The 144,179-nt window shown below is 40.3% G+C and overlaps 7 protein-coding genes and 1 pseudogene across 13 annotated transcripts; 2 read left to right on the top strand and 6 right to left on the bottom strand.

The window, feature by feature from the left end:
* Positions 1-20,185: 20,185 nt before the first annotated feature.
* Positions 20,186-21,001, bottom strand: LOC110614734 (calcium-binding protein CML37). Its single transcript, XM_021756371.2, has one exon. The coding sequence runs from the start codon at positions 20,866-20,868 to the stop codon at positions 20,293-20,295; it is 576 nt and encodes a 191-aa protein (XP_021612063.1). The 5' UTR covers positions 20,869-21,001; the 3' UTR covers positions 20,186-20,292.
* Positions 21,002-25,187: 4,186 nt separating this feature from the next.
* LOC110615360 lies at positions 25,188-26,407 on the bottom strand (annotated as a pseudogene).
* A 2,442-nt stretch (positions 26,408-28,849) lies between these two features.
* LOC110615207 (histone-lysine N-methyltransferase ATXR7) lies at positions 28,850-115,386 on the bottom strand. Of its 6 annotated transcripts, XM_021756968.2 has the most exons (22): positions 42,064-42,250; positions 40,262-40,441; positions 39,534-40,155; positions 39,283-39,399; positions 38,546-38,860; positions 38,116-38,463; positions 37,675-38,007; positions 37,038-37,517; positions 36,460-36,877; positions 36,212-36,367; positions 35,999-36,097; positions 35,463-35,884; positions 35,259-35,381; positions 34,960-35,040; positions 34,105-34,158; positions 33,864-34,015; positions 33,716-33,762; positions 33,582-33,631; positions 32,305-32,577; positions 31,540-31,684; positions 29,657-30,733; positions 28,850-29,540 (listed from the first exon to the last, which is right to left on the bottom strand). In XM_021756968.2, the coding sequence occupies exons 2-17, from the start codon at positions 40,408-40,410 to the stop codon at positions 33,741-33,743; spliced, it is 3,891 nt and encodes a 1,296-aa protein (XP_021612660.1). In that variant the 5' UTR covers positions 40,411-40,441; positions 42,064-42,250; the 3' UTR covers positions 28,850-29,540; positions 29,657-30,733; positions 31,540-31,684; positions 32,305-32,577; positions 33,582-33,631; positions 33,716-33,740. The 6 variants fall into 6 exon arrangements, with proteins under 6 accessions (XP_021612660.1, XP_043812681.1, XP_021612659.1 ...); XM_043956746.1 differs by lacking the exon at positions 42,064-42,250 and adding an exon at positions 115,223-115,386 and having other exon boundaries at positions 28,850-30,733; XM_021756967.2 differs by having other exon boundaries at positions 28,850-30,733.
* Positions 80,599-86,303, top strand: LOC110615245 (probable cellulose synthase A catalytic subunit 3 [UDP-forming]). Of its 2 annotated transcripts, none has more exons than XM_021757031.1 (14): positions 80,599-81,162; positions 81,230-81,425; positions 81,508-81,719; positions 81,829-81,940; positions 82,048-82,222; positions 82,443-82,709; positions 82,803-83,148; positions 83,258-83,395; positions 83,478-83,603; positions 83,703-83,915; positions 83,998-84,247; positions 84,484-84,680; positions 84,778-85,128; positions 85,250-86,303. In XM_021757031.1, the coding sequence occupies exons 1-14, from the start codon at positions 81,082-81,084 to the stop codon at positions 85,832-85,834; spliced, it is 3,249 nt and encodes a 1,082-aa protein (XP_021612723.1). In that variant the 5' UTR covers positions 80,599-81,081; the 3' UTR covers positions 85,835-86,303. The 2 variants fall into 2 exon arrangements, with proteins under 2 accessions (XP_021612723.1, XP_021612722.1); XM_021757030.2 differs by having other exon boundaries at positions 83,998-84,268.
* Positions 87,525-91,181, bottom strand: LOC110615246 (myosin heavy chain). The gene is made up of 3 exons (XM_021757032.2): positions 90,021-91,181; positions 89,170-89,856; positions 87,525-88,559 (listed from the first exon to the last, which is right to left on the bottom strand). The coding sequence occupies exons 1-3, from the start codon at positions 91,062-91,064 to the stop codon at positions 87,972-87,974; spliced, it is 2,319 nt and encodes a 772-aa protein (XP_021612724.1). The 5' UTR covers positions 91,065-91,181; the 3' UTR covers positions 87,525-87,971.
* On the top strand, positions 92,273-93,439 carry LOC122723676 (auxin-induced protein 15A-like). Its single transcript, XM_043956747.1, has one exon. The coding sequence runs from the start codon at positions 92,861-92,863 to the stop codon at positions 93,227-93,229; it is 369 nt and encodes a 122-aa protein (XP_043812682.1). The 5' UTR covers positions 92,273-92,860; the 3' UTR covers positions 93,230-93,439.
* LOC110615974 (UDP-rhamnose/UDP-galactose transporter 2) lies at positions 95,027-97,971 on the bottom strand. The gene is made up of 5 exons (XM_021758251.2): positions 97,457-97,971; positions 97,102-97,286; positions 96,794-96,994; positions 95,738-95,899; positions 95,027-95,643 (listed from the first exon to the last, which is right to left on the bottom strand). The coding sequence occupies exons 1-5, from the start codon at positions 97,584-97,586 to the stop codon at positions 95,284-95,286; spliced, it is 1,038 nt and encodes a 345-aa protein (XP_021613943.1). The 5' UTR covers positions 97,587-97,971; the 3' UTR covers positions 95,027-95,283.
* LOC110615297 (chaperone protein dnaJ 10) lies at positions 104,980-113,753 on the bottom strand. The gene is made up of 10 exons (XM_021757103.2): positions 113,334-113,753; positions 112,992-113,051; positions 112,372-112,454; positions 111,773-111,932; positions 109,711-109,840; positions 108,542-108,700; positions 107,728-107,906; positions 107,546-107,626; positions 107,296-107,454; positions 104,980-105,382 (listed from the first exon to the last, which is right to left on the bottom strand). The coding sequence occupies exons 1-10, from the start codon at positions 113,418-113,420 to the stop codon at positions 105,281-105,283; spliced, it is 1,200 nt and encodes a 399-aa protein (XP_021612795.1). The 5' UTR covers positions 113,421-113,753; the 3' UTR covers positions 104,980-105,280.
* Positions 115,387-144,179: the final 28,793 nt, after the last annotated feature.

The following is a 144,179-nucleotide window of genomic DNA, read 5'->3' as shown; positions in this document are numbered from 1 at the left end:
TCTATCCCTCCCTACAGGATGGCGCCAGCAGAACTGAAAGAGCTTAAAGAACAGTTGCAAGAGCTGGTAGACAAGGGTTTCATCTGACCGAGTACCTCACCTTGGGGTGCTCCAGTGTTGTTCGTGAAAAAGAAGGATGGATCCCTTAGACTTTGTATCGACTACAGACAGTTGAACAAAGTCACTACCAAGAACAAGTACCCGTTGCCTAGGATCGATGATCTATTCGACCAGCTATCAGGAGCAGGTTGTTTCTCCAAAATAGATCTGAGATCTGGGTATCATCAGCTGAGGATCAGAGATGAAGACGTGCCAAAGACAGCTTTCAGAACCAGATATGGGCACTATGAGTTCCTAGTGATGCCGTTCGGGTTAACAAACGCCCCTGCAGCATTCATGGATCTCATGAACAGAGTATTTAGCCAATACCTGGATCACTTCGTTATTGTCTTCATAGATGATATCTTAGTGTATTCCAGGAATGCAGAAGAGCATGCCCATCATCTGCGGTTGGTCTTGCAGACTTTGAGGGAACATGGCTTGTATGCCAAGTTCTCTAAATGTGAGTTCTGGCTGAGGAGCATTTCGTTCTTGGGGCATGTAGTGTCAGAGAATGGTATTGAGGTGGACCCCAAGAAGACAGAAACTGTGGCTAACTGGCCTAGACCCACTTCAGTGACAAAGATTAGAAGTTTCTTGGGTTTGGCTGGTTACTACAGGAGGTTCGTTCAGGACTTCTCAAAGATAGCAGCTCCTCTGACCAGGTTAACCAGGAAGAATCAGAAATTCCTGTGGACCGACCAGTGCGAAGAGAGTTTTGAAGAGCTTAAGAAGAGGTTGACTTCAGCACCAGTTTTAGCTCTGCCATCTAGTGATGAGGACTTTACAGTCTTTTGTGATGCATCCCGTGTGGGACTGGGTTGTGTACTGATGCAGAATGAGAGGGTGATTGCTTATGCTTCTAGGCAGCTGAAGAAGCATGAGTTGAATTACCCCACACATGACCTTGAGATGGCAGCAGTAATCTTTGCACTCAAGATGTGGAGGCACTACCTCTATGGGGTAAAATGTGAGATCTTTACAGATCATAAGAGCCTGCAGCACATCCTGAGTCAAAGAGATTTGAATTTGAGACAGCGAAGATGGGTAGAACTGCTCAGTGACTACGATTGCAAAATCCAGTATCATCCGGGTAAGGCTAATATAGTAGCTGATGCCTTAAGCCGGAAATCACTCGGCAGTCTATCCCACATCACGGCAGAACGAAGACCAGTAGTAAAGGAGTTCTACAAGCTCATCGAAGAAGGGCTGCAGTTAGAGTTGTCGAGTACAGGTGCCTTGTTGGCTCAGATGAAAGTGACACCCGTGTTCCTTGAGCAAGTTGCTCAGAAACAGCATGAGGACCCCGAGTTAGTGAAGCTTGCCAGGACTGTTCAGTCAGGCAATGATAGTGAGTTCAGATTCGACAGTAAGGGGATTCTCCGCTATGGGAGTCGATTATGTGTACCAGACGACATAGGGCTAAAAGGAGACATTATGAGAGAGGCTCATAATGCAAGATACAGCATTCACCCCGGAGCCACCAAGATGTATCAAGATTTGAAGAAAGTTTATTGGTGGCCAGCAATGAAGAAAGAAGTGGCACAGTTCGTGTCAGCCTGCGAAGTGTGTCAGAGGGTGAAGCTGGAACATCAGAAGCCAGCTGGAATGCTTAACCCGCTACCTATTCCAGAATGGAAATGGGAAAATATAGCTATGGACTTCGTAGTAGGGTTACCGGCGGCGTCCAACAGAGTGGACTCCATATGGGTGATTGTGGACAGACTCACCAAATCTGCTCACTTCATTCCTGTCAGGAGTGGCTATTCTGTGGACAAGTTGGCGCAGGTGTATGTGGACGAGATCGTCAGGCTGCATGGGGTTCCCGTTTCGATAGTGTCAGATAGAGGGCCCCAGTTCACCTCCAGGTTTTGGCGGAGTCTGCAGAATGCCATGGGTACTAGGTTGGATTTCAGTACTGCCTTCCACCCCCAGACTGATGGACAGTCAGAAAGAACCATCCAGACTATCGAGGATATGCTCAGAATGTGTGTGCTGGACTTTGGCGGTTCTTGGAGGCAACATCTACCTTTGGTGGAGTTTGCCTACAATAACAGCCATCATGCTAGCATCGGGATGGCTCCATATGAAGCTTTGTATGGAAGGAAGTGCAGATCACCTGTTTGCTGGGAGGAAGTTGGAGAGAAGGCCTTGGCAGGGCCTGAGCTAGTAGAGATTACCAGCAGGGTGGTACCCATAATCAGAGAAAGAATCAAGACTGCTGCAAGCAGACAGAGGAGTTATGCAGACATCCGCAGAAGGCAGTTAGAGTTTCAGGAGGGGGATCTGGTATTGCTTAAGGTGTCTCCAATGAAGGGAGTGGTTCGCTTCGGGAAGAAAGGTAAACTAGCCCCACGATACATCGGACCCTTTGAAATCTTGCAAAAGATTGGGAATGTATCGTACAAGCTAGATTTACCTGCTTCAATGGCAAGAATCCATCTGGTTTTCCATATTTCGATGTTGAGGAAGTTTGTGTCAGATCCGAGCAAGGTTCTTAGCGAGCCTGATGTGGAGGTCTAAGAGGATCTCACCTATGTTGAACAGCCAGTACGGATCATAGACACGCAGATCAGAAAGTTAAGAAACAAGGAAATCCCGATGGTGAAAGTCCTGTGGAACCACCACAACTTGGAAGAATCCACTTGGGAGACACGGGAGTCTATGCTCCAGCAGTACCCTCAGCTCTTTTAAGGTTAGACCCCTATGTGTTGATGTGCTTAGTATGTATGTTATATGTTTGCCATGTTATGTGTTGTTTGGTGAACATTCGGGGACGAATGTTCTTAAGGAGGGAAGAATGTAATACCCGGCTAGACTCCGGTATCGGAATTCCTACCGTCCGGTGGAATCTCGGATGTCGGAAACCTCTAGAAGGGTAAAACCATGTTTTATAAAATGTTTTTAATGTATTTTATGTTTTTAAGCAAAAAGGAAATTGAGTTTTGAATGAAAAAGACCAAAGGAGGCTTTGCCAGGTTCGGCCGCCGAAAGTTAGGTTCGGCCGCCGAACATGGTGGGGTTTTGGGAGCGCTTTAGGCCTCCGAAAGCCTTGCTTGAAAGACTCAAGGTTCGGCCGCCGAACCTCATGTTCGGCCGCCGAACATGCATGAGATGTGGGGGCACGTTAGGCCGCCGAAAGGAGGCAGAACCAACCCTATAAGAGACCCCGTGACCGAAACAGGCGAGGTTTTCTCTCCCATTTCGGCCGACGGTAAGCTTTAGCCCTCCTATGGTCATTTTAAGTGTTTTCCCTCAAATCCTTTAGATCTTAACAAGTTACATCTTGTTTTTGAAGAGTTTTAAAGTTTAAGCAAGTTTTGGAGCTTTGAGGTTCAAGAACTCGAATCTCCCCACCTTCGAGCTAGGATCGTTTCTCTCTCGATCTTCAAGAGGTAAGAGCCGATCTCTAGTTTTATATGTGTTTTAAGTAAGTTTTATGCAAGTTTTTGGGGTAGAAATGCATGAGTAGGCTTGATGAGTTTTTATGAAAAATCCATGGTTTTAATGTGTGTTTATGTGCAATGTGGCTTGCTTGTGTGTTGTAGTTGGGGTTTAAGCTTGTTGGAGACCCCTAGGAGCTGGTATGCTTGAGTATGCTTGTTGTAGAATAGGTTTATGCATGATTGGTTGTGTAGGGGGTTGTTTTGGGCAAGGAGAACCAAGTTTCTGCCCTTCGGCAGAAACCAGGTTCGGCAGCCGAAGGTACTTTCGGCCGCCGAACCAGCTTGGGAGGCAGCTTTAGGCTGCCGAAGCCTGCCCCCGAAAGTTGGAGTTTCGGCTCTGTCCGAGACTTTCGGCCGCCGAAGGTGCCGCCGAACATGCATGAGTTTCGTCTCTGTCTGGGAGTTTCGGCCGCCGAAGGTGCCGCCGAACCTGCCTGACTTTCGGCTCTGGAGGGACTTTCGGCCGCCGAAGGTGCCGCCGAAAGTGCCCTTCCCAGCCTTTCCTTGCATGTTTTCTAGGGATGTTTTGAGGTGTTTTTAGGAGGTTTTTGGGGGGTATGTTTAGAGTTATGTTCTTGTTGTTTGGTGCCTCATTTGAGTCCACCTGTGTAGGTTCGGACCCGAGGACCCGAGACCCCCGGTTGTGAGATAGTCTTTCAGAGTCCATTGATAAAGCTTCGGTCACCAGGTGAGTGGGATTATTCCCTAAGTTTTTAAGTAACGAATAAATGAACAAATGAATGAATCTGATAGCATACTCATGCATCATTAATGCCATGCGATGTTTCAGGATGTTTGCATTAGAAATTCACGAATATGTTGCATTGCATAATTTGATGTTGATGTGGATGGTTGTTGGATGATCCATAGTCCTCTGATGTTATGTTATGATGATATGTTATGGACGACCAGCGAGGCCCATTCTACGCCCCTGGTACTATGTAAGAGAAAGTCCAGTGAGGCCCATTCTACGCCCCTGGCACTTTGGAATGTTATGTTATGTTATGTAAGAGAAAGTCCAGTGAGGCCCATTCTACGCCCCTGGAATTTGGAGATGTTGAGGACTAATGGTGACAATACCATCCTTTATGTGATTAAATGTGATGTGTTGCATTTCATGAAAGCATGTAAAGTAAAAGTTTTGTTATTTAATGATATTAATAAAATGAATAATAATATACCTAAAAAGTGTGGAATTAAAGTAAATGTTAATAATAAAATGGAGAATAAAATACCTAAAAATGGAGGAATTAATATCATGTTTTTACCTTTTGCTCACTGGGCTTTTTAGCTCACCCCTCTCCCCTAACCCCAGTCTTGCAGGTGCAGGGTAGATAGAGGAGTCAGCAAGAGTAAGAGAAGTCTTTGTAATAGCATAGAAGTGGACATGGATTAGTTGTAATGTAAAAAAAAAGTATGTTATGTAATGTAATGTAAGTCTTATAGTGTGCTTGACTAGAGTCTGTTGTAAGCCCTTAAATACATGAGATAAATGTTTTATGATGTTTATGTAACCCAAGCCTGCTATATGTTATGTACCCCATTGGAGTATTTGTTAAGGACTCCAATGAGGGGTTTATGTTATGTTTTGCATGCACAGGCTAGGCTGGGTAGAGAAATGTGTAAATGAAAGAAAAGTTTTAATTTTTATGTATGTTTTGGTTCATGTATGGGATTGAACAGGTTCACAGGATGTATGTTTGGCTTGCTACGGGTTCTGGCGGCCTTAAGCCGACCTGAATCCTAGCGCCGGTAGCGGTCCGGTTTCCGGGTCGTTACAACCGATCATAAAAGCCTGCAGTACATCCTGAGTCAAAGAGATTTGAATTTGAGACAGAGGAGATGGGTAGAGCTGCTGAGTGACTACGATTGCAAGATCCAGTTTCATCCGGGTAAGGCGAATGTCGTGGCAGACGCCCTAAGCCGGAAGTCACTAGGCAGTCTATCCCACATCATGGCAGAGAGAAGACCAGTGGTGAAGGAGTTTTATAAGCTCATTGAGGAAGGTCTACAGTTGGAGTTATCTGGTACAGGTGCCTTGGTCGCTCAGATGAAAGTGACACCCGTGTTTCTGGAGCAGGTGGCTCAGAAACAGCATGAGGACCCAGAGTTAGTGAAGATTGCCAGGACTGTTCAGTCAGGCAAGGACAGCGAGTTCAGATTCGACAATAAGGGGATCCTCCGCTATGGGAGTCGATTATGTGTACCAGATGACATAGGGCTAAAAGGAGACATTATGAGAGAGGCTCATAATGCAAGATACAGCATTCACCCCGGAGCCACCAAAATGTATCAGGATCTGAAGAAAGTTTATTGGTGGCCAGCTATGAAGAGAGAAGTGGCACAGTTTGTGTCAGCCTGCGAAGTTTGTCAGAGGGTGAAGCTGGAACATCAGAAGCCGGCTGGAATGCTTAACCCGCTACCTATTCCAGAGTGGAAATGGGAGAATATAGCTATGGACTTCGTAGTGGGGTTACCGGCGACGTCCAACAGATTGGACTCCATATGGGTGATTGTGGACAGACTCACCAAATCTGCTCACTTCATCCCAGTCAGGAGTGGCTATTCTGTGGACAAGTTGGCGCAGGTGTATGTTGATGAGATAGTCAGACTGCATGGGGTTCCTGTTTCTATAGTGTCAGATAGAGGGCCCCAGTTCACCTTCAGGTTTTGGCGGAGTCTGCAGGATGCCATGGGTACTAGATTGGATTTCAGCACTGCCTTCCATCCACAGACAGACGGACAGTCAGAGAGGACCATCCAGACCATAGAAGATATGCTGAGAATGTGTGTGCTGGACTTTGGCGGCTCTTGGAGGCAACATCTACCTTTGGTGGAGTTTGCCTACAATAACAGCCATCATGCTAGCATTGGGATGGCTCCATATGAAGCTTTATATGGAAGGAAGTGCAGGTCACCTGTTTGCTGGGAGGAAATTGGAGAAAAGGCCTTGGCAGGGCCTGAACTAGTAGAGATCACCAGCAGGGTGGTACCCTTAATCAGAGAAAGAATCAAGACAGCTGCAAGCAGACAGAAGAGTTATGCAGACATCCGCAGAAGACTAGTAGAGTTTCAGGAGGGGGATCTGGTATTGCTTAAGGTGTCTCCAATGAAAGGAGTGGTTCGGTTCGGGAAGAAAGGTAAGCTGGCTCCGCGGTACATCGGACCCTTTGAAGTCTTGCAAAGGGTTGGGAATGTATCGTACAAGCTGGATTTACCTGCTTCTATGGCGAGAATCCACCCGGTTTTCCATGTTTCTATGTTGAGAAAATTCGTGTCAGATCCGAGCAAGGTTCTTAGTGAACCTGATGTGGAGATCCAAGAGGATCTCACCTATGTTGAGCAGCCAGTACGGATCTTAGACACCCAGATCAGAAAGCTGAGGAACAAGGAAATCCCGATGGTGAAAGTCCTTTGGAACCACCACAATATTGAGGAGTGTACTTGGAAGACACGGGAGTCTATGCTCCGGCAATATCCTCATCTCTTTTAAGGTTAGTCTCTATATGTTTCATGTGTATGTTATGTTGTTATGCTATGCATGTGCTAGTTGAGGAACATTCGGGGACGAATGTTCTTAAGGGGGGGAGAATGTAATACCCGGCTAGACTCCGGTATCGGGATTCCTACCGTCCGGTAGAATCTCGGATGTCGGAGATCTCTAGAAGGGTAGATTCATGTTTTTGTAAAATGTTTTCTTGTTTTAATGGTTTTAAGTATGAAACTAAATGAGTTTTTGCTTGAAAATAGCATTGGAGGAAAACCCAGGTTCGGCCGCCGAAAGTCAGGTTCGGCCGCCGAACATGCATGCGTTTTGGAGGCACGTTAGGCCCCCGAAAGCATGAGTTAGGGAAGTTCAGGTTCGGCCGCCGAAAGTCAAGTTCGGCCGCCGAACATTGCATGGATGCGGAGGCATTTTCGGCCCCCGAACGTGGTCTGGCCAGCCACCTATAAAAGGGTCCCTTAGCCGAAAATGGGCGAGCTTTTTCTCCCCATTTCGGCCAAGGTGAGCATTCTGCCATCCTTCCCCTATCTTGAGTTTTTCCTTCCTTTTTCCATGATCTTTACAAGTTTATAACTTTGGTTTTGAAGATCTTTGAGCTTAGAACGAGTTTTGGAGCTTGGAGACCAAAAGTTGGAACTTCTCCCATCTCCAAGTTTAGATCTCCTCAACTCACGATCTTCAAGAGGTAAGAGCCGATCCTAAGCTCAATGTATGATTTAAACAAGTTTTATGAAGTTTTAAGGGGTAGAATGCATGTTAGGGTATATGTTGAGTTTATGGGTTATATTGATGATTTGAACAATGTGTGTGGATTTTGTGTGTTTGAAGTGTTGTAGATGGGGTATATGCATGTTTGAGGCCCCTAGGAACGTGTATGCATGTTTTGGTTGAAAAATATGCATGTTTGGAAGGTTTGGAGACGAAATGTGCAAAGGGAGCCAAGTTTCTGCCCTTTGGCAGAAACCAGGTTCGGCAGCCGAAGGTACTTTCGGCCGCCGAACATGGCTGGGGAGGCAGGCCTTTCGGCTGCCGAAGTTGCCCCCGAAGAGAGACTTTCGTCTCTGTCTGGCACTTTCGGCCGCCGAAGGTGCCGCCGAAAGTGCCCTGTTCAGCCATTTCATGCATATTTTCATGTGATGTTTTCAGGATGTTTTAGGGGGTTTTTGAGGGATATATTAGAGTTATGTTTAAGTATGTTTGGTCCCTCATTGGAGTCCACCTGTGTAGGTTCGGACCCGAGGAACCAAGGACCCCAGCAGTGAGCCAGCTGCTACAGAGTTTGTCAGAGTCAGCCAGAGGTGAGTGGAACTAAACTTAACCTTTTAAATTAAGAAATGAAATGTTTTTATCATGCTCCATGCATCATGATTATAATATAGGTTGTTGCACTAGAATTCACGAATATGACGCATTGCATTGTTGTGATAGATGTTAGTGGATGGACATTAGGATGATTCATTAGCCTTCTAAATACGAAGTCCTGTGGTGCCCATAATAGGGCCGGGCAATAACTCCGAGTACGAAGTCCTGTGGTGCCCATAATAGGGCCGGGCAATACGAAGTCCTGTGGTGCCCATAATCGGGCCGGGCATGGAGTTGAGGGATTTTCGAATCAGTCCATCCGTGGTGTGATTTGTTTGCGCAGTGACGCATTTCATGATGGCATGTTTTTAAATATTCTTTTTATAGTTCTACTCACTGGGCATCTAGCTCACCCCTCTCCCCTAACCCCCAGGTTTGCAGGTACGGGATAGATAGAGAAGGCAAGAAGAGAAAAAGAAAGTCGTATGCATGTAATAGTTAGATTGTGGACATGACAATTGTATTATGATGAAATGTAAAAATATTCAGTATGTTATGTAATGAGGTTATTGAGGATAGAGTTGTGCTTGACCATAGTATATTGTTAATCCCTTTTGTATGTACATGATCTTATGTTATGATGTTTATGTAAACTAACTCAACACAGGTTGTTTTGCCTTTAAGGCTTGATGAGATCCCACAGAGGGACTATGTTATGTATATGATCAGAGTATGCACAGGTTGAGTTAGTTGGTGACAGTATGTGTGAAGAAAAGTTTTAATTTTTATGCATGCTGTTGATCATGTATGGGATTATACAGGTTCACAGGTTTTATGTCAGGCTTGCTACGGGTCCCGGCGGCCTTAAGTCGACCCGGATCCTAGCGCCGGTAGCGGTCCGATTTTCGGGTCGTTACATCTGTAAAGAAGAAATATGACGTCGAGAAGTGCATATTTATATTTAACCTGCGAGACAACCGGAAAGCTGGTATTTTTTAGTTTTTATATCTAACATGAGCTCTAACTGAACTAATATTTTCTTTTCAACTTTCAATATACCCATGGGTTCCATCAAGCTCCCCAAGAACTTCACTTTATCTAAGAAGAGCATAAAGGAGATTCTGACTGCTTTCAAGGCCAACAAGTTGGTTGTTGATGTGACTAGGGAGGTTTTCTAGGCTGTAGCTCCCGCATCATTAGTTCATCGCTCTACTCCTATCCCCGCACCTTCTCAAGCTCTGGTGCCCATGTCAGGGGACTCTCATTTAGCGGCTTCCAGAATATTGATCCCTCCTAAAGCGTCGGTCTCTTTCAAGGCTCCCCCTACCCCAAATGAAGTTCTTAAGGAGCCTATCGTGGCTAGCGAGTCAGCGAAGAGCAGCTCGGAAGAGGGTACCAACTCTACTCCCTTGGATGTCCCACCCATTCAAGCCATGGATGCTATTAACATCAAAGGCAGAGCAGCTAAATGCACTCGGACTTCAGAGCCCTCAAGGACAGCCCTTTCTCCTCCTGTTGATAAGGGAAAAAAGGTGGTGGAGTACTGCTGAACGAGACCGAGGTGACCACTGAGTTGATGCCAGCTTTCATGGGCAAGATGCTATATAGTAAGACGTTTGAGGGGTCCCAGATGCTTCTGACTCCCGTTTTCTGGCTCTTATTAGTCATCTGACCTGTGCCACCAAACAACAGGCGACCTAGCTCACGCTCCCTGGAGGATATTGGGGATAGTCTGAGGGAGATGTTCCTCATGATAAGTTGTTTGTCCTTCTTGAAAGTGTCTTTGAGCTTCTAGTTTTCTAACTTTAATTTTTCTTTTCTGTGGTAGTCCTTTGGCATATTCATGGAGATCGATGCCCGAAATCGATCTTCCATAGCTCAATGGACCAGTGTATTGTGGAGGCATGCCGAGATAAGAATCTAGTTGCTACAAGTGAGGCTCGTGGGCACATTATCGAGTTCCGAGGGCAAATTGAAGACCTCAGAAAGCAATTAGGGGAGATGAGGGAGGAGGTTGCCAGGTCTTCCCAACGGGCTTCTGCAACAAAATCTCAGCGAGATGAAGCCCTTATGCAGCTATCTATTTTGGAGGAGACTCGCTGTCAGCGGAATGAAGCCTGGATTCAGCGATGAGGCTGTAATACCCGGCTAGACTCCGGTATCGGAATTCCTACCGTCCGGTGGAATTTGGGTGTCGGATACCTCTAGAAGGGTAAAAGCATGTTTTTATAAAATGTTTTCATGTATTTTAATGTTTTAAGTATGATTTTAAATAAATTTTTGCATGAAAATTCTTTAAGGAAAAACTCAGGTTCGGCCGCCGAAACTCACTTTCGGCCGCCGAACATGCATGGACTTTGGGAGGCACGTTAGGCCCCCGAAAGTCTAAGTGAGGGAAGTGCAGGTTCGGCCGCCGAACCTTATGTTCGGCCGCCGAACATTGCATGGATGCGGAGGCACATTCGGCCCCCGAACGTGGCCTGGCCAGCCACTATAAAAGGGTCCCCTTGGTCCGCACGGGCGAGCTTTTTCTCTCCCATTGTCGGCCAAGGTGAGTCTCCACCGTTCCTCCCTCGATCTTGAGTGTTTCCTCTAGATCTTTCATGGTTTTAACAAGTTTATAACCTTGTTTTGAAGATTTGTGAGCTTTGAGCAAGCTTTGAGTGCTTGGAGGTTCAAAGAGCTTAATCTCTCCATCTCCAAGCTAGGATCGCTTTCCTCTCGTTTCTTCAAGAGGTAAGGGTCGATCTTGAACCCTTTTTATGTTTTAAACAAGTTTTAAGTAAGATCTATGGGTAGAAATGCATGTTAGGACATATGTTGAGTTTATGGGTTTTGATGAAGTTTGAGCAATGTAGCTTGTTTGTGTGTGAATGAAGTGTTGTAGATGGGGTATATGCATGTTTGAGACCCCTAGGAACTTGTATGCGTGTTTTGGTTGAGAAATATGCATGATCTATGGTTTTGGGAGGCAGGAGGTTCATTTGAACCAAGTTTCTGCCGTTTGGCAGAAACCAGGTTCGGCAGCCGAAGGGAGTTTCGGCCGCCGAACCCCTCTTGTGAAGGCAGCTTTCGGCTGCCGAAGGTGCCCCCGAAAAGAGACTTTCGTCTCTGTCTGGCACTTTCGGCCGCCGAAGGTGCCGCCGAACCTAGCTGAGTTTCGTCTCTGTCCAGGACTTTCGGCCGCCGAAAGTGCCGCCGAAGGTGCCCTGTTCAGCCGTTTCATGCATATTTTCTGTGATGTTTTCATGATGTTTTAGGGGGTTTTTGGGGGATATATTAGAGTTGTGTTTATATATGTTTGGTCCCTCATTGGAGTCCACCTGTGTAGGTTCGGACCCGAGGAACCGAGGACCCCAGCAGTGAGTGAGCTGCTTCAGTGTCTGGACAGAGCTAGCCAGAGGTGAGTGGAAACAAGCTTAATGTTTTAAATCAAATAACTGAATGGTTTGGGCATGCTTCACGCATCATGATGATATGTAATAGGCTGATTGCATTAGTACACGAATATGTCGCATTGCATTTTATTTTGTGGTTGTGGGTGAATGCTGTATGATCCAATTAGTCCACGAGACTTTATGTATGTTATGACAGGAAGACCAGGACCCCATGCTACGGCCTGGCACGAGACTTTATGTATGTTATGACAGGAAGACCAGGACCCCATGCTACGGCCTGGCACGAGGCTTTATATATGTTATGACAGGAAGACCAGGACCCCATGCTACGGCCTGGCACGAGGCTTTATATATGTTATGACAGGAAGACCAGGACCCCATGCTACGGCCTGGCACGAGGCTTTATATATGCTATGACAGGAAGACCAGGACCCCATGCTACGGCCTGGCACGAGGCTTTATATATGTTATGACAGGAAGACCAGGACCCCATGCTACGGCCTGGCACGAGGCTTTATATATGCTATGACAGGAAGACCAGGACCCCATGCTACGGCCTGGCACGAGGCTTTATATATGTTATGACAGGAAGACCAGGACCCCATGCTACGGCCTGGCACGAGACTATGTTGGGACTAATTGGTGACAGGTTCACCCTTGATGTGGATTGTCTGTGATATGATGCATTTCATGAAAGCATGAACTTTAATATAATGTTTTCAGTTTCTGCTCACTGGGCTTTTAGCTCACCCCTCTCCCCTAACCCCAGGTTTGCAGGTACGGGATTGATAGAGAAGAAAAGAAGAGAAAAGTCATATGTATGTAATAGCTAGAGTTTGTGGACATGACAAATGATAAGAATGTAATTATGTTATTGAGGATAGAGTTGTGCTTGACCATAGTATATGTTAATCCCTTGGTATGTACATGATCTTATTTTATGATGTATATGTGAACCAACTCAACACAGGATATATATTGCCCATTGAGGCTTTGATGAAATCCCACAGAGGGATTAATGTTTATGTATATGATGAATATAGTGCATGCACAGGTTGAGTTTGGTAAATGAAGAAAAGAAAAGTTTTTAATTCTTATGTATGTTTGTTGATCATGTATGGGATTAAACAGATAAACAGGATGTATGTTAGGCTTGCTACGGGTCCCGGCGGCCTTACGCCGATCTGGATCCTAGCGCCGGTAACGGTCCGGATTTCCGGGGCGTTACAGAGGCCTTAGAAAGAAAATGGAAGAAAATGGAAGAAAATAGAGTCAATAATGAGGAGAAAAAAAATAAGATAAAGGGAAAAATGAAGGAATGAGGAGAGAAGAGGAGAAACAAAATGAAAGGAGATAAAATGTATGACTAATTAAATAAGAAAAACGCAGGCAAATTAAAATAAAAAAGACGATATTATTCTCCAAATTTTAGTAACAAATTTCTTAATCCGTTACTAATTTTTAGATTAATAACAAATTCACTAACAGATTTTTTCCGTTACTAAATTAGAAAGAAAAAAGGCGTGATTTTAAAATAAAAGCGCGATATTTTATTTTCTAAAATTTATTAACGGATTATGGAATATGTTACTAATTTTCGAATTTAGCCAACGTCTCGTTATAATAACCAGAAGGGAGGTCTTTAATCAGAATCCAAAATTCAGAATGAGTTAGAGGGATACGGAGAGAATTTTCGTTACCTTGTATCTCCTTCCAAACAAGCAAAAATCGATTGTACAACCAAGAGTCTCATTCTCTATATTTTCAAAATCAACATTATTAAAAAATCGAAACAGATATCTTTTTGCCTCTAATTCCATAATAGATATCCCTTTAAAAGATGTCATAAATCTGCCAAAGAGATCTGCATATTCTGAAAAATTGATTAGATTGTATGTGAGAAACATCCCCACCATACAGAAATCATAAGTGATAATCGGAATATTTCTGGAGCTCTTAATAGAGATAATATTTTCTTCTTGCATATCATCTTTCATGGGGAATGGGAAAGAAGAAGTCAGATTTAAAAAAAGGAAAAGGCGAGAGTATTAAGTCACAAAAACACCATAAAGAAAAATTTGCATCGATTAATTTTTATAATTTTAAACATTCATATTAATTATTTAATTTAGTTATATATATATTTGATAAATTATAAACAATCCGGTATATATATATAATCGCAAAATAATATCATTTTATAACTCTAAATATTAATATATATAATATATTTTATTATTAATATTTAAATAAAAAATATTACTGCTATGTAATTTTAGTACTATAAAATTAATATTATTACGAGATCATCATTGTGGCTGCAAAAAATAATTTAATAAAATATAAATTTAATTTTTATAATTTTAAATATTTATATTAATTAATTAATTATATATTTCTTTTAACTCTTAAATAAATTATAAATAACTCAATCAACTTGTATACGTCATTTTAACTCTAAATATTAATATATTAATATATTTTATTATTAATATTTAAATATTAATATATTTATTATTTAATATAGCTCTTAATGAATTTCAATCTATATATATGACAAAAAAACAATGAAAATATAATTATAAAAGTAAATTAAAAATTAAAAACATTTTTAGTTATATAAATTATAAAAGTAAATTAAAAATTAAAAACATTTTTATCCTGGAACTACTCACTCGGCACCAAGCTAAAATTTTTTTAATTAATTATTTATTGACTGACATAGATGTTTTCGAAAAAAAATTACAAAAATAATTAATACGTGGAACGAGAAATTTGACCGTTATGTTGACGGTGAAAGTCTTATTTAATAAATGATTTTATTTCAAACTTAAAAAGATATTTTTTTTTTGACACCAATAACATAAAAACCCCTGAATTATCTGTTAGTGACAAGCCAAGCTCATATATAATCAGTATATGTTTTTTCATATACGGTTAACATATGCAGTGAGGACATCGTACGTTGGACATTTTTCTTATCACATGTCCATAAATAAATGATAAGGATACGTGTCAAAGAGATTGAGTTTGTTTACAATATTATCTCTACAGCTGTATTTCGTGAGCTACAAGTGTCCTACTATGTATACATCACTTACCATTGTAAACACTATAAATATGTAAACAATACAGAGCAATAAACAAGTTAAAAATTCACACAATTATTTTAGCCTTCATATGGTATCAGAGCCTTTCGGCTCCAAAGCTAAATCTGATTTCTCTTCCTTTTTTCTTTAATTAAACATGTCGACTGAAGGTTCTCTTGTTTCTAGTTCTAGCAGCTCTGACACTGCTGGAGATCTTTCTTCTCAATCTGCTGGTGCGATTATTTCCTCATCTTCTTCTACTATGCAAACACCCAATGTTACTCAATTTCTGTCCATCAAATTAACCTCAAATAACTATCTTTTGTGGCATGCTCAGATTATGCCATTACTGCATGGGTATCGATTGGCTTCATATGTTGATGGTACTGGTGCTGCGCCACCAGAATTGCTTCAAAATGGATCTCCTAATCCGGCGTTTACAGATTGGTTTTGCCAGGATCAAGTGGTTCGTAGTTGGATTAATTGCTCTGTGTCTGAGTCTATTCTTCATCAAATAACTCGATGTAAGACTGCTAGAGAAGCATGGGATAAATTAGCTGTCATTTATTCCACTGGGGCTAAAACGCAAGTCCAACAGTTGCGTAAACAATTGAAATATTTAACCAGAGGCTCAGATTCTATTGATGAATATATGCGAAAAGCAAAGTCTTACTTTGATCAATTGTGTGCAGTTGAAGAAGGTTCCATTACTGAAGATAATTTAGTTTGTGATGTTCTTCAAGGGTTGGGACCCGAATATCGTCCTTTTACTCGAGCAATTGAAGCTCGCAATCAGAAGATTGGTTTTGACGAATTATATGCGTTATTGTTGAGTGAAGAAACGCAATTGAAGGTTGATTCTTTAATCACAAATGTTGCTGCAACTGTACCTCCTACTGCTCATTTTGCAAATTCAGGGAGAGGTAGTAGGGGCAGAGGCAGGTACTCTAGAGGACGTGGAAGAAGCAACTACTGGCACAATAATTCCTCCACTGGTCGTCACTCCTCCTCAGCATCTCTTACTTGTTTCAACTGTAATGGGACTGGTCATGTATCTAGGCAGTGTCCTTCACCGAAAAACACTCCTCATGCACATGCGGCAACAACTGATGCTGATTTATCTAATGCTTGGATGGTGGATTCAGGGGCAAATTATCATTTAACCTCTACTCCGGAAACAATTGCTCGTCCGACTCCTGTCACTGATGGAACAACTCTCACAATAGCTGATGGTAACACTCTCTCACTTTCTAGTCGTGGGTCTTCTGTGTCTTCTATTAATGGTCGTAATTTTCATTTCAAAGACATTCTTTATTCACCTTCGCTTACTAATAATCTATTGTCAGTCTCAGCTTTCACTGCTCATAATAATGCATCTATTGAGTTTTTTCCTGACAAATATTTTGTGAAGGATATCCTCACGAAACAGGTCCTGTACCAAGGCCCGAGTAGGAATGGTCTCTATCTTTTTCCAATGGCGCAAGTTCGATCATTTCAACCCAAAGCCTTTCCAGCAACCATTTCACTGTGGCATGAGAGATTGGGGCATGCTAATGTTCGGCTTGTTTATGATGTTCTTAGGAAAAATAATATCTCTTTTGATTCCAATAAGAAGTTTCAATTTTGTCATGCTTGTAATGTGAGCAAATCACATAAACTTCCATTTTCTGAATCCAATTATTGTGCTAAACAACCTCTTGAATTGGTTTGTTCGGATGTCTGGGGTCCTGCACCTTTTCTTTCAAATGACGGGTATCGTTATTATGTGCTTTTTTATGACCATTTTAGCAAGTATAGTTGGCTATATTTCTTGAAACAAAAGTCTGAGGTTTTGTCAGTTTTTATACAATTTCGTACACATGTGGAGAAATACTTTGGGGTACCCATTAAAAATTTCCAATCTGATTGGGGGGGAGAATATAGGTCCTTAACCACTTACTTCAAGCAACATGGAATCACACAGAGAGTTTCTTGCCCGCATACCCCAGAACAAAATGGTTGTGCGGAAAGGAAACATAGACACTTAGTCGAACTTGGGAGATCTTTGTTAAACCATGCTTCTGTTCCCTACAAATACTGGCCTTATGCTTTTAGTACTGCTGTGTATACAATTAATAGACTACCATCTTCTTTGTTGCAAGGGAAAACACCTTTTGAATGTTTGTTTCATGAATCTCCAAACTATGATGAATTACGGGTTTTTGGGTCATTGTGTTATCCCTGGTTAAAACCTTACTCTCCTCATAAATTAGCACCAAAATCATCTTCTTGTGTTTTCCTGGGGTATAGCAAACTTCACAAAGGCTATACTTGTCTTGAGGTTTCTTCTGGTCGTATATTCATCTCACGACATGTTTTATTTTTCGAGCAGGTGTTTCCGTTCAAGACGTTAAATGATAATTTGTCTCTCACAAAAGCAGCAGACAGTCCAACCTCTATTCCTCTGCCTCCCGTACCGAATATGTTACACTCCCAAGCTGGAATTCTTGGAAAATCTCCAAAAGACGGGACTGTTTTTTGTCCTAATCTGAATTATTCCACTTTACAGCAGCATTTTGATCAAGAAAGGAGTAATACAGCTACTGGTTTTGAGCTTTTGTCCAATTCAGCTCCCCACACTCCAATCCGCAGCGTTTCATTAAACGCAGATCAGACCGAAGTTGGCTCCACTCCAATTGCCTCAAGCCCAGTTGTTCCTCTAAACACAAATCAAGCTGAGTTGATTAGTTTTCGCCGAACCGACTCGCTTCCATCTCCCACAACAACACGCACCGTTTCATTAAATCCTTCTCCCAATCCTTTATCACAGCCAGCTTCTGTTCTTGAATTACAGTCTCATGAACCAGCTCCATTACCAATCAAGACACATACCATGGTCACTCGGAAGCAAACAGGAAACCTTAAACCGCAGCAACCATGGTCTCCACAATCTCATCACGCTTGTGTCCCTGATTTTGTTCCTACATCTTACACTCAAGCTATTAAACAATCAAAGTGGAGAGAAGCTATGATTCAAGAACTTAATGCTCTTATTCAAACGGGTACTTGGGAATTGGTGCCGCGGCAGCAAGCTCAAAACGTTGTAGGATGCAAGTGGGTTTTCAGAATAAAGCAGAGATCAGATGGAAGCATTGAACGCTACAAAGCACGGCTTGTAGCCAAGGGATATCATCAACGGCCCGGAATCGATTATTTTGAAACTTTCTCTCCTGTGGTGAAACCTACTACAATTCGGATTGTTTTATCTCTAGCTGTTTCTAATGATTGGTTGATAAAACAGTTGGATGTATCGAATGCATTTCTTCATGGCGATTTGGATAGTGAAGTCTACATGGAACAGCCTCCAGGATTTTGTGATCAAAATAAACCAGATTATGTTTGTCGTCTTAGACGTTCACTTTATGGGCTTCGCCAAGCTCCTCGGCAATGGTACAAACGGCTGAATCAAGCTTTAATCAATCATGGGTTTCGGGTTTCCCCTGCCGATTCTTCGCTGTTTCATTATGTCAAAAATAATGTTACTCTTTTTGCATTAGTTTACGTTGATGACATCATTTTGACAGGCACATGTTCTCGCACTTTGAATAACATCATTTTGTCTCTCCAATCTGAGTTTATGTTAAAGGATTTGGGGTCATTAGAGTATTTTCTGGGCATGGAGGCTACCAAGACCACAGATGGGTTGTTGTTAACACAACAAAAATACATTACAGATTTGCTTCAAAAAGCTAACATGTCTGAGTGTCGGGGAATTTCTACACCTGCTGCAACAAAAGGAACTGTCACTTCTTTAGCTAATCAATCATTTTCTGATCCTACCTTATATCGGAGCATAGTTGGGGGACTCCAATATTTGAGCCTAACAAGACCAGAAGTTTGTTACTCAGTTCATAAGGTTTCACAATTTTTACATTCCCCAACCGAAGATAATTGGAGTTCTGTGAAACGTATTTTGCGGTATCTCAAAGAAACGTCTACTCATGGTTTATTGATCACAAAATCCAAATCCACAAATCTAAATATTTATTCTGATGCTGATTGGGCTACTGACACTACAGATAGGAAATCCATCACTGGATATGCTATTTTCATGGGCAACAATCTTGTTTCTTGGAATTCAAAGAAACAACAGACAGTTGCGCGATCCTCCACTGAAGCGGAATATAGAGCTGTTGGTCTTGCAATAACTGAAATGGTTTGGATTCAAGCACTATTACGAGACATCAATTATCACTCACCAACCATTCCAAACTTATGGTGTGATAATATAGGTGCGACTTATCTTTCGGTCAATCCGATGTTTCATGCAAGAACGAAACACTTGGAAGTGGATTTCCATTTTGTTCGTGATAAAGTTCATAACAAAGAAGTTAAAGTCCAGTTCATATGTTCAAAGGATCAATTAGCGGATATTTTAACTAAACCACTTCCCAGAATTCGTCATCAAATGCTCATGCATTCTTTAACAATTCGATCACTCCCACGACTGCTCGAATTGAGGGGGCCTGATAAGGATACGTGTCAAAGAGATTGAGTTTGTTTACAATATTATCTCTACAGCTGTATTTCGTGAGCTACAAGTGTCCTACTATGTATACATCACTTACCATTGTAAACACTATAAATATGTAAACAATACAGAGCAATAAACAAGTTAAAAATTCACACAATTATTTTAGCCTTCATAATAAACCAGGGTTTCGCCCCTTGGACCAACAAAACTAGTTGCTCACTCCTTCAAAATTAATGATAATGTTTCTTACTCACAACCAGTTTTGGCTTTTTCTGGATGCTTATCTATCAGTTTTCTTGCAATATTTGACAATATCCTCGTGCTTTTAACACAGTCACTGTGTTGAGTACCATTCAAATTAATTTAAATAATTTTTAAATTTTATTTTTTATTTAAATTAAAATAATTAATTTAAATTATTTAGTAATTTTATATTTAATTTTTTTAATTTTTCAATGTGAGATATTTGGGTAGAAGTTTCCAGAGATATTTAAAGTAATGGATTTATTTTGGAGTAAAATGTAGATTAAGTTTTTTTTTCCTGAGTAAATATACCGTTTAAGTGTGGTTGGAAGTGGGACAAGCCTGCATGGTTTGTCTGATTCCTTGTCTCTTTAGTGAGAGATGGAAACTTTAATACTGAACAGGCATGAAATTGTGAGTTAATTTTGTGTCAAATTTATGTTAAGATGCTAACTGCCTTCATATGGGGAACCTTACTTGGTTAACTGAAAGCACTCGGTTGGCTTGCAGATCAGATTAGTTGGCTTCTCATTACTTGGGTGATACAGCCAAGAGAATATGATTTATTGAAATTCTGGATAAAAGTAAACTTGGCAAGGAAACGTTCCAAAGTGTTATTAACTGTACAAAATAAATAAATTAAATAAATATTTAAAAGTATAAGAAAAGGGCAAAAAACAGAGGCCAGCGTGGGGAATCAGGCCATCATAACAGCAAACTCGTGGAAGCTAAGGACGCCATCTCCGTTAAGGTCAAAAGTACGAATCATGGCCTTGCAATCATCAAGGGACCTCGACTCGCCCAGTCGACTCAGCATTCTCTTCAAACTGGTAGGGTTAATGAATCCAGAGCCAGGCTCCGTTTCGTACATCCCAAAAGCGTGCTTAAGCTCTTCCTTTTTACCCTCTTCGGAGGTGCTACTCTCCATCAGCCTCTGAAAATCCTCGAATCCTAATAGCCCATCTCCGTCCATGTCAGATAAGCTGACGGCAGCCTCAGCGTCCTCAGTAGAAAGGTCACCTCCCAGAGACCTCACGCAACTCTGCAACTCATGCGGAGATATCTTCCCATCTCCATTCTCGTCGAAGTAGTTGAAGACGCTTTGAAGTTCGGTGGAGATAGTAGCATTAGCTGAAGAAGCAGAAGAAGAACGAGAAGAAGAAGGAGAAAGAGAAAGAGAACGCTTTTCGCTTCTCCTTGGAGACAGTTTCCGACGCAATTTTGTAAGAGCTGATTTGGGTGAAGATGAAGGTGAAAGCTTGGAGGAGTTCATGATGATATGAAGAAAATTGAGGGTGAATAAGATAAGGTGTTGAGTTTCTATATCTCTGGGAATCTATGGTGTGCGTATATGTGTATATATATATAAGGAGATGGAAGCGTCAAAGACGTGGAGGAAGCAATGAGTACAACGGATATGTCTGGAAGTTGAGGACACGGTTTTGGGTGGGCAGATGAGATGTATTTAATATTAATAATAATGATGAGATAAAACAAAGGGGGGATTAGCTTTGGCCAGTTGTTTTACAAGTGGTAGTTTAGGCCTGTAGAGACTGCAGCGCGTGGTAAGGAAGTTTCCTTGTCTCCCTCCTTAGCATTTCGGGATTTACTTTTACCTCAATTATAATAATGATAACGAATAAAAAAAATATCTATGGAGGTGGGGGTCACAAACGAACAAGGAATGTCGGCTACCGTCTTTGTTGGAGAAAGAGAATAGTCAACCAGTGTCGTCACGCCACATCTCTATTTTCAATTCCTCATTCCTTCAACGGTCATAACTTCAACGTATCGCCTTCGTTAATATCCGTACAATTCTACCCTTCGGTACACGTTCAAGCCAAATCGTCGAAACTTCGTTCATGGTTTGCGAAGGACAGATTGTTCCTATTCTAAGGTTCATGATAAGTGCATAGGGACAGAAGCTGATACTTTTGAATGCTGCTTTAATGGGTTAACAATGCAGTATCAAGCAATTCATCTTAAAATTCCATGTACCGCCATATAGCACATGTACATCTCTCTTCACCTGGGCAAAGAAATTCACCAACGACAAGAGCTCCTGTGGCTCTGATTCATTTACCAAAATACTTGTCATATTACATCTTACCTGGAGCACCAATTTCATTTTCCCACTCCATACTATATAATTATATGCATCACATACATATATTGATATATAACTTGTAGAAAGGCCGGAAGTTAGGAACACAGGGACGCTCATCAATCAGAGAGGAAACGTAGGAGGAGGAGAATGGGTTAGATCATATGCTAGATCATCCACCTATCACATATAACTTCAAACAGAAGAGTATGAAATAAACCTGCAATTTAATACATGGGATACAACTGACGGCATGCTTTTTCTCTAATTTTTGTCATTGCCATGCCAAATCACCTTTGCCTTCTCTTAAGCTTCTTCCCCTCCTGTAGTCAATTTCTGCATCAGAGCAGGATGATCCCAGATCATATCTCCTGCTGTTTTTCGACCATTTCATCTTTGAGAATATGTCATCATCTTTAAGAGCATGTGTACTTGCACGGGTAGCCCTAGCTCTCGAGAGGGTTAGCCTTTTCCTCGCTGGCCCAGGCCTAGCTCCTGGAGACGAGTAGCCTTTTTTTCATGGGTCCACCGGATCCGCTAGTTCCATATAATTTTTTTTGACAGGTAGCCCTTTCTCGCAGTCCCATTAACCCACACAATTTTTCTGATCCATCGAATCTCATCACAATTGAATCGAGTAAAATTGTTAATCAGGACCGGACCATCGAGTATTGTAATTCGCTAGTATCTCGGGCGGCTCCACTAGCTCCGCACAACTCAGAGTGGTTTCGATTACCAATTGATATCGTTTAGTTCAAATTAACCCAAATAACTTAGAGTAACCAAAATAGTTAATTCAAATTATTTAATAATTTCTCGCATTTTTTACGATATGCAGATGTGGAACAAGCTTTCACAATGGAAGGAGTCGAAACGTCACAACAATATTCAATAAAGATGCTGTTTCTCATGGAATGCAGAAGTTAGTGACTGCATTCCTAATAAATTTATGTTTTATTTTTACAAGAATTAGTATTATGTTAATTTAAGTTTGTTTAGGAAGTTTAATAGTCTTAAATTCCTAATTAAATTTGAATTAGGATTTAAAATCCTATTGTGATTAGGATTGTAAACTCTATAAAATCCTACATAATCTTGCTAAATGTTAGGAGCTTTCACCACGACATTCAACAGTCTAAAAATGTGAACAAAAATTTAGAAATATAAAAACAGCAAATGTTGTTCTGCAGAAGGAGAGACTACATAATGAATATGTTACAAAGCCTTGGGTTAGATTACAGGCCAAATTTTCCTTCTCTCTTTTCCCTGATACCTAAGCAAGAAACGAAGTATAACTTGATATAGATAAAGTAAGAAAGTGTAATACCCGGCTAGACTCCGGTATCGGAATTCCTACCGTCCGGTGGAATTTCGGATGTCGGAAGCCTCTAGTAGGGTAGAAACATGTTTTCATAAAATGTTTTAAGGTATTTCATGGTTTTAAGTAAAATGGAAATGAGTTTTTGCATGAAAACAACCTTGGAGGGAAACTCAGGTTCAGCCGCCGAACCTCAAGTTCGGCCGCCGAATATGCATGCCTTCGGGAGCGCCTTTAGGCCCCCGAAAGCACAAGTGAGGGAAATCCAGGTTCGGCCGCCGAACATGGCATGCATGCGGAGGCACATTCGGCCCCCGAACGTGGCCTGGCCAGCCACTATAAAAGGGTCCCTTAGCCGAAAACAGGCGAGTTTTTCCCCATTTTCGGCCAAGGTGAGCTTTCCGCCGCCCCTCACCGATTTTTGATGTTTTTCCTCTAGATCTTTCAAGTTTTTCACTTGTTTTAACTTCGTTTTGAAGATTTGAGCTTTTGAGCAAAGTTTTGGAGTTTTGAGATTCAAGAACTCGAATCTCTTCCAACTCCAAGTTTGGTCACCTCTACTCTCGATCTTCAAGAGGTAAGAGTCGATCTCTAGCTTATAGTATGTTTTAAGTAAGTTTTATGAAGTTCATGGGGGTAGAATGCATGTTTAGGTCATAGTTATGTTTATGGGTTTTTTGTGTGATTTTTGAACAATGTGAGTTGCTTGTGTGTTGTAGTTGGGGTTTTTGATGGTTTGATGCCCCTAGGAGCTTGTATGTTTGCTTGTGAATGCTTGGGAATGTTGTAGAATAGGTTTATGCATGATTGGTTAGTTTTGGAGGCACAAATGCATAAGGGAGCCAAGTTTCTGCCCTTTGGCAGAAACCAGGTTCGGCAGCCGAAGGAACTTTCGGCCGCCGAACATGGCTGGGGAGGCAGGCCTTTCGGCTGCCGAAGTTGCCCCCGAAAAGAGACTTTCGTCTCTGTCTGGGACTTTCGGCCGCCGAAGGTGCCGCCGAACATGCATGAGTTTCGCCTCTGTCTGGGAGTTTCGGCCGCCGAAGGTGCCGCCGAACCTGCCTGACTTTCGGCTCTGGAGGGACTTTCGGCCGCCGAACCTGCCGCCGAAAGTGCCCTGTCCAGCCCTTTCTTGCATGTTTTTCTATGATTATTCCATGATGTTTTAGGGGGTTTTTGGGGAATAGTTTAGAGTTATGTTCATGTTTGTTTGGTCCCTCATTTGAGTCCACCTGTGTAGGTTCAGACCCGAGGAACCGAGGACCCCAGCTGTGAGTCTGTTGCCCCAGTGTCTGGTCAGAGCTATCCAGAGGTGAGTGGAATAACCTATCATGTTTTAAAGCAAATAATGTACTTTTTAGCATGCTTCATGCATCATAAATGTCATGTGATGAATTAGGTTGCTTGCATTAGAATTCACGAATATGTTGCATTGCATATGTTAAATGTTGATGTGGATGAATGTTGGATGATCCATAGCCCTCGATCTATGATATGACGATGTGATATGTACGGTATGGAATGTAAGACCAGTGGGACCCATTCTACGTTCGCTGGCACTATGTAAGGGAAAGACCAGGACCCATTCTACGTTCTGGCACAGTTGGACCATGTAGAGGGCTATTGGTGACAAATTCATCCTTGATGTGATTAGATGTGATGTGATGCATTCCATGATCCATATGATTTAAATGTTTTTATTATTCTGCTCACTGGGCTCTAGTAGCTCACCCCTCTCCTATTTCCCCAGGATTGCAGGTACAGGGTAGACCAGGAGACCAGGAGGTTTACAAGAGTAATGAAGTCTGGTTTATGTAATAGATAGTGTGGACATGATGAATGTATTGATGTTATGTAAAAGTACAGTTTCAGTCATGTAATGATATTAAGGATTAGATATTGTGGATTAGATATTGTGCTTGACATTGTGTATGAGGTATCCCTTTTATTACATGATAAAAAATGTTTTATAATGTTCATGAAAGCCAACTCGTCTCATATTGTATCGCCCGTTGGGGCATTGATGAGATCCCACAGAGGGATCACGATTATGATTATGACTATGTACATGTAAGTTCAGGTTGAGTTGGATGTTTGAAGGAAAAGTTTTAAATTTTTATGCATATTGTTGATCATGTATGAGATTATACAGGTTTACAGGTTATATGTTAGGCTTGCTACGGGTCCCGGCGGCCTTAAGCCGATCTGGATCCTAGCGCCGGTAGCGGTCCGATTTTCGGGTTGTTACAGAAAGTCTTTACCTTCATATTTAGTATCTGATTCCAACTTAAGGGTCGGCAAGTTCATCTGACTTGTCTGTGCCTTCTGACCTTCACTCCTAGATGTAGCCTCAACACTTTCTTCCATGGTTGGTTTATTTGAAGTAAAAGGAGTCATGGTAAATGAGTGGTCCATCACATCAGAAATTTCTACATATTGTTGAGTAGTGGTAATTTCATCAGCACTGAATCCAAAGGATGCTCTGTAAGCTTCTAATTCTTCTGCGTCTTGCATGGGACTTCTATTGTGCCTGTCTTGATGGCCATTTCCAGCAGCAGGGTAAACATCTGAATCCTTGGAAACACTTAAACCTCCCACCAGTATGAGGAAATGGTGGGTTATGGTCCAGATAAAATCGTGCGAATGTAGCAGGACAGAAGAAGTTTGCATCTTAAGATGCCGTGGCCAAAAAGTCTGCCAGAACCACTTCTTGAATATTTTCCATTTTGGGGAGAGATTGAAGGATCCCATTGAGGGTGGAAGTCTCTTTCAGGAAAGGATGATGATAAACAGTTACCAGAGGTCCTAGAAATTGGTGAAATAAGGCTGCTGGCAGGACTTCCAGGGTAAAGTGAATAAGTAGCTTGAAGATCAGTGGCAGCAATGTAATTGCTCTTCTCAGTTCTTTTGGGATCTGCAGAAGATGAGAGGAATTGAGCAAAAGGAACATCTGGAGAAGAGGGTGTAGTTAAGTTAGCTAACTCTAGTGGGGGAGTAAGAGGAGCAGTAGATGGCTCAGTTGTGAAGGTTGAAAAAACAGGGGGAGAAACTAATTGTGTTTCATGGGCATATGGCCCAAACACTGTGGATTGACAACCAAGTGAGTTGGCAGATAAAGACAAGAAGCAACTGGGTGACTGAGCTGTTGAAGGGAGAGCTGAACCTGAATTATTAAATGATGGTGGTGAAGAAGGTGGGGCTAAAAGTGATGGAGCTAGTGTTGTTGCTTGGTTGGTCAGACCACCAGCTTAAGATCCATTTGGCTGCACTGCTGTTGCATTACCATTAGGAATACGGGATGCAGGCACAATTCTGTGAGCCAAAACAAGAAAAAGCGCCCCAGCATCCGCCCCATCTCTTACGTTGCCATAAAGCATTATAATCCCACATTGTTAACCAAAAAAAGCAACAAATAGAACACCTGTAAAAATCTTCTTCATTTTCTAAGTTGGCATGGCCTGTTCACAGTGTGAAAACCTTCATGGAACTCACAAATATTAGGACAACCTCAGAAACTTGAATGCATGAGCTTGCACTCATTTACATAGCCAGCTATGGCAGACAAAATTTAATAGTACAAACTGATGAATGCTGTGGAAGTGCTGAAAAGAAACCAGGGCCTAGTGTGTTTGCAGAAAATGTCGTGAATGCAGATACATGCACAAATGCAAATGCCACGAACTTAAAGATATGCATAAATTCGAAAATCTGTATATCATGCATATCAAGAGCAAAGGGGTGCTTAAATGTCACAGGAGAGTACCCTTATTTCATTCCATTTAGTTTAAAATATATATAAAACTCGTTAATGACAATTATATGTATTTTACATCAAATGAATTTCTCAAAAATGTATTTTATTTCATCAGTCAAATACTAAATATTTCCAAACTCAATCAAGAAATTGATATGTAATTAAATGCATGTAATGTTATGCATGTGTGAAAGGAGTAACAGCAACCCAACATTAATGAATGAAAGACGCTTGGTGTAGTTTTTGTCTGTTTTTAAATTAATATCTTATATTTCTTGAGTACTGCTATTTTTTTATTGATTTATTTATCTCTAGTAGTAATAATTTTTTATTGATCATGTCTTAGTTTGGGTGATTAACGTTTGAGAAAGAGAGAAACTAATATTTAGTTTATTGATAATAAAAAGAAAAGGATGAAAGAGAAATAAAAGGGAAAGAGGGAAAAAGAGAGGGAGCAATGCATTAAAGTTAGAGCAGCTGTGGGGTATTTCCCTCGTTATGCATTCATGCTCTTAAAAACTTCACATCACTTTTTTCCTTTTCATTTTTTTTTTCTTTTCTTTTTATTAAGTTTATTACCATATCAAAAGGAATAACTATTATAATAAAAGAATATAAGTTTATATTATTGATGTAAATAAATAAATAAAATATTAATTTGCTCACTTCTTTACTTTTTTTTTTCCTTCTTGTTTTATAATCATATATCACCCCAGCCCACATCCAAGGATCTTTTGTACTTGTACATCAGTCCTGCCCTACTTCCTAATATTTTTACAATTTCAAGGTCAGTTCGAAATTATGCTTCAAGAACGTCAAATTATTTATTAATTTATTTCAATTTTAATCAAGAACATAAAATTGAAGTGTTAAAAACAATTCATCACTCTCAAATCTCAAGGAAAAGAAATTACATTATTATATATTTTACTTAGTATTTTTTTAAAAAAAATTAATCTTGTAACACCAATTAATACATATATTTTCATTTTAATAACTAGATATAACTTATAAATTTACCATTGTAAAGAAATTTGCTTAGTAATACTTAAATTTAATTGTTACATTTGTTATTCATCCAAGTTAAGAGTTTACGTCCACGCTCATTAAATTAATTATATTCACACTTTTATTTTATTATATTATGAATATCAATATAAATTATTGAGTTTTATATTAAATATAATGTATTTTTTGTTAATAAATAAAAAGAACATGAAATTAGTGAATTTTAACTTAATAATGTTAGAATCATTCTAAAATTATGAGATTTCAAGTTGGCAACGCAATCAAGCAAAATGAGAAAACAAAAACAAAAACAATGAAAAGGAAATGAAATAAAATAATGGATAGTTGATTAACATAGCAGGATTACGAATTTTCCACGATGCAGGGTAAAAAAATCTGAAATATTTAGATGGAAAATCCAAACACAATTCGCTTTAACGTGTGTACTAATTTTTAATGGGTGATGGTTTTCTCTAATATGAAATACCTGAATTTATAATTTGAATATCAAAAACTATATGAGAAAAACCCTTGATCTCATCTATTCAGACCTTTCAGTATACTTTCTTTCGGAAAACATTAGTAATGTCTTAGTGAAAACCCTAGATGGAGTTTTTCCATTTAGCTCAGAAAAGGTTAATCTATTAGATTTTGAGCCATAAATTAAGAGCGACTTGCCTCATATTTCTTTCAGTTGATTGAGCTTCTTAATCTCACACTTCCAAAAGCAACAAACCAACATTTATCATTGTGTCAAATCTCAGTACCGGATTGATAAACAGGAGCCATTAGGATGTGACAAAAGCTTAGACCTCTGAGATGAGCTCGTGGAAGGTACTACCGGTCAATTTAATCCCATTCAAGGTCAAATCAACATTTATTTATTTTTTTTCTTTAAAGAAGGAATGAAAAGGAAACAAAATGCATAGAATTCGATCTAAATCAGAACTAAATTGAAATCAAAACGTGTTCAAGTGATCCTATGAGATAGTTCCTATGGTTGTAATTCGAATCAGTGACCACTCCCCTTTGTGTAATTTGCATAGAATTATCTACTGATTGAATTCAAATTTTAAGATGGAAAATCAAAACTTCAAAAAATATAACGTAACTTCCAAAAGTACAAGTTATTCGCTCATCAGTTTGAATGTAATTTCATAAGCATAATGCCTTAACCAAGACCCAAGTTACATAAAATCAATTGGAGAAACCAAAAGCATAAAATGGTTCTAATTTACTCATCACAACCCTCCTCCTTTATCCGGGCTTGGGACCGGCTGTGAATTGGCAAGGCACAGGCGGAGTTACTCCTTAATTAAGTGGCAAAATGTATAAGAAGCGCAACACCTAGTCATTTCAAACCACCAAGAAGATTAAGCAATTTCAGGATAAAAATTCCTGCCCTTGCTTTGCTTGGACTAGCAATGGTAAAATGTGCCAGGCAAAACGCGTTGGCTCGGACTCCGTAATGTTTTTGAACTTCCAATCCTCAAAATTACACTGTTTCACCGTCTAGCAGCGGCCAAAAGGATTTATGCCACAAGATGCATGATATACGTTAAAAGCATTTTCACCTTTAAGAAATTAATAAGAATCCCAATGCCCACTTTTTATCTTTTTTTTTTCTCCACTAGTTAATTATAGTAGACACATGAATGTATTTACATGTGTAAAGGTGGAAAAACAAAATTGTGAACCTTGCATGCATCGCATTTCCATTAATATTAGGAGCGGACCTCGATTGGTACTTGGCACTAGCATCTGGTAAAATCATTTAGATGAGACGCCCCATAATTTTGTTATAATTTACGAAGGCAAAATGTTTGCCATTTGCCTTTGCCGTTCCTACAAGGAAGGTTGAGGGAACAGAAACATACCAGAGGCATCAAGAAACCTCCACACCAACAGCTATAATGGAACACTTGAACCCCTGCAGCCAAAAGATCATTACGAAAAAAAAACAATTAAATATAATTCACAGATCCTCGTTCAAAAAATATAAATTTGCACCCAAAAAAATAATAATAATATTAAAATCCCCATTTAAACTGCTGCCGAACACTTTGAAATCCCCCGCCAAACCAACTGACGCTTATAAATCTGTTTTTGATTCCACTCGGCCAGCTTTCAACTACATGCCAATTATTTCCTTTCAAAACCTATTTATCTAACAATAAAATCGGTTTATCTAATGAACATCCGCACAAGCTAATCAAAGTTATCCTTCCACTGAAGCCAGTGGGAAAATTTTTTGCTTGTCCAATCAGACAACTCCTTGTCAAGCACGTTAACTGCCAATGATAATCTACACATAAGTACACTTAATTTTTTTTTTTTTTAAATTAAGGCCATGACTCACATGAGATGTTGGGCCTGATAACTTAAACAAATGCACAACTTCGGAAATGCATAATTTTACAAGTCAAAGATCAAGATTGCTGCCCATCAACACAGTTGAAACAACAGATAAGGTTAAAATCCAATGGCCTTCAAAAGTTTTTACCACAACAACTGAACTGAGTTCCCCCTGTACATAATTATTAGTTAATGGCAGAAGGATAACATATCCCACGTTTCTTATATTTCTCCTATTTACATATCGAGTTCCAAGATATGAACATGTTCAGTTGCAGAGAACAGCACTTTGTCACTAAAAAGAATACCAACAAATATAATTGGGTATCATTTTAAAATTCATCTATATATAAAAATCACTTTTTTATAGAATAAATGTATTAATGCATGTTTGTACAACAAATTTCTATTCCAAAAATGCCATGTAAGCAACAAAAAATAACTGATTTGGAGTTTCTAAGAGGAGAAACTCATCTGCAGCACATATATGGAGATTTACAAGAATCAGAACCTCATCCTCCCCAAGTAGATAAAAAAATTCAAGGGAAAATCCACCACAATGACATATTCAAGCCTTCATGGAAGCCTATATTCACAACCTGCAATAAAGTAGCATGCATCAATGCCCTCAGCGCAAGGGAGAATCCATTACTAATTATCGTTGTCGCCCCATTAAGTTAAGTTTGCCAATTCTACAAATGAGTGCAAGACGAGTCTAGATTATCAGCTGAACAAGGAAAAACAGTACAATCATTACCGTGAGAACTAAGGATAAATAGATGGATGGTTTACTTTTATGGCAAATGGTTTTTGTACAACACTACGACGAAGCTGAGTCTGATTGAACTATGGTCTCCTTAAACATAAATTTGTTTGTAAAATGAGTTCTAAATTTAAAAAAAGCGGAGATAACTCGTGCTGAAATTTCAGCTTATTTTGTTGAAGGCTTTGGCAATATACTTCAAATGTAAACAAAACCACTCACAAAATTACTTCAAAAAAATTAAATTTTATCAAAAAAAGAATCTTGTTTTTCATATTACTGATATTTTATTATACATTATAAAGAATAACTTATGCAAGTATGGGTCTTGCTCATATTAACAAGCCAACTAAAGCAGCCTTTATTAAGCTGAACTCCAAATAGCTCGCAACTGATTTTGGCTCATTTGCAGCCTAGATCCCACCACTGATCAATGCAAAACGGCATGAGATTTCTAGGATGCATATATAATAATGAAATATCCAATTAAGTTCCTCCATGCAACCATAATATTCCAATTCAAGCTTTTCACAAAACCGTTGTTTATAAACCTTGCATCATTTTCACATTAGTATAAGAAAACTCGACACTTGCGTTTCCCCTCTTTTCATGTGTAAATAATACGATGGTTTGCAAACTTACCATCTAAATTTCTGCCCCAAAAAACCACATCCACCCATCCACTGTTGCTTCCAAACTTTTCCATTTCCTACTACAGTTACTAGCGCAGCCAGCTGCATCACCAAGTTAACAACCAAGCTGTGAACTACTGGATTGAAGAAACCCCCTAGGTTTCCAAACAAGATACCAGTGTCATAATTGGTGCAAAAAGGAATTGTCAATTTTATATGAATTACAAAAACGAAACTGAAGCATGCATAAAACATGCAAACACAATTTTAAGATATCAAAGCCCTAAATTTATTATCGTTCCATTGGTACATATAGGTCCCAGATTTTGATTCAGAAAAAAAAATGTTGTCAAGAATAAAGGGAATGATGGTAGCAAGAGGTGAATAGATGTGCAAGCACATGTATGTGTGAAACCGAAAGAGATATCATCCACAAAAGAATTCCATGCGACTTTTTCTTTGATTGTTAAGAATTACAATTCAAGTTCCCCGACAACATACAACCTTAAGGGACCCACCGAATTTGGTAGAGAATAAATGCTATTTGGCAACAAAGCAAACACAATATATTCTTGTAATATTCACAACTTTCTTTTTTTTTTTTTTGAATTTTGTATAACCTAAAATGAAGTTGATATATAGAACTCCATGCCTTGTGCCAAAACACGTGGATGGTATGGAAACCCATATTTTGTTAATGTTACTAAACAAAGTAGAAGAGAAATCATAAATTAATGAATGAGTAATAAGAATATTCAGGTCGTAAGAAACATACAATGGTTGTGAACCTTGCCAATGCACTCTGCTGCCAGCTTGCAGCTCATTCGTCTTGTCAGAATCACAAGAAAACTTTCAAGCAGCAGTATCAAGGGATGTTATGTAGTTCAGAAGAACAATCCACCTCCTCTGGAAATTTCAAGCTACAACGAAACAACTTTGCTTGATCATCATAGCGCGCTCAGTTGCTAACTTCGAAAATCAATAACTAAGAAACCAGAAGAGAAATCTAGCAGGTAACCCCAACTCAAGCTTTACAGTTATATTCATTCTGCAAAAAAGCAAATGCAACGGCTTTCATAATCCCAACATAAAACGTTCTGAATTCAAGAAATAGATTAAGGCCCCATCTGCATTTGAGAAAGCCAAAAAGTGCTTTATGGATAAAAACATCATTTTAAATGCCTTCAGAAAAAATGTTCAGTAGTTAAGGAAATCTCATGATAAAAACATGCCAAACTTAATTTCAATCTAATTTAAGGAAGAGATAGCAATGATGAACAGACCCTAAATATGCCAAATTCAAGAACAATTCATACAATTATGACAAAATATCAGGCTGCCCAACATAAATAGAAAATTAATATTTAAAGTAAAAAACAGAACCTAATCATATTGATTTTATGAATTTTCAGTGTATACTCTTTTTCTCTGGAGCTCCCACAAAAGTGTACATTTCACTTGATATTCAAACACACGACTCAACTGTGGTTCCTTTTGCTTTGCTGACAATGTGCTTCATATATAATGTAGAATGTGGCACTCCTTAGCTCACTCTCCCATATTGCAGCTCTAATGGTCAACACCATTTTCTCAAGGGCTGAATCAGCCAGTTAGGCCTATCAACCAACATATGCAGAATTTTAAAAGAAAGGGTCTTAATTAACCTTATAATTCTTAATTCTCAATACGAGGTTATCCCATTGATAAGCCTGCCAAACTATCTATAAAAATGCGTTGTAAGTTGAATTGGTCATCGATCAGTATCACTTCACCAGAAGTAGTAGCACTTACAAATGATTAAAAACTTTTCCATCACTGTACATTCAGCCAGAACACTTTTGTGGATTTAACACATCAAGAAATAAGAAGAAAAATTCTATACGGCCTTGGATATCTACAGCATCCCATTAAATGTAAACATAAAAAATGCCATAAACTATAATTAACAGGTACAACTGAAAATGATACATGAAACAATGTCAAACTATAATCAACAGGTATAACCAAAATCGATAATAAACACAGTATTGAAGTAGGAATGCAATCACATACCTCTTGATGTCAATTGATTAATAAGTGGGGAACAAATCAATAAGAATGGCCTACAAGAATATGAGTACAAGGTAAGAAAATATACAGGTAATCCTGAAAATTCAGTGTGAGAAATAATCAACTACTGTACTTACCAGAAATGGAAACCCAGAACGCATCCTAATTCAATGATCCACGACATCTGAGCAAGGCACTTGATCAAATTAATACAACTATAACACAAAAAAACATTAAGACAAAAAGCAAACTACCACAAAGTCAAAGGCATGGCAGCCATCTTACTTCCGTGAACCACAGTTGCATGGTATCTTTTTCTCTTCCAAAGGAAATTTGTAGTTATAAGTGATTTCTTCCCCAGCAGTAATAAGTCGTTTCGCATAAATGAAAATTTTTTTCTGCCCTTCAACAGTTATCACCTTGGTGTAGCAGTTTGGCTACAAAAGATAATCAATTTAACTGATAAATAACACCAATTTTAATAGATAAAAATACAATAACTCTAAACAAATTTGTGCAGAAGTACCTCACAAGAATGGTTAATGAATCTTGCAATTCCCCCGCGTTTTGTAGCATCAACCTACAGAATCAGAGAAAATATTCAACAATAAGTTTCTTGTCCACACGAGAATGTATCAAACATTGTTTATAAAAACATTCAGTAGCAGTAACAGCAGGTATAGTTCCTCTCTAATCCAATTAGATGTGTTGTTTATATAAGATGACATTTGCTACATAGGATCACATGCCACCAGATATAGACTAACAACAAAAAGAACTAAGCCTTAGTCCCAAACTAGTTTGAGGTAAAAAATATGGGCCCTTTTTTGCCATTCAGATCTAACTGAAACCAGTTACGCATCAATATCCAGAAATTGCAAATATTTTCATACTCATTCATGACATGAAGCTCATTCATCTCCAGTCAGCATCTCAAAACCTACCATGAATATGACCAAAGAACAGATTCTACGTATCTGTAATATGAGGAAATAGGGCCACTCAAACAAGCTACAGACCCACTGCCACCAACCCTTCCATATGAAAATCACTAGAAAATGCAAATACAAGACGGAAGAGTGTGTGTGTGTGTTCTGAAAACCCTTCAACCCAAACATCAACTGAAACTGCAAAACATTTTTAAGTTGTATATGGCTTTGGCAGGCTAGGGAGCAGGATTCACATGATTTTGTTATCCAATTAAATAGGACACTGAAGTCAACAAGCTAGAGACATCCTAAAACAGCTAAATTCCTGTATAAAGGTAAATTAAAATTGGCAAAGGGAAAGGGAAAGTGGGACTTCATATAAAAATATATGAAGTATCATTAATTAACATTCTTTATAAAACCTAAACATAGCATAAACAAGTATTACTGACCACATAACCATCATCAAGTCTAAATAGATAACTGCTTCCAATTCCCATCTTCTCATAAAGACGTTCACGTATATCAGATATCTGCCATAGAAACACATATAAGAGCCAGTTCATGAAATCAGAAAGGTAAAACAAGTAACTGAACCAAAAAGAAAAAGATATGGTAAAATAACTAATCAAACTCTGGCAAGGAGACAATGAATAATAACAAACTGGAAGAAAAGGGATAAAAGATTACAGTTAAACTGATTAGTGCACTGGCACTGGAACCAGCAATATAGAAACCAAGATAAACTTACTCGAGGACGAATTAGTTCCCCAACATATTCAATTACAAAGTCCTCAGCCTCAATTGGCTCCAATGCAACAAGACCCCAGTCATGAATTTTGCTTCTTTGGAAACGTAGACGCTTTTTTCGTGCCTAATAATAAATGCAAGATAATTATAATAAAACAAAGAAAATGTATAAGCCATTCCGAGCAGAATTTTCAATTTCAATCACCTTCAATTGTGTAGCTTTTAGAAGGTCAGCACCATCAGCTGCAGCAAGAAGATTGCGCATCTTCACCCTGTTTGTTCTAGCAGAAAGAACTTTGCCATTCGATAACTGAGAAGCATAAGCCTCAGAACCTGAACAATTGGCATGAACAAAGTCAATTCCCCTAACACGAGCTCTTTCAGCAGGACTTGCATTAAGAGACCATTTGTGCCATTCCCAGCCATTAATTGAAGATCGTGCACATCCTTCAGACCTAGGGCCAGGATTTGAAGTCCTTAATTTTCGAGACTTTATTTTCTGCACCGTAACCTGTCTAGTTGCTACTTGCTTGGAAGCAGCATTGGCCACTTTCATAATCTTCGTAGGATGTGACACTGACCCACCACCCTCTGAATGCTTCCGTTTCAGTTTTGATACCTTAGTTGCTATTCACAATGATGCAAGGAACGATAAGAAAGAATTCAGCAGAAACTCACGAGTTGATTCATTACAAAATTTATGTATATGAATAATAATTAGAAAATCCTGGAGATGCTCACCATTTAGATTCCGTCCAGAATAATTATGAGGCGGTGCTTCCTCAATTCCAGCATCATCACCCGCTGAATGCTTCCTTTTCAGTTTTGATACCTTGGCTGCTATTCACAATCATGTAAGGAACAACAAGAAAGAATTCAGCAATAAATCATGAGTTGAATCATTACAAAATCTATGTATATGAATAATAATTAGAAAATCCTGGACATGCTCACCATTTAGATTCCGTCCAGAATAATGAGCCGGTGCTTCCTCGATTCCAGCATCATTGCTGTTGCTATCAATAACCTTCTTAACATTATTAAGATCCTCACTCAAGTTTGAAACACTCTTCCCAGCATGTTTTACAGTATGTTCTGAGAGCTTATTATCTGGATAATAAGTCAATAATAGTTGCAATCAGAAATTTTCAAAATCATAAATATTTTGCATAAAAAAAAAAAGATATGAAGAAATAACATACTAGGTTTTGGAACTGAGCGCTTAATCTTTATTTCCTTTTGACAAGTAGCATTTTTGGTCAATGGTTGATCACTTGGGTGACAGCTTTTAATTTTAGTTTTTAAAGGACCAGCATTAACAGATAATTCAGTCTGGCGCTGGCCCTTGGCTATTTCCTTCTTCTTCAGAGTTGCAACAACAGGTTCCACTGCTACATTCTCAGCAACATCTCTGACACAGTGCTGCTTTCCTGACTTCTCCACAGGCTGATGCTGAAATCCTGCGTCAACTTGAGCCATAGACTGAGTAGATGACCCCGACTTCTTCCATGCCAATTTTTTCTTGCGGTGGTACGTATATTTCCTTGATCCATCCCTAGCTTTTTCTAGTGAAGCAAGAGTTGTGCTGTCATGTTCCTTATTTGTATTATATGCCCCTTCCTATGGTATTCAAAAGAAATATTAACTGAAAGTATTTTGATGCTTCAAAACTCTAGATACACCACAAAATACATTAAGAATAAATATAACAAAATAAGATGATATCAATTTGTAGTCCTTAAAAAGAGAAAGAAATTACTAGAAAGTAACAAATCAATACCATATTAGAGTGTCCTTTTGAAGTACGAGGCAGTCCGAGATATTGATGAAGGATACCATCAATAAACAATGATATCCACCCCCTTAGCACATCATCATGTAACTTCTGCCTGCACATTGCCATGGCAACATACTCTCTGATCTTAGGACTAGACTCATCTGATCTTGAAGGTCGGAATTTAGATGTAGTTGATGGGACAAGTGTTCTAACATTATCTTCAGATCCGGGTAGTGGAGGTTCATCAATATCTTGCTCATCCACTGTGTCATTAACTTCTGCCCATGACTTTTCAAAAGCACTGGCAAGAAAATTGGACAAAATATCCTCAGATGCACAGGAATTGAAGCGCTTCCCAGCTTGTATTAAATCACTGGATGTCTCAACAGTCACTTTATTGGCGTCAATTCTCAGTTCATTGTGCAATTCTGAAGAACTTTTTTCAGTTTTCTGATGATAATGTACGGAAGATTCAAAGATCTCCTGCAGCAACAAGGAAAGGTAAGCACAGTGTGGTTGCTGATAAAACTTTGATGCAATGATGATAGCAAGTACTTTTCACATTGTTTAACCATAATAAATTAAACAAAAAAGAGGGAAAGAGAGATAAAAATGGAGAGCAGAAGCTCTTCCCAGTTACCTTATTCAATCTGTCATCCTCTGAGAACTTAACCACCTTCCACGCTTCCTCCTTGACAAGAACTTCAACATATTCAACCAAAGACAGCTTCATGGACATGTGTAGCTCATTTTCTACATACTCCAAGATACATTTTAGGCCATCATATGCACCATCAGTGCATGATAGGCTGTTCAGTTTAGATGCCTTCTCCATCAAAGGCACAAATGAAGCAATGCTAGGTGATTCAGATTGACTATCTTTTTCAACCATCGCAGGATCAAAACCAGGAGGGCAGTCAAAATCGCCATCAAAAGAATCCTGCCTAGATAGCAACTGCAAAACATTGAAACACTACTCATGCTATTTTACTTTGAACGAATATGAGTAATTTCAGCATCAACAGCAGTAGCAGCAATACTGCAATAGTCCAAAAGCGCCAAAAATAGTATCACTACTTACAAGCTCACTGGGTAAACATTCAGTCTCTTTGACAAAATCCCTGACACTACCGGGGATTCCAATCTTTTGATGAGCAAACCAAAGTTTTCTTTTCCGCCAGGAAGTAGAATATTCTGTTATGACATCATAAAAGACAGCATTCCACATGACTTCCATGCAATAATCAAAAAGAATTCTACAAACAATTGCATAACAACCCCAGAAATGATCAATGCTTCCAACAGATTTTGTGCTTCTGTGTAACTGCACAGGTAGCTGATCAACATGTGCCAGATCAGAGCTAAGTTCGCAAGTTGCAGCGGGACACTCAGGAGGAACAACATTCCTTCTCTCACCAGGAACTTCAGACTGTTAAAATAAACAGAATGAAGTTGTTAGACCTAGGAAATTACAGCCTTAATTAAATATTCAAGCATTTGTAAAATATCACCATTTTTTCATCTGTCGAAGAAGTTTTGGCAGCCTGGTGACTAAGCTTAGGATTTCTATGAGCTTTCCTTGTATTAGAGAACTCTGAGATGACATTGCTGATTATCCCATCTAACGCAACTCTACGAGCTGCTTTCATGATTCCAGAATGCAGTTGACAAGAAACTTCTTCAGAAATTTCAGAAATGAAGCTGAGTAGCAAGCCACTCTCAGTTTTGACATCAGACACGGAGACAGATTCAGGTTTATCCATTCTCCAAGCATTGATAACAGATAGCAATGGGAGGGGCCTAAACTTATTTTCAATATGGTATATCTACCAAACAAGGCATAGTTAGCAAGGGTGCAAAGTGAGAACTCAAAGGAAAAAGAAAATCTAATCATAAAAAACTGTTATATGAATTCAAAATCAAATGTTCAGATCAGAACTCATGAATCCAGCTTCTTGCCTCCAAGTGATCAAATAAAAATTGCTCCGATTTCAGTACTAAAATAAAAGCATTTCTATCACAGAATAAGATGAAAATTTAGCAGATTTTGCAAAAGAAATCCTTATAGAGAGCAAACTTCGCTAGTTGCCAAACTCCTCAGCCCCTAATATACATCAGAACTCCACTAAAATACAGCCATACAGTGCCATAAACTGAGAAATTACAGCATAGCATATTTGTAAATGTCGGAGGACAATTATCAAAAACATACCCGGTATTGTAATTATATAATGATTTCATATCTTACCATCAATGAATCCCAGAGGTATCCATAGTGACGCCAGGAATAAAGTTCCTGAAGAGAATGTGGTCCGTGTTTCCTCCCTTCATCATCCTCAAACATCCAACATGAATCTTCCCCTGACTGGAAGTAAAATAATAGGCATGAAAAACCACAAATAGACATGTACTATAGAGGGGACTATACAGAGGAGAGGGGGTGGAGAGATTGGCCAACTGGATCCATATAAATTGTAAGGAAAATGAAAGAGTCAATACCAGTGGTGGGAACGGTGGATCATGGTTTTCTGCCTTGGAATTTGAGATAGGCAGATTCGAACTATAAGCAATATAAGGGACTTGTGAATGGGATACCAACCGTTCTTCTGGACAAGGGGTAACTTGAGAAGCAAGCAGAACAAGGCTTTCTTGCCCATGTACAGCTGAACTCATATTGAAAGATGCAAAACAATTTGTAGGCATGGATGCTCCTAAGATACCCATGCCCAGATATGCAAAACCAGTGGCAATATGGTCAGGAAACTGCTTGAAGTACTTTAAAGGTACAGGATTCAATAATGTTCCATTTACAATGGGATAAACAGGAAGATCCTCAGGCAGGAAACCAGTAGATAAACCCTCAGATAACTGTTGCTGAATATAAGGACCACACATCTGTCCATTTTCATTGACATACATCCATCCACTCACAAAAATAGGGGGCACATAGCCAGAGTAATCCTTTTGCTGGGAGGATGAACTCATCCCCCCAGCACTGCTAGACTCAGGAATATCACCACTATTGCCATTCAACTGGCAACTCATCTCCAAAACAGAACTAGAACAAGTCTTTTCATCCAAACTGCAGCTAGATGAAGAAGCATAACTAGAAACAAGCCCCCTGAGTTAAGACCACCAAAATTAGATGAAGATAATTATTCAAAAAATTCAAAATTCATTAAAAAAGTAAGCTTTCAGAATAGGAGATCAGGCAGACTCAGTATTACCCATGAGATGAGCATTCCATGGTGTTGGACTGCGTTGATGTGGCCACATGCAGATCCAGTTCTTGATGTTCAAAATCTGAAACTTTCAACCTCTTCCAGGAGAAAAAAGAATTATCGAATTCTTGAACAAGTGTTGCTGAAGAAACCATGGTCTGAAGAAACTTTCCTTTGGAAGGCAACCTAACTCAGATTAGCAGCAGAATAAACCCATCATGACATGATCCATTAATCATCCTTTACACAGATAACACATGAAAGACAAAAAGTCAAACCTAGTTTTGAGGTGTGGATAAATAATTATTTAGTCCTCAGAGTTTACCGATATTACTTAGTTGGTTCTGCCATTCTCAGAACTCAATCAGCCCATACCTTATGCTTAGCTCTGTTAATCACCTAGTGTTTCCATCCAAACTAACTCTAAATTTCTGTTAGTCAATGACACCAAATGTGAGAGGATTAACTTTTATTACCTTCCTTTACAAAACTTATCAACTCATCCCTCAAATATCCTTACCTATCCAATCCCTAATTATTCTTGTTCAAACAAACACACTTCAGAAATCCATTCACGGCAGTCCTATCTTCCAAGAAGGAGATTTTGAGAGCTCTCAAAGTCCTTGAAGCTCTCAAACAAGCTCCTCAAGACCTTCAAGCCCACTCCACTCCCAAGTCTGCTGATTCTAATCTCATCCGCCATTACAGCTCAAAACTGAGCATTTCAACATCCTCCCCAAAGGCCCACATTTCTCTACTCTCTCCCATCGCCTTACCCATCGGATGCCATCTGGAAACTATGACCACAAGATTTCCAAAGAATTTTTTCCTTAAACCATAATGAGGGATAACAAAATGGAGGTTATTTAGGGATGAATGGATAAGTCTTGTAAAAGAACGTTAAATTTGAAATAAAAATTAATTCTTTGGCATTTGAATTCACTGACTAACAGAGATTTGAATAGAGGGCTAGGGGATTAACAGACTAAATATGAGGTATTAACTAATTGAGTTTTGAAAATAGAATGATTAACTAATTAATATTAACAAATACTAGGGACTAAATAACTATATATCCTTGAGATTTCAAGGGTTTCAGTAGTTTATTTTTCAAGGAATGTCTCTCCACGGAACATGAAATTACCTTATCATCAAGATAATTCATTAGTCCCACAAAAATATACTTACTTTCATTTTTCATCCATTAAATTTTATGCTACTTCGTTTTTTTGAGATGGTAATTTATTGATTAGCTTCCTATAATACACACCTTTTTAATGTGTACTGAAAACATAAATTTTACTAAATTCATAAATAATTCAGCAGTGAAGCAGTGAATTGTGTACTACCAAAGACAATATATAAACTGCATTTTCTGCATCTTCGTAGGTCATGCGAAAATAACTCTACAACTATTTTGTGGGACAGAGAGAGTATCATTTCCTACACAATGAGAGGATTCCCAATAACGCAAAACTGTGCCAATAATTTCTTAAGAAAATTAACAATTTGATCCGCATAAGAAGAAGAACAAGTAGAAACAGAAACAAATAGATGACAAGCAATTAACGAGTGCACATAATTCAGATCTTAAATGTGTTCATAGAAAACCACTACTTAAAGCTATTTGCTTCCGTTCTATGGATCTGAATAAACATAATACATATCACTATTGAAGGTTAACGGAATCTCAGGTACTACAATCAAAGGAGTCGTGTAATCAGAGAAGATAGAGATGGAGGAGAGGAGAGAGAGAGAGAGAGAGAGAGAGAGAGGCGACGCAATTAAATTGATTAGCTCCGATTTACCTTGAGGTGATGTACGCGTGCGACGGCGGTCACGGAGTCGCGGTTAAGAGAGCGGAGTTCAGCGAGGCGTCTCTATCTCACCCGCAAAGGCGGAGGCTTGAAAAGAAAAAACCTCGGATATTTCCGACTTTGCTATTTCCATCCAGACCCCTCCGATAGTGCTTTTCATCGTCTTACCACACAATTGATAAAATTCCATTTCTAACCTTTTTCTCCTTGAGCCAAATTTTACTTCATAGCCGCCATGGGCCCGTACGCCTGTTATTTCGTTCGTGCATTTTATTTTATTTTATTTGCAAAAACAACCTGTAATTTTAGTTTTATCAATTCTCTCCATAAACTTTTAATTATCAAAGAAATGGAATTTATTTGCTTATTTTATTTGTTCATTTGATTTTGACTTTGTAAATTTAATGCAGTTCAATTTAATCTTAAAGTTAAGATTTAAGATAATTAAAATCAACTAATACTATGTATAATGAGTTACCAGTTATAAATAGAATTAGCGATTTAAATTAGAGAAATTTATAATTTAGTTTCTAAATATTGCTATTATTAATAAGACAGTTCCTATATTTTTAGAAACATATTAAAGTGTTCTTATGTTTTCTTTCCGTCAACAAAATAGTCATTCTGTCTATTTTTGCCATTAAAAATATAATAAAAGATCAAATTACCCATCAATTCTTCCTCTTTCTTCTGCTTCTTCTGCTTCTGCTTCTACTTCTGCTTTTACTTCTTCTGCTTCTGCTTCTTCTTCTTCTTTTTCTTTTTCCTTTTTGAGGAGAAAGAGGAGGAGGAGGAGGGACTATTTTGCTGACGGAAAAAACGATAAGGACGTTTTAATAGATGTGAGAAAAGATAGGAACTATTTCGTTGACAAAAAGAAACGATAAGAACGTTTTAATAGATATGAAAAAAGATAATGACGTTTTAATAGATTTCTGAAAATATAGGGAGGGACGATTTCGTTGACGGAAGGAGACAATGAAGAAAGACTATTTCGTTGATGGAACGAAACGATAAGGACGTTTTAATAGATATGGAAAAAAATAGGGACTATTTCATTGACGGAAAAAAATGATAAAAACGTTTTAATAAATTTTTGAAAATGTAAGTACTGACTTGTTAATAATAGTAATATCTAAGAACTAAATAAGAGATTTTATTTGAGAATAAAATTAAATTTTAAAAAAATTTTTTCGCCTTTTTTATCTAATTTTAACTTTAACGGAAATACTATTTCGTTGACGGAATGAAAATATAAGAACGTTTTAATTTATTTAAGAAATTTCAAGTAAAATTTTTATTAGAAATAAATTATAGTTAAAAGGTTAAATTTAAATTTTTATTCAATTACTAAATAGTAATATCAAACTGTGAGTAATTGAGTGTGATAAAGTGAATAAAAATAATCATTATTTATTATTTATTAGTGATTAGAATAATAAATTAATATTATAATTAGAAGTTTGTGATACTCAAATATAGTGAGCATAGAATTTGAGGTAAAATCATTCAATGAGAAAAATAATTTTAATACGTGACAAAGCATGAAAAATATGAATGATTAGTTAAAATTTTAAATAAATAATGACCAACAGCGAAGGATGATGATCCACAGAGTTTTCAATAAATGATATTAATATAATTATATTAAATTTAGTAAAATATAATATGTATATATCTATATTAAAGCTGAAACAAATGTTCAACATTATATTTTTCTTTTTTTAAAAAATTTTAAGTTTATTTTTAAATTTTTATATATTTTAATTGGTCAATTTCAATTTAATATTAAATTTATAATATGATAATTGACAATTTTTAAAACATAATCTAATTTAATCGTATCATGTAACTAATTCTGATAAAATTAACATAATTTAATTTAATTATCTAATTTGATCCTGTTAAAAGTTAACTTCTAAAATTTTGAATTTCAATATTTTACTTTTTTTTTATTTTAATTTTTATATTTATCATTATATATTTTAATTAACTAACTATATTGTATTTTTCAACGAATGATTGATAATTTTTAAAACGTAACTTAATATATTAATATAATTTAATACGTTAAAATTAATATAATTTAATTTAATTATCTAATTTAAGTTTATTAAATTAAATTTTTAAAATTTTAAATTATTTACATTTATATATATATATAAAAACTTAAATAGAGAGAAACTTCAATACATTCTTTTTATTTAAAATTTTCACAATATTTTATTTAACATCAATACCCCAAGTGTCTCTCTCATTCAATTTTTTTTTATTTAACATTTTAATTTGGCCTTTATCCCTTCGATTTGAGCCTAAGTTAAGAGTATTATCTTTTTCTTTTTTTAAAAAAAAACCTCATTTTATGCCGTTTAAACACATTGGAAATCTCTAACAAAGTGCTCTTAGGTTGTTTTATTGTTGAAATTATGGAGCATTGGAATTATTGACTTGTTGTTTGTGGAAATCCAAAACAATGCTATCTTTGTTAATGTGATTGTTTTGTGTCTTTTTTAGCCAAAATGTGATTCTTTGTTGAATTCATACCTTGTTATATCTGATGATCTGAGATCCAATAGGGTTTTTCAAGGGTTTTGTGTTACAGAATAAGGCTTAAACTTTCTGAGGAGGGGACTCCTCTTTTATACATTGTCTTGCTTGCTGGTGACGTGTAAAGGTCTCTCCAGGATTGGGCCACGCATCTCTGCCATACAGATTCGGGTGTACTAGGGTATCAGCTGCCTGTTACATGCGTAACGGCCTCTGATTCTCCTCATGCGTACGTTCGAGCGGATCTGCCAGGCTGTCTGGTGAGTACTGTTCTGGACCCCGGGCTGGGCCGAGAGTTGGGCTGGACGCTGGGCCTGAGAGGGGTCTGCTGGTCAGGGATCAGGCTGGACTGAGTGAGGAAGCTTGGTCGAGCCCGGCCCGGAAGCTGGGATGAGCCAGGCTTGTTGGGGGGTATCAAGTACGTGGGCCTCTGTGTCATGGGCCTTTGGCTGGGGTCAAGCCCCTGTTCTGGGGTGAAGAAATCCAGTGGTCATCAATTGCCCCTTCACCTTCTCGGGAGTTATTGCTCCAACTGCCGAGGGGGTGAATATCAAGAACCATCATGGCCGCGCCTGTTCGTGTCCAGGTGTCTTTATAATACTCTTTCATTTTTTTATCTTTGCGCAGTTTCTGAATCCTATCTGCTCTTTCCTCTTTCGGACTTTTCTTTATTCTCCGCGTTCTCGGTTATTTTTGCTTTCCTGTCATTGTTATCTGGACATGTCTTTTCTTTCCTTTCTCATGAATATTTTTGAAGGATTCTGACAGCATTAATTGAGAATTCGGCTCTACCTTGTCCTGCAAAACATAAACTTTTGGATATATATGTTAACCTCACCTCTTTACCATTCCCAGGCACTTTATTGGAACAGAGAGATTTTCTTGTTTTATCTGTGAAGGATCCATTTGGTGCCTTCTTCAAGCGGGCGAAGGCGAGCTTGATATTACATTGCTGTGTTGCCCCAGGAATTTGTTTTAATCTTACTTTTATCATCTCGACGGAAAATTGTGCTAACTTATCTCTATTTTGGGACTTTTTCGTAGTACCTGAGATGAAGATGAGTCAATTCAAAATTTCAGAGGAGTGGATGTTACCTCTAAGGAGTTTGAATGTTGCTTTGGGGATCCGTCTGGTAGGGCGGTTGATGGGTGGGACCATTCGGCAAGTTGCTGAAATTATTTTGCCCAGATCTTCTGGCCGACCTCCCCCGTTGCTGCCTTCTTTGGATATAAATGGAAGGGGCTCAAGTGCTCGGTTTGTTGTTTTCTTTGATGTGAAGCACCAGTATTATTAGTCTCTTTGATGTGAAGTACCAGTATTACGCGAGACTGAGATCTGCTACACTCAGTTAAGCTTCTGCTGGTACCTTCACACGTTAGCCCGGCGATCCTCCTGAGGTCGTAATCTGAAGCCCGTGTTTTTTTATGCGTGATATACACACAGCATATGACATGTGAGTTTGTCACGCGTATCACACTTGGGCAACCGAATGCCGTCCTACAGAGGATCCATGGGAAACGCTTATGAGGATTAACTTCTTGGCTTTCTGCAGCTCTTTCTGCCAAACTCACATATCGAGCTGCGAGAGTTTCTCCGAACCGAAGGCCGAAGTAGTAGGATAGGTGATAACGATGTAATTGTTGATGATGATGCATGTGGCTATGTAAATCCTTTAAGGATAGTCTTTCGTCCCGTAGTGTAGGCCTTTGTAACGTGCTGTAATGTGCTTTTCTTTTAATGAAGTTCTCGTTTTCGTTCATACTTGAGTTGTTCTTTCTCTACCATGGATGGAGTACTGAAACTGCTTTTCTTCGTAGCTTTAACTGAAATTTGTTTTTTCTGAGCTGAACTAACTGTACTCGTGAGCCGGACTTCGGACCCATTTAGCCAACTGGGCTTTCATATTTCCAAACTGGGTTGTCTGACCGATCTATGAGCTCGGTCTCTACTTAGATGAATTGAGCTTTGAGTCTCCTTCATCCGGGCTCTCAGGTGCGTTGTCCGAGCTGGACTAGCCGACCTGAGAGCTCTGTCTTTCGCTTAGTGAAATGAGCTCTGGGTTAGCTGGCCGGGCTCTCAGGTCATGTTGTCCGAGCTGGACTATTCCGACCTATGAGCTCGGCTTCTGATAAGTCGAACTCTAAGCTCTCAGCTCAGTATAGATCCGAGGTACCCTTGTTTTAACAAGTCAAATCTTATATATTCTATGTGATGAGTAGGTCTAACCTTTATCATGCTTTCATCTGCTTGCATCTTTGAGTTTTTCTTTCCATTTCCTTGATACTTGCCATGGATGTGGTGAAGTGATGAATCTTGTGGGTTACGTTGTCTTGGCTGGAGATCAGGTCTGAACAAGTTGGGCTTGCCTGGGCCTTTAAGTGATGGGCTATCATTGTGGACCTGGCCCTTGATAGATGTAGACAAGCCCAGCGATCATCCTTTTGCCCCTTTACCTTCTCTCCGGTTATTACTTAACCGTTGAGAGGGTAAACTTCGAGAGCAATTAATGATCGCGCCGCTCCAAGACAAAACTGTTCAGATCAGCGTTCCGTCTCATCATTGCCTTTCATTTCGAATTCCTTCTGTCTTCCGAAGAAATTAGCTCTCTTCTGCTCTCTGGCTTCCTGCGACTCCTTTTGCGTTTTTCACCTTATTGTGTTCTCAGGTACGCTCCCTTGTTCTTCAATGGCAAGTTCAAAGCTTCCTGATGTTGTTAACCTTGAGTCACGTATTACTTCTTCCAATATAACTGATCACATCTCCCGGAGGCTTCTAGATACTCCGTTGTATTTTATTCGAGCACCTCGTCCAAATGAGAGGATAGTTCTTCCCTACCCTCCCCCTCCTGGTTTAGTGGATCCCCAAGAGGGTCGTAGCATAGTGTTTTTCCTAAAGCAGAGAGAATTTGGTCTACCATTTCCTTTTTCCCCTTTCTTTGTTGAGGTCTTTGAATACTTTGGGGTAACTCCTCGAATGTTATCCCCAAATTCCATTTTATTTATGTCCTGTTTCGAGTCTATCTGTCTGTGTTGGGGTTTCACACCTACGGCCTGTCTGTTTGTTACTTTTTTCCGCCTGGTTAGGGCGAAGCAAAACTTCTATTACTTTTCCCCCCGCTATGGGCTATCTCTTCTTACGGGCTACAAGGATTCTATAAAGGGGTGGATAGAGAATTTCCTTGTGGCGGAGCTGAAACTAGGGTCCTGCCGATCGTGGGATGTGGGCCTAAGTTGGGGGGAGATCTTTCCGGGCTGTAATGATCTGCCCGAATTGAGTCTTATTGAGCAGGTTGGGCTGCTTCGACTGACTTCCGTTGAGAGGAAGTATGATGTCGAGAAGTGTATGTTTGCGGCCAACCTTAGGGATATCCAGGACACGGGTATAGTGCTTTGTCCTGCTATTCTGTTTCTTCGTTGTTAAGAATATCAGATAATATGCTGATTCTGTATAATTTCTTATTTTTTGCAGCTTCTGAGGTTAAAATGGACGGCATCAAATTCCCCAAGAACCTTGACCTGTCTCGGGAGAACATGCACGCAATTTTTGACGCCTTTGGGGATGGGCGTTCTGTAACTGAGATTGCTATAGAGCTAGCTCAGGTCGCTTCCTCCGAGAAGGTCAGCCGGCCGTCTGGTAAAGCTTCTTCTCGAGCTTCCAAGCCGAGCTCTCACAGCACTAAATCAGCTCAGCCATCTAGCCGTGGTGGGTTGAGCTCAAAGTCTACTGAACAAGTGGGACAGGGTGCTGCCCATTCTACTGAGGAGGTGTCAAGGGGAAAGTTTAAGTCCCCTGCTGAAGACAAGGAGACCTCTGGGACGGGGATGGAGATCATCCTCCTAGGGGATCAAAGTCCAGAGGTTTCTGGTGAAAGTGCCCCTGTCCCTGTGAGGACTGAACCTGAGGGTTCTGAGGGCATTCCAGCAAAGATCGGAGGCAAGCGCCCAGCCTCTTCTGGAAAATCTGCCTCTTCTCCTGTCCGGAAGAAGTCCAGGGTTGCAACAGGATCTTCTCCAGCTCTTCCTCCCATTGGGAAAGGGAAAGGTGTTGCTGCTGACCCGTCATTGCCTTCTCCTGGCAATTCTCTAAAGACGTCGGGTATTACATCCGAGTCTCCAGCCAGTGCTGTTGCCGACCTTCTTAGGGAGCAAATGTTTGGTGGAGCCACAGAGGCCTCGGATCCACGCCTTCTTGCTCTGACCGGCCTTTTATCCAGCTTTACCAAGGAGCAAGCATCCTTCCAGTCTCGCTCTCGTGAGGAGCTCGGATCGTCCATTAGGGAGATGCTTCTAATGGTAAGTCATTTTTCCCCCTCCTTTCAGTTTGCTTTGTTTCTTTTTCTTGATGGTTGCGTTTTCATGTTAGGTGACGGGCCTCTTTATGGAGGTGGATATCCGTGATCGCTCCCTCCGGGAGTCCGTAGATCGCCGAATTGAAGAGGCACGTCTGGAGGAGAATATATCTGCCACCAGTGATGCGAGGGGCAATTTGGTAGCTGCTCGGGAGCAGATCCAGTCCCTCCAGGTGGAATTGCATTCTGCGTTGGAGGCCCTCAAAAAGGCTGAAGAGAAAACAGCCGAGACGGCCAAGCATACTTCGTCCTTAGAAGATGAGTTGTCTCGGACTCGCAATGTTCTCCAGGAGGCTGATGAGAGGGCAGCTACCTTGGAGGTTCGCTGTAGAGGAGTGCTAGAGCAGCTGTCCTCTATGACAGAGGCTCTCAAGGAGAGGGATGAGGCCGTTAGCCAGAAAGCTGAAGTCCAGCGCCAATTTGATGCCTTAAAGGCTGATTTCGAAGGACTTCAGACTCATCTGGAGGAAGTAAAGGCTCAGAGAGAGATGGCCTTAGCTCGGGTGCAGGTCCTTGAGCAGGAGTTGAGCACAAGCTCTGACCGTATCAGAGACTTGACTTCCTCGGCTGAAGAGTTCGACCTTCGCCAACAACAGCTGAAAAATGAAGTCAGAGTTTTGGAACGTAAATGTTTAGCCCTGCTTGAGGTGGTAAAGTATGCCGAAGAGAAGGCTCAGCGGAAGCGCGATCAGTACATAGCGGAGTATCAGGAGTCTAATGAGCTAAAGGGTAAAATTGATCAGGCCTGTGAAGCTCATCTTCAGGACTACAAAGATTCTTCTGAGTTTGAGGAATTTGTAGCCGAGGCTTGTGAAGAACATCTTGATGAGTATAAAGCTTCTAGTGAAATGAAACAGGCTATCTTTGATAAGGCCTACCGCATGTATGTAACTGGCTACAATCGCGGTTTAAGAGAAGCTAGACAGGCTCCTGATATTCCTTTGGCCAAGCTTCGTAGGCGCGAAGTGGACTCAGATGGCGAGTCAATGCTATACGGGGAGGATGATTTCCCTTTGCCCCGAGGAGATTGCCGGAGGGACCGAGATCGGCCAGCTGAGTCTTCTTCAAAGGGATCCGAGCTAGGGTCGGAGGAGGACGATCCTGATTCTGTGAAAGAAGGCCTTCACCCTGGGTCAGAAATTGCCCCTACTATTGAGAGCGCTGGTCCGAAGGACACCGAGCTTCCTTCAGGGGTGGCTGTAAATAGAAATAGTGAGGGTGGGTTTATTGATGTAAGTCCTTTAAGGACTATTCATCCTCCTTCCTCACCGGAGAAATAAATTGTAATAGTTATTAATGGAATATTAGTTTTCCTTTTTGTTTTTCATATTCTTTGACATTTATCTTTACTCTTCGTATGTGTGATGTAGACTTCATATGTTTATTCAGAAGCTCTAAATTAATCTTAAGTTGTGAATTCAGCTCTTAGCTGTCGTCTGAGAGATCAAATCTCGTACCCATTTGATGGCAACTGTCATGCTAGTTTTTGACTTCTAGTCCTTCTTTCTTCGTTGTGACTTTGTATATTTATTTTAAATAAACTGATTTAGGCTTTTGATTATAGCCTGAATATCCTCCTAAGGATTTATGAGTTCTTCTATGGAGGGAGCTCGGCCTTTGTTTTTGGCTTTCGTATCTTGATCTTTTGAAGAAATGAATCTATCCGAGCTAGGAGCTCGGTCTTGGGCTTATCGGTCCGAGCTGGGAGGTCTTACGAGATCCTGGCTGTGCCGGGGTGACCTTGGGGCCTCACCGGCTATCCTTCATTTTGTTTTTCCGGGAGTTCTACGGGATCCCGGTCTTCTTCTTTACTGAGGTCTCTATGTCTGAGGGAGGTTTTCTTTTGCCAGGAGATCTTGGGGATCCTGGTCTTGTAATTCCGGGACGACCTTGGGGATCCCGGTCTTCTACCTCCAGGAGGTCTCTGTGTCTCAAGGAGGTTTTCTTTTGCCAGGAGATCTTGGGGATCCTGGTCTTGTAATTCCGGGACGACCTTGGGGATCCCGGTCTTCTATCTCCAGGAGGTCTCTGTGTCTCAAGGAGGTCTTCTTAGTGCCAGGAAATCTTGGGGATCCTGGTCTTGGATCCGGGAGATCTTGGGGATCCCGGTCTTCTACCTCCAGGAGGTCTCTATGTCTCAAGGAGGTTTTCTTTTGCCAGGAGATCTTGGGGATCCTGGTCTTGTAATTCCGGGATGACCTTGGGGATCCCGGTCTTCTACCTCCAGGAGGTCTCTGTGTCTCAAGGAGGTTTTCTTTTGCCAGGAGATCTTGGGGATCCTGGTCTTGTAATTCCGGGACGACCTTGGGGATCCCGGTCTTCTATCTCCAGGAGGTCTCTGTGTCTCAAGGAGGTCTTCTTAGTGCCAGGAAATCTTGGGGATCCTGGTCTTGCATCCGGGAGATCTTGGGGATCCCGGTCTTCTACCTCCAGGAGGTCTCTATGTCTCAAGGAGGTTTTCTTTTGCCAGGAGATCTTGGGGATCCTGGTCTTCTACCTCCAGGAGGTCTCTATGTCTCAAGGAGGTTTTCTTTTGCCAGGAGATCTTGGGGATCCTGGTCTTGTAATTCCGGGACGACCTTGGGGATCCCGGTCTTCTACCTCCAGGAGGTCTCTGTGTCTCAAGGAGGTTTTCTTTTGCCAGGAGATCTTGGGGATCCTGGTCTTGTAATTCTGGGAGATCTTGGGGATCCCGGTCTTCTTCCTCCAGGAGGTCTCTATGTCTCAAGGAGGTCTTCTTTTGCCAGGAGATCTTGGGGATCCTGGTCTTGCATCCGGGAGATCTTGGGGATCCCGGTCTTCTACCTCCAGGAGGTCTCTATGTCTCAAGGAGGTCTTCTTTTGCCAGGAGATCTTGGGGATCCTGGTCTTGCATCCGGGAGATCTTGGGGATCCCGGTCTTCTACCTCCAGGAGGTCTCTATGTCTCAAGGAGGTCTTCTTTTGCCAGGAGATCTTGGGGATCCTGGTCTTGCATCCGGGAGATCTTGGGGATCCCGGTCTTCTAGTTTTGTTCTTTCTTTTTCAAAGAGAAGTAACATTCTTAATGGAGATAACATCATTGCGTAAAGGATGGCGTTATTTTATTTATTTGTGCCTTTCAGAGTACAATATTTTTCTTTACATATATTTCAAGGGAAGTACCTTTTTAAGTGCTGGATGTTCCAGGCGTGGGGCTCGGGGTTTCCTTGCATATCTTCAATTCGGTATACCCCGGGCTTAACCACTTTTGTCACCTTGAATGGACCTTCCCAGGTCGGTGCTAGCTTGCCTGCGGCTGCTCTTTTTCCTGTAGCTTCCAAGTTTCTTAAAGTCAGGTCTCCCACCTTTAAGCTTCTTTCTCTGACCTTTTGATTATAATATCTTGCCGCTCGTTGTTGATAAGCAGCAGTTCGGACTTGTGCTTCTTCCCTAACTTCTTCAAGAGCATCCAGGTTGCTTCTTAACTTGTCCCCATTAGTGTCTTCGCTGAGAAATTGAACTCGATGAGTGGGGATCTGTAATTCAACTGGAACTACGGCCTCTGTACCGTAAGCGAGTGCGAACGGTGTTTCCTTAGTGGGTGCTCTGGGAGTAGTTCGGAGTGCCCATAGGATACTATTGAGTTCTTCTGCCCAATTTTCCTTTGCACCATCCAGCCGCTTTTTTAATCCTTGGAGGATTGCTCTGTTAGTGACTTCCGTTTGACCATTGGTCTGAGGATGGGCCACGGAGGAGAACTTATGCCATATGCCCACGTTCGTCGTGAAGGTTTTGAAAGTGTTGCAGTCAAATTGTCTGCCGTTGTCTGAGATAAGCACTCTAGGTATGCCAAATCTGCAGATGATATGCCCCCATACGAAATCTATCATCTTTCTGGCTGTGATTGTTGCTATTGCTTCTGCCTCTGGCCATTTCGAGAAGTATTCCACAGCTACCACAACAAATTTTCTTTGCCCCGTAGTCTTGGGGAAAGGGCCCAGGATGTCAATTCCCCATTGCGAGAAAGGCCATGGACTGGATATGCTTGCTTGAGGAGTGGCAGGGGTCCTGATGGCATTAGCAAATCTCTGACATACGTCGCACCTTCGGACAAACTCTTCTGCTTCTTTCTTAACAGTGGGCCAGTAGTATCCTTGCCTGAATATTTTGTTAGCTAATGTCTCTGCTCCCTCGTGAGCCCCACATAGGCCTCTATGTATTTCCTCCATTACCCTTGCAGCTTCTTCCGGACTTACACACCGGAGCCATGGGCTGGACTTCCCCTTTCTGTACAAAGTTCCCCTTATTACTTGGTAATTGGCAGCTCGAGCTGCTATCTTTCTGGCTTCGTCTTTACCTTCAGGGAGTTCGCCCTTCTCCAAATATTTCAGATAGGGGCTCATCCAAGTTGGGCTCTGGTCCACCTGCAGTACCGTGTTTGTCTTCTTGAAAGCAGGTGTGCGGATATGCTGTATGTATACTTCGTCAGGGAGCTGCTCTAATTCTTCTTTGGTCAATCGACTAAGCAGGTCTGCCTCCTCATTTTCATCCCGAGGTATTCTTTGAAATCTGACAATAACTCCCCGTTCTGCGAGCTCGGCTTCTATGGCTTTTACTTTATCAAGATAGTTCTGCATGATGGGGTCTCTGGCTTGATATACCCCCGTCACCTGGTTGATCACCAGTTGAGAGTCACTATTTACTTCGAGGTCGGTTACCCCTACTTCCGAGGCTACCAACATCCCATTCACCAAGGCCTCGTACTCGGCCATATTGTTAGAAGCCTTGAATTCTAACCGTAAAGCATAACACACTTTGAAGCCCTCCGGCCCCTTAAGCATTATCCCTGCGCCGCTGCCCTCAGATCCTGATGCTCCGTCTACATATAGCTTCCAGCTAAATTCTTGGGAAAGCTCTCGCTCTCCTTCCTTTCTAGGCATCTCCGAGGATGATTCTTCCTTCTCCTCGTTGAATGAGCATTCTGCTATGAAGTCAGCCAGCGCTTGAGATTTTATTGCTGTTCGAGGTCGGTATTCCAGACAGTAGGGGCTGATTTCCACGGACCATGCTAACATCCGTCCTGAAGTTTCCGGCCTACGTAGGACCTTCTTTAAGGGTTGGTTCGTCATCACAACTCCTTGGTGGCCTTCCAGATAAACTTTGAATTTCCGGACTGCTAACAACAAGGAATAAGCCAATTTTTCAATGTTCGAGTACCTGACCTCAGTGTCTCTAAGTACCTTGCTGATGTAGAAAACAGGTTTCTGCTCTCCTCCTTCTACCCTTACTAGTACCGCGCTGATTGCCTGTTCTGAGGCTGCCAAATATATCAGAAGCTCTTCCCCTTTTATGGGACTGCTGAGCACGTGAGGCGAGCTAAGATATTTCTTAAGTTCCGCGAAAGCTTTTTGGCAGTCTTCCGTCCATTTGAAGTTTGGTACCTTTCTCAACTTTTTGAAGAATGGTAAACACTTTTCTGCTGACTTCGACATAAATCGGTTAAGCGCCACCACTCTCCCGGTTAATCTCTGGACGTCCCTTACGCAGGTCGGCTCTGGCATATTCAATATGGCTTCTACTTTCTCCGGATTAGGCTCAATGCCTCTTCCACTCACCATGTATCCCAAGAACTTTCCTCCCCTGATGAAAAAAGCACATTTTGCTGGGTTTAACTTCATTCTGTATTGATCTAACACCCCAAATATCTCCCTTAGATCTGCTATGTGTTGTTGAAAAGTTGAACTTTTAACCACCATGTCATCCACATACACTTCTACATTCCTGCCAATCTGGTTCTTAAAGATTTTATTCATTAATCGTTGGTAAGTTGCCCCGGCGTTTCTTAATCCGAAAGGCATAGCTTTGTAGCAGTAAGTCCCGTCTTCAGTTATAAATGAGGTTTTCTCCTCATCCGACTTCTCCATTGGGATTTGGTGATAACCAGACATAGCATCCAAAGAAGACATATAATCAAATCCGGCCGTTGAATCGACCATTTTATTAATATCGGGGAGGGGGTAACAATCTTTGGGGCAGGCTTTATTTAGGTCGGTGAAATCTATGCACATCCTGTATTTGCCATTGGCTTTTTTGACTAACACAGGATTTGCCAACCATTGTGGGTACATTACTTCCCTAATAAAGCCTGCTTCTTCTAACTTCTGCACTTCCTCCCGGGTGGCTTGCTGTTTTTCTCTTCCTACTACTCTCTTCTTTTGCTTCACTGGTCTGGCCTCGGGGAGGACATTCAATCGGTGTGTCATCACTTTGGGGTCAATTCCTGGCATGTCTGAGGGCTTCCATGCGAAGGTCGACGCGTGACCTCGGATCAGAGTCATGACTTCACCTTTTTGTTCTTTGGTGAGGTTGGCGTTAAGACTGAAAATCTTGCTTGCATCTGCTTCTGATAAGGGGAAGGTCTCCAATTCTCCAACTGGCTCTGTCCGGGCTTCTTTTGTTTCGTCTCTGACCTCCAGAACTTCCGAGTCGAGCGCTTCTCCAGTTGAGCTTGGTTCTGTTACTGTGGCCAAGTATACCGCCCTTGCTTCTTCCTGGCTGCCCCGAACCATTCCCACTCCTTCTTCCGTTGGAAACTTGAGTGCCAAATACCTGATGCTGGTGACAGCTTCAAAGCTAAACAACGCCGGCCTCCCTAAAATCGCATTGTAACTCAGTGGGAGTTTAACCACCAAAAACACCTCATGATGGGTGCGAGCTCTGGGTGCTTCTCCCAAGGTAAGGGCCAGCTTCACCTTCCCTTCTACAAATACCGGTGCTCCTCCGATCCCTTTGATGGGTGACTGGTCCCGAACCAGCTGTTCCTCCGGGATTCCCATCTGTTGGAAAACCCGATATGGCAATAGATTGACCTTACTCCCATCATCCACCAGAACCTTCTTCACCCGAAAATTATGAATGACTGCTTCAATAACAAGCGCGTCATCATGGGGCATCTGAATGCCCTGTGCATCTTCTGAAGAGAAAACGATGGCCATGGGTGAGTGTTCAACGATCTGCATGACCTCGCCATTGCTGATCTCTCCTTCCCGGTTTCTCTTCTTTCCTCGACGGCTCATCCGTCCTCCAGTTCCTCCAACAATCATATTAATAGTCCCACTAGACCCATCATTCACTGGTCCAGCTCCGGTTCTCCTGGGCATCTGGGCTGCCGGACTGGGCGGAGGCCTCTGCCCCTCCGGTTTCTTCACAAAATTTTTGAGATGCCCCCTTTTTATCAATCTTTCAATCTCCGTGATTAACTGAAAACAGTTATTTGTATCGTGGCCGTGTGTCCGGTGGTACTGACAATACTTGTCAGGATTCCTCTGATCTACTTCCGACCTCATGGGTTTAGGCCACTGGAGGAACTCCTTATCCTGGACTGCCATGAGCACTTCGGCTCTGGAAGCGTTGAGGGGAGTAGGCTTCTCAGGAACCCAAGGGGGGAGCACTCGTGGTTCATGAGCCCTGGGAGGAGGGGGGGCCTTTGATCCCTTCTTTCCCAGGCCTGCTTATATGGCTCAGGCCTCTTCCCACGCTTCTTCTCGTGTTTCTCCAGCCTTCCTTCCTCCGGGGCTTTCTCTTTTCCTGCCACCCCTTTGGCAAATCTACTCGTTACTAAGGCGTCATCCTGCCTTATGTACTTTTCCGCCCTCTTCATCAACTCGGCCAGTGAGGTCGGAGGTTTCCTGCTCAAAGAACCAAAGAACTCGGCAGAGGTTGTTCCCTTTTGCATGGCCTCTACCGCCCTTCCTTCGTCGAGCTCGGGAATCTGCAGGGCCTCCGTATTGAAACGGGCGACATACTCTCTGAGAGATTCACCAGCTTTTTGCCTAACTGTTTCCAGATAGCTTGTCTTCCTATCTGCTGGCACCCCGGCTACGAACCGGCTAATGAAGCGGAGGGCAAGGTCTCCAAAACCTTTAATGCTTCCGGCCTCCAGGCTGTTGAACCATGCCCTCGCTGGCCCCGAGAGCGTTGTTGGGAACACCTTGCACATCAGAGCATCTGACAGAGTTTGCAACTCCATGAAGGTCTTATAGTTCATGACATGTTCTCTCGGGTTTCCAGCCCCATTATAGGCCGCCATCGGCGGCATCATAAACTTTTTGGGAACGGTCTCCTGTTGCATTACCTTTGAGAAGGGAGAAGAAGTAGGCAAGGAGGTTTGACTCTGATCTTTCTTACCTAGCTCGGCTAGGAGCTGCTCCTTCAACCTTTTCAGTTTTTGGTTCATTTTCTCGTCTTCTGGGTTGGATCTTTTGCCCAAACTGCATTCTTCCTCCTCTGTTTCAGTTCCCGTTTCCCTGGTTGTTTCAGCAGAATAGTCGTCCACCTCTTCATTTTCTATCATCTCTCTTGCCCTTCTCCCATGGATTCGGGCCTCCAGTTCTTCCTCTTCTCCGGCATCGTGGTTGTTAGTTTGGAGGCGGATAGAGGTGGGTCGGGGTTCATCGGTTCTGGGTTCCTCCACTACTGGGAGTGCGTTTACTGGGGTGCTAAGTCCCCTTTGTTGCATTATCTGCCCCAACCAGTGAGCAGTGGTTTGTAGCTGGAGAGCCATGGTTTGAATGTCTTGGTTAGACAGGGTCATGGTGGGAGTATTCCCGGCCAAGCCTGGCGAGGGATTAAGAGAGATGGGTGTTGGGTTATTTAACGTCGTAGGGCTAGAAAAAGAGAACTGCTGCCCCTCTTGGGCGGAGCTTAAGTCATTTGGAATATTAAGGTTACTTTCTTGGTGGTTTGCCATTGTGGATCTCAGTGGGTTTTGAAAGTGAAAACTCCGGTGATGAAAAGATCTCCTTCGTTTCCCACAGACGGCGCCAATTGATGATCTGAGATCCAATAGGGTTTTTCAAGGGTTTTGTGTTACAGAATAAGGCTTAAACTTTCTGAGGAGGGGACTCCTCTTTTATACATTGTCTTGCTTGCTGGTGACGTGTAAAGGTCTCTCCAGGATTGGGCCACGCATCTCTGCCATACAGATTCGGGTGTACTAGGGTATCAGCTGCCTGTTACATGCGTAACGGCCTCTGATTCTCCTCATGCGTACGTTCGAGCGGATCTGCCAGGCTGTCTGGTGAGTACTGTTCTGGACCCCGGGCTGGGCCGAGAGTTGGGCTGGACGCTGGGCCTGAGAGGGGTCTGCTGGTCAGGGATCAGGCTGGACTGAGTGAGGAAGCTTGGTCGAGCCCGGCCCGGAAGCTGGGATGAGCCAGGCTTGTTGGGGGGTATCAAGTACGTGGGCCTCTGTGTCATGGGCCTTTGGCTGGGGTCAAGCCCCTGTTCTGGGGTGAAGAAATCCAGCGGTCATCAATATCCAAGGTAAAAAACTATAGTTTCACACTATTGATTCAACTAAACTAATTTCTTTTTTCATGAATATTAAATTAATTGTCAATCTTTATCTCATTAAATTAGTATATTTCAGTAAAGGTGTACATCCGAATTGTCCTTATTATTAAAGTTTTACCCTAAATAATAAATTAAAATAGATGAATATTTGCAAAATATCGAAGAAGAATATTCCGAATTAGAAAAAAAAAAAAGGTTAACTAATAATAAAAGTAGGATAAAAATGGATGGGCTTTGACTCCATCGTCAAGTCTCAAGCAAACAGCGACTTGCCTGGCCGTCCTCGTTTGCATTATAGAATATGGACCACATTTGTTCACATCAAACTAGCACTCACTCAAATTAATAATATGAAACCTCTTTTTCTTTATTAATTAGATTAATTTTTATTTATTTTAATCCTACTAAGTTAAAATAATAATAAAATATGTTTTTAGCATCACTCAACACAACTGATGTGAAAACACTCTTCACTATCCATTTTTAAAAATGAAAATAGTATATGGTAGTTGGGTTGGGGATGTTCTTGTTATAGTGTCAACTGACTATGACTTATTGAAGCATTTCATTTTGGGAATTGGGAACAATGCTAGCTCAACAAGAAATGCCAAGTATAAAAAATTATATGAAAACGTAAAGCAAGAGGGATAATATTTAATGTTAATATAATTAAACACGATACGTAAACATAATCTAATATAATTACAACAACAAATTACTTTTTTAAAATTATAGGTAAATTAATCAAAACAGTTGAAATTTTTTTTTCAAATTAATTACAGTATCAATAATTTTATAAATTCACTCATAAAATATTAAAAAGCTGATCTGATTGGATTTAATTAAGCAAGCAAATGTAGACCGGCCACTTGTCGTCTTTCTACCGACTGCTTCACTTTGACAACAACAACAGCTGGCCCTGGCCGCTTCTTTTCTGTATTAACTCCATCTATCGACGTTTTCTCATATTTACACACTTTAATTTTGATTTTTCAGCATTCACAATTCCACAGAGCAGGCAAATGAGCGCAATGTTTATTGCTTGTAGGTCATAAGCTTATAGTCAATCGAAGAACTACTGTAAACAGTAACGTTACAGAGCTCCCAGGTAATGTCATAAGCTTTGTACCTCCAAGCTCCATAAATAATATACTCTTTGAAGAAAGCGATAGGCATAGCTATTCCGTCAAAGTTTAACCGGATGATTTTGAGTTTAGTTTTGAGCGGATTAGATGACCATCCATTGGCCGTTGCTATTCCTTTTTTTTTTTTTTTTTCCTTTTTGTTATTAATAGATATATAGTTACTGAAATTCTGAGAATGGAAGAGGACAGAAAAGCGGTCAGTGAAAAATTAACATTGTAATCAACGAGTCAGAGACCCAAGGAAAAGGAACACCCACGTATATGCTATTGTTGGGGTTGGGGCCCTACACAGCTAGCACTAATAGTAATAGTCATACACCACCCTCTAATAATCAACAATCACACATCAATCTAATATTTTCAATTTCATACATATATATTTTATAATAATATTTATAGAATTTCTATATAAATACTTTAACTAAAAATACTATGTATTTTTTTACATGGTGATTAACCGAGAGCTAGCGAGATCACCACATGGGGACACCTGAATTATAATTTAATTTATTAGAAGATGAATGAATTGTGATTGATTCGATGAGTGAAAAATGTCTTTGAGATTTCATATGGGTCTTTCCATGCTTAATCTTGAGGAAGAAGCTCTAGAGAGAGAGTTTCCTTTTTTGGGTTAGACCAATAATATATATATTAGTTGATCGTTCTGACACCCCTTATATAATGTCCCATTGGAATGGACTGGAATGTCCTCCTGTAAGCGTGTGAGGCAGTTGGACATTCGGCTAATAAATGCAAAGTCAGTTAACCTATACTCTATCTATCGTGTACATTACATCAGTCTGTTTTACTGCATGCATGTTCATGACCTTGGTGATGTATCGATGAAACAACCAACCTGTGTTGGAGGTCGGCATCTTACCCTGGTTTCATCAGGTCGTGACCGGCTCACCCGATCTGATAAATCTGATATTCCTCTTACTCCATGATAGATCTGATTTTCTTCTTGTTCTATCATATGGGTCTCTCAATGTTCGATTTGATGAAAGAACCTGCAAAATAAGGAAAGATGGTCAGGGGTCTACTGGGGATGCTCCCGGTGGAGACCCTCCGACATTCAAGTCAGGTTCATGAACTAGTGTAGTATGGATAGGCAAGAGTTGCAGAGAAAAATAAAGTAAAAAAATGGAGCCGAGGAAGAAGCAGGAAAAAAAGGACCCCCTTTTCCGTCTACTTGTGATGTATATCTGCTTCTCTGCTACAATGCTAGCTGTCTCTGTCACTCAGTTCCGTACGTACGAATGTGTCAGGACTCCTCTCCATACCAGGCGGCCATTTAATTCTCACCGGCGTGCATGTGGGCAAGGCTGCAAGGTGATTGGGCCTACTATTCTTTCTCACATCACCTCACTAGGCTGGACTTCTTTTCATTGGACCCGGGCTCATAATGGACCCGCCCTACCCGGCGCGTCCGGGTCGAGGCTTGAGACGCTGGGTCGATCTTGCTTAAAGAGGGCTTGATGGGCTTTGGGCCATTGTTCTCCTCTTAGGCTCGACCTCGCCCAGGGTAGAGGAAGCCCGGCGGTCATCAATTGCCCCTTTACCTCCTTGGCAGTTATTACATGAGTAGCGAGGGGTAAATTCCTAGACTCCATTTATGACCGCGTGGCTCGAGAACTGCTCTTATCAAAAGCGTCTTTTCCTTGCCTTTTTATTTATTTGTCTCTTTACTTTGATGTTTGAATGTATGGTGATCTGGAGATGTGTATTTGATGATGAATGATATTTCACCTCGGCCTGTACCTCATTATTATTTTTTACTCAGACTGTCTTCTGGTTTTGTCAATTTTACTTAATTGATGGACCAGGCTATCTCTGTAACGCCCCGAAAATCCGGACCGCTACCGGCGCTAGGATCCGGGTCGACTTAAGGCCGCCGGGACCCGTAGCAAGCCTGACATATAACCTGTAAACCTGTATAATCCCATACATGATCAACAACATGCATAAAAATTAAAACTGTTCTTTCTATGAACATCAACCAAACTCAACCAGTGCATAACATTAACATAACTTTGATCCCTCTGTGGGATCTCATCTGTGCCCTCAAAGGGTAACATAACCTGTGTTGAGCTGGTTTACATAAACATCATCAAAATCTCTAAGATCATGTATAAAAAGGGATACAACATTCTATGGTCAAGCACACACTAACATCCATAAAACTCATTACAACTATACTGTACTTTTACATTACAATTTGATCATGTCCATTTCTAGCTATTACATAAGCATGACTTCATCACTCTATCCGAACTCCCGCACTATATCCTGTACCTGTAAGCCTGGGGGAAAAGGGAGAGGGGTGAGCTAGAAGCCCAGTGAGTAGAGCTAGTAAAACACATTAACACTATGCTCAAATGGAATGCATCATAACACAAACAGTTCACATAAGGGTTGGGTGAACTCGTCACCAATTAGTCCAAGTTAACTCTGTGCCAGGCCTGTAGAATGGGGTCCTGGACTTTCCTGTCAGAACATACATTACTTACCATTTTTCCAGGGCCTCCTCTGGCTCCTGGTCTTCAAGTCCCATAACCGTGCTAGACCATAGGATGGAATCCTGGTCTTTCCTTACTCTGTGCCAGGCCTGTAGACTGGGGCCTGGACTTGTTTACTCTATGCCAGGCCTGTAGCATGGGGCCTGGTCTTCCTGTCTTGGACTAATTGGGTCATCCAACATTCACCCACAACAACAACAATTTATGCAATGCGGCATATTCGTGAAAACTAATGCAATCATCCTATTGCATAATCATGATGCATGAAACATGATAAATCATTTAATTTAAAAGATTAAGTTTTAGTTCCACTCACCTCTGGCTGACTCTGACAATACCGAAGCAGCTGAACTCACTGCTGGGGTCCTCGGTTCCTCGGGTCCGAACCTACACAGGTGGACTCAAATGAGGGACCAAACATACCTGAACATAACTATAAACTACTCCCCAAAAACCCCCTAAAACATCCTGAAAATATCACAAAGAGATATGCATGAAATGGCTGAACAGGGCACTTTCGGCGGCACCTTCGGCGGCCGAAAGTCCTGGACAGAGACGAAACTCAGCTAGGTTCGGCGGCACCTTCGGCGGCCGAAAGTGCCAGACAGAGACGAAAGTCTCTTTTCGGGGGCAACTTCGGCAGCCGAAAGGCCTGCCTCTCCAGCCATGTTCGGCGGCCGAAAGTACCTTCGGCTGCCGAACCTGGTTTCTGCCAAAGGGCAGAAACTTGGCTCCCTTTGCCCATTTCGCCTCCAAACCTACCAATCATGCATATTTCTCAACTAAAACATGCATACAAGTTCCTAGGGGCCTCAAACATGCATATACCCCATCTACAACACTTCAAACATACTCAAACAATACACATTGTTCAAAACATCAAAATATATCCACAACTCAACATATACCCTAGCATGCATTTCTACCCTTAGATCTTCATAAAACTTGTTAAAATCATACATTGAGCTTAAGATCAGCTCTTACCTCTTGAAGATCGAGGGTTGAGGAGATCTAAACTTGGAGATGGGAGAAGTTCCAACTTTTGGTCTCCAAGCTCCAAAACTCGTTCTAAGCTCAAAGATCTTCAAAACCAAAGTTATAAACTTGTAAAGATCATGGAAAAAGGAAGGAAAAACTCAAGATTGGGGAAGGATAGCGGAATGCTCACCTTGGCCGAAATGGGGAGAAAAAGCTCGCCCATTTTCGGCTAAGGGACCCTTTTATAGTGGCTGGCCAGACCACGTTCGGGGGCCGAAAGTGCCTACGCATCCATGCAAATGTTCGGCGGCCGAACATGAGGTTCGGCGGCCGAACCTTGACTTCCCTCACTCATGCTTTCGGGGGCCTAACGTGCCTCCAAAACGCATGCATGTTCGGCGGCCGAACTTGACTTTCGGCGGCCGAACCTGGGTTTTCCTCCAAGGACTTTTCTTGTAAAAACTCATTTAATTTCATACTTAAAATCATAAAACACCTTAAAACCTTTTTATAAAACATGATTCTACCCTTCTAGAGGTTTCCGACATCCGAGATTCCACCGGACGGTAGGAATTCCGATACCGGAGTCTAGCCGGGTATTACATTCTCCCCCCCTTAAGAACATTCGTCCCCGAATGTTCCTCAACTAGCACATGCAAGGCATACAACATAACATACACATAAAACACATAGAGACTAACCTTAGAAGAGGTGAGGATATTGCCGGAGCATAGACTCCCGTGTCTCCCAAGTGCATTCCTCTATATTGTGGTGGTTCCACAGGACTTTCACCATCGGGATTTCCTTGTTCCTTAGCTTTCTGATCTGGGTGTCTAGGATCCGTACTGGCTGCTCAACATAGGTGAGATCCTCTTGGATCTCCACATCAGGTTCACTAAGAACCTTGCCCGGATCTGACACGAATTTTCTCAACATAGAAACATGGAAAACCGGATGGATTCTCTCCATTGAAGCAGGTAAATCCAGCTTGTACGATACATTCCCAATCTTTTGCAAGACTTTAAAGGGTCCGATGTACCGCGGAGCCAGCTTACCTTTCTTCCCGAACCGAACCACTCCTTTCATTGGAGACACCTTAAGCAATACCAGATCCCCCTCCTGAAACTCTACTAGCCTTCTGCAGATGTCTGCATAACTCTTCTGTCTGCTTGTAGCCGTTTTGATTCTCTCTCTGATCATGGGCACCACCCTGCTGGTGATCTCTACTAGCTCGGGTCCTGCTAAGGACCTCTCTCCTACCTCTTCCCAGCAAACAGGTGATCTGCACTTCCTTCCATATAAAGCTTCATATGGAGCCATCCCGATGCTAGCATGATGGCTGTTATTGTAGGCAAACTCCACCAAAGGTAGATGCTGCCTCCAAGAACCGCCAAAGTCCAGTACACACATTCTCAGCATATCTTCTATGGTCTGGATGGTCCTCTCTGACTGTCCGTCTGTCTGTGGATGGAAGGCAGTGCTAAAATCCAATCTAGTACCCATGGCGTTCTGCAGACTCCGCCAAAACCTGGAGGTGAACTGGGGCCCTCTATCTGACACGATGGAAACAGGAACCCCGTGCAGTCTGACTATCTCATCAACGTACACCTGCGCCAACTTGTCCACAGAATAGCCACTCCTGACAGGGATGAAGTGAGCAGATTTGGTGAGTCTGTCCACAATCACCCATATGGAGTCCAATCTGTTGGACGTCGCCGGTAACCCTACTACGAAATCCATAGCTATATTCTCCCATTTCCACTCTGGAATGGGTAGCGGGTTAAGCATTCCGGCCGGCTTCTGATGTTCCAGCTTCACCCTCTGACATATCTCGCAGGCTGACACAAACTGTGCCACTTCTCTCTTCATAGCTGGCCACCAATAAACCTTCTTTAGATCCTGATACATCTTGGTGGCTCCGGGGTGAACGCTGTATCTTGCATTATGAGCCTCTCTCATAATGTCTCCTTTTAGCCCAATGTCATCTGGTACACATAGTCTGCTCCCAAAGCGGAGGATCCCCTTATTGTCGAATCTGAACTCACTGTCCTTGCCCGACTGAACAGTCCTGGCAATCTTCACTAACTCTGGGTCCTCATGCTGTTTCTGAGCCACTTGCTCCAGAAACACAGGTGTCACTTTCATCTGAGCAACTAAGGCGCCTGTACCAGACAACTCCAACTGTAGACCTTCCTCAATGAGCTTGTAAAGCTCCTTCACCACTGGTCTCCTCTCTGCCGTGATGTGGGATAGACTGCCTAGTGACTTCCGGCTTAGGGCGTCTGCCACGACATTCGCCTTACCCGGATGATACTGAATCTTGCAATCATAGTCACTCAGCAGCTCTACCCATCTCCTCTGCCTCAGGTTCAAATCCCTCTGACTCAAGATGTACTGCAGGCTTTTATGATCTGTGAAGATCTCACATTTTACCCCATAGAGGTAGTGCCTCCACATCTTGAGTGCAAAGATTACTGCTGCCATCTCAAGGTCATGTGTGGGGTAATTCAACTCATGCTTCTTTAGCTGCCTAGAAGCATAAGCAATCACCCTCTCACTCTGCATAAGCACACAACCCAGTCCCACACGGGACGCATCACAAAAGACTGTAAAGTCCTCACCACTAGATGGCAGAGCTAAAACTGGTGCTGAAGTCAATCTCTTCTTGAGCTCTTCAAAACTCTCCTCGCACTGGTCGGTCCACAGAAATTTCTGATTCTTCCTGGTTAGTCTGGTTAGAGGAGCTGCTATCTTTGAGAAGTCCTGGACGAACCTCCTGTAGTAACCTGCCAAACCCAAGAAACTCCTGATCTCTGTCACTGAAGTGGGTCTAGGCCAGTTAGCCACAGTTTCTGTCTTCTTGGGATCTACCTCAATACCATTCTCTGACACTACATGCCCCAAGAACGAAATGCTCCTTAGCCAGAACTCACATTTAGAGAACTTGGCATACAAGCCATGTTCCCTCAAGGTCTGTAGAACCAATCGCAGATGATGGGCATGCTCCTCTGCATTCCTGGAATACACTAAGATATCATCTATGAAGACAATAACAAAGTGATCCAGGTACTGGCTAAACACTCTGTTCATGAGATCCATGAATGCTGCAGGGGCGTTAGCTAACTCGAACGACATCACAAGGAACTCAAAATGCCCATATCTGGTCCTGAAAGCTGTCTTTGGTACGTCCTCTTCCCTGATCCGCAACTGATGGTACCCCGATCTCAGATCTATTTTGGAGAAACAACCCGCTCCTGCTAGCTGGTCAAATAGATCGTCGATCCTTGGCAATGGGTACTTATTCTTGGTAGTGACTTTGTTCAGCTGCCTGTAGTCGATACAAAGCCTAAGGGATCCATCCTTCTTCCTCACAAACAAAACTGGAGCACCCCAGGGTGAGGTACTCGGTCGGATGAAGCCCTTGTCTACCAGCTCCTGCAACTGCTCCTTCAACTCTTTCAATTCTGCTGGCGCCATCCTGTAGGGAGGGATAGAGATTGGTCTGGTACCAGGCATTAACTCAATCTCGAACTCTATCTCCCTAGCAGGTGGTAACCCTGGCAGCTCGTCCGGGAACACATCTAAGAACTCTCTAACCACTGGCACCGAGGCGGGCTCTCTAACCTGACCATCTAGCTCTCTCACATGAGCCAAATACCCCTGACATCCCCTCCTAAGCAACCTACGAGCCTGAAGAGCTGAGATCATACCTCTAGGTGTGCCCCTCCTGTCTCCTCTGAAGACAACCTCTGATCCATCCTGACCTCTGAACCTGACTACCTTGTTCCTGCAGTCCAAGGTAGCACCATGGGTAGATAACCAGTCCATCCCTAGAATGACATCAAAGTCCGTCAAATCTAGAACCACAAGGTCGGCGGACATGCATCTCCCCTCAACAAAAACTGGACTACACTGACAGACTGACTCTGCCACTGATGGATCACACTTGGGTCCACTGACCCAGAGAGGACACTCTAACTCAGAGATCATCAATCCCAACCTCTGGACGGCTCTCGGAGCAACAAATGAATGAGATGCACCAGGGTCCATCAAGGCATATACATCTGAACAACCAATAATTAAGTTACCTGCCACCACGGTGTTAGATGCATCTGCCTCTTGCTGTGTCATTGTGAAGATCCGTGCCGGAGCTGATGGACCTTCACCTCTGAAACCCGCTGAAGAAGAGGCTGCCCCTCTCCCTCTGCCTCTGCCACTGGCCTGAGTCATGGCTGGAGCTGCTGGCTGCGCTACACTGCCTGAAGCTGTCTGCTGGGACTGAGCCATTGGGGCCGCTCTTGGACAGTCTCGAGCTATATGCCCCTCCTGACCACATCTGAAGCAGGCGTTCGTCCCAAGCCGACATATTCCCTTGTGTGGCCTACCACACCTTGCACAAATTGCATTATCCGCACCAGAGCTTGAGCCACTCCCAAATCCCAGACTGGACTTAACTTTACTCCAGAACTTGTTCTTCTTACCCTTGGGTTTACTCCATCTTTTACTGCCTGAAGCGGCTGCACTCAAAGTAGAGGGATCTAACCTTCCCCCACCCGGAGTTTTAGAACCAGAAGCTTGTGCCACTGTCTGCTTAACTGTCCCCTGAATGATGGCACTAGCCTCCATTCTCCTAGCCATGTCTACTATGGCGTGAAAACTTTCTCTATCTGCTGACTGTACCAAGGAGGAATACCTGGGATGGAGCTTCATGATATACCTCCTCGACTTCTTCTGGTCTGTGCTAAGGTCTTGCCCTGCAAATGGCAGCAACTCCATAAACCTGTCGGTATATTCGTCTACACTCATGTCATCAGTTTGCCTCAACTGCTCGAATTCTATCATCTTCAATTCCCTTGAACTATCAGGGAAAGCCCATCCTGCAAACTCGTTTGCAAACTCTTCCCAAGTCATGTTGTCCACTCTCGGGTTCACATAATTCTTGAACCACTCCCGTGCCTTCTTGCACTTAAGCGTGAACCCGGCCATCTGAATGGCTCTACTATCATCCGCCCCTATCTCATCTGTAATTGCCTTGACCCGCTCCAAGTACACGAACGGATCATTACCTGTCTCAAACTGGGGAGCGCCCAGCTTCATATAGTCTGTCATCTTAACCTTGCTCCCACTGGCTGAGCTAGGTCTATGAGGTTGAGCAACTGGGGCTGCTGGTTCTGCAGGTGGTGGAGGTGGTGCAACATCCCCTGGGGTAGGGTTTGCTGTACTGGTATAGGGAGGTGGAGGTGGGTACGTGGGGTACTGAGAGTATGGTGGGTAGTAAGGCGGGTATGGCATGTGTGGAGGATAAGGGCTAAAACTGGGGTAATCCGATGTACCTCCCATCGAATACCCTGGATGGTGTGAATAGGGTGGGTAGTGATGTGGCTGGACATAACTCGAGGCCTGAGCGCCTCCTTCTGATTCTCCCATACCCTCTTCCGGCATGCTCACACCGAGACTGCCATCCCTCCTCTGATCTACTTCCATATCCTCAGACATTCCTCCCTGCACTGTTCCCCTTACTGATCTGCTTCTACCCAGATCCAAAGACCTTCTAGGGTCTCTAGCTACTCTGTCTCTATTGGACCTACTGGACATTGCCCTAGGCAAAGCTGAAGGACGGGCATCAGCGCCCTCGTCCTGAGGTGGCACTCCAGTCAATCGTGCAGATCGACGAGTTCCTCTCATCCTGTTTTCTGAAAAACAGTACACATCACCAGCAACATTAGCATCATATGGTTCATGTGGGCACACATGAACCCTCATCACATACATCACATATCATAGCATATCATTAATGCACATGCATAAAATCATGGCATTTCACATCATCATGCAAGACAGGACTCCACATCCTATCCTAGTGGACATGATCTTTTCCTATTGTGCTTGACCTTCTATAACCTCTATGAGCCCGACACTCTAGGTCCGACCATATGAACCTAGGGCTCTGATACCATTCTGTAACGCCCCGAAAATCCGGACCGCTACCGGCGCTAGGATCCGGGTCGACTTAAGGCCGCCGGGACCCGTAGCAAGCCTGACATATAACCTGTAAACCTGTATAATCCCATACATGATCAACAACATGCATAAAAATTAAAACTGTTCTTTCTATGAACATCAACCAAACTCAACCAGTGCATAACATTAACATAACTTTGATCCCTCTGTGGGATCTCATCTGTGCCCTCAAAGGGTAACATAACCTGTGTTGAGCTGGTTTACATAAACATCATCAAAATCTCTAAGATCATGTATAAAAAGGGATACAACATTCTATGGTCAAGCACACACTAACATCCATAAAACTCATTACAACTATACTGTACTTTTACATTACAATTTGATCATGTCCATTTCTAGCTATTACATAAGCATGACTTCATCACTCTATCCGAACTCCCGCACTATATCCTGTACCTGTAAGCCTGGGGGAAAAGGGAGAGGGGTGAGCTAGAAGCCCAGTGAGTAGAGCTAGTAAAACACATTAACACTATGCTCAAATGGAATGCATCATAACACAAACAGTTCACATAAGGGTTGGGTGAACTCGTCACCAATTAGTCCAAGTTAACTCTGTGCCAGGCCTGTAGAATGGGGTCCTGGACTTTCCTGTCAGAACATACATTACTTACCATTTTTCCAGGGCCTCCTCTGGCTCCTGGTCTTCAAGTCCCATAACCGTGCTAGACCATAGGATGGAATCCTGGTCTTTCCTTACTCTGTGCCAGGCCTGTAGACTGGGGCCTGGACTTGCTTACTCTGTGCCAGGCCTGTAGCATGGGGCCTGGTCTTCCTGTCTTGGACTAATTGGGTCATCCAACATTCACCCACAACAACAACAATTTATGCAATGCGGCATATTCGTGAAAACTAATGCAATCATCCTATTGCATAATCATGATGCATGAAACATGATAAATCATTTAATTTAAAAGATTAAGTTTTAGTTCCACTCACCTCTGGCTGACTCTGACAATACCGAAGCAGCTGAACTCACTGCTGGGGTCCTCGGTTCCTCGGGTCCGAACCTACACAGGTGGACTCAAATGAGGGACCAAACATACCTGAACATAACTATAAACTACTCCCCAAAAACCCCCTAAAACATCCTGAAAATATCACAAAGAGATATGCATGAAATGGCTGAACAGGGCACTTTCGGCGGCACCTTCGGCGGCCGAAAGTCCTGGACAGAGACGAAACTCAGCTAGGTTCGGCGGCACCTTCGGCGGCCGAAAGTGCCAGACAGAGACGAAAGTCTCTTTTCGGGGGCAACTTCGGCAGCCGAAAGGCCTGCCTCTCCAGCCATGTTCGGCGGCCGAAAGTACCTTCGGCTGCCGAACCTGGTTTCTGCCAAAGGGCAGAAACTTGGCTCCCTTTGCCCATTTCGCCTCCAAACCTACCAATCATGCATATTTCTCAACTAAAACATGCATACAAGTTCCTAGGGGCCTCAAACATGCATATACCCCATCTACAACACTTCAAACATACTCAAACAACACACATTGTTCAAAACATCAAAATATATCCATAACTCAACATATACCCTAGCATGCATTTCTACCCTTAGATCTTCATAAAACTTGTTAAAATCATACATTGAGCTTAAGATCAGCTCTTACCTCTTGAAGATCGAGGGTTGAGGAGATCTAAACTTGGAGATGGGAGAAGTTCCAACTTTTGGTCTCCAAGCTCCAAAACTCGTTCTAAGCTCAAAGATCTTCAAAACCAAAGTTATAAACTTGTAAAGATCATGGAAAAAGGAAGGAAAAACTCAAGATTGGGGAAGGATAGCGGAATGCTCACCTTGGCCGAAATGGGGAGAAAAAGCTCGCCCATTTTCGGCTAAGGGACCCTTTTATAGTGGCTGGCCAGACCACGTTCGGGGGCCGAAAGTGCCTCCGCATCCATGCAAATGTTCGGCGGCCGAACATGAGGTTCGGCGGCCGAACCTTGACTTCCCTCACTCATGCTTTCGGGGGCCTAACGTGCCTCCAAAACGCATGCATGTTCGGCGGCCGAACTTGACTTTCGGCGGCCGAACCTGGGTTTTCCTCCAAGGACTTTTCTTGTAAAAACTCATTTAATTTCATACTTAAAATCATAAAACACCTTAAAACCTTTTTATAAAACATGATTCTACCCTTCTAGAGGTTTCCGACATCCGAGATTCCACCGGACGGTAGGAATTCCGATACCGGAGTCTAGCCGGGTATTACAATCTCGACTGGGACTTTGCTAGTCGAACTGACCCGGGCTAAGAGCTCGGCGTCTGGCTAAGTTTCTGACTTGCGAGTTTTTCTTATTTTCATGAGGGCATTTCTGTTTTTGACTCATGACCTCGTCAGTGTTGCGAGTTCGGATATATAATACTTAGAGGAATGTCTCATTTGCATGAGTGTCCCGCATTAGACGATTTTAAATCTTATTCTTGTTACGAGCTCAGACATCTTGTCCCTCTAGATGTAATCTTCTGGCGGTCAGTGCGGTCTGAACTGTGTGCTCCACTGGGATAAAGAGCTTGGCCTTTTGTCGTTTTCCTCTTTCTAGGTCATCTTTGCTAAGTGTTTGTTTACTGTGAGTTAATCCGAGCTGTGAGCACGGCCTCTTGCTTTCGTTTATCCTTTTGTGCGTTCTTGCATTTGCAGGCCTTTTCATATAGGGAGCTCGGCTCTCTAGTATATCTTCTATACTTAGCTTTATTCAGCTTGGTTGTTTACTTGTCGTGAGTCCATCCGTACTGCGAATTAAGGAGCTCAAATATTTGTTCTTTGCTTAGGCTTTTATGCCTATAGTCTGTGATGCTGCCTGTGCTACGAGCTCAGGAGTTCGGAATTTCGCTTTCTTCACTTTGGTGCCCCAAGCTCTTTTGTGAAGTCGGACTTAATTTCTTGCTTTCTTGTCGAGCCTTATACGGGCTATATTTCAGTCTGACTGCTTGTTTGTTCAGCTTTAACTTTTCTTTTATAGGCTTATAGCCTTGCCGGAACAGACATAAGGACCCTCTAAGCTTCTGGGGAGGATTGAAGAGGTCGGACTATCTGTTTTGGACTTGACCATACTGCGGTTTGATTCTTTTGTATCCTAATGAGTCAGGCTTTCTACTGCCCCATTCGGTCAGTCATAATGGTTTATTCAGCCTTTTACATTGCTCCTGTCTCTTTGATTCTTTATCTGAGCAATTGGTTCTCGGGTATGTCTCGGTTAGTTGGGTTTTTTGCCCCCGAGTGTTTTCTGGGCTATCTACCCTCAAGCGTTTTGCGGGCTCTTTGCTGCTTAGACCTCTCTCGAGGCTAGCTGAGCTGGTTTAGTGCCAGCGGTCAATTCTTGAGGTCGGTGCCTCTTATGATTGCCCCTGGTCCTTTGTTTGGTTCTCTATCTTGGTATACATTTTGTTTAGAATTTACCTCGCCTTAATTTGGTCTGCTTATTGGCTTTACCAGTACCGAGCTCATTTTCTTGAGATCGGTATAGCGCTTTGGCGCCGTGAGCCTTACATTGGCCTTTAGTAGGTTGCATTGCTACATGATACGGGCGTTGGGGCGCCTTAGTTTAATTTCGTTATATGATGGCTATTTTGCAAGATCGAGGTCTTATTAGCCTGTAATCCGAGCTCTTTCGAGAGGTTGGATTCAGATTTTTTATTTTTATTCCAACACTCTCTTGAGGTCAGCATGGCGCTTTGGCACTTTTGACTGTTGTGTGAGGTCAAAGTCTCTTTACCTTATGACCCGAGCTCCTTTGGGAGGTCTGAGTTTAACTTTTCATTTATGGTCCAATGCCCTAATCATTTATGTGAGGTCAGAACTGTATTCTTATGTGTTGTTTTTGCGTGTTGTCATCGTATGCTGTTGTTTCCTGTGAGCATACAGTATTATTATTATTATTATTTAATAAAAGGCGAAAGAATAGTTCCCTTCATCCTCTCAGCTCGATTTTGTGGTGCTAGCGGTCATTTTCCGAGGCCAGTCACCTACTTCACTGAGGGCTTGCTCAAGATTCAGGCTCTTTGGCCTTATTGTCGCTTCCAGGCTCTTTAGCCTTGCATGGGATTTAGGCTCATTGGCCTTATTGTCGCTTCATCATCTCAGCCAGTTTTGTGGTGTCGAGGATTATTTTTCGAGGTCGGTCACCTACCTCACTGAGGTCTTGTGCAAGATTCAGGCTCTTAGGCCTTACTGTCGCTTCCAGGCTCTTTAGCCTTGCATGGGATTCAGGCTCATTGGCCTTACTGTCGCTTCATCATCTCAGCCAGTTTTGTGGTGCCGGGGGTCATTTTCCGAGGCCGGTCACCTACCTCACTGAGGTATTGCGCAAGATTCAGGCTCTTAGGCCTTACTGTCGCTTCTAGGCTCTCTAGCCTTGCATGGGATTCAGGCTCATTGGCCTTACTGTCGCTTCGTCACCTCAGCCAATTTTGTGATGCCGGGAGTCTTTTTTCGAGGCCGGTCACCTACCTCACTGAGGTCTTGCGCAAGATTCAGGGTCTTAGGCCTTACTGTCGCTTCCAGGCTCTCTAGCTTTGCATGGGATTCAGGCTCATTGGCCTTACTGTCGCTTCATCATCTCAGCCGATTTTGTGGTGCAGGAAGTCATTTTCTGAGGCCGGTCACCTACCTCACTGAGGGCTTGCGCAAGATTCAGGCTCTTAGGCTTTACTGTCGCTTCCAAACTCTTTAGCCTTGCATGGGATTCAGGCTCATTAGCCTTACTGTCGCTTCGTCATCTCAGCCGGTTTTGTGGTGCCGGGGGTCATTTTTCGAGGCCGGTCACCTACCTCACTGAGGTCTTGCATAAGATTCAGGCTCTTAGGCCTTACTGTCGCTTCCAGGCTCTTTAGCCTTGCATGGGATTCAGGCTCATTGGCCTTACTGTCGCATCGTCATCTCAGCTGGTTTTGTGGTGCCGGGTGTAACAGCCCGGCCTTTTTCGCACGGCACTGTTACCACTCACGGCCCAGGGCTATCCCTCGCCTGGCCTCTTGCCACCTCGGGCTTTCCACTGGCGTCATGAGCAGCTCTAACATCCCTTCACCCTCACGGGTTCCAGGCAGGATTTGTCCCTCGGGGGAGCCATTACGGCCCGCCCTAGCCCGAGTGGAATTGGCCCAATTCCTTCCTCTGGGAATTAGGTCGCCTCCCCCACTGCTCGAACCCTTGACCTCCCACTTTAAGGGAATAGTCTGGTGAGAGTGAGTACCAGTTGTTCCAATGGAACAATTGGTACTCACTCTCACCAGACTATTCCCTTAAAGTGGGAGGTCAAGGGTTCGAGCAGTGGGGGAGGCGACCTAATTTCCTAAGGGAAATTTGGGCCAAATCCACTTGGGGAAGGATGCGTTTGACGAGAACCCAAGGGGACAAATCCTGCCCGGAACCCGTGAGGGTGAAGGGATGTTAAGAGCTGCTCACAGTGGCTGGGCCCAGAGGTAGGTCACGGGCTGTGAGCGGTAACAGTGCCGTGCGAAAAGGGCCGGGCTGTTACACCGGGGGTCATTTTTCGAGACTGGTCACCTACCTCACTGAGGTCTTGCACAAGATTTAAGCTCTTAGGCCTTACTGTCGCTTTCAGGCTCTCTAGCCTTGCTTGGGATTCAGGCTCATTGGCCTTACTGTCGTTTCATCATCTCAGCCGATTTTGTGGTGCCGGGAGTCATTTTTCGAGGCCGGTCACCTATCTCACTGAGGTCTTGCGCAAGATTCAGGGTCTTAGGCCTTACTGTCGCTTTCAGGCTCTCTAGCCTTGCATGGGATTCAGGCTCATTGGTCTTACTATCGCTTCGTCATCTCAGCCGGTTTTGTGGTGCCGGGAGTCATTTTCTGAGGCTGGTCACCTACCTCACTGAGGTCTTGCACAAGATTCAGGCTCTTAGGCCTTACTGTCGCTTCCAGTCTCTCTAGCCTTGCATGGGATTCAAGCTCATTGGCCTTACTATCGCTTCATCATCTCAGCCGGTTTTGTGGTGCCGGGAGTCATTTTCCTAGGCCAGTCACCTGCCTCACTGAGGTCTTGCACAAGATTTAGAATTTTTTTTGCAAAATAAGAGCTTGCACAAAGCGTATATAACGAGAATGCTCGTTGTTAATTCAATAATATTCATCAATAAATAGTATATCGCACATGTCACTTAGTTTCATATTTCATAACTAACAATATTTCACATGTATAATATATATATTAGTTGATCGTTCTGACACCCCTTATATCATGTCCCATCGGAATGGACGGAATGTCCTCCTGCAAGCGTGTGAGGCAGTTGGGCATTCAGCTAATAAATGCAAAGCCAGTTAACCTATACTTTGTACATTACATCAGTCTGTTTTACTGCATGCACGTTCATGACCCTGGTGATGTATCGATGAAACAACCAACCTGTGTTGGAGGTCGGCATCTTATCCTAGTTTCATCAGGTCATGTCCGGCTCACCCGATCTATATAAAGGTGGGTTCCTTTCGGTCAATGAGGTTGGTCGCACTTGCATTCAATGTTGAGTTTTGAAAATATTTGCCCATTTGCTCCGGGTTTTAGTAAGGTTAGGTGTGCTGGTGGTCTGATCCTCGTTCCTTATAGGTAGAGCTTTCTTTTGCCCAGTCGGACCAGATAGAAAGGTTTGCACAAATTCTCTGAATTTCATGTATACATGTCATGATCTTAACGGGCCTAATTTTTTTATACATTATCATATGCCTTTCACTTCTCCGAGTATTGTTTATGACTGTTGGAGAAGGGAATCTGATCTGCTGATTTGACATCAAATTGATAGTCTTCCCTTTGAGAGATCTGATCTTGGTGGTTTTTCTTTTGGAAGGTATGACCTTGGTGGTCTACTCTTCCGACCTTGCCTTAGTAGTTTACCCTTCTTGATCTGCCCTTCTAGGTCTTGCCCTTCCAGCCTTATCCTTTTGACCTAACCTTAGTAGTCTGTCCTTCCAGATCTTACCTTATCGACCTGACCTTTTTGGTCTACGCATCCAGATCTTGCCCTTTTTGTCTAATATTTTTAAGACTTTCCTATATGTGTTCTTTCTTTTTGAGGGTGATCTTTCATTTTAGGGTCTTTCTTCATTTTAGGGTCTTTTTTTAAGATCACCAAATCAAATAATGGGTTCTGGAGTTTCAATGGTTGGATGGGTATAATCTGAGGCTAAAGGCTGATCATGATGAGTCAAGCAAGTCTCTTAGTGCTCGTCGACCGGCTGAGTGTGATTCTAATGGTGAGGACGTGAAGTATGGCCCTAACGATCGCCCAATTGAGAAGCCTACTAAGACTCCTATCTCGAGGATCTCTGCCTCCAAGACTCTCGTCTCTTTTTCTAGAGGTACCCCAGAGAAAGATAATGATCCAGCTAGTTGGATGATTGTTAATCACACTGCTCCAGATGCCGTAAATGCCAAAGTTTTTCTCCCGAGAGATGTTATTATTGTAGACTCGACTGTTGAGGCTGGTCGTGCTACTTTTGCTATCACCAGGGTTCAGCTTGACCTGTTGGGTGAACTTGCTTCGTCTAAGGAAGTTCAAGAGTAATTTATTTGAAAATATATGGCAAACTTCTGTTTGTCTTAACCTTGTTGGTAAAAGATTTTTAATTTCTTGTAACACACATCTTTTGATTTAATGAAATTGCTTTCATTTCTTTATTGCTATTCAATGTTTGATATTTTTTGCCCTTCTGTTGGACTTTTTCTTATTGGGTATATTCAGCCTTGTCGTTTATATGAGATTTTAATATCTCGTTAAGTCAGCAGGTTATTCATAACTTGATAAAGATCATAATAAAGACTATCGCAAGTTGTTGTAAGTAATCTTTGATCTGTGTTTTAAAAATTTTGAAAGGTCATGATTATTTTCTTTTCATGTTATCAATTTGTACTCCTTTCAAAAAGGACCTTCTAGGCTATTTCAGGACCTAAATTATTTTTTCGAGCTTCTTAGCACTTATATCATCTTTGGGGTTTTTTAACCCTGAATATTTTTATAAGCATTTGAGCTCTTTATCTAGCTTTTTTAGCCTTTAGTTATAAGCATTTTAGCTTTTTACCGGGCTTTTCTAGCCGTGATCTTTCATCCGAGCTCTCGGCTCCTTATGGTCTTTCGAGCTTTTTAGCCTGATTCTTCGTCCAAACTTTTTGGCTCTAGGTTGGGTTCTGGGCTCTTTAGCCATGATTCTTCGTCCGAGCTCTTTTGGCTCTTGATCGACTTCTGAGCTCTTTGCCCTTAAGCGTCTTTCGGGCTCTTAGCGCTGATTCGTTTTCTGAGCATTTTCGCTCTTGTGCATCGGGTTCTTAGCCCTGAGTTTTTTCTTGAGCGCTTTTAGCTCCTTATATTCTTCCGGGCTTTTTTAGCCCTGGTAATCCGTCCGAGCTCTTTTGCTCTTTGTTATCTTTTGGGCACCTAGCCCTGAGTCTCTGTTTGAGCACTTTTGATTCGTTATTTACTAGGCTTTTTGCCCTAGACTTTAGTCCGAGCATTTTGTTCTTGAGGTCTTTCGGGCTCCCAGCCCTAGGTCTTCTTCCAAGTAATTTGCTCTTAAGCGTCTTTCAGGCTTTTAGCACTAATTTTTTTTTAGCACTTTTGCTCTTATAATTTTCAAGATCTAAGCCTTGGGTCTCGTTCGAGCACTTTTGGCTCTTTGTTGTCTTTCGAACTCTTAGCTCTAAGTCTTCATCCGAGCGCTTTTGGCTGTTTATTATTTGTGGGCTCTTAGCCCTGGACCTTAGTCCAAGCGTTTTTGCCCATATGCATCTTTCAGGCTCTTACAATGATTCTTCATCTGAGCATTTTTGCTCTCTGTATTCTTCCAAGCTCTTTAGCCCTGATTTTTCGTCTGAGCTCTTTGGTTCTCTAGTCGGCTTCCAGACTCTTTAGCCCTGACTCTTTAGTCCTGATTCTTTATTTGAGCTTTTTGCCCTTAAACGTTTTTCAGCCTCTTTTGCCCTGGACCTTAGTCCGGGCTTTTTGCTCTTGATCGCTTTTCAAGCTTTTTACCCTGAACCTTAGTCTGAGCGTTTTTGCCTTTAGGTGGCTTCTAGGCTCTTGGCCTTGGGTCTCCTTCTATGCACTTTTGCTTTGTTATCTTCAGGGCTTTCAGCCCTACGTTTCTATTTGAGCACTTTGGCTCTTAGGCATCTTCCGAGCTCTCAACGGTAGGTCTTCATCCGAGCATTTTTGCTCTTACGCGTCTTCCAGACTCTTAGCTTTGATTCTCTTTCATTCATGCTCATGGCCTTACTGGAAATTCTGGGATTTAGGCTCGTGGCCTTACTGGTGATTATGAGATTCATGCTTGTGGCCTTTTTGGCAATTTCAAGATTCAAACTCGTGGTCTTATTGGTGATTTTCGAGATTCAGGCTCGTGGCTTATTGGTGATTTCAAGATTCAAATTCATGGCCTTATTAGCGATTCCAGGATTCAGGCTCATGACCTTACTGGCGATTCCGTGGATTCAGACTCGTGGCCTTACTGGCGATTCCGAGATTCAGGTTCATGGTCTTACTAGTGATTTTAGGGATTCAGGGTCGTGACCTTACTCACGATTCCGAGATTCAGGCTCGTGCCCTTAATGGTGATTCCCGGAATTTAGGCTTGTGGCCTTACTGGCGATTTTGAGAATTCAGACTCGTGACTTTGCTGGCGATTTCGGGCTTATTAGTCTTTCTCTCACTTTTAAAATTTATCTGCAAAATAAAAGATTGCACAGAGTATATGTAACGAGAATGCTCGTTATTGATTGAATAATATTTATCAATGAATATTGTGGCATGCAAGATACTTAGCTTCACATTTCAAATGAATGCAAATATTAATTTGACCAACCATATTAGCTCATATGATTCGAATCCAATAAATAACATTTCACATGTATAAAATATTTCATAGTTTTCAAATCACACAGCAACATGCTTAAACAAATAATCTTTTTCTTAGTGAATTCATATTAATATTAATCATCGATGAGAGCTTTTAAGTTATTTTAAAATATTATCATTCTTGTGCTTATGTAATCATGAATTTCATCTAAAATTTAACTTATGTAAATAGTCATGATAACAAAGCACCTTAATCTAAAGAAAGAATCTGTACAGCTTTTTCTCCCATGATTAATGAATCACCCTTGTATTGCACTTTCTTCTCATATTAGTATCTTCCTCTATCTGATATTCACCGTGTGACTTATAGATGTAGCTGGTGATTCTCGGGTCTTTCCACCATCTCTCTTCCCTCTAGTCTTTCCTATTTCTGGTTATTAGCCTTTTTTGGCGGTAGAAATTCCAGCGACGTCCTTCGTTTCTACAGATGGTGCCAATTGATGATCTGAGATCCTACGAGGTCACCAGATGCGGACACCTGGACTGTGGTTTGGTTTACTGAATGATGAATGATCTGTGATTAGTTCAATGAGTCGAGAATATTTTTGAGATTTCATATGGATCTCTTCATGCTCGATCTTGAGGAAGGGGCTCTAGAGCCCCTTTTTTGGGTTGGATCAGCCGACACCACTTGTGTCATCTCTCGTCGGACTGGACAGAGATGTCCTCCTATAGACGTGTCAAGCAACTGGGCATTCGACTAATAAATGTAGAGCCGGTCATACATTGTCTTTCATGTATGTCACGTCATTCTATTTTACTACATGCACGTTCATAACTCTAGTGATGTACTAAAGAGACGACCAGCGTATTGGAGATTGGCACATTGCCCTAGTTTCATTAGGTCGTGCCTGACTCACCTGATTTATATAGAGGCGGTTCCTTTTGGTCACTAAAATCGATCGTGCTCGCATTCAATATCGAGTTTTGAAGAGATTTATCCGTGCGCTTTGGATTTTGACAGGATTAGGAATGTTGGTAGTCTGATTCTCGTTCTTTATAGATCTGATTTTTTTTCTTGCCAGTCAGATTAGATGAAAGCATAACTTTTCTGAATCTTATGTAGACGTGTCATGATCTTAATGGATCTTATTTTTTATACGTTATCACATAGATTATAAATTTTAAAATAAAAATTAAAAGTTTGAATTTATTCTAATAATAATTTAAGTAAATTCAAATACTAACGTACTAATAAAATTTTAAAAATAATATTTATTCGTAATCAAATAAAAATTTGTTTTTAATTCGATCTAGACACTTTAACTACTGACAGATATTTCAGAATCCTTTCAAACGATGACTCGGATATTTTTACCTCTAATTGCTTTTATAAAATCCCACTGTAATTTTATAATTTTTTTTCATATAGATGTTGATGATTATTAATTATTTTTAATTTTAAAATGAAAAAAGACAGCTGTTTCTTATGATTAAAAGTTGTATTAAGGTTGAATATTGTGGTAGTGGTAGAGAGGGCCTCGCGAGATTCTTCTAACACCTTGGAAGATATTATTCCCAAGAGCCAAATTATAAATGTGTAATTACTGAATCAATAAGTTTGATTTTGTACAAAAAAATTGAGTCCTATAATTATTAAATTAAATACTGAAAATTTAATGTAATAATTATAAAACTATAAAATCAAATTTAATATAAAAAATATATAAAAACTATTAAATATTAGATGATACTGAATTGGCGTGTAGTATAATGGGTAATTTTCAGAGCTAATTACCGAAAATGTCAAAGCCGTCCCCTTCTATTCATCTGTGCTAATAACGCCATTAGTTGTGTCGGCGGAGAAGTTGATAAGAATTAACAAAGGCCAGAACAAAAGAAAGCACAGTGGCAACAACCAACTCGCACCCACACAGCACAAGAGACGAGATTATGCATCTATGTAGTCGTACAAAGAACTGGTAGCATCTCGCTTTCTTTTACTCAACTCTCATGATGTGAAAATATTACCAGAACAATAATGATTAAATAATAAGAATAATTGACAAGTTGAAGAAGGAAGAAGGAAGATGCCAATTGTCATCCAGCAACAGAGAGTGCTTTTAATTCTTTGATTGCTGATAGAGAAGTGAAGCAAGGAATGATAACGAGAGTGGACTTGGAGGATTACGAAAACACGAAGCTGAAGAAAAGCTCCCCCTCCACTCAAGTTCTCAGTTACTGTTGCTGTCCTCCAGTTTTTCTTTTTTAACTGCAGAAACCCAAGAGACTTCTCCTGCTTCTGGGCTTCTTTTTGACAGATCTGGACCATTGCAGAGGCCAATGGAGGCCAGTGCAGGCTTGGTGGCCGGCTCTCACAATAGGAATGAGCTCGTTGTCATTCGTAGAGATGGAGAATCTGCTGTAAGCTCCTTCTGAGTCCTCTGTTCTTCTGCATTCAGTTAATGAAACTTTTCTCTTTGTCTTGCAGCCGAAACCGCTGCAGCATTTAAGTGGACAAATATGTCACATATGTGGAGACGATGTGGGGCTAACTGTGGATGGGGAGCTGTTTGTGGCTTGCAATGAGTGTGCCTTTCCAATCTGCAGAACTTGCTATGAGTATGAGCGCAGAGAAGGAACTCAAGTCTGTCCTCAGTGCAAGACCAGGTTCAAGCGTCTCAAAGGTAACAAAAGAATAAGCTATCCACTTGTTTGCTTTTATTATTTTCTTTGAAATGAACTGAATTATGCGGGTAATTGAGGCAGGCTGTGCAAGAGTTGAGGGAGACGAAGAAGAAGATGACATTGATGACTTGGAAAATGAGTTCAATTTTGATGCAACAAAGAGTAGAAAGGATATGCAGCATCCTCTTGCGTCAGATGCTATGCTTCATTACGGTCATACATATGATAACTCCGATCCTCATCAAGTCCTCCATCCTCTGCCGCGACTTCCTCTGCTTACCGACGGTCGAACGGTAACACCCTTCTTCCCTCTACTTACTCTCTTTACTTTACTCTATGCTTTACAATATTTCCGTTGTCCTTTAACCTTTGCTGCGTCATAATGTTTGGCTGTCGGTGCAGGTTGATGACATTCCTCCCGAACAACATGCCTTGGTCCCTTCATTCATGTCCAATGGGGGCGGTGGGAACAAAAGAATTCATCCTCTTCCTTTCTCGGATCATGCCCTTCCTGGTAATTTTTTTTCAAGAACAATTGTTTCAATCAGTTGATCATTTGCTCTTTTTTCTATGCTGCATTGCTTATATCGTTTAATTGCTGTATTTGACCTCACTTTGCAGTGCAACCCAGATCCATGGATCCTTCCAAGGACTTGGCTGCTTATGGCTATGGAAGTATTGCTTGGAAGGAGAGGATGGAAAATTGGAAACAAAAGCAAGAAAAACTGCAGATGATGAAGAATGAAAATGGCGGCAAAGACTGGGACTATGATGGTGATGCACCTGATTTGCCACTGTAAGCACCCGTTTAAACCTCTCTTTTTAATTATTGTTATTATTTTCTATTTTCCCTTAAATGATTCAGTTTCTCCTTTTCACGTCAAAATGATGGTTCGGGACACTACGATGCACTTTCAATAACCTTGTTTTTTGAACCATGAATTTCTTATAACCCTGCAACAAGTGCTCTCTATAAGTGCTGATTATAAAATTGAATTTTGTTGCTTTTTGATCAGAATGGATGAAGCTAGACAGCCATTGTCCCGAAAATTGCCGATTTCTTCCAGCCAAATCAATCCTTATCGGATCATTATCATTATTCGACTTGTAGTTCTTGGGTTCTTCTTCCATTATCGAGTCACACACCCTGTAAATGATGCATATGCATTGTGGCTCATATCTGTTATTTGTGAGATTTGGTTCGCTCTTTCATGGATTCTTGATCAATTCCCCAAGTGGCTCCCTATTGACAGAGAAACTTATCTGGATCGATTGTCCCTCAGGTAACTAATTACGCCATTTGCAGGATTTGCTGCTACTGTGTTTACAGTCGTAATGTTAAATGAGTATGGCTAAGATTTTCCCTCTTCTTTTAGGTATGAGAAGGAAGGCCAAACTTCTCAACTGGCTCCAATTGATATATTTGTAAGTACGGTTGATCCATTAAAAGAACCCCCACTGGTGACTGCAAACACAGTTCTGTCCATTCTTGCAGTGGATTATCCCGTTGACAAGGTCTCATGTTATGTTTCTGATGATGGTGCTGCTATGCTGACATTTGAGGCACTATCAGAAACATCAGAATTTGCCAAAAAGTGGGTCCCTTTCTGTAAGAAATTTAACATTGAACCAAGGGCACCAGAATGGTATTTTGCTCAAAAGATGGATTATCTCAAAGATAAGGTGCAGGCTTCATTTGTGAAGGAACGGAGAGCAATGAAGGTGCTGAGCCTTCCACTATTGAGATTTGTCTTCACTCCCTCCTCCTTGTATGTATGTGTGTGTTGTGTGTTTGTTGGCCAGTATTATAATCCACTTACTTGTTGAGCAGAGAGAATATGAAGAGTTCAAAGTTCGGATCAATGCTTTGGTTGCCAAGGCGCAAAAGGTCCCAGAAGAGGGGTGGACAATGCAGGATGGGACTCTATGGCCTGGGAATAATGTTCGTGATCATCCTGGAATGATTCAAGTATGTGAATATTTGGTTTCATTAAATGTGGTTTGATTGAGTTCTTTTCTGGAATGACAAGTGTTCTTGATACTTTTTGTAGGTTTTCCTTGGCCAAAGTGGAGGACTTGACACAGATGGAAATGAATTACCACGTCTGGTGTATGTTTCCAGAGAAAAGAGACCTGGATTTAACCACCACAAAAAGGCTGGAGCAATGAATGCTTTGGTTAGTAATTGAACAAAAGAAAAACATGTTAAGATTCTTTCTACCTTTGTAGTTGAAGTCGATATATTCTTATTTAAAATTTGTTCCTCCAACAAACAGGTCAGGGTTTCGGCTGTGCTCACAAATGCTCCTTATTTGTTGAATTTGGATTGTGATCACTACTTTAATAACAGTAAGGCGATTAGGGAATCAATGTGTTTCATGATGGATCCTTTGCTTGGAAAGAGAGTGTGCTATGTCCAGTTCCCACAAAGGTTTGATGGTATTGACAGACATGATCGATATGCCAACCGGAACATTGTCTTCTTTGACGTAAGCATTACTTTCTCATTTAATTACTCCACAGAAATTTGTTCATCTTCTGTACACAGTCTAATCTATAATTCCATTACAGATCAACATGAAAGGTTTGGATGGCATTCAAGGACCAATATATGTCGGCACAGGGTGTGTGTTCAGAAGGCAGGCACTCTATGGTTTTGATGCACCAAAAGCAAAGAAACCACCAAGTAGGACATGCAACTGCTTGCCCAAGTGGTGCTGTGGATGTTGTTCTTCAGGAAGGAAAAAGAAGAAGAAGACTAACAAACCTAAGTCAGAGATGAAGAAGAAGACTTCAAGGACGTTTTCACCTGCTTTAGAAGGTATTGAAGAGGGCATTGAAGGTAACATTAGAGACTCGACACTTGTATCTTCACAATTACCATTAGTTTTACGTCTCAATAGCCATTGTATTTCAGACTTCTTTTCACAAACTTACCATTAGTTTTCTTTCTTTTTTTTTTTCCTTCTTCTTTTGCCTGCATGAAAAAAGCGTTCCTTGTTAATATTCCAACTGGCTTGATATTTGTGTTTACTAACTTGAAAGGGTTCAATGCAGGAATTGAAGACCAAAATGTGGCTGCAATGTCAGAAGAAAAATTGGAAAAGAAGTTTGGACAATCTCCTGTATTTGTAGCATCAACACTGCTAGAAGATGGTGGTTCACTGAAAAATGCCAGCCCTGCATCCCTGCTTAAAGAAGCCATCCATGTTATTAGCTGTGGCTATGAAGATAAAACAGAATGGGGAAAAGAGGTAAAAGAAATGCTTAAATTTTTATTCGACCTTCTACTTACATAATCATTGTCGGTTATGGACTTGGCTCAGCATAAAATTTCTTTCAATTCTCCAGGTTGGATGGATTTATGGTTCAGTTACAGAGGATATATTGACGGGTTTTAAAATGCACTGCCATGGATGGCGATCAATATATTGCATTCCTGATAGACCTGCATTTAAAGGTTCAGCGCCCATCAATCTTTCTGATCGTCTACACCAAGTTCTTCGATGGGCTCTTGGATCTGTTGAAATATTTTTGAGCAGGCACTGTCCTCTTTGGTATGGTTATGGAGGAGGTTTGAAGTGGCTAGAACGTTTGTCTTATATAAATGCTACAGTGTACCCATTGACATCTATTCCACTGTTGGCATATTGTACTCTCCCTGCTGTGTGCTTGCTAACTGGCAAATTTATCACTCCAGAGGTATGCTGCTTCTAACAGAACAAGTGGTCATGGAGAGGATGGTGTTTCTTTATTTGAAGTGCTGCTAAATTGTAATTGAGATGATGCACGTCTGATTTTTTTTTTTTTCCCTAAATTGCAGCTCAGCAACGTTGCCAGCTTGTGGTTTTTGTCACTTTTCATCTGCATTTTTGCAACGAGTATACTGGAAATGAGATGGAGTGGAGTGGGGATTGCTGATTGGTGGAGAAATGAGCAATTTTGGGTGATTGGAGGTGTGTCAGCACATCTATTTGCTGTCTTCCAGGGCCTCCTAAAGGTCATAGCTGGTGTTGATACAAACTTCACAGTGACAGCAAAAGGAGGGGATGATGATGAGTTTTCAGAGCTGTATCTATTTAAGTGGACCACATTGCTCATTCCACCGACAACGCTGCTGATCATAAACCTGATAGGAGTAGTTGCTGGTGTCTCGAATGCAATAAATAACGGGTATGAGTCGTGGGGGCCTCTGTTTGGTAAGCTTTTCTTTGCATTCTGGGTGATAGTTCACCTCTATCCTTTCCTCAAGGGTCTACTTGGTCGGCAGAACAGAACTCCCACAATCATTATTGTGTGGTCAATTTTGCTTGCCTCCATCTTCTCCCTTCTGTGGGTTCGTATAGATCCATTCCTAGCCAAGTCGGATGGCCCCCTTCTGGAAGAATGTGGTTTGGACTGTAATTAGCATATCGGTATTTGCTGCTAAACGATGGGCCATTATTCGATTGAAAATACGTGTTCTCCGTGGTATGTAAGATAAAAGATGTATGGTTGGTGAGGTTCGCATACTGTAGACTGAATTATTTGTTGAGGCATGGCATGGCATGGCGTGGATATATTTCTAAACTCCTCATTCCTCTTCTTTGGCCAAGGAATTGCATAAGGGTCAAGCCTGAATTTATTTGTGTTATTGGAACAGAGACTACAGCAGATGCTTTACTAGAATTATTTCCACAGGGAAGGGAAAAGGAGGTAGTATTATTATTATTATGGTTATTATAACTGTCCCACATCTCTTTCTCTCTCCATTTGATTTAATAAAAGTGGGTTTATCCCGCTATCTGTGAACAAGGCAAAATCATGTGCCTACACTGTAACGTTTTTGTAATTACCAGGGTACAAATGAAAAAAGAAAAATTGATACTTCTGTGTAATTTCTGCCTGATTATGGGTCTGATTCTGATCGTCGATGCGGATGTGCGCACGATACTGTACTGCTGACACCGTAACTGGAAAAATACGAAAGAACGTAATAAAGGAGGAAAATATCCCAGCTTGTATCTCAATTCTCAACGACCAGGCAAAAGGAAAATGCGAATATGCTTCTTTTTGTTTTCCTTGAATTTGATGAGCTGTCTGAGTTTAGCAGTTAAAAACTTTTGAGTTACTTGGCTTTAGCATATGGGATATGACAAAATGATACTGGCAAGTGACTAACTCGTAGTGTTTTCAGAAAAATAAAAAAAAATCGATTCGAAAATGGGAAAAAAATCGATAGGAAAACTGCAATTCAACGTTATGCATATGGCATAGAAACATAAAAGATAGTGAACCATCGGGAAGGACGTAACTCACGTGAGCCCCCATAAATGGGTTCGATCCCTACAATGATGCTCGATTTGTCCACCCAGCTGAATAGCAGCATTCAATGCGATTCTGAGCAAGTATTTCCTTTTCATTGCAGTGTGGGTTCTGTTTCTTTGAGTTGGACCCGCATTGATGAATTACAATGTCGAGAGTTTGCTCTTGAAACAGGTGAGGTGTTTAGATTGATGCTGTCTTTTATCAGACGAAAATGAAACTTTCCCCACTGTGATTCAGTAAAAGACCAAAACCATTATAGATCAGAAATAATAACATTATAAATGAAATATAGATATTTATGAATTATTATTATTAGTCTTAATCAAAAGTGAATGTAAATCACAAGAGCAAAAACAACATCAATTGGAAGTATTCTCACCGAGCACCAACTACGCGTTTGCACACACAAAGTTGAAAAGCTCGTCGCATTTGCCTCATTCAACATGCAGGAGCTAGGTGCATCGACTTCTAAATTTCCCTTCTTTGGATGAAAGGTATAATTCAAAATATTGTAGCACCACGTAGTCATGCACTGTTCAATTTAAGAGCCACCTTGATCAGCTTTACTGAGCTTCCAAGACATTCACCAAGTTTTTAACATTTAATTGACGACAAACACACTTTTCTCTTTCCATATTTAGAGTCAAAATGCAGGTTCATGAATGTTTCAAATAAAAAAGAGACTCCTAGTGGTCCACAAAATAGGGTTATGGTTTCTAAATCAAACTGATTTCTGCCTCAAATTGTCGCAGGCGCCAGTAGTGTCCCACTATGTTTTTGAAAATAGAAAATGAAAATAAACACAATTTCTATTGATTTCAGAACAGAACAAATTTCATATTTTTCACAACAGCATACCAAACAAAAAAATTTTGGAATGCAAAATGTATCACGTCACAAGAATACCTCGAAAGTAATTACAAACAAAAAAAAATATTCACCAACTTGCCTATGCTGAATTTGTCCTGGTAAATGTAAGATTTGCATAAAAAAACGTAAGCATAGGGAAAATCTTGTTGAAGAACCTCTGATCAGCAAAATTGTATGATGCATCATATATGATCTTTGTAGGCATCTCTGAAGACCCACATTAACAGCCATGAAAAGGTTGATCATATCTGGTCGTCCCTTCGAATGCAATTTCAATATCAATAGCTTCCCGTAATTGCGGAGCATTTTGAAGAAATTGCATCTTCAATCTTCTCATTGATCACTTCCAACTCTACTCCACTTTGTTTCTAATCATTGTGATGCAGACCAACAGATGCAGCCAGTTCTTCCAATTGTCTCCTGCCAAGATTATACACAAGTTCCATGGAGAGGAAATGTTTTGGTAAATTTGGGAACTGTTCCTCATTGAAATTGAATATCGGTTGAAGTTTTTTTGCTTCAGTATTTGCTGCTTCAGCTTCTGCAAGTAGAAGGTTAGCTTCTTCAGTGTCACCCAGCTCTAAAGCAGTGAACCTTTCAGCTGTAGCAGCACCAGCAATTAAAAGTAATCTCTCAAATCTAGCCATTGCAACCTCCTTTTCTTTGGACGATATCAGTTGTTCAGTCTCAAGCAATCTGCTAACAGTACTTTTCATATCTTCCTCTAGCTTCTCCAGCTTTGAAGTTGCCCCTTCCAAGTCAACCTGCACTCCATCCTTTTCAATGGTCAATGACTTTGCTTCAGCAGCTACTCGTGCAGCTTCCTTGAAATTTCTTGCTGCGGCAGCAACTTTCTTTTCTGCTTCCAGCTCTGGGATTCTTTTATCAATGAAAAAAATCCTCTGCTTGAAGGAGGCTACAGTTTGCTGGATGTTCGATTTTGTTGAAGATAGCTCCTAGAAACATTAAAGAGATGAATTGACATCAATAAGAATGATGGACGTTAATTTTTCAACAAGTTAAAATTCGAGAATGAAAGAAAAAAAAAGATTGAAACGAAATGCAAATGCAAATGAAAACAAACGCGGATTGGAAAAAGTAATAACATGGGGGCTTGAATCTGTGCTATTTGATGACACGTTGAAACCTAAAATAAGAGTTCAAATACGAAACATCACCATAAGTTTTTGTACATGTTGTATCTTTTATAGCTTAATTTACTTATGATATTGGGTTGAGGTGTCAGTGTCACCATCTCTCGACCAACATAAATTACTTGGTCCCATTATCACCATTGATGCTGTGAAGAAGCCTCCTGCATGGTACTTGGCTTGATACAAAGGTCCATGAACTTCTCAGAGCAAACAAGCCCTTGTAAAGCTAATCAGTTTCAAAAGGTGAAAAATTTGGCATCCATTTTTTGAAATAACAATACTCTTGACAAACAAATATATAACAGTAATAATTAAAATGAAAGAGACCTACATAATAACCACTTCTACATGATTCGTGAAATAAATAACTAACTAAAAGAATGCAAATAAAATATCTGGAAAGTAAATCAACCTGTAGGGAAGCTCTTAAAGTAGAAACTTCCTGATGAAGAATTTGGACATCCTCAGTAAGCTTTTCTTCAGTCTTTGCCAGCCTCACTTTGTCTTCCATGGACTTTAAGATAGACAACTTTAAGCTTTTCCTCAGATCAACAACTTCCTGGTATGCCTTTGCTTCATCTTCAGAAACCTTGGCCAGTTCCCTTAGCTTTGCCCCATCGCCTTCACCCTCAGCAAGGAACTTATCAATTTCCTTCCTTTTTGTCGTTAAAGCTTCGCTCTGCAAATGCATCTGAGAAAGTTTTGCTTGCAAGTTATCATACTTGATGTCAATGCTTGATTTACTGTCCTGAAAACCAGAGACCACATCAGCAATCCTTTCCTCAACTGCTTTGATTTTAGTATCGTTTTCTGCTATCTCCTTTTCCTTGTCTTTGACTAAAGCAAGTAGTTTCTGAAGTTCATCAGTGAGTACGTCCCTTTGCTTATGAAGAATTTCTTGCTCCTTCCTACAGTCCTCAATTGAATGTTCAATGGAAACATTCACAGCTTGGCGTGCTTCATTTATGAAGTGCGACTCAATATCCAACTCTATCTTCTTGGCCTCCAAGGCCTCATTTGCTGAGAACCATTCATCCATCTCTTTAGAAGAAAGTTCTTGTGCTTGCTTCAAGACTGAATCTGCCTTGTTTTCCGCGTCCTAGGAGAACACAAGGAAGACATTTGCAGAATAAAGTAAGGGGTTATATAGGTAATTCTCTGGATTCTGTCTTACTCTCATGAAGAATAGATAGAATTGGGAAAATTAATAAGCATACAAGGAGTAAAAGCAATATGATATCTAGCAGCAGTAGCTGTACTGACCTTAGCAAAATTAGAGAGAAGAGATGCGCATTCTTGCTCAACTACAATATGAGATTCGAGAACGTCGCGCATCTTAGAATCAATGGCATCGCACTGGGCTTCAGCGTCTTTGAGAATAGTGTGGAGGGCTTGTCTCTCCTTGTCAACGGTGGCAAGGCTGTCACTAATCCTTTCAGCGGCCTCGAAATCTTCGGCCTCACAGGCCTTCTCCAATTGCAATTCAAGGTCCCTGTGCGTGGCAGAAGCCAAATTGAGATCGTCGGCAGCTTTTCTTCTCCTCCTGACGGCGTCCTTGCTAGCTGCGGAGACAGAGGCAGCCAACTGCCGAGAGCGCTGGAGCTTCTCAGAAATCAAGGCCTTAACGTGTTCAAATTCATCATCTTTGGATAATGGTTGGGAATCAGGGATGGAGGCGTCGCTGGAATCCAGTTCTGCATCATCGCCATCAGCTAAATCAGTGGAAGTAGGGGATTGGGAGGCTTTATCAGGCTGAGTAATATCAACGGACGAAGCATCATGCTTGAGACTGAGATTTTGATTATTAACGGCATCAGCAGAGAGATGCGGGTTGGGCAGAGGAGGAAGAGGCGGATGGGGAGGAGGATGAGATTGAGAGGACAGATCATCAAAAGAGGCTTCTCTACCATAGCCGATCCTGAGGCTAGCAGCTTTCTTCTTCTTTCTGGATATTTGACGAGAGATGGGTGCTTGTGCTGCAATAGAAGGAGCAGTAGAAGCAAGAGAAGTAGGTACAAGATCTAATTGGGTAGTTAGGGTTTGAAGGGTGAGGTCAGAGAATAGATTCTCATCAAGAGGCTCCTGCACCTTGTGGAGAGATGTAGGTGATGGTGCAGTATCGTTAATGGTATCGGTAGAAGTATCAACGTTAGAATGAGATTCATTATTGCTATGATCGTGATCGTGATCGTGATTGTGATCATTTTGCTGCTGCTGCTGCTGCTGCAGCTTCTGTTCATCAGTCAATTGGGAAGGCGTGAAGAGGACCATTCCCTCAAACAGCGAATCCATATCATCATCCTCCATTGAAGCCTGCTCTAAGTTCTAACAAATCCAACCGCTCAATCACGCCTTCTTCCCTCTGTTAATTCCCTCGGCGATGCTGTGGAGTCTGGGCTGGGTTGGGGTGGATTTATGCGTTTTTCCTTTTACTCTTTTATATATATAGATATATATATAAAACCAATCCTTTGGGCCTGTAGCCTTTCTTAGCCCACTTAAGAGTATTTTGTATCAGCTGATGATATGAAAAATAATATTTTAAATTTATTAAAAATTAATTTTTCATTTTTTTTATAAAAATTTTAATAATTTGATCCAAATTAAAGAAAATAAGTAAATTATAAATTTTCTCAATAGAAAAACAATATAAACATAGATGATCATAAAATTTTTGAAAATAATATTTTTAGGTTATAATTAATTTATTTTTATTTTGAAAAACTTTTTTTACAATATTGCCATTTTAAAAACTTACTATTTCTTGGTTCAAGTAAGAGTTTATAACAGTAGGCGTGAGTGGACAAATATATTGCACTATCGGTATAAAAATTTATTATATACAAGTATTAATCAATGTGAGTTGGACATTATTTTAAGATATTATATAATTATCTTTAATTTTTAATATTATTTTTATTTTACTAATTTTAAAATTATACATTAGTTATTATATTTAATAAAATATTCTTTTTATTAAATTAATTTGTCAAGAGTAATATTTTTATTTTTATTTATATTTATATTCATTTTTATTTCCAATTAAATAAATTTATCCAAACATGGTGATAAAAACAGAATAAAAAAAACAAGACTTTGTTGAGAGGGACAAATAAAAGGCGGATAAGTTACTTGCAAAATCATCCTGCCCAGATCCTAAACTGTGCAAAATATCTACGTTAGATTGAATCTATTATAAATAAGGATGATAATTGGTTAAATATATCCTCTATTATATAAATGAATTTCTAACATGGTTAAGATAGAGAAAGAATTTAAGTTTTATCCGTCATTCAAATTCATTTATATAAATAATTAATTAAATTTTAAAATATTTTTTTATAAAATTTTCATATATTATAATTTAAAAAGTAATAAAAATTTTAAGATAAAAATAGGTTTTTATATAAAATATATTAATTAAAAATAAAAAATAAAATAGATTGGAGTATTATTGAAATAGTAACAATTGAGATGTTAAATAAATTTCAATTGATTTTGTTATATACTAAAAATAATAATTAGTAGAGCAGAAATATATTAATTTGATTTTTTGGGAAGCAAGTAATTTAGAGAGTGGTTGAATAAAAGAAGATGCACAAAAATGATGGTAATATTAATGAGTTCCAAGTAATATTGTTAAAGATGTATGAGTTGAGTCTTACAGAATAATACTAATAATATAAAGGAAAGGAAAGGAAAGGAAAGGAAATGACCTGACCTTGCGGTGCTACTTACAAGGGAAAATACAAGATCACACCGCCCCCTACCAAGACGCGCTTCTTAGCTGTAATCATTGACTCTCTCTATTTGGCTTTCACATTTTTAAGAGTTTCCTCCTCCTTCTCCCTCATTCAAAATATGCTCCTTTATATTGCTGACTCACACATTTCTCTTTTATTCGGAATTTCTTATATTAATTAATTTTTTTATCTTCAGGGAATATTGAAATTTTAACTTGTAATTGTTTAATGCATCCTTGACCTCCATTATTTATTCATTATTTTTTTTATATGTGGAACCATGGCCACGCATTTTAAACACATGTATATAGTCATTGATTGAGATGCAAATACAACCAAATCAAATACTTGAGAAAGAAAATGAGTTCAATCGTAAGAAAGCTATGGGGCTGTGGAGCGAGGAGCCTCCATCAGAGATCAGCAGATGTCCCAGAAGGCTACATTAGAGTTTACGTTGGGAAAGACATCCACTTGCAATGTAAGTTTCAGATGGAAGCTAATTATCTGAATCATCCTCTGTTTGAAGACCTACTTCGTGTCTCCCAGGAAGAGTTCGGCTACTCCTACGATGGAGCACTCAGGATTGCCTGCGACATCCAGCTTTTCCACTACCTTATGCACCTGCTTAAGACCAGTAATCCCTCTGCTCATTACATGCAACTTCCTGATCTCATTTCAAGTTTTCATAAGTCTACTCAACACCTTCTTTCTCATCATCCTACACATTGATGTGGGATACAGACATTAATTAGTAGTTACTCTAAATTCATACAATCCAAATACTCATGCATGTAAAACTCCTCAAGGAGATGCATCCAATCCAAACTGTCTGAAAATATAGCTCAAGGCTTTGTCTTTCCTCCTCTTTGACTTTTTGTACATCTAAAAGCATGAAAAATGTAAAAAATAATTAAAATATATCAGAAAATTCTGTACCCATGTGACTACATATTCATTTATTTCAATTCTTTTAATTTTAGTTACTTTTCAATTATTTTGTATAGTAAAATTAACTTCATTACATAACTCGAGGTGTACGTATATACACATATAATATTATATGGATCAATTATTTGTAGTATGTAATAATATTTTTGAAAAATGTGTTATGTTTAGATTTCATGTATTTTAATTTTGTAATTTATTTTTTTCATTCATCTATTTCTGTCAATTCTCACAATCCATAATGTGTAAGAATATCTTAAAGCTTTAAGATAAATTATTATTTCATATTTTACCATTACAAATATTTTAATTTCACTATCAACACTTTCTTTCTTCATTATAAATCACCTTTTAGTGACATTAATATTTAACTGGATAAATATGATAAAGGGACTAAAATATAAGTAAAGTAAAATTTTTGAGACATTTTAATTTTTTTTTTTGAAATAGAAGAATTTAAATATTAATTATATATTATTTAGATAATGTTCTATCTCTTTGATTTACAACTTGATTTAATATTCACGTAAATGGAATAATTTAAAAATTAAAGAAGCCACGAAATAGTAATGGCAATTAACCAAAGCTAATGTATGATGTATGTGTTCCAATTTTCACTTGATGGGTCGGCATAAAAGAAGAAGAGGGAATCAGCCTTTCATTCCTTACAGCTAAAAACAGGCATCTTCCTCACATGCTTCCTAACTCACTCCACATGCCAATATTACCCATTTCATTTCCTTTAGGTTAGTGCGTTAGTGATGAATGTTGCATCTTTCTCAGGCATATACACAATCAATCAAGATGACGAGGTATTACAGGAATTAGGCCATTGAAGATGACAAGTTCTGTTTTGATTATTAAGGTCTAAGAATTTTAATCAATTTGGTTCATAAATAAGCTATGTTCTTTTGATACAATTGATTTTAATTAGAGTTAATTTTAGAGATGACTCTAATATTACAAAAATTTATTGATCGTTTTAGTCCATCGTTCAATGCACTGCACTAGCAGATCCAGTGCAAATCCGGGTTTATATTTGAAACTTACTTTATCTAATTTGAAGAAAAACATGTTACCAATTTAAATTAAATCAAATCAAAACCCAAAAGATTTTATACTCTCGTTTAAGGCCTTTAATCTCACGAACCGAAGCTGTCAATAAGGCATGCTGTTTATAGGCATTTATTATGGCGTTTGAATAATGAACAATAATGCGAGCTCGTTTAACCTGTTGATGCTCCTTAAATGTGAGGTAAAGCATTTCAAGGAATTATTAAACTTTTCTTGCAAAGTCAAAGCAGCAAGAGAATCCCAGTCATACAAGAATGAATAAAATTATACTATATACATATAAAAGCCACCGACAATCTACTAGAATTTTAGTTTTCTCACCATAAAAAGAGATGCTCTCGTTAAAGTCATTCCATGTCACAACCAAAACTAGTCCCAGTTAATATATGCACCTAAGGTTTATATGTAGCAATGCGTATTTTGCCAAATCGGCTAATGTCAAGCACATCAGACGATAGGAACCATATGCACAAACCTGCAAACAATAAGAAAGCGGGGATGCCAAAATTTAAGTAGCAAAGAACCTGATTCTATTGCTTGCTAAGAGCTTTCAACTGAGATACAGAGTTTTACATTTCCTTTATCACATCAAAATTCCATCGCTAATCTCTTTTGCACATACAAAAATAGACGAAAAAAAAAAAAAATAAAACCACCAAGAATTAAATTAAAGAACAAATTGCTTAAATAAATAGAGCGCAGTCACATGAACATGCAAGATATTGACTAAACTGAACTGAGACTCAATGTCTAGCCAGGTTCACCTATCCTTTAGACTCGCCAAGTTCAACATCCTTTACAGGAACGCTTTCCACTCCCTCCTTGAGAAGTCTGATTTCCTCCTCTGTTAGACTGTTCTTCGTAAAGGGTATGGCCTTGGCACTTGCACCCTTTTCAGCCTCTACAGCCCAACTGTAGACAACCATGCCAGCTACTGCAATAACCATCCCCATTATATTCTTGAAAGTCAACTCAGAATCAAAGAGTAGCCATCCCAGGGTGAGAACACAAACTGTTTTCATGTGACCTAAAACCTGGAAGGAAACTGCTGAGAATCTTCCAATACAGAGGTACTGGCTCACATTGCAGAACACAGCTAGGGAACAGGAAAGAATTATAAATAACTGCACAAATTAACATCATTCATTAAATTAACAAATGGAAGTACAAGGGAATCAATATGCTAGATTGGGAGTGCTAAAGAGTCAGAGTTCTTACAATGGCACCAGTAGACATTTTATAGGTTGTTATAAATTTTCCATTGAGGCAGTAATCAACAAATGGACCAACAACAAGAAGAGAAAGGGCTTGAATTGGGGCTGTTTTACTTAACAGTTCAAATGATCCAATTGAATACTTCTTCTGTAAAGAACCTATAGTCTGTCCCACAAAAGAAAAAGAAAACGAATCAAAATTATTTCACAAGCACAACAGTTTCAAGCAACAAACTGCATTCATATTACAAAAGTGATACTCTTTGATCAATTTACTTGGCAAGTAAAAGCTATATGTTGCAACTTAAATAACACAATCAAAAGATCTCATTGATTATCTTCACAATTTAGTTAAACATGTTAACGTTGTTGTTTCAATGTTGTGTTTCAACTGCAAAATAGTAGAAAAATTTTAGCCTAGTCTAGGGCTATTTGCTACCTTCCATATTAATATCCAAATGGCTTTAGACAAGCCCCAACTGTCAAGTTAGCTGGTTAATATCATTTATGCAGAATTCATTATGTAACAGATCAATCCACTGCTTTTGTTGATGCCCTATTTACATATGTGTATTTGGCCCCCCACCCTCTTGGTTACTGACATCAACAGACCTCAGCTTGCAAGATATACCTCTTTGGCATTGAGTTTAAGGAGTATAAATAAATAAATAAAACCCATTAAGATAAGGTTACAAAGTGCAACCTGGAAAAGCATATATTATGATTTTGATATTCTTATAACTCAAATATGTCAATTAATTTTTAAATTAATTAATACGCTCTATCTAACATATTTAAGACCACTGTTCCAACCGCAACTGCACTGCAAAATACACTCATACTCGTCCATATCAATTATCTTCTGCATTCAAATTACATTTCACATAAGCATGATTGATTATCTACGGAATGCCTGTCCAAAGCCAATGTAAAGAAAAAGAAGAAAGAACAAGAAGGGGAAGAACGAAAAACAAAAACAAACCAAAAGAGACTAATCATGAAAAAGAAATAGACTAATCATGAAAACGAAATATAGTTAGACGAATTAAAGAATACTTACAATTTGCTGCAAAGATGTAGACAGAACAGCTACACAAGCACATATGAAACCTTTAGCATTAACCTTGACATCAGTAACAGTACAAACGCCAACACCTATAACTACGAGCAAAACAGATGACTTCACTTCTCTTGAGTATTGTTTGTTATGAAGAATCCATTCCATGACGCAAACCACAGGAATCATACTGAGTTTAGAAATCTGTACAGAGAATAATTAGATGATTGGTGATGCTAAATAATGATAGGGAAAGAACTCAAGAAGTAGATCTAGTTAGCTTGTAGTAGATAATAGAAAACACAACCCACTTGGTAGAATCCAACGGAGTTAAGCATAAGGCTGAAGTTCATGCCGGTGATAGACATATTAGCAACAATAGAAAACCAGAGAAGCTCCCACATTGGAACATGCTTTGATACGGATAAGCCAGTCGCATTCGATACAAGTCCCACCAAAGCCGTTACCGCAAAATGGAAACCCGTTAACGTCGTGGCTGAAATCATTCGCAAAATTATCCCTCGAATTAGATTGATAGAATCAGATCGATTGAAGCGCAGATCAAAATTCAAAAAAGTTAAAATAGACAAGATCTGAGATCTGAGAGATCTCTATTCTTCACTAGCAAGTAAATAAATGCAAGGAAAGAAAAAGAGCAGAACACACCGAAGCTAAAAGCGTAACCGTTAGAGGACATGAGCTGCTTGTTGGCCATAATAATGCCGACGGAACTGACAACGTTCATGGCCCAGGCTCCAACATCCGAAACAGCCGGCTTCTTGTTTTCGGTCTCCATCTCCGCCGAGCCTCTCGGAATTATTTGAATTTAGTTTTTTTTTTTTCTGGGCAATCGCCGACGATCTGTATATTTAGGCAGGCGGAAGACGGGGATCTCTTTCCCTCAATTCTCAAAGGAGAAAGAGAAGGAAAAAGGGAAAGAGAAACAGCCAAACAAGACGCGCTTTTGTCCTTTGGCTGGCGGATTTTGAAGAGTTTTTAAAAGTCGATTTTCACCTCTAATCGAGGATTGGGAAGTGATGATAATAAATTTAAAATGAAGACGACTATGGTAAGAAGCAGAGGAAAAAGCAAAGAAAACAGCAACACCACTAGCGACGTCCGTCTAGAAAGGTGGGTGTGATTTTGAAGGAGGGAGGGAGGGGTGACGGGGAAAGAGAAATGACGCATTCATTTCTATCAATCAATCCATTTTAAATAATAATAATGTAAATGATTTTCACCCGTTGTCAAAGTCCTGTTACTTTTATCCTTATTTTGCATAGGTTATTTTATTTTATTAAAATAGTAACGTCTCCAGCCCAGCCGACATTAGGCTAGAAAGCAGGAGGGGGACCACTCTTGCCATCTTTACTCATTTTATGTTCGTTTTACTTTTACCATTAACCATTTACAATTTTACATGATACTTCCCAACCCCACCCAAAAAAAAAAAAAAAAGACACCATTTAAACGACGTTTCTTTTTTACCGTTTCAAGACTTCTTGATTTCAGAATACTAATATAAAATTAAAAAGGTGATCCCATGGTTTAAACAATAATTTTATGTTATTCTAAAATAATAATACTAAAGATTTTATTTGCTGATTTATTTAATCAAAAAGTATTAATAATTTTGACAAAAGCGAGATCTAATAGGGTGTACTTATATGTATATCTGGACAGAAATTCAGTTCGATGAGTTGATCGTTAATTTGTAACTGGACCGACGAGGGGAGGATATTTTGGAGATTTCATATGGGTCTCTTCATGACCGATTTTGAGAAAAAGACCTGCAAAATATGGAGAAAGGGGTTAGAGGTCCACCGGGAATGCTCCGGTTCCACGCTCAAGTTAGATTTTAGACCCTTTAATAGTATTGAGAGAAAATAAACAGAGATAGTAATAAACTAGAGAGGAGAAGAGAGGGAGAATGGGAGTTAGAGTTTCTTTCTGTGTATCGGCGAGAGAGAAATATGGTTTTTTCCCTTAGAGAGGAAGAAGAAAATCCCTTTAATAGTTAAGTTAGTAATATATATACCTCTGATAGCTGACGCCCCTAGTGTCGTGTCCCCATTGTACCGAACATGAATGCTTTTGTGTCAGGCAGCGCATTAATGATGGGCGGCAGGACAGTAAATGTGGAGCTAGCCAATTCATACATTCGACACGCGTATTTATGATCCCTGTGCCGCACCACGGAGACGACCAGTACGTGGGAGGTCAGCATCCTTACTCTGACTTTATTAGACAGTGCTTGGTTCATCCAACCTATATGGAGGTTAGTTCATTCCGATTATTGAGCTTTGAGGAGGTCTTCCTGTCCTCTCCGGGCTTTGAGGAGGTCGGTCAAGGTTTGAAGAGGTCGGCCTGTCTATTCAAGGCTTTGGTAAACTTAGGGGTGTCGGTAGTCTGATTCTTTATACTCAATAGGTCGAGACTTCCCACTGCCCAGTCCAATCAAACAGAAAGGTTCGCATGACCTTTTCAAATCATCTGTACACATATCATAATCTTAAGGGGTCTTATTTTTTTATATGTTATCAGTTACTCTTTCGCTTCTCCAATGGTTATTTATGACCGTCAGAGAAGGGAACTTGACCTGCTAATTCAATGTCACCTGTTCGTTTAGTAAACGCTTATGAATTTCAAAGGGATTGAATTGGTCGACTTAACATAGATCCGACTAAAGCAGTAAATTTTATATCTTGATAATCTTCTCTTTGAGAGATTTGAACTTCGTGGTCTTCATCATGAAAAAGTCTGACCTTGATAGTTTTTCTTTTGGAATGTCCGACTTGGATGCTCTACCCTTCTAGCCTTGCCTTTTCGACCAGAACTTAATGGTATGCCCTTTCGGGTCTTCTTTATGGAAGGTTTGACCTTGACGGTCGTCCATTCCGGCCTTGTCCTTTTGATATGATCTTAAAGGTTCGCCCTTTTGAGTCTTCTTTCGGGCATTTTATTCTGAGCCATCTTTCAGGCTTTAAGCTCTGGGTCTTTTAATAAGCGTTTCAGCTGACTGGTTTTATGAGTGATTTGGCTCTTTATTGAGCTCTCTAGTTCTGATGGTTCGTCCGACCTCTTTAATTTTCTATATCATTCTGGGTCTTTTAGCCCTGACTATTTGTCCGAGCTCTCTATACTACTCTAAACTTTTTAGTCCTGACTCTTTCTTCGAGCATCTTTTAGCTCTATATATTATTTCGGGCTCTTTGCCCCAATTCATTACCCGAGCTCTTTGGCTCCTGGTCAGCTTTCGGGCTCTTTAGTCTTGATTTTTTACTTGAGCTCTTCTTGCTCTCTATATAATATTCTGAGCTTTTTAGCCCCGATTCATTCTCTAAACTTTTTGACTCTCTAGTTAGCTTCTAGGCTTCTTTAGCCTTGAGCTTTGATCGAAGTGCTTTCAGCTTCTGGTATTCTACCAAGCTCTTTTTTGCCTTGGGTTTCTTTGTATTATCCCGGCATCGTCCGAACTCTTGCCCTGGACCTTAATCTGATCATTTTGCTTCTTGAATGTCTTTCGTGCTTTTTGTCCTATAGCGTTTTTTGGACTTTTAACCCTGATTCTTTTTATGTGCTCTTACCCTTCTCCGGAGGTATTTATGAGCCATTTAGGAAGAGAATTCACTTCCGAGCATTTTACTCTTGTGTTTCTTCCTGGCACCTAGCCCTGAATCTGCTTCTGAGCATTTTGCTCTGATTCTTTTTCTGCGTACTTTTGCTCTTGGTCATTTTTTGGGCTTTTAGCCCTCAAACTCAATCCAAGCATTTTGCTCTTTAAGCATTTTTTAGGCACTTAACCCTAATTTTTACTTGAGCACTTTGGTCCTCTGTTATCATTTCGAGTTTTTGCCCTTATTCTACTTCCGAGCTCTATGGCTCCTTTGAATCTTTCAGGAAATTTTTTCCTTAAACGCTCTTCGGGCTATTTGCCCTTAAACGTCTTATGAGCATTTTTGCTCTTTCGAGCTGTTTTTACCCCTATTCTACTTCTGAGCTCTATGGCTTTTCAGATCTTCCAGGTATTTTGCCCTTATGTGCTTTTTCGGGCTCTTTTGCCTTTAACCGTTACTCTAGGCTATTTTAGGGCTGGTTACTCTTTCGAGCCCTTTGGCTCTTTGGATTTTCCAGGCATTTTGCCCCTATGCGCTTTTCGAGCATTTTTGCTCTTAGGCGCTATTCCATAGAGGTTGGATTTTTCATTCATTACGTACCTCAACTTGGCTTACCTGGTACTAGAGGTAAATTTTTCGAGTTGGCACCTGCAGTAGTTGGGTCTTCTTCATTTGATATTTTAACTCGGCTTTCGGTGCCGGCGGTCTATTTTCGAGATTGGTCACCTGCCTCATTGGACTTCTTTGTTTCCTCAACTCTGTTTTTTGGTACTGGTAGTCTATTTCCGAGACCGGTCACCTACCTTATTAGGGTCTTCACTTCCTCAACTCGATTTTTTAGTGCCAGCGGTCCATTTTCAAGACCGGTTACCTACCTCATTGGGGTCTTCACTTCCTCAACTCAGTTTTTTAGTGCCAGCGGTCTATTTCGAGATTGGTCACCCACCTCATTGGGGTCTTCACTTCCTCAACTCGACTTTTTGGTACTGCCGGTCTATTTCTGAGACCGGTCACCTATCTCATTGGGGTTTTCACTTCCTCAACTTGGCTTTTTGGTGCCGGCGATCTATTTTCGAGACTGGTCATCTACCTCATTGGGTCTTACTTTCTCAACTCAGTTTTTTTGGTGCTGGTGATCTATTTATGAGACCGGTCACCTATCTCATTAGAGTCTTCACTTTCTCAACTTGGTTTTATGGTGTCGGTGGTCTATTTTCGAGACCTGTCATCTACCTCATTGGGGTCTTCACTTTCTCAACTCGGTTTTTTGGTAGCGGCGGTCTGTTTTCGAGACCAGTCACCTATCTCATTGGGTTTCTTATTTTATGGCTGTGACTTCTAGGCTTATTAGCCTTATTCTTACTTTTAAAATTTATCTACACAATAAAAGCTTGCACAGAGTACATGTAATCGAGAATGCTCATTATTAATTTGAACAATAAGATATTTAGCTTCATATTTCAACTGAATACAAAATATTAATTTTGTCTAACTATATCATCTCATATAATTCTAAAGAATCTAATAAATAATGTTTCTCGCACATAAATCATTCTACAGCTTTTAATTCTTATAGTAGCATACTTAAGCAAATAATCCCTTTCTTAAGGAGTTCATACCAATATTAATCACCAATGAAAGCTTTTTAAGCTGTTTCTAAAATATTATAATGTCCAAGTATATATTCGGAAGGATTACCGTTTGAAGCTAGTAATGATGACAAAAATATTTTGAATTAAAGAAATAACTGTGTAATTTGGTTAACTCATGCATGTCACCTCTCTTCCACGCCTGGCAAATTGCCTTTATATCGCATTCCCTTCTCAAATCGGCGTTGGCCTTTTTCTGACTTCACCGTGTAGTTTTTAGATATCGTTAGCGATTATCGAGTCTTTTCTCTGTCTCTCTTCCTCCTCATATCAGCATCTTTCTCTATCTTATTTTCACCGTATGGCTTTTTAATGTAGCTAGTAATTCTTGGGTCTTTTACCATCTCCCTTCCCTTTGGTCCTTTTTTGTTGTTTGGCCATTAGCTTTTATTGGTTTGCTATATGGATCTCAATGGATTTTGTTTGAAAACTCCAGCGACAGGATAGTCTCCTTCATTCCTACAGACAGTACCACTTAATGAAAGCGAGATCCGGCAAGGTGTCTTGATACGGACACCTGGACAGAGGCTCGATTCTATGGATTGATCGTTGATCTGTAACTGGATCAATGAGGGGTGGATACCTTAGAGATTTCATATGGATCCCTCCATAACCGATTTTGAGGAAGAGGCCTGCAAGATATGGAGAAAGTGGTTAGAGGTCCACCGGGGATGTCTCGGTGAAGACCTTCCGATGCTCAAGTTAGATTTTTGGAACCTTTAATATTATTGAGAGAAAATAAACAGATAGGGTAAAATAAACTAGAGAAGAGAAGAGAGGGATTATGGAAGTTAGGGTTTCTCTCTGTGTCTCGGCGAGAGAGAGATAAGGTTTTTCCCTTAGAGAGGAAGAAGAAAATCCCCTTTAATGGTTAAGTTAGTGATATATATGCCTCTGATAACTGACGCCCCTGGTGTCATGTCTCATCGTACTGAGTAGGGATGCTTTTATGCAAGTGTGTTAGGCAGTGCATTAATGATGGGCGACAGGACAATAAATGCAGAGCTAGCCAATTCGTACCTTCGACATGTGTATTTATGATCCATGTGCCGTACCACGGAGATGACTAGTGCGTGGGAGGTCAACATCCTTACCCTAACTTCATCAGGTCGTGCCTGATTCACCCGACTATATGAAGGTTAGTTCCTTCCGGTCACTAAGGTAGGCTATGTTTGCGTTCAAAGTCTCATTGTAGTATAAGCTTTAAGGAGGTCTTTCCATCCTCTCCAGGCTTTGAGGAGGTCGATCAAGGTTTGAAGATGTCGGCCTATCTGTTCATGGCTTTGGTAAACTCAGGGGTATCAGTAGTCTGATTCTTTATACTCAATAGGTTGGGGCTTCCCACTACCTAATCCGAACAAATGGAAAGGTTCGCACGAATTTTCTAAATCACCTATACACGTGTCATAATTTTAACGGGTTCTATTTTTTATATGTTATCAAATTCATTAAACAGAAAAGCTTGGTAAAGGATCTAAAGACCAGCTACAATAGATTATAGGTCTTTTGATCTAGAAAAGTAAAAAAATTTACAATAAAAATGTTCAATCCAGATATTTCTAAACGTTTGACTCGACAATCAACTTGACCTGAAAATAAGAATTTGCTAGAGAAAATATAGAAGGAGCACTTCTTCTCTTAAGTACTCCATCAGCCTGAAACAAAGAAGTTTTGAGTGGCGGAGAGATATTTTACAAGAATTGCTATTACTGGCCATACTCAATACATTAAAACCCTAATAAAGTAACTTCAAGACAAACTGCATACAACCAAAGGGAAAAAAAAAAAGAACTCAAAGCAAATACAACCACCAAAAAGAAACTAAACAAAAGTGAAGATGATAAAATACAACTAAAACCACAATGGATTGTCAATATCTAAATTAAAGGTAGTTTTATAGATCGAATAATGCCAATAAAAGTAAAGGAAGTTCGCTTACTGGGCCATTCTTTATCAAACTAGGTAAGTTTCTTTTTTTATGCATGAAACACAATAAAGACAAACACATTAAAAATAAATAAGATAGATCAATTATTTTTTTCCTTTCGATCTATTTAATCAGACAAGAAAATTAAAACTAAAAGAAAAATAAATCTAAAATACTATCTAAAAATAGAGAGAATTTACTTTGTAGATAAGAAAAAAGTGTTCTATCATATTAGACGGGACAAAATAAATAAAAAAATGGCAAAAGACAGAAAAATTGAATGTCAAACAAGAAACTCTTCTCTAGAAAAAATTCTCTCCCTAAATAAAGGGAGGGAGAGAGTACATACAATTTTAGATATTATTTGCTGAAAAGAGTTTTCTAATAATGGGATGGTGGATATACGGCCATATTCATTCTATGCATGCAGAACTAAATCCCTTGATATTAAGGGCACAACCATGGATACCTGGCCAGATATATTACCTCGCATTTTCTATTTGTTATATTCGCATTGCATTTCATCTCATCACATCAGCCGAGCTGTAACTCTCTGAATAAGAATAATAACAATAACAATAATAATAGAATAAAAATAATAATTCACTACCACAAAAACAAAGGTCAATTGTTCAACTCAGTTGACCACTTGAAGAAAAAATTTTGACAAATAATAATTCATAGAACCATTTAAATCATTTTTTATATGGGAATATACTTTACAGTTCACCTTGTTTTTTCTGCCCTTTTTCTTCGAGAAACGAATCTCATTTTCTATGTTGAAAATCCATCTTACGTGAGCGTAAATAAGCTCTAACGTAAATATAATTTAATCAAATTTTCTACTAAAATTTAATATCATGAGATGATGGGACAAAATCGGCTTTCAAGAGTACTGCATAACAGTATCGACTCCATAACCTAACTAAATTAAAATCGGTTACACTTAGATAATAGCACTAACAATACATGTTCATAACCAAGGAACAATTAATCTAGCCAAAAACCAGAACCTAGATATCAAACCAAAACAGACAAACTACAGAGCATAATAATACATATACAAGGAAAGCCCACAGCAGCCATCTACAGACTGGAAAAAAATTACAATCATCTCTCTGTGTACAAAGAGTTTGTCTTTCATACATACACCATTCAAATGACTGCTAAAATAGGGGTGGGATGTGTTTTCCAGATCATCTACTCAAACAAATTCGACAAATGAAATCCAACACCCTTCCATGATGCACATCATTATCACATGTCTATCAAGCAAAGATTCACTGTTTCTCCATCATCATTCGCCACCGGTTGAGTGTTTTGGTGCACCAGGTGGTGCTGTTGGCCTTGGGAAGTCAAACTGAGTACCACCAATGTTTGGAGCCTCCACATATGGGCTCTATAGCATCCAAAAATTTTGTTAGTGCAAGTGAAATTATGAATCAATTTATGAATGAAAGCTTATGGAGCTTAAGATGAATAAGATTTTATTTCTCATGATCCCTCTCCCATTCCCTTTTCTTTTATATGTAAAGAAATGGGGAACATGTACAGGCAATAACTGGAGATTATATTGGACATTACTGTAATTTTTTTCTAAATACAAACTCTATTACCAAATTACTGCTGTAGTTATATGTTTACTTAGTTAGGTTAGGCAATGTTTTCTGGGTATTCTATAATTACACAGCTTGAACCACCAAAGCAGAGGCCGAGGCGGCTAGGCCTCATCTCCCAGCATCATCAAAACTTATTGATTCCATGCCATCATGGATGGCAGTATGTGACCACAAGCACTCGAGTGTTCAGAAGTCAAGTTTTTCTAAATTTTTCCTATTTGGGTAATACAGCAATTTAATTAATCCTGATTCATTAAAAAAAACATACAGCATATCAATATCCATTTTCCATCTAAGGCTAGGCGCATAAATTTAATAAGTGGAGCATGTTCAGAAAATTACATGTGAATTTCAAAGGTAGGGTAGGTAGGAAGGAACAAGAACACAGTGAAAATAGATAGATAAATATGAATTTAAGAAACATGGAAGGAAGAAGGGTTCTGACTTCCAAGTTTGCCAGCAATTTGATTTCAAAGAGAATTTAGAAATGAAGCTCCTGATGAGCAGAAAGACAGGAAGGAGAAAAGAAGCCAACTAGCACCCTAATCTAGCTTGTTGGCTATGCCTTTCCAAAGAGAAAGACGTCCACCGGTGTTATTAAGGTGATAAACAAAACCAAGGCAATACCCTATTGCAAGTATTGCCTTAAGTGACGGGCAAGTGCCCTTTTAAAGTGAGGCACCATAGCCTAAATGTACACACACACACAATTATACATACATATACGCAATTACACATTCATACAAAGTAACTAAAATAAAAGTATGCTGCCATAGTGCCATTTTGAGAAGAGAGAATGCAAGAAGGAAACAAGAGGAGGGGGACAGAAGAGAAGAAGAGAGAAAAGTTAAAGAAAAAAGGAATCAGCTGCTGCACCTTGTCCAGCAGGGAGAAAGAGAGGAAGGGAAAGAGAAAGGAAGCAAAAGGTGAGACATGAAAGAGGGAGAAAGGAGAGACATGCCTGCTGGCTGCTGTTAGGAGAGTTGGGGCTGCTGGCTGCTGGCTGCTGTTTGAAACAAATTGGAAGAGTCTAAGGTTTTTGGGGTTTTTGTTTTACTGTTTAAAAGCATTTTTTTTTAAAAAAAATTGTCATTCAGTGCCTTTGGAGCCCCTTGCCTGGCCCCTTAGGGTCAGAGACGCTCATCCCTTTGAAGGGCATCTTATTCTTGCCTCAGCCAGGTGAGGCGAGGGGGTTGCCAGGCTACGCCCTGCCCTTTTTGGTTATCCGCCTTACCTTCCAAAGAGAATATCTAGTCTCAATGAATGAGCTTCTGATGATTTTCCTTAATATTTTGATGAACTTTTCTAAAAAAATAAATATCATAAATTGTGTTCTTTGCTCATCAATTCATCTTTGATAGATTCCATCTTAGGTTTATTTAGTATAAGTTTTATGAAGGTTAAAGATTTTCTCTTAACTGTCTTCTCAAATAACCTTCTTATTTGTTACATGATATTTTGTGTATCTTATTTGACTTCTTCTGAACTTTCATAATCAGAAATTATTATTTTAAAAGAGATTCAGCTGTTGCTGAACCATTAACTTCGTTTAAACATGGGCTACAAAGTATAACACCCATTAAAATGTATGAATTGTGCCAAAGACCAACAAAAGGGGGAAAAAAAAAAGAAAAAGAGAAGTTTGAATTGAACATTTCTGAATAGCACTATTCTTTGGGGTGAAGGAACGTACCTGCGATGCCAATGTTCTATAAGATGGCTCTTCAAGGATTTTAGAATCTGGTGATGTGCTAGGACAAGATGCAACATGGTTTGGTCCACTTCCATTCAGTTTAGGTAGGGAACCATCCAGTGCAGCGTCACTCTCACTTCCATTAGACGATTTCACCCTCTACATGCAAACAAGTTTCAAAAGTTTTAGGTACTTCAGGGATTGGACATTTCTGTTAGAAGATAAAGTGCACTGAACTATGGGCAAATACCTGGAAGATTTTACCGAGAGTTTTCAACCCCTTAGCTCGTATACGTAGCTCTTCTTTCTTAACGTTGTTGTCTTGAAGAACCTGAAATAAACCACTAATAGATTATCACGAAATGATTTAGACCTAGTATCTAATTCAATTTCATCCAACAACTGTTAATATCTATGGACTAGCAAAACAACCATCTGACAAACACGGGAAAGTGTGGCCTCAATATCAGCAACATTAAGTTTCCACAAGGAATCAATCATCAGCTTCTTGTGCGATTGCATGTATTCTTCAAGCTCTTCCTCAGTATAGTTTCCCTCAGCACTAAGCTGCTTCTTCATGTCCTCCTGTAGCTGGATCAGTGCAATGGCACCTAGCACCACCATTAAAGAAAAAAAAAAAAAGAAATAACTAATATGTAAAAACAGATACAAAGCCTAGAAAAATTTTGGAACAAAATTTTTCCTCAAGCAAACTTTGCGCAATAAACTTTTGAACTATTTTTTGTTAATATCAATCTCCACTGAGATTTGTAGGATTAATTAACTTTTTAAACCAGCCTATGCAATGAATCTCAATAGCACGAATAATGTAGGTAGGTGAGAAGATAAAATCTAGCATAAAAGGCAAATATATGAAGCACTATCTTTAACTGAACACATATCATTGCTTCCAACACAGCTTCTGGAAGTCGGAGGGTGTGGTCCCCTAAATGTGCATAAACAAAATAAAATAGTGAATGGTTTGTTTTTGTCTCTTTCGCAAAGGTCAATCAAGCAAAAGCCAAAAAAAAGAAAAAAAAACCTAATTACACCCATATAAACATGCACCACATGTAAGGAAGCTCAGTATATGCTGGAATATGTTAAGAACACATTCAATTAAATACTGCTTTGGCAAGTATTACCCAATCCAGAATAGTGGTCCAAGAGCCAACGATGCTTTCACCAAGTCCATAAGTTTCCACATAGACATGATTATTGGCCACATCCAGTAGTGTCTACTAACCTGTTGCTGCAGTTACTTGGGATTTAATGAAGTGGCCTTTGTTTCTAAACCATTCAGCAATAAATGGCACACCCAGGTATATTGCTTTCTTTCCAAGCTCTTTGGCTGCTTGTCTTGCATAGATATAGCCAATTGTATTCAACATATCAACACCATATGCTGCACAAAACAGGACAGAAAATTTATTAAAACTATCCTAAATCCAGTCTTTAAAAAAGGAATATACTATATACAAAGATAAGAAGATCTCTATAGGACACATTGCTCAGGATCCATCCTAAAAGTTCCACCCTTGAATGAGTCTGACCAACTAATTTTCACCAACTCTGACTCTGCTTGTACATGTATATGGAAGCCAACAACACTTCACATTCCATTTACACTAAGCCACAAATTATTTCAAAAGAACAAGCAAAATAAAGTGGATATGGAAGAAGACACTTTATTTCAAGGATACAACTCTAAAACTAAACAGATTGTATTTCAAGTGTCCATCCCTGAGTGAATGAGGATGCCAAGCTGGTAGAACTGCTAACTTGAAGTTGCCTTTGCTAATGTTCCTACCGCTTTACTAAAAAAAAAAAGTCATTTTCCCATCCTCGACAACTGGAAGAGGTAGAGGGTCTTCTTTCATAAGTGGATTTCAGGCCAAGGAGGACAGTATTGGCAAAAGTATAATAACAGGGAAAAAGGGTGAAACTAGCTATTCATTCCTGCCATATCTATTCAGTTATTAATTGATGCCTGATTGTGTTGTAAGACTGGTCATGCCTTTGATGATCCTTTACTCTCCCTACTTTTTTTTTGTGTTAAAAGAAGTGGAACCTGCCTTTCAACTCCATCTTTTCTTTAGTAGACGAATCACAAACTCTAAATGGAATACCACCCAGTTTGCAACCCAAGTCCTTGTCCACAGATGGTTGAAGTGCCCAACTTACACAAGCCAAATAAAGGTTACTAAACCACAGCCTCAAACTCGTTCAAGTCACCTTCAGGAATCTTTTTTCTCCCTTTTCTCTCTCTAAATAAACGATACAGTTTCTCTGAGTTATTTCCACTTCATCAGGCATCATTTGTTGTCTACTACTTCCTTCTTTAGTCCTCCTTTTTGAATCCACTTGATCTTCCAATGACCTTTATGCAACGATTTAGAGATAATGACAAAATACCTGCATTTGAGAGCCTAGATACTTCAGCTTTAGCATGATTAATAAATTCCTCTTTGTTCCCTTGTACATACTGGTGGAGTCGATCTTTCAATAGCTGTGCAAGCTTTTCCTCTCTCTCCTTCTGAACAACCTAAGGTTGAACAAGTTTGGAAAAGGCACCAAAGGATAATGAAATTAAAAAGGGAAAAAGGATAGATAAACATAAAAACCTTCAACTAAACAGACGTGAATGAGTCCTTACTCTCAGTTTTATATGCATAAAACCAAGGTAACATTGCAAGACTCTTGAAATATGGATCTCTAATTAACATAGCAATCCAGTTTGTAAATTTTCTAAAAAAAATAAAATTAAAAAAAGAAAACTCTGGATGCATCATTGTATATAGTCAATAGCAATGCAACTAATGAAACAAATGAAACAAAAAGTGGCCCTGGATTTTTCACCGTTCTGGGGGCATCGCAATGTCATAGAACAACCAGATGAAAAAAAAACCCACTTCTTTTCCAAGTTGGCATTGTCTGATTAGTGTATTACTTAGAACCAGATTATATCTTTTCATAATGGTATGCCTTGCGGCTACCAATTGCAAACCAAGCATATGTCAATAGTAACAATACAAGATGAGAGTTTCAATTGCTTTTCAATTTTTCCCTTTTTGTTTTCTTAGCATCTTTTTGGCAAGTACAATGAACAATCACATACCTTTTTGCCATGCTGAAGTTAATCATAAGAAGGAAACAATTTCACAGCCATTGGCAGACTATATGCAGAAGCAACTTCCCAACCTTTAAAAACCCTTTGAACACTTTTGGATTGCTTTGAAAGTGGAAAAGGAACCTCTTATTTCAGTGTTTTCCTTTTTTTTCTGATAATTAAGATTAATTTAATGATAGTCTTTAAGAATATGGTAAAATAGATATTATTTTCACCTAATTAAGTAATAAATTACCATAATATCACAACCAAAAGAAAAGTTGGATTCCTTATATGCCAAACAAGAAAATGAAATTTTATTCTATGAATTGCAGTACATTCGAAGCATTAAATTGTAGTTGTGGGACAATTGCAATTGCATGAAACAGAAACAAGACAACTGCAGCCATAACATGACAGTCAAGGCTACCTGAAGTGAATGGATATTCCAGGACTTAATTAAAATTAGAAAATAAAAATGCAACTAACTAATAAGCATAAACACGTGAAAATCAAGACACTCCATCCATTGTTTAAACTCTATTAATAATCAACTTCATTAACTAGCACAACAACATGAAGATTAAAGATCTAACATTATTATCAACAAGAAGAGGCATAAATATAGCATAAACCAAATGTTTTTACACCAAATTTGCAAAACCAGTAATTGAGAAGTCAAATAAACCTATCTTGAAAGAAAAAGAAAAAAGGCCTGAATATAAAGCCTTCGACTTTAATTTTTCCTTCTTTCAAAGTGAAGTCAAGATAAAACTGTTATGAGTAATCCACTACTTCTTTATTCCTTAGTCATAACAAAACTTCATTTTGCAATAAATTTGTGGAATTTGGGTTGAAGGCAGCAAAAACATTAAAATGAGAAATGATGGCTACAGACATGGGAGTTCTGGGGAACCATGGTTGGAACAGGCAGCCAAATAAAGATCTCTTTTTATATTAGAAAGAAGTTCCCTGTATTTGTAACAGGATGATAAGGACTGTTACTGTTGCGTAATAGCCATTACCCATACATATTTTTCTGCCCATTCTGTATAGGTGATGAGCATTTCAAAACACAATAAACAACAGTTACTTGAAATCATGATTTCATTTCCATTTCTAAAGAAAACACATGTCAGCTTAGTTTAGACAGTAATACAGACAAAAAGAAGCAAGACAGTTTCCGAAGTTTGTTTCATCACTCGTTCTTTTGTCACCATTTCTAAAAATCATTCACAAAAGTAGTAGGACTAAAGAAACTAGCAATGAAGCATGATAATATCAGTAAACAAATTAAAAAAAAAAAAAAAGAAGAAGCAGAATTATAGAAGTTATCCAAAAACTTGAATGGAAGCAATGAAATTTTACCCTCATCTTCTCTTGCAACTTTTTAGTATCAAACTGTTCCCCATCTGTGAAAATGTCTAACGAAGCCATTGACGCCATGGCAAGCTGCCCTATATAGTCCTCAAAAAGCTCACTACCAAAAAGCATTGCAAAAATTGCTGCAGGATCAATTATTGCTTCTCTGCAAGTAAAAATTAATGGGCCAATAAGTGCCTAAAGAAAAAAAAGGAAAACAAACCAAAAAAATTTCAACATTTGCATGCATGGAAAATGCTCCAAATGGCAGTGAAGCAGGTGCGCGTTGCAATGCCAATCCCCAACTCAGTAGGAAGTTGAGGAAGGAAGACAAATACCCTTGAATATTAAATGATATACTCCAAAAATAAATGGGCTTTCACATATTTATATGAGTAGAAATTATGACGTCAAATGTCTTCTAAAATCAAAGAAAAATGGGGATGGGGCCAAGGATGGCCCAAACTCATCCCCACCCAGCTACGTTCAGTTTGACAGAGTGCATAAAATGTTGGAATTGGGCGAACTTGCCATGTAAAAGAAATGCATGAAGTATACAACCCATCAATCTTCACCAATTCATAGATTAAGAACAAGAAACTAACGTTGAGATTCCAGATTTCCCAGAAGCATCATAAGCTTGCCGTTGGGCAGGATCACTCAATACTTGGTATGCCTCTCCCAAAGCCTGAATTCAGATGAATAAAACTTGAATAAGACATAACTAACTTTCCAATGCTCATATCTCCCTTTCAATCCTTTTAACATCAGTCCCCTCATAATATTGTCCAAGAAAGCAAACAAGTGATTAAAATAACATTTTCAAACAAACATTATATAAGTTATCAGGTTTAAAGTTTATTAGTTTCTACAAGCATTTGTTAGTACACTTCTATTTCCAGAAGGGCCTAAAAAACGGACAACAGCTTCTCAATTCTCATACCAATTAGCTATATTTGTTGAAACCAACCTTTAAGGTCTTGAATTTCAAAAATCTGTAATACAAATTATACTATTTAACTTGTTGGTCATAAAACTGCAATGAAGTTTTGCAGCTAAAGTATAGAAGGAGCACATGAATCGTTGGTATGATAATTTAACTATTAAATCATAGGCAATCAGAAAGGGAAAGAAAGGAAACAGATGTGGTTGCAATATCTTTAATGGAAAAACATTATCTTTCTTTCTAGAAATTTTCACATAAATCCAAAAAGCAAAAACTTGCCTGAAAATTTTGTGCAGCTTGAGGATCATTGGGATTCTTATCTGGATGAACCTGTCGCGCCTGAAAGCCAAAAAGGAGAAGGAGAAGAAAGAAAAGGAAAATATTAGTGAGGAAATTAAAATGGCTGCAACATAAGGCATATATAGCGGAAAGCCAAATGAGACTCGACGAAAATAAAAAGGCTGCTTGAATTACATTAACGAGGAGTGAATAAGTAGCAGATCCAAATCCAGTATGGATCTAAGGAGCATGTGAATTCAGGAAAATGATATGCAATCGTAGAAATAGAGTTCCACAAATAAAAGCAAACCAGAAATTTTGGAAAATATGAGAAATATCTACCTTGATGTAATAAGCTTTCTTGATCTCCGTCTCGGTGGCGGTGGGGCTGACGCCAAGCACATCATAGTATTCCGTTTCCTTCACCATTTTCAGTCGGATCGATCACCAGTTTTCTTGTATATTTATAATAGGTATGTGCTTAAGTATTGCTGCAAATAGTAATCTTATCCCCAATCGAATAATATCTCTCTTAGATTGACTAATGAATTGCAACACGACTGGACAGAGGACAATAATCAGAAAAGAAGAATAGATAAGCAGATTCTTCCTGTTCGTTAGGTGTTATGGTAGGAAGGCCGCGCCGATGGTGATATACCCAATTCGCGCAGTTCTCTTTTCAATTTTGGCGTTGACTAACACTGCCTGCTTCCGCGTTGTACCATTTTCTTGGTCGCATACATACTCGTACTCGCCACGCTTCTACAGTATTGTACTTCCAATACCAAATCGCTTTTCTTTTTTAACTAAAACAAAAACAAAATTAGCTTTCATGCAGAAAAATGTACACTACACTACTACTATAATTTTGAGCATTTAAGTTGGCACTTTTATTATTACGCCCCACTTTTTATTTTGGACCTATTATTATTGTTACGCTCTACTGCAGCTCGATTTATATTTTATTATTACTTAAACAATAAATAATTTCGTTTAACAAGTTTGTAGTATGAAACGAAAAATAAACCATCACGTTAAAAAAATTCTCACAAAATGAATTTGACTGGTATTTAACCTCAGCCAAGAACTCCATGTCCATATTGTATTTTTTTTTTTCTTTTTTCATAATGGAAAATAGTTTATTTTATATTTTACCAGGTCATTCAAGTCAAAGGTAAGGGTGGAGGTAGAGCCCTCTGTTTCTGCTTCTCAGATCAATTCCTGCTCCATCGTTCGTTGGTTAATTGATATTGCTGCTTTGCTCCCCTCTCCTACCTCCTATTGTTATTGTATTCATTTCAATGTTATAGTTACGTGTCCTATAACACTGATCTTCAATTTTACATTACATTTTACCTGGTCTTTCCTATTGTTCCTTCATCTTTGCCTTTAAAACCAACAAATGCTCAACCAATGAAGCTTTTCTCCCCACCGATGGTTATTAAGTTTTCTCCGCATTTCATATCGAAATGTTGGTACAGGATCAATGCATATGCGCGCAAGAACAAAAATAGGTCCCATTTCAAAAGTGCAAATTTTTCTTTTTGCGTCATTTTTGCTTTTGATCAATTGTTGGTATGATGTTGTTTTCTTCTTTTGCATTCTTCCAGGGCACTTGTTATTGTTATTGCAAAATTTTATGCTACTTCGTTTTTGTAGATGGTAATTTATTGATTAGCTTCCTATAATACACCCCTTTTTAATGTGTACTGAAAACATAAATTTTAGTAAATTCATAAATAATTCAGCAGTGAAGCAGTAAACTGTGTATTTACGAAAGACAATAAAATTTATACTTATATTAACTGCATTTTCTGCATCTTCGTAGGTCATGCGAAAATAACTCTTCACCTATTTTGTGGGATTGAGAGAGTATTATTTGCTACACAATGAGAGGATTCCCAATAACGCAACACTGTGCCAATAATTTCTTAAGAAAATCAACAATTTGATCCGCATAAGAAGAAGAACAAGTAGAAACAGAAACAAATGGATGACAAGCAATTAACGAGTGCACATAATTCAGATCTTAAATGTGTTCATAGAAAACCACTACTTAAAGCTATTTGCTTTCGTTCTATGTATCTGAATAAACATAATACATATCATTATTGAATGTTAACGGAATCTCAGGTGCTACAATCAAAGGAGTCGTGTAATCAGAGAAGATAGAGATGGAGGAGGCGAGAGAGAGAGAGGCGACGCAATTAAATTGATTAGCTCCGATTTACCTTGCGGTGATGTACGCGTCCGACGGCGGTCACGGAGTCGCGGTTAAGAGAGCGGGGTTCAGCAAGGCGTCTCTAAAGGCGGAGGCTTGAAAAGAAAAAACCACGGATATTTCCGACTTTGCTATTTCCATCCAGACCCCTCCGATACCGTGCTTTTCATCATCTTACCACACAATTGATAAAATTCCATTTCTAACCTTTTTATCCTTGAGCCAAATTGTACACCATAGCCGCCATGGGTTAGAGTTCTAGAATCCTAGAGAGACTAAAATATAATTTTTTCAACATGAAATTTTTTAGAAACAAGATGGGTAAAAATTAGTATAAAATAGTAGTATCAAAAGTATTATGTCAATTTTTTGTAATTCATTTTCATGTATTTATTAGGGGGTGTCACCTCAGACACATTGATGTCTCCTCCTGTCACAGCTCAACTTGTCCTTAAGACTCTTTAGGGGAGTGACTAGTTGGCCACAGTGAGGACTGGGCCCAGCTGGCCACCATAGGCCTATCGAATACCTATCTTGTGCCTCCATCCTTGTAAACGTTCCCCTTGTCTGCAAGTGGTGTGAGGACCTTTGTATTGAATTGTGTAATGAATGTTTTGCCCCTGTAATGAAATGAGTAGCCTTTTATCAAAATATATGTGCCTATATGTGATACTTTGGTTGCTTATGCCTTTATGCTTGTTGGATGTGGTTATCTGCTCAATATGTATTTATCTTGCTCGCTTTAATAGCATTCTAGCCTCTTGACTAACTAACATGCTTTGTTGTGCAGATTAACGTGTAGACAGATTGGCTGACTTGTCTTGATAGTATTCAAGTGAAATGCCACACGGTCCCAACTGAGTGCCAAAGCCTGGACCCGTGACATTTGATATCAGAGCTCGAACGATCTACGAGCAGTGTGAAAGCATGACGAAGTCAGCAACCCGTATTAATGCCCTTAAGAGGAGGGTTGATGATCTTGCTGTGTTGTCGAATACATATGCCACCCAAGAGGGGATGGCACTGGAGTTTGATAATGTTTATCAGTGCATGGCACTACTTGAAGAGAAAAATGATCAACTATTGGCTATAATAGCCAAATTGTCCATAAGCGAACGGGAGCCCATGGTGGTGGAGCCAATTCATAAATTTCATGTTGGAAAAATTATATTTTAGTCCCTCTAAAATTCTAAAACTCTAACACCACGGGCCCAAATGTCTGACATTTCGTTCGAGCATTTTATTTTAAGCAATGTTATTGCATTTTACATTTTTAAATTTCTTATAATATTTATAAATTTTATTTATTTATATATATTATAAATTTAAATTATAATAAAAAATTAACTATAATAATTTAAATATAAACAATAGTAAAAATTTTAAAATTTAAATTTATTATATAATATATTAATATTATCCTAATAATCTAGCATTTAATATATTTTTATAAATTAAATAATTTTATTATTTAATTTTTAATATTTTATTATTATCTTTTAATAAATCAATTGATACTGTTAATTATTTTTAATAAATATTATATTATTTTATTTTATTAATATTATAATATTAAATTTTAAAATTAATATAATAAAGTTTTATAATTTTCTTTAAGCATACAGAATGAATTTTATTGCTTTTAAAGTACAACTTTATTAGATATAATATAAAATTTTATTAATTAATAATTTTAAATTGATTTTTGATATTATGGTTTATCAATTTAATACTTCATAATTTTTCACTTATAATTAAATTAACACTATATTATTTAAAAAATTTATATTATCAAATTATTTATATTTTTATTTTTTTAATTATCACATTATTTATAACATTATCCAATAATTTTATATTATCAAATTTTTACTTTAATAATCTATAATTTTTATCTTATAAGTTTGGTTAAATTATCATTCACTTTAAAATTTAAATATAATTTTTAATAATTTTAAAAGCAATATTTACATATATTATATAATTTTAATCTCATAAATTTAAATGTTTTAGTAAAAATTGAATTATAATTATACAATGACTTAATTATATTATCATTTATTATCCTATAATATTTTTTAATTTAAATTTTTTATTTAATAATTTAATATTATCAAAATTAATTTATTTCAATAATATTATCTCAATTTTTATATTTTTATTTATTAATGTATATAACCAAAATTTAAATATTTATTTATAATAAATATTAATTTTTCACTTTAATATTCAAATATAATAATTGATAATTAAAACAAACATATTATCTAATAATTTTATTATCAAATTATTTATATTTTTATAATAATTTAATCTTTAATTTAAACTTAAAATATTTATCAAAAATTATATTTTTATCAGAATTAATAATATATAAATAATTTAAATTGAGATGTAATGCATATCAAAAATAGAAATAAAAAACTCACCATATAATTAAAAATAAAAGTTTAAATTATTAGCACTCAAAGCCATAATTTAATGGTTAGTGTATCTGAGTAAATATGAGAAATTCTACTCCCTCAATTTTCAATCTTCATTTTAAAAAAATAAAATTTAAACTATTAAATACTTACTGATTAGTAATGATACCTGTTAATAAATATCATTAATTATAAAATAATTTTATTATTTGAAATATATATATCATTATATTATTATTAGTTAAATTTTAATTTTCAATAAATGTTTATTTTTTAACCCTTTTATGGAATGTTTATATAAAAAAAATTATATATTTTGAACTTAAAATGCACATATATATAAATATATTAAATTATAATTTGTATGAAGATTACATAAAATATTTGAAAATTAAATTAAATAAAAATAAAAATAAAATCCATCTAATAGTAAAAAAAATCATAAAATCAAAGATTGTTTGTTTAATCTTTTAAATTTTATTTAAATAAATAAACTAAATCAAACAAGTAATAACATAAATTTTATAGATTATAAAATACTAAATTAAAGTAAGAGAAATCTAATACATATATAAAAATTAAATCTAATATAAATTTAAATTAGTTAAGAGTATATATAAATTGAAGATTAAGAGAGCGGTATAAATAGTATTCTTAAAATATAATTAGAATATGAGATATTGAAAATGTATTTGAAATTTTTAATAGTATTAGAAAATAAAATATTTGATAAGTAATTTGAACTCGGCCTTTCTTTAATTAATGTAGGATGTGATTTTAGTGTTAATGAGCCATTCGAATATTTATAATATGTAGATCGCAGTATTATAAATTTATATCCTAATTAAATTTTAGTAATTACTATATATTTTATGAGAATTCAATTACATTTAAATAAATAATAATTATATGCTATTATTTTAATATTTTTAAATAATATTTAAGTTTACTATTTTAAAAATTATATATAAAAATTTTAATATTTTTAATTATCGTATGAATTTATAATATATATATATATATAAATAAATAAATTTTAAGTATAAACAATAGTAAAAATTTTAAAATTTAAACTTATTATTTAATATTTTAATATTATCCCAATAATATACCATTTAATATATTTTTATAACATTTTAAAATATATATATATTTTTTTATAAATTAAATAAATTTATTATTATCTTTTAATAAATCAAATGATAATATTAATTATCTTTAATAAACATTAAATTATTTTATTTTATTTTTTAATATTATAAAATTAAAATTTAAAATTAATATAGTTAATTTTTATAATTTTCTATAAAAATAAAAAATAAAAAATAAATTTTATTACACTTGAATTATACTTGTATTAGTTCTTAGTTTAAATGGTTAATACACTACAAAAAAATGGACTATCAGCGACGGATTTAGCGACGGAATTCTGATCCGTCGGAAAAAAAAAGTTAGCGGCGGATTTAGCGACGGATCAACGACAAATACTTCATTTTTATATTTCTGACAAATTAGCAACGGATTAGCGACGGATTTTAAAAATATTAGCGACGGAATTTATTCCGTCGCTAATCCGTCAGAAAATGAGAATAATAATAAAAAAAAAACCTAATCCCTAATTTCTTTTTTTATCTCTCCCTCTATCCATCTCTCCCTCTCTATCCGTCTCTACCCGTCGGCGCCCTCTCTCCTTCTCTATCTGTCTCTCCCCGTCGGCGCCCTCTCTCCGTCTCTCCATCTCTCCCTCTCTATCCCTAATTGCTTCCCTCTCTCCCTCTCTCCGTCGGCGCCTCTCCCTCTCTATCCGTCTCTCCTCGTCGGTGCCCTCTCTCCCTCTCTATCCGTCTCTCCCCGTCGGCGCCCTCTCTCCGTCTCTCCCTCTCTATCCCTAATTGCTTCCCTCTCTCCCTCTATCTGTCGGCGCCTCTCTCCCTCTATCCGTCGGCGCCTCTCTCCCTCTCTCCGTCTCTCCCTCTATCCGTCAGCGCCTCTCTCCCTCTATCCGTCGGCGCCTCTCTCCCTCTCTCCGTCTCTCCCTCTCTATCCCTAATTGCTTCCCTCTCTCCCTCTATCCGTCGACGCCTCTCTCCCCTCTCTATCCCTAAGATCTTTATTGGGCATGTGATAACAAATGCAGGGGGTGTCTTCTGTGAAATTTTAGGTATGCATTGTACATATTTCTTACAAGAACATGCATGGTACTGCAATGTCATGGACATGCACTCTAGTCCTTAAGATTTTTCTTCTTGTATGTCTATTTCTTTTTGCGGGAGATTATGGAGGGGTGAGATTTTCCATGTTCCATTATTTTGGAGAACTGTAAAGTTTCCAACTCTAATATGTCTTCTGCATATACTATATGATATGTGTGTTATCTTCATCTATGCTCCGTTTACATGCAGCTTTTGATTTGGCTGGGATCACTTGGTGAATTTCGCTTCATAACATAGATTCAAGCTGTCATGGTAAGCTCAAACATCTTCCATTTATTTTGAATCTGGCCTTATTAATCGAAAACTGTGATGCGCTTGCTACTATACTCAGCAATATCGCTCAAAAAAGTTCAATTCCTAAGAATAAGAATGAAAAAGAAGCATGCTTCATCTTGTTATTCGAAAACTATGATTTGCAGACTGCTATACTCAGTAATGTTGCTTAATTATACTATAACATTATACCAACTTGCAAAAAATTTGTGCAGCATGATGTGTGTGCTTATGGAGATCATTTGTGATTATGTTTAACTAGTATATATTCGTCTTTTTTTTTTTGCGCATTCAAGTAAGGCTTATTCATTTCGTTCTTATCTTGCAACATGGATTTATGAACTATTGATTTTCATTGCCTTCTGTGGCTCGATTCGAAGATTCATTTCATGGTTTGCATGCCAAGTGTTGAATATATCAGTTGTCAAATTAAGAACTGTCCACATATTAAAACCTGAGATGTTGCTTATCTGTAAAACTTATGAATTAAAGATTAATGATAATCTCAGTTGGGAGAAAATTCAGGAATTGATGTTGATATTCTGCTGTTGTGGAGGTGCATGTGCTTTTGATGATTGAAGTCAAGTTTCTTGACCATTACACCACCCACCCATCAATAGATCCTATGAGAGCAGTTAGCAACTAAAACTAAGAAAAATGAAAGCAGTAGCAGTTGATATTAATTTGTGGAGTTGTTAGACCTACGTATGATCACATCCACACATGTATCTCATGTATTGATGTCTGGCTTGTAGTCCCATGCCATGTGTATTAGAATTGAAATTAATGTGAAGGTAAGTAACAGCTTATGTTGATCAACTGGGTGCGTGTAGAGGAAGAAAAGCTTGAAAAGATGAACCTTGGGAATATCAATTTTGTGTTGCATGCAAAGTTCCATGTGGAATTTTAGTTGGAAAACTGAAAGTGCTTTTTGAAAAAAGTATTTTAAAATTATTTAGAGTTTTTATGATTTTTTTTCCTCAACAGTTTCATTTATTGAACACCAATATTTATAAGTCATAATAATTAAATATTAATTAATTATATTATTAATATTAAAAAAGAAAGTTAAAAATAACTTCATTTATTTTTTCAATTGGCTGTTCAATATTTTTTTTTTCTTCTAAAGAAACATTTGCATTACATTGCTACAATTTGCAATAAAATTTCGTTACAATAAGTAAATCTTTCTTTTGATACTGTTGCCAATCTGATTGAATTGCAGCAAAATTTTTGGCTGTTATTCTCTACCAAAAAAAAAAAAAGAGCAGCAAATAGAGTATGTAAAGTTAGTGGCGGATCTCATGTTGTTAAATAATTTTTGGTTGCTATTATTTTTTTTAGATGTCTCGAAAGGCAGTATTATATAGAGATAGAGGACATAACCAGCAGCTCTCTATAAATGAAACAGATGAGGCAGTACAGATGCAAGAAGAAACACTGGATCACACTCCACAAGCATTACAGGGGCAAGCAAACGCATCTTCATCATCATCAGTTTGAAATAGAGGTCTGAACTTGAGACATCCTATCCCATCAAACCCGTCTGATCGACAATTGATTAGATTGAAAGGAAATGTGTAAGTCATATACAACTTTTTGCTATTGATTTAATATGTATTATTACTTACAACTACTCATTATATATAAAAATATTGTAGTTTTTTAGATTCCACAGTTACTAGATCAATCACTAATGACATTAAGATGCGCTACACTGCTCCATGGAAAACTTGGTCAGAAATACCTTTAAAGACAAAAGACAAGCTCTTCGGACTTTTTCGGGTAAATACAACTTATATTCTAAAATTTCTAATATGCATTTTAAGTTTATTAAATTTACATAACACTAATTGTTATTTGTAGAGTCGATATATATGGGATGAGAGTGAAGAAAATATTATTCGAATTGCTTGGAAAAAAGTAGGTAAAGAAAGACTGCGAGACATTCTTAATAGAGTTAGGAGCGAATTGTTGCGCAAGCACAAGAAGACAGATGTTGCTTATCTATACAATTTAGGACCAGATTGCATGGAGGCAGAGATATAGAATGAACTTGTTGCATATTGGAGTACACCAGAGTGGAGAAAGAAATCAGAAGCTGGTAAAGCAAATAGAAACATAGAAAAAGATGGGACTATTACGAAATACTCTGGTGGTTCAATAAAATTGGAGATTCATGAGAATAGACTGGTATAACTCTTTTGTTTCTTACTTTTATTTATACAATTATGTTTTTATATAGATGGTTAGAAATTATTTGTGCATCTTATGTTGTGTGATTATTTCTTTTTTGTAGGCAAAGAAGTTAGGTAGGCAACCAACTCAACTTGAACTATTTCGTGCCACTCACACAAAAAAGGGGAGTCAAGGTGTTTTCATTGATGGAAAATCACGACGAGTTGATGTAAGTTACTTTTTGCTTATTTATTGTTATCACATTATTCTTCTATTTGTTATGTTATCATTAGTTGTGTATGGTTAATGAAATATTTATTATGTTTTCTTTTTTTACTTAGGGAGCTTATTTGAGTGCCATTGCTGAGAATGTGAATGACAATTGTGAGAGTCAGTCTACTTTTGATTTGAATAAGTGGATTGAAATTTCTGGAAGTAGTAAAGGGAGGGTTTATGGTTTTGGATCTTCTGATATTGCAAAATCAGGAACTCCAACTACCTCTTTCTCATGTACATCAACTCATCCTGGAGGACCTTCTCAAACTATGTTTTCTTTAGAGGAGGTTGAACAAATATTAGAGCAAAATCGGATCAAAATGAAAGAAGACATGGAGCAAATGCAAGAGCAAATGCGAGTGCAGATTGAAAAACAAATAAAAGATCAGATGAAATCATTGAAGAACAAAAAAAGATCTTCACCGTATAACACAACTGCAGCTTCTACTTCCATATCAGATGGTTCAACAAATTCATAGATTAGTTTTAAATTTTATGAACATTGTTAAGTATTATAGATTTATTTTAAGTTTTATGACCATTGTTAAGTATTATGAATTTATTTTAAATTTTATGAATATTGTTAAATATTATAGATTTATTTTAAATTTTATAAATATTGTTAAGTATTATGAACATTAATTATAATTATTATGAATGATATTTGATTCATATTAAATATGATTATTAATTATAAATTATTTGATTATACAGTGAATATCTAAATAAAAGCAGAAAATTATTTTTGTGATCGAATTAGGGATGGATTTGTGAGGATATTTGTTAAAACGTGTTAATATTTCCGACGGAACTTTTCCGTCGCTAATTCTTTCCGACGGATTATGCATCATTAGAAATTTCTGACGGATGTAGCGACGAACTAGTTCGTCGCAAAAATTTCCGACAAAATTATCCGTCGGAAAAGCTGTCGCAAATTTATCCGACAGAGTTCAGATCCGTCGGAAATCCGTCGCTACTCTTTCCGACGGAATTCTGATCCGTGGGAAAAAATTAGCGATATGACTTTAAGCGACGGATTTGAGTCCGTCGGAAATCTGTCGCTGAAAGCTTTAGCGACGGATTTTTGACTTTCAGCGACGGAAAAATCCGTCGCTGATAGTCTGTTTTTTTGTAGTGATATTAGTTTTTGATATTATGGTTTATCACGTTTATAATTTTTTTATTTTAAAATTACATACATTATTAATAATTAAAATAACACCGTATTATTTAAAAATTTTATATTATCAAATTATTTATATTTTATCTTTTTTTTAATGATGAAATTATTTATAACATTATCTAATAATTTTATATTATCAAATTATCACTTTAATAATTTATAATTTTTATCTTATAAATTTAATTGAATTATGATTCTGTAATACCCGGCTAGACTCCGGTATCGGAATTTCTACCGTCCGGTGGAATCTCGGATGTCGGAAACCTCTAGAAGGGTAAAACCATATTTTTATAAAATGTTTTAATATATTTTATGTTTTAAGTAAAAAGGAAATTGAGTTTTGTATGAAAATGACCAAGGAGGCATTTCCAGGTTCGGCCGCCGAACCTCAAGTTCGGCCGCCGAACGTGGGATGGTTTAGGGGGGCATGTTAGGCTACCAAAAGTCTCAAAGGTTCGGCCGCCGAACCTCATGTTCGGCCGCCGAACTTGCATGAGATGTGGGGGCACGTTCGGCTGCCGGAAGGTGGTCTGACAGCCCTATATAAGAGCTCCATGGCTGAAACGGGCGAGTTTTCTCTCCATTTTCGGCCACAGTGAGTTCATGCTCTCCCTTGGTTCGTTTTTTATGATTTTCCTCCGATCTTTCATGTTTTAACAAGCTTTATATTGATTTGAAGAGATTTGAGCATAAAGAGCAAGTTTTGGAAACTTGGAGACCAAAGAGCGGATCTCTCCCATCTCCGAGTCGGATCGTCTCTCCTTTCATTCTGCAAGAGGTAAGAGTAGATCCATAGTTCCTTTCATGTTTTAAGTAAGTTTTATGAAGTTTCTTGGGGTAGAAATGCATGTGTAGGTTTATGTTGAGTTTTTGGCTAAATGTGTGTTTATGAGCAATGTATGTTGGATATACATGTTTGATGTGTTGTAGTTGGGGTTTAGGATAGTTGAAGCCCCTAGGAGCTTGTATGCTTGAGTATGCATGTTGTAGAATAGGAAAATGCATGATTGAATGAGTTGGGAGGCGTTGATGCATGTTGAGCTGAGTTTCTGCCCTTTTGGGGGAAACCAGGTTCGGCAGCCGAAGGTTCTTTCGGCCGCCGAACCTGCCTGTGGTAGCATGAATCGGCTGCCGAACCCTGCCCCCGAAAGATGACTTTCGACTCTGGAAGGGACTTTCGGCCGCCGAAGGTGCCGCCGAACATGCATGATTTTCGTCTCTGGAGGGAACCTTCGGCCGCCGAAAGTGCCGCCGAAGGTGCATGACTTTCGGCCGCCGAACCTGCCGCCGAAAGTGCCCTATTCAGCCTTCCTTTGCATGTTTTCTATGGATGTTTTGAAGTGTTTTAGGGGGTTGTTTGGGGAGTATTTTAGAGTTATGTTCATAGATATTTGGTCCCTCATTTGAGTCCACCTGTGTAGGTTCGGACCCGAGGAACCGAGGACCCCAGCAGTGAGTCAGCTGCTTCAGAGTCTTGTCAGAGCTAGCCAAAGGTGAGTGGAACTAAACTTAATGTTTTAAATTGAGAAATTAAATTAAAGTTTTAGCATGATTCACGCATCATAAATGCCATGAGATATATTAGGGTGTTGCATTAGAATTCACGAATATGTTGCATTGCATAATATGTTGTTGATGTGGATGAATGTTGAATGATCCATTAGCCCTCATATGTTATGACATGATGATATGATATGGAAGTCCAGGCGTGCCTGCACTACGCCCTTGGCACTATGTAAGAGAAAGACCGGGTGTGGCCTGCACTACGCCCCCGGCACAATTGGTTATGTATGATATGTTATGTATAAGAGAAAGACCAGGTGTGGCCTGCACTACGCCCCTGGCATGATTGGAATATGTAGAGGGCTAAATGGTGACAAGTTCATCCTTGATGTGATTTGTTCGTGCTGTGACGCATTCCATGTTATCATATATTTTAAATGCTATGTTTTATTATTCTGCTCACTGGGCTCTAGTAGCTCACCCCCTCTCCCTTAACCCTCAGGTTTGCAGGTACAGGGTAGACCAGGAGGTCAGCAAGAGTAATGAAGTCATGGTCATGTAATAGCTAGTGTGGACATGATAAATGTCGTTATAATATGTTGAGAATAGTCATGTAAAAGTATGATGTAATAATGCTTATGAAGGTTTAGAGTTGTGCTTGACCATAGTATTATGTAATCCCTTTCTAGTACATGATCTTAATGTTTAAAGATGATTATCGTAAACCAAACTCAATACATGTTATGTCACCCCATTGGGGCAATGATGAGACTCCAAAGAGGAGTTAATGTTTATGACTATATTTATGTATAGTGCATGCACAGGTTGAGTTTGGTGAATGAATGAAAGAATGTAAGGAAAAGTTCAATATTTTTATGTTTGTGGTTGATCATGTATAGGATTAAACAGGTTTACAGGATGAATGTTTGGCTTGCTACGGGTCCCGGCGGCCTTAAGCCGATATGGATCATAGCACCGGTAGCGGTCCGATTTTTGGGTCGTTACAGATTAGTATCAAAGCCCTAGGTTCATATGGTCGGACCTAGAGTGTCGGGCTCATAGAGGTTATAGAAGGTCAAGCGCAATAGGAAGATCATGTCCACTAGGATAGGAAAAAGAGTCCTGTCTTGAATGATGATGTGAAATGCCATGATTTTATGCATGTGCATTAATGATGTGCTATGTATGTGATGTATGTGATGCGGGTTCATGTGTTTGCACATGAACCATTTGATGCTAATGTTCTATGTGATGTGTGCTGTTTTTCAGCAAACAGGATGAGAGGAACTCGTCGATCTGCACGATTGACTGGAGTACCACCCCAGGACGAGGGCACTGATGCCCGTCCTCCTGCATTGCCTAGGGCAATGTCTAGTAGGTTCAGCAGAGAAAGAGCAGTAAGAGACCCTAGAAGGTCTTTGGATCTGGGTAGAAGCAGATCAGTGAGGGGAGCAGTGCAAGGAGATATATCAGAGGATGTGGGGGATCAGATGAATATGGATCAGAGGAGGGATGGCAGTCTCGGAGTAAGTATGTCGGAAGAGGGAATGGGAGAGTTCCAAGGAGGCACTCAGGCCTCGGGATTTGTTCAGCCACCTTACTACCCACCCTTTTCTCATAATCCCGGGTATTCGATGGGAGGTACATCGGATTACCCCAGTTTTACCCCTTATCACTCATAGATACCGTACCCACCTTTCTACCCACCGTACCCACAGTACCCCATGTACCCACCCCCATCTTTCTATCCAAGTACATCAAACCCTGCCCCAGGGGATGCTGCACCTCCTCCACCACCAGCAGCACCTACTGTCCCAGAAACCCAAATGCCTAAGCCTACCTCATCTGGAGGGAGCAAGGTCAAGATGACCGATTACATGAAGTTGGGTGCTCCCTAGTTTGAAACAGGTGATGACCCATTTGTGTACCTTGAGAGGGTCAAGACAATTACAGATGAGATAGGAGCTAATGACAGTAGAGCTATCCAGATGGCTGGGTTCACATTAAAATGCAAGAAGGCCCGAGAGTGGTTTAAGAACTATGTGAACCCGAGGTTGGATAGTCTATCCTGGGAGGAGTTTGCCAATGAGTTTGCAGGATGGGCTTTCCCTGACAGTTCCAGGGAGCTGAAAATGATTGAATTTGAGCAGTTGAGGCAGACAGATGATATGAGCGTGGATGAGTATACAGACAGATTCTTGGAGCTGTTGCCATATGCTGGGCATAATCTAGACACAGATAAGAGGAAGTCAAGGAGGTATATCATAAGGCTCCATTCCAGGTATTCCTCCTTGATTCAGTCAGCAGAGAGGGAGAGTTTCCATGCCATAGTGGATATGGCTCGGAGAATGGAGGCTAGTGCTATCATCGAAGGGAAAGTCAAGCAGTCAGTGGCACAGTCTTCTGGTTCTAAGACCCCAGGTGGGGGAAGGTTAGACCTTTCTTCTCTAAGTTCAGGCAGTAAGAAGTGGGACAGAGGCCCCAGGAAGTCAAAGAAGAATAAGTTCTGGAATAAGATTAAGTCTGGTCTGGGATTAGGAAGTGGCTCGAGCTTGGGCGCAGATAATGCAGCATGTATTAAGTGTGGGAAGCCGCACAAGGGAGTATGTCTGGTTGGGACCACAGCCTACTTCAGATGTGGGCAGGAGGGACACATGGCTCGGGAGTGTCCTAGAGCAGCTTTTATGGCACAGTCTCAGCAGATAGCTTCTGGTAGTGTGGCTCAGCCAGTAGCTCCAGCCGCGACTCAGGCTAGTGGCAGAGGCAGAGGAAGAGGGGCAGCCTCTTCTTCAGCGGATTTCAGGGGTGAGGGTCCGTTAGCTCCAGCACGGATTGTAACGACTCGAAAACCGGACCGCTACGGGCGCTAGGATCCAGATCGACATAAGGTCGCCGGGACCCGTAGCAAGCCAAACATACATCCTGAATACCTGTCAAATCCCATACATGATCACACACACACATAAACATGAGAACTTTTTCTTTTCTTTTTCATTCATGAACCAAACTCAACCTGTGCATGCATTAACATAGACATTAACATTAACCCCACCTTGGAGTCCTCATCAATGCTCCAATAGGGTGACATAATCATGCATTAAGTTTGGTTAAACATAATCATCCATAAACATTTAAGATCATGTATCTAAAAAAGGATTTACAACATACTATGGTCAAGCACACTTCTAAACCTCAATATCATCATTACATTACATAACTCAACATTACATTACAATAACCATCATGTCCACTGCTAGCTATTTCATAACCAAGACTTTACTCTATCCGACCTCCTACTCTATACTGTACCTGCAAACCTGGGGGTTAAGGGAGAGGGGTGAGCTAACAAGCCCAGTGAGTAGAATCATAAAAACATGTTTACAAACATGCTCATATGAAATGCATCATAACTCAGACAATTCACATCAAGGGTTGGGTGAACTTGTCACCAAATAGTCCCAGCATCATTTCGTGCCAGGCCGTAGTATGGGGTCCTGGTCTTCCTGTCATATCATATATTACTTACCATTTCCCCAGGCCTCCTCTGGGCACCTGGTCTTCGAGTCCCATATCCGTGCCAGGCCATAGAATGGGGTCCTGGTCTTTTATTTTCGTGCCAGGCCGTAGAATGGGGTCCTGGTCTTTCCTCAGGGACTACTTGGGTCATCCAACATTCACCCACATCAACAACAAAGAATGCGATGCAACATATTCGGGAAATCTAACGCAATCATCCTATTGCATAATCATGATGCATGAAACATGATAAAAAAAACATTTAATTTCTCATTTTAAAAGATTAAGTTTAGTTCCACTCACCTCTGGCTGACTCTGCAAACTCTGAAGCAGTGCTCACTGCTGAACTCTCTCGTTCCTCTGGTTCGAACCTACACAGGTGGACACAAATGAGGGACCTAACACATATGATCATGACTCTGAAATACTCCCCAAAAAACCCCCCAAAACACCTTAAAACAATCATAGAAAACATGCAAAGGAGGGCTGAACAGGGCACTTTCGGCGGTAGGTTCGGCGGCCGAAAGGCCCTCCAGAGCCGAAAGTCATGCACCTTCGGCGGCACTTTCGGCGGCCGAAGGTTCCCTCTAGAGACGAAACTCATGCATGTTTGGCGGCACCTTCGGCGGCCGAAACTCCCTTCCAGAACCGAAAGTCCACTTTCGGGGGCAGGGTTCGGCAGCCGATTCATGCTACCACAGGCAGGTTCGGCGGCCGAAAGAGCCTTCGGCTGCCGAACCTGGTTTCTCCCAAAGGGCAGAAACTTGGTTCCAACATGCACAAACGCCTCCCAACTCATTCAAACATGCATTTTCCTATTCTACAACATGCATACTCAAGCATACGAGCTCCTAGGGGCTTTAAACCATCAAAAACCCCAACTACAACACATCAAACAACCCACATTGCTCATAAACATACATAAACCCATAAACATAATAAAAACCTAACATGCATTTCTACCACATAGATCTTCAAACCAAGTGAAAGCTCATTAGAAAAACATGAAGATTCGAAGGAAGAAGCTCAAAATCGATGAGGGACGGCGGAGAGCTCACCTTGGCCGAAAACGGGGAGAAAAGCTCTCCCGTTCGGACATGGGGACACCTTTATAGGTGGCTGGCCAGGCCACTTTCGGGGGCCTAACGTGCCTCCGCATACATGCCATGTTCGGCGGCCGAACTTAAGGTTCGGCGACCGAACTTGGACTTCCCTCACTTATGCTTTCGGGAGCCTAAAGCACTCCCGAAACGCATGCACGTTCGGCGGCCGAACTTGGGATTCGGCGGCCGAACTTGGGATTCGGCGGCCAAACCTGAGTCTTCCTCTCAAGACCATTTTCATTCAAAACTTAACTTCCTTTTTGCTTAAAATTATAAAATACATCAAAACATTTTATAAATACATCATTTTACCCTTCTAGAGGTTTTCGACATCCGAGATTCCACCGGACGGTAGGAATTCCGATACTGGAGTCTAGCCGGGTATTACATTCTTCCCCCCTTAAGAACATTCGTCCCCGAATGTTCACCAAACACATAAGCATAACAACAAACATGAACATACCTACAAAGCACATAAAACTTACCTTAGAAGAGATGAGGATATTGCTGGAGCATGGACTCCCGTGTCTCCCAAGTACACTCTTCAATATTGTGGTGATTCCAAAGGACTTTCACCATCGGGATTTCCTTGTTCCTTAGCTTCCTGATCTGGGTGTCTAGGATCCGTACCGGCTGCTCAACATAGGTGAGATCCTCTTGGATCTCCACATCAGGCTCACTAAGAACCTTGCCCGGATCTGACACGAACTTTCTCAACATAGAAACATGGAAAACCGGATGGATTCTCTCCATTGAAGCAGGCAAGTCCAGCTTGTACGATACATTCCCAATCTTTTGCAAGACTTCAAAGGGTCCGATGTACCGCGGAGCTAGCTTACCCTTTTTCCCAAACCGAATCACCCCTTTCATTGGAGACACTCTGAGCAATACCAAATCCCTCTCCTGAAACTCTACTTGCCTTCTGCGGACATCTGCATAACTCTTCTGTCTGCTTGCAGCAATCTTGATCCTTTCTCTGATTATGGGTACCACCCTGCTGGTGATCTCCACTAGCTCAGGCCCTGCCAAGGCCTTTTCTCCAACTTCTTCCCAGCAAACAGGTAATCTGCACTTCCTTCCATACAAAGCTTCATATGGAGCCATCCCGATGCTAGCATGATGGCTGTTATTGTAGGCAAACTCCACCAAAGGTAGATGTCCAGCACACACATTCTGAGCATATCCTCTATTGTCTGGATGGTCCTCTCTGACTGTCCGTCCGTCTGTGGATGGAAAGCAGTGCTAAAATCCAACTTGGTACCCATAATGTTCTGCAGACTCCGCCAAAACCTGGAGGTGAACTGGGGCCCTCTATCGGACACTATTGAAACAGGGACCCCATGCAGCCTGACGATCTCATCAACATACACCTGCGCCAACTTGTCCACAGAATAGCCACTCCTGACAGGGATGAAGTGAGCAGATTTGGTCAGTCTGTCCACAATCACCCATATGGAGTCCAATCTGTTGGACATTGCCGGTAACCCCACCACGAAGTCCATAGCTATATTCTCCCATTTCCACTCTGGAATAGGTAGTGGGTTAAGCATTCCAGCCGGCTTCTGATGTTCCAGCTTCACCCTCTGACATATTTTGCAGGCTGACACAAACTGTGCCACTTCTCTCTTCATAGCTGGCCACCAATAAACCTTCTTCAAATCTTGATACATCTTGGTGGCTCCAGGGTAAACGCTGTATCTGGCATTATGAGCCTCTCTCATAATGTCTCCCTTTAGCCCTACATCATCTGGTACACACAATCTGCTCCCATAGCGGAGGATCCCCTTACTGTCAAATCTGAACTTGCTATCTTTGCCTGACTGAACAGTCCTGGCAATCTTCACTAACTCTGGGTCCTCATGCTGTTTCTGAGCCACCTGCTCCAGAAACACGGTTGCCACTCTCATTTGGGCAATCAAAGCACCTGTACCAGACAACTCCAACTGTAGACCTTCATTCATGAGCTCGAAGAACTCCCTCACTACCGGCCTCCTCTCTGTTGATATATGGGACAAACTGCCAAGTAATTTCCGGCTTAAAGCGTCTGCCACAACATTCACCTTACCCGGATGGTACTAGATCTTGCAATCATAGTCACTGAGCAGTTCTACCCATCTTCTTTGCCTCAAATTTAGCTCTCTCTGACTTAGGATGTACTGTAGACTCTTATGATATGTGAAGATTTCACATTTTACCCCATAAAGGTAGTGCCTCCACATCTTGAGTGCAAAGATTACCGCTGCCATCTCTAGGTCATGTGTAGGGTAATTCAACTCGTGCTTCTTCAGCTGCCTAGAAGCATAAGCAATCACCCTTTCATTCTGCATTAGTACACAACCCAGTCCCACACGGGACGCATCACAATACACTGAGAAATCTTCATTACTAGATGGAAGGGCTAACACTGGTGCTGAAGTCAACCTCTTCTTGAGCTCCTCAAAGCTCTCTTCACACTGGTCGGTCCACACGAACCTCTGGTTCTTCTTGGTCAATCTGGTCATGGGAGCTGCAATCTTAGAGAAGTCCTGAATGAACCTCCTGTAGTAACCTGCCAAACCCAAGAAGCTCTTGATCTCTGTCACTGTAGTGGGTCTAGGCCAGTTTGCTACAGCCTCCACTTTCTTGGGGTCTACCTTGATTCCATTTTCTGACACCACATGCCCCAAGAAAGAGATGCTCCTCAGCCAGAACTCACACTTGGAGAACTTGGCATATAAGCCATGTTCTCTCAAGGTCTGCAGAACTAACCTCAAATGATGGGCATGCTCCTCAACATTCCTGGAATACACTAAGATATCATCTATGAAGACAATAACAAAGTGATCCAGGTATTGACTAAACACTCTGTTCATGAGATCCATGAATGCTGCAGGGGCGTTGGTTAACCCGAACGGCATCACAAGGAACTCATAATGCCCATATCTGGTCCTGAATGCTGTCTTTGGCACATCCTCTTCTCTTATCCTCAGCTGATGGTACCTCGATCTCAGATCTATTTTGGAGAAACAACCTGCTCCTGCTAGCTGGTCGAATAGATCGTCGATCCTTAGCAACGGGTACTTATTCTTGGTAGTGACCTTGTTCAACTGCCTGTAGTCGATACAAAGTCTAAGAGATCCATCCTTCTTTTTCACAAATAGCACTGGAGCACCCCAAGGTGAGGTACTCGGTCGGATGAATCCTCTATCTACCAACTCTTGCAACTGCTCCTTAAGCTCCTTCAATTCTGCTGGTGCCATCCTGTAGGGAGGGATAGAGATCGGTCTAGTTCCAGGCATCAATTCAATTTCAAACTCTATCTCCCTAGCAGGTGGTAAACCTGGCAGCTCGTCTGGGAAAATATCTAAGAACTCTCTGACCACGGGCACTGAGGCGGGCTCTCTGACAAGACTATCTAGCTCTCTCACATGAGCTAGAAAACCCTGACAACCTCTCCTGAGCAGCCTACGAGCCTGTAGGGCTGATATTAAACCTCTAGGTGTACTCCCCCTGTCTCCTCTGAAGACAACCTCTGACCCATCTTGACATCTGAACCTGACTACCTTGTCTCTGCAATCCAAGGTAGCACCATGGGTAGATAGCCAATCCATCCCTAGAATGACGTCAAAATCTGTCAAATCTAGAACCACAAGGTCGGCGGACAAGCATCTTCCCTCCACAAAAACTGGACTACACTGGCAGACCAACTCTGCCACTGACGGGTCACACTTGGGGCCACTGACGGGTCACACTTGGGTCCACTGACCCATAAGGGACACTCTAACCCAGAGACCATCAATCCCAACCTCTCGACGGCTCTCGGAGCTATGAAAGAATGCGATGCACCAGGGTCCATTAAGGCATAAACATCTGAACACCCAATGATGAGATTACCTAACACCACGGTGTTGGATGTATTCGCCTCCTGCTGTGTCATGGTGAAGATCCGTGCCGGAGTTGATGGACCCTCACCCCTGAATCCCGCTGAAGAAGAGGCTGCCCCTCTCCCTCGGCCTCTGCCACTAGCCTGAGTCGCGGCTGGAGCTACTGGCTATGCCACACTGCCTGAAGCTGTCTGCTGAGACTGTGCCCCAAAAGCTGGCCTAGGACACTCCCGTGCTATGTGTTCCTCCTGCCCACATCTGAAGCAGGCTGACGTCCCAACCAGACATACCCCTTTGTGCGGCTTCCCACATTTCTTGCATACTGCATTATCTGCACCAGAGCTTGAGCCACTCCCTAATCCCAGACCTGACTTGATCTTGCTCCAGAACTTGCTCTTCTTAGACTTGGCTTTACTCCATCTCTTACTGCCTGAAGCTGCTGCACTCAAGGTAGAGGGATCTAACCTTCCCCCACCTGGGGTTTTAGAACCAGAAGACTGTGCCACTGACTGTTTGACTTTCCCTTTGATGATAGCACTAGCCTCCATCCTCCGAGCCATATCTACTATGGCATGGAAACTCTCCCTCTCTGCTGACTGAATCAAGGAGGAATACCTGGAATGGAGCTTCATGATATACCTCCTTGACTTCTTCTGATCTGTATCCAGATTCTGCCCAGTAAACGGCAACAGCTCCAAGAATCTGTCTGTATACTCATCCGCACTCATCTCATCCGACTGCCTTAGCTGCTCGAACTCAATAAGCTTCAATTCTCTAGAACTGTCAGGGAAAGCCCATCCTGCAAACTCATTTGCAAACTCCTCCCATGATAGGCTGTCCAACCTCGGGTTCACATAGTTCTTAAACCACTCTCGGGCCTTCTTGCATTTTAGTGTGAACCCAGCCATCTGAATGGCTCTACTGTCATCAGCTCCTATCTCATCTGTAATTGTCTTGACCCTCTCAAGGTACACAAACGGGTCATCACCGGTTTCAAACTGGGGAGCACCCAACTTCATATGATCGGTCATCTTGACCTTGCTCCCCCCAGATGAGCTAGGTTTAGGCATTTGGGTTACTGGGACAGTAGGTGTTGCTGGTGGTGGAGGAGGTGCAACATCCCCTGGGGTAGGGTTTGCTGTACCTGGATGGTAGGGTGGGGGTAGATACATGGGGTACTGTGGGTACGGTGGGTAGAAAGGTGGGTATGGCATCTGAGAGTGATAAGGGTTAAAACTGGGGTAATCCGATGTACCTCCCATCGAATACCCGGGATTATGTGAAAAGGGTGGGTAGTAAGGTGGCTGAACAAATCTCGAGGCCTGAGTGCCTCCTTGGGACTCTCCCATTCCCTCTTTCGACATACTTACTCCGAGACTGCCATCCCTCCTCTGATCCACATCCATCTGATCCCCCACATCCTCTGACATATCCCCTTACACTGTCCCCCTCACTGATTTGCTTCTACCCAGATCCAAAGACCTTCTAGAGTCTCTTACTGCTCTTTCTCTGCTGGACCTTCTTGACATTGCCCTAGGCAATGCAGGAGGACGGGCATCAGTGCCCTCATCCTGAGGTGGTACTCCAGTCAATCTTGCAGATCGACGAGTTCCTCTCATCCTGTTTTCTGAAAAAAACAGTACACATCACTTAGAACATTAGCATCAAATGGTTCATGTGCAAACACAAGAACCCGCATCACATACATCACACATCATAGCATAACATTAATGCACATGCATATAATCATGGCATTTCACATCATCATTCAAGACAGGACTCTTTATCCTATCCTAGTGGACATGATCTTCCTATTGTGCTTGACCTTCTATAACATCTATGAGCCCGACACTCTAGGTCCGACCATATTAACCTAGGGCTCTGATACCACTCTGTAACGACCCGGAAACCGGACCGCTACCAGCGCTAGGATCCAGATTGACATAAGGTCGCCGGGACCCGTAGCAAGCCAAACATACATCCTGAATACCTGTCAAATCCCATACATGATCACACACACATATAAACATGAGAACTTTTTCTTTTCTTTTTCATTCATGAACCAAACTCAACCTGTGCATGCATTAACATAGACATTAACATTAACCCCACCTTGGAGTCCTCATCAATGCTCCAATGGGGTGACATAATCATGCATTAAGTTTGGTTAAACATAATCATCCATAAACATTTAAGATCATGTATCTAAAAAAGGATTTACAACATACTATGGTCAAGCACACTTCTAAACCTCAATATCATCATTACATTACATAACTCAACATTACATTACAATAACCATCATGTCCACTGCTAGCTATTTCATAACCAAGACTTTACTCTATCCGACCTCCTGCTCTATCCTGTACCTGCAAACCTGGGGGTTAAGGGAGAGGGGTGAGATAACAAGCCCAGTGAGTAGAATCATAAAAACATGTTTACAAACATGCTCATATGAAATGCATCATAACTCAGACAATTCACATCAAGGGTTGGGTGAACTTGTCACCAAATAGTCCCAGCATCATTTCGTGCCAGGCCGTAGCATGGGGTCCTGGTCTTCCTGTCATATCATACATTACTTACCATTTCCCCAGGGCCTCCTCTGGGCACCTGGTCTTCGAGTCCCATATCCGTGCCAGGCCGTAGAATGGGGTCCTGGTCTTTCATTTCCGTGCCAGGCCGTAGAATGGGGTCCTGGTCTTTCCTCAGGGACTACTTGGGTCATCCAACATTCACCCACATCAACAACAAAAAATGCGATGCAACATATTCGTGAAATCTAATGCAATCATCCTCTTGCATAATCATGATGCATGAAACATGATAAAAAAAAACATTTAATTTCTCATTTTAAAAGATTAAGTTTAGTTCCACTCACCTCTGGCTGACTCTGCAAACTCTGAAGCAGTGCTCACTGCTGAACTCTCTGGTTCCTCTGGTCTGAACCTACACAGGTGGACACAAATGAGGGACCTAACACACATGATCATGACTCTGAAATACTCCCCAAAAAATCCCCCAAAACACCTTAAAACAATCATAGAAAACATGCAAAGGAGGGCTGAACAGGGCACTTTCGGCGGCAGGTTCGGCGGCCGAAAGGCCCTCCAGAGCCGAAAGTCATGCACCTTCGGCGGCACTTTCGGCGGCCGAAGGTTCCCTCTAGAGACGAAACTCATGCATGTTCGGCGGCACCTTCGGCGGCCGAAACTCCCTTCCAGAGCGGAAAGTCCACTTTCGGGGGCAGGGTTCGGCAGCCGATTCATGCTACCACAGGCAGGTTCGGCGGCCGAAAGATCCTTCAGCTGTCGAACCTGGTTTCTCCCAAAGGGCAGAAACTTGGTTCCAACATGCACAAATGCCTCCCAACTCATTCAAACATGCATTTTCCTATTGTACAACATGCATACTCAAGCATACGAGCTCCTAGGGGCTTTAAACCATCAAAAACCTCAACTACAACACATCAAACAACCCACATTGCTCATAAACATACATAAACCCATAAACATAACAAAAATCTAACATACATTTCTACCCCATAGATCTTCAAACCAAGTGAAAGCTCATAAGAAAAACATGAAGATTCGAAGGAAGAAGCTCAAAATCGATGAGGGACGGCGGAGAGCTCACCTTGGCCGAAAACGGAGAGAAAAGCTCTCCCGTTCAGACATGGGGACCCCTTTATAGGTGGCTGGCCAGGCTAGGGGTGAGCATTCGGTCGGTTCGGTTCAAAACCGAACCGAACCGAATAAACCGAAAACCGAAATTTTAGTGTTTATGAAAACCGAACCGAACCGATTTTGATCAGAAATCGAATTGAACCGAACCGGTCTGATTCAGTTCGATTCGGTTCGGTTTGATCGGTTTCGATTTTTAATAATTTTTTTATTTTTTACACTTTATTTTTAATATTTTAAAATTTAATTAAAATATTTTAATCTTAATATGATTTAATTTCTCTATATTATTGAAAAAAATATATTATTATCACTAATCGGTTCGGTTCGGTTTTTTTAGTTTTTTTTTTATCAAAACCGAACCGAACCGAAATAACCAATATTTCTGAAATTAAAAACCGAACCGAACCGAAATGTATAAAAAACCGAACCAAATTTTCAAATCGGTTCGGTTCGGTCGGTTTTTTCGGTTTGAACCGAATACTGCTCACCCCTGGGCCAGGCCACTTTCGGGGGCCTAACGTGCCTCCGCATGCATGCCATGTTCGGCGGCCGAACTTAAGGTTCGGAGACCGAACTTGGACTTCCCTCACTTATGCTTTCTGGGGCCTAAAGCACTCCCGAAACGCATGCATGTTCGGCGGCCGAACTTGGGATTCGGCGGCCGAACCTGAGTCTTCCTCTCAAGACCATTTTCATTCAAAACTTAACTTCCTTTTTACTTAAAATCATAAAATACATCAAAACATTTTATAAATACATCATTTTATCCTTCTAGAGGTTTCCGACATCCGAGATTCCACCGGACGGTAGGAATTCCAATACCAGAGTCTAGCCGGGTATTACATTGGATCTTCACCATGACTCAGCAGGAGGCAAACACATCCAACACCGTGGTGTCAGGTAATCTCATCATTGATTGTTCTGATGTGTATGCATTAATGGACCCTTGTGCATCTCATTCTTTCATTGCTCCGAGAGCCGTTGAGAGGTTGGGATTGATGGTCTCTGGGTTAGAGTGTCCCCTATGGGTCAGTGGACCCAAGTGTGACCCGTCAGTGGCAGAGTCAGTCTGCCAGTGTAGTCCAGTTTTTGTTGAGGGAAGATGCCTTTCCGCCGACCTTGTGGTTCTAGAATTGACAGATTTTGACGTCATTCTAGGGATGGATTGGCTATCTACCCTTGGTGCTACCTTGGACTGCAGAGACAAGGTAGTCAAGTTCAGATGTCAGGATGGGTCAGAGGTTGTCTTCAGAGGAGACAGGGGGAGTACACCTAGAGGTTTGATATCAGCCCTTCAGGCCCGTAGGCTACTCAGGAGGGGTTGTCAGGGTTTTTTTAGCTCATGTGAGAGAGCTGGATAGTCATGTTAGAGAGCTTGCCTCAGTGCCCGTGGTCAGTGAGTTCTTAGATGTGTTCCCAGACGAACTGCTAGGTTTACCACCTGCTAGGGAGATAGAGTTCAAAATTGAGTTGATGCCTGGAACTAGACCGATCTCTATCCCTCCCTACAGGATGGCACCAGCAGAATTGAAAGAGCTTAAGGATCAGTTGCAAGAGTTGGTAGATAGAGGATTCATCCGACCGAGTACCTCGCCTTGGGGTGCTCCAGTGCTATTTGTGAAAAAGAAGGATGGATCTCTCAGACTTTGTATCGACTACAGGTAGTTGAACAAGGTCACTACCAAGAATAAGTACCCGTTGTCGAGGATCGACAATCTATTTGACCAGCTAGCCGGAGCAGGTTGTTTCTCCAAAATAGATCTGAGATCGGGGTACCATCAGCTAAGGATAAGAGAAGAGGATGTACCGAAGACAGCCTTCAGGACCATATATGGGCATTATAAGTTACTTGTGATGCCGTTCGGGTTAACCAATGCCCCTGCAGCATTCATGGATCTCATGAACAGAGTGTTTAGCCAATACCTGGATCACTTTGTTATTGTCTTCATAGATGATATCTTAGTGTATTCCAGGAATGCAGAGGAGCATGTCCATCATCTGAGGTTAGTTCTGCAGACCTTGAGGAAACACGGCTTGTATGCCAAGTTCTCCAAGTGTGAGTTCTGGTTGAGGAGCATCTCTTTCTTGGGGCATGTGGTGTCAGAAAATGGAATCGAGGTAGACCCCAAGAAAGTGGAAGCCGTAGCTAACTGGCCTAGACCCACTACAGTGACAGAGATCAAGAGCTTCTTAGGTTTGGCAGGTTACTACAGGAGGTTCGTTCAGGACTTCTCTAAGATTGCAGCTCCCATGACCAGATTAACTAAGAAGAACTAGAGGTTTGTGTGGACCGACCAATGTGAGGAGAGCTTTGAGGAGCTAAAGAAGAGGTTGACTTTAACACCAGTGTTAGCTCTGCTATCTAGTAATGAAGACTTCTCAGTGTATTGTGATGCGTCCCGTGTGGGACTGGGTTGTATGCTAATGCAGAATGAAAGGGTGATTGCTTATGCTTCTAGACAGCTGAAGAAGCACGAGTTGAATTACCCTACACATGACCTAGAGATGGCAGCGGTAATCTTTGCACTCAAGATGTGGAGGCACTACCTTTATGGGGTTAAATGTGAGATCTTCACCGATCATAAGAGCCTGCAGTACATCTTGAGTCAGAGAGATTTGAATTTGAGGCAGAGGAGATGGGTAGAACTGCTCAGTGACTATGATTGCAAGATCCAGTACCATCCGGGTAAGGCGAATGTTGTAGCAGACGCCTGAAGCCGGAAGTCACTTGGCAGTTTGTCCCATATTGCAACAGAGAGAAGACCAGTGGTGAGGCAGTTCTTTGAGCTCATGAATGAAGGGCTACAGTTGGAGTTGTCTGGTACAGGTGCTTTAGTTGCCCAGATGAGAGTGGCACCCGTGTTTCTGGAGCAGGTGGCTCAGAAACAACATGAGGACCCAGAGTTAGTGAAGATTGCCAGGACTGTTCAGTCGGGCAAGGATAGTGAGTTCAGATTTGACAGCAAGGGGATCCTCCGCTATGGGAGCAGATTGTGTGTACCAGATGAAGTAGGGCTGAAAGGAGACATTATGAGAAAGGCTCATAATGCCAGATACAGTGTTCACCCTGGAGCCACCAAGATGTATCAAGATCTGAAGAAGGTTTATTGGTAGCTGTAACGACCCGAAAAATCGGACCGCTACCGGCGCTAGGATCCGGGTCGACTTAAGGCCGCCGGGACCCGTAGCAAGCCAAACATACAACCTGTAAACCTGTATAATCCCATACATGATCAACAACATACATAAAAATTAAAACTTTTCTTCACACATACTGTCACCAACTAACTCAACCTGTGCATACTCTGAACATATACATAACATAGTCCCTCTGTGGGATCTCATCAAGCCTTAAAGGCAAAACAACCTATGTTGAGTTAGTTTACATAAACATCATAACATAAGATCATGTACATACAAAAGGGATTAACAATATACTATGGTCAAGCACAACTCTATCCTCAATAACCTCATTACATAACATACTGAAAATTTTTACATTTCATCATAATACAATTGTCATGTCCACAATCTAACTATTACATGCATATGACTTTCTTTTTCTCTTCTTGCCTTCTCTATCTATCCCGTACCTGCAAACCTGGGGGTTAGGGGAGAGGGGTGAGCTAGATGCCCAGTGAGTAGAACTATAAAAAAGAATATTTAAAACATGCCATCATGAAATGCGTCACTGCGCAAACAAATCACACCACGGATGGACTGATTCAAAAATCCCTCAACTCCATGCCCGGCCCTATTATGGGCACCACAGGACTTCGTATTGCCCGGCCCTATTATGGGCACCACAGGACTTCGTACTCGGAGTTATTGCCCGGCCCTATTATGGGCACCACAGGACTTCGTATTGAGAAGGCTAATGAATCATCCTAATGTCCATCCACTAACATCTATCACAACAATGCAATGCGGCATATTCGTGAATTCTAATGCAAACAACCTATAATATGATCATGATGCATGAAGCATGATAAAAGCATTTCATTTCTTAATTTAAAAGGTTAAGTTTAGTTCCACTCACCTCTGGCTGACTCTGACAAACTCTGTAGCAGCTGGTTCACTGCTGGGGTCCTTGGTTCCTCGGGTCCGAACCTACACAGGTGGACTCAAATGAGGGACCAAACATACCTGAACATAACTACAAACTACTCCCCAAAAACCCCCCAAAACATCCTGAAAATATCACATAGAGATATGCATGAAATGGCTGAATAGGGCACTTTCGGCGGCACCTTCGGCGGCCGAAAGTCCTGGACAGATCCGAAAGTCAGGCAGGTTCGGCGGCACCTTCGGCGGCCGAACCTCCCAGACAGATCCGAAAGTCTTCTTTCGGGGGCAAGCTTCGGCAGCCGAATGCTGCCTCCACAAAGGGGGTTCGGCGGCCGAAACTCCCTTCGGCGGCCGAACCTGGTTTCCGCCAGAAGGGCAGAAACTTGGTTCACATGAACCTCTTGCCTCCCAAAACCTCACATCATGCATAAATCTCAACTAAAACATGCATACAAGTTCCTAGGGGTCTCAAGCAGTCATATACCCCAACTACAACACTTCAAACACACAAAATCCACACACATTGCTCAAAAAGTCATCAAAAACCCATAGGTTCAACATATACCCTAACATGCATTCTACCCCTTAAAACTTCATAAAACTTGTTTAAATCATACATTGAGCTTAGGATCGGCTCTTACCTCTTGAAGATCGTGAGTTGAGGAGATCTAAACTTGGAGATGGGAGAAGTTCCAACTTTTGGTCTCCAAGCTCCAAAACTCGTTCTAAGCTCAAAGATCTTCAAAACCAAAGTTATAAACTTGTAAAGATCATGGAGAAAGGAAGGAAAAACTCAAGATAGGGGAAGGATGGCGGAATGCTCACATTGGCCGAAATGGGGAGAAAAAGCTCGCCCATTTTCGGCTAAGGGACCCTTTTATAGGTGGCTGGCCAGACCACGTTCGGGGGCCGAATGTGCCTCCGCATCCCTGCAACGTTCGGCAGCCGAACTTGACTTTCGGCGGCCGAACCTGAACTTCCCTAACTCATGCTTTCGGGGGCCTAACGTGCCTCCAAAACGCATGCATGTTCGGCGGCCGAACCTGACTTTCGGCGGCCGAACCTGGGTTTTCCTCCAATGCTATTTTCAAGCAAAAACTCATTTTGTTTCATACTGAAAACCATTAAAAACATGAAAACATTTTACAAAAACATGATTCTACCCTTCTAGAGATCTCCGACGTCCGAGATTCCACCGGACGATAGGAATTCCGATACCGGAGTCTAGCCGGGTATTACAGTGGCCAGCTATGAAAAGAGAAGTGGCACAGTTTGTGTCAGCCTGCGAAGTGTGTCAGAGGGTAAAGCTGGAACATCAGAAGCCGGCTGGAATGCTTAACCCACTACCTATTCCAGAGTGGAAATGGGAGAATATAGCTATGGACTTCGTGGTGGGGCTACCGGCGGCGTCCAAAAGATTGGACTCCATATGGGTGATTGTGGACAGACTGACCAAATCTGCTCACTTCATCCCTGTCAGGAGTGGCTATTCTGTGGACAAGTTGGCGCAGGTGTATGTAGATGAGATCGTCAGACTGCATGGGGTTCCCGTTTCAATAGTGTCTGATAGAGGACCCCAGTTCACCTCCAGGTTTTGGCGGAGTCTGCAGAACGCTATGGGTACCAGGTTGGATTTTAGCACTGCTTTCCATCCACAGACGGACGGACAATCAGAAAGGACCATCCAAACAATAGAAGATATGCTCAGAATGTGTGTGCTGGATTTTGGCAGTTCTTGGAGGCAGCATCTACCTTTAGTGGAGTTTGCCTACAATAACAGCCATCACGCCAGCATAGGGATGGCCCCATATGAAGCTTTGTATGGAAGGAAGTGCAGGTCGCCTGTCTGTTGGGAAAAAGTAGGAGAAAAGGCCTTGGCAGGGCCTGAACTAGTAGAGATCACCAGCAGGGTGGTGCCCATTGATAGAGCATATTTTAGTCCATTTTATCATTATGTTCTTGATGTTTATTTACATCTTTTCTACTTAATTTTGTGGTTTTAATTATGTTTTGCAGATATTAGGTGTAAAGAGACAATCTGTAGAAAATGCTCTTAAAACTGCTAAAAAGTGCCAAATATGGAAAGTGCCAAAAAAGGAAAGTTTCCAAATAAGGAAAGTTTTCAGAAAAGGAAAGTTTTCAAATGAGGAAAGTGCAGAAGCAAAAGCAAACAAGGAAAGCTCAGTCAGAAGATCATTTGAAATTCAAATCGCAGATCTTTCTTTCCTTGTTCAAAGATGTGCACACACTGCAGCAGTCATATCTTCCTATTTAGGCAGCAAGATCTCAAAGAGATGCTCTTCCTCTTCTGCATTCAATATTCAAATTTCAAAAGAGGCTCCACCTAAAAAGGAATGTATGGACAAGCATATCTTCCCCTTTGAAGATCAAAATTCGTGCATCCTTCCTATTCAGAAACAATCTGCGCGATTTCCTCTTCTGAGAGCCATTTGCGCGCCACCTTCCTTTTCTGCAACAACTTGGGCAGCAAGTTGCACATGGGCAGCACCTTGGGCAGCCTCTACACTAATTAGGAAGTAAGATCAGCATCTAAACTTATTTAGGAAGCATAATCTGCGCCTCCTTCCCTTTCTGAGACCAAACCGCGCACACCAACTTCCTTCCGCAGTGCATTTTCGCGCAGCCTTCCTTCTGAAGCCGAAAAGCGCGATTCTTTCCTTT

Source organism: Manihot esculenta, chromosome 5 (genome assembly GCF_001659605.2).
Source record: "Manihot esculenta cultivar AM560-2 chromosome 5, M.esculenta_v8, whole genome shotgun sequence".
NCBI lineage: Eukaryota > Viridiplantae > Streptophyta > Magnoliopsida > Malpighiales > Euphorbiaceae > Manihot > Manihot esculenta.
This window is presented reverse-complemented; position numbering and strand designations above follow the sequence as displayed.

Excerpts from the sequence above, each read along its gene's own strand:
- LOC110615297 (XM_021757103.2), bottom strand. The coding sequence starts at position 113,420 with ATGGTGAAGGAAACGGAATACTATGATGTGCTTGGCGTCAGCCCCACC. Across the intron at positions 113,052-113,333 it reads AGAAAGCTTATTACATCAAG|GCGCGACAGGTTCATCCAGA; the intron begins GTAGATATTTCT and ends TTTGGCTTTCAG. Across the intron at positions 107,627-107,727 it reads TTTCCCGTGTTTGTCAGATG|GTTCTTCAAGACAACAACGT; the intron begins GTTGTTTTGCTA and ends GGTTTATTTCAG.
- LOC110615207 (XM_043956746.1), bottom strand. The coding sequence starts at position 40,410 with ATGGTTTCTTCAGCAACACTTGTTCAAGAATTCGATAATTCTTTTTTC. Across the intron at positions 40,156-40,261 it reads ATGGAATGCTCATCTCATGG|GGGGCTTGTTTCTAGTTATG; the intron begins GTAATACTGAGT and ends GTCTTAACTCAG. Across the intron at positions 38,464-38,545 it reads CTTCGACAGATGAAAAAATG|TCTGAAGTTCCTGGTGAGAG; the intron begins GTGATATTTTAC and ends TTATTTTAACAG.
- LOC110615974 (XM_021758251.2), bottom strand. The coding sequence starts at position 97,586 with ATGGAGACCGAAAACAAGAAGCCGGCTGTTTCGGATGTTGGAGCCTGG. Across the intron at positions 96,995-97,101 it reads ACTCCGTTGGATTCTACCAA|ATTTCTAAACTCAGTATGAT; the intron begins GTGGGTTGTGTT and ends TTCTCTGTACAG. Across the intron at positions 95,900-96,793 it reads CTACATCTTTGCAGCAAATT|ACTATAGGTTCTTTACAGAA; the intron begins GTAAGTATTCTT and ends TTTGTGGGACAG.
- LOC122723676 (XM_043956747.1), top strand. The coding sequence starts at position 92,861 with ATGAGTTCAATCGTAAGAAAGCTATGGGGCTGTGGAGCGAGGAGCCTC.
- LOC110615246 (XM_021757032.2), bottom strand. The coding sequence starts at position 91,064 with ATGGAGGATGATGATATGGATTCGCTGTTTGAGGGAATGGTCCTCTTC. Across the intron at positions 89,857-90,020 it reads TTCTCTCTAATTTTGCTAAG|GACGCGGAAAACAAGGCAGA; the intron begins GTCAGTACAGCT and ends GTGTTCTCCTAG. Across the intron at positions 88,560-89,169 it reads CTTTAAGAGCTTCCCTACAG|GAGCTATCTTCAACAAAATC; the intron begins GTTGATTTACTT and ends TAATGTTTCTAG.
- LOC110615245 (XM_021757030.2), top strand. The coding sequence starts at position 81,082 with ATGGAGGCCAGTGCAGGCTTGGTGGCCGGCTCTCACAATAGGAATGAG. Across the intron at positions 82,223-82,442 it reads GATGCACCTGATTTGCCACT|AATGGATGAAGCTAGACAGC; the intron begins GTAAGCACCCGT and ends CTTTTTGATCAG. Across the intron at positions 84,269-84,483 it reads TATTGAAGAGGGCATTGAAG|GAATTGAAGACCAAAATGTG; the intron begins GTAACATTAGAG and ends GGTTCAATGCAG.
- LOC110614734 (XM_021756371.2), bottom strand. The coding sequence starts at position 20,868 with ATGAACTCCTCCAAGCTTTCACCTTCATCTTCACCCAAATCAGCTCTT.